Source organism: Sinohyriopsis cumingii, chromosome 13, assembly GCF_028554795.1.
Source record: "Sinohyriopsis cumingii isolate HCF-2022 chromosome 13, ASM2855479v2, whole genome shotgun sequence".
Lineage (NCBI taxonomy): Eukaryota > Metazoa > Mollusca > Bivalvia > Unionida > Unionidae > Sinohyriopsis > Sinohyriopsis cumingii.
The window spans coordinates 66,949,167-67,071,062 of NC_142973.1; the positions used below are offsets into that span (position 1 = coordinate 66,949,167).

Here is a 121,896-nt window from a genome sequence, read left to right on the forward strand (position 1 = left end):
CTAGAATGGTACCCAAATCCACTTTTCAGACAGCTACTGTGAGTCTGACAAGTCCCAAATTTAACATGAAGGGATACAAAGTTGACATGTCACAGTCAGGAATTGAACCCAGTTTGTCTGTCTCATACTTACATGCCACTACACTTAAACATCCAGATCAGCTAGGCTGGTTAGTAAGTGGCCTCATATACCTAGCCTGCAACACTAAAGAAGTAATTCTGGAGGTCCCAGAGGTTCATTCTAAATCAGTTTTACTCTTGTGTCATTTTATGCAATTTTAATGCAAATGCAACCTTGCAGAATTTAATTGAGTGCACAAATGCAACATGCATATATTTCAAAAAAGGATATCTCTGAATCTTGAATAAAGTGGGAAATTTTCCCTGATATTATCAAGATTTAAATAAATAAACATTATGTTGAATTAATTAACATTCCAACGAAATATTGCATATATTATCTACATGTTAGTGTAATAAGACAAAATGTTACAAGTGAAATAGGTTAAACATATGGTGATGTAAAACCCGAACTGAAAGTCCCGTTTTGGAAAATCACCAAGATAGACCTTATTCCATGCACATATCAGCTGTGTTATGTAATGTTATTGCCTTTTTCTATATGGCTGTGTTATAATATGTTATTACCTTGTTCTATATGACTGTTATATGATGTTATTACCTTGTGCTATAAGACATTACTTTTTACCTAGGTGTATTGTAGAGCTCTGAACTCAGGGAGAGACTGGACATAGAATGACATGATTTCATCTTCTGTCTCTTATTAAATAATGATAAAAGAAAACCTTTTGTTTGGTTGTAATAATTTTTGCCATAACAATCTTGTTAAAGAAAATGATAAAGTCAGTGAAAATTATGCAAGACATTTGGAATTCTTTAGTAATTTACAACATGATGTGGACTGACCACACAGACCACCTGTATGATGTGCTCTCAAAGACTGTCTTACTGAAAAACATGATGCACTAAGATGTCATTTTCTGTGTAATTGATAAGAGGAGTCTATTATCATTAACCTGTGCAAATTTGTACAATTTTAAGTTTGTATTCAGCTGTAATTTTAAATCAACTGGGTACTGTTTCCCATACATTTCTATGTAATTGCTCTTAAGTATGGATAGGGTACTGTTTCCCATACATTTCTATGCAATTGCTTTTACATAGGGGTAGGATACTGTTTCCCATACATTTCTATGTAATTGCTCTTAAGTATGGATAGGGTACTGTTTCCCATACATTTCTATGCAATTGCTTTTACATAGGGGTAGGATACTGTTTCCCATACATTTCTATATAATTGCTCTTAAGTATGGATAGGGTACTGTTTCCCATACATATCTATGCAATTGCTCTTAAGTATGGATAGGGTACTGTTTCCCATACATTTCTATTCTATGCAATTGCTCTTACATAGGGATAGGGTACTGTTTCCCATACATTTCTATTCTATGCAATTGCCCTTACATAGGGACAGCGTACTGTTTTCCATACATTTCTATGTAATTGCTCTTGCATAGGGATAAGATAGTGTTTCCCATAACATTCTGTGCAATTGTCCTTACATAGGGATAGGGTATTGTTTCCCATGCATTTCTGTGTACACCTCTCCCTCTATAACTTGCTCACAATGGGATCCAAAAGCATAGACTGTACTGTACGCGTGGGCAAAAGTTATCGAGGGACCTCCATAATATGAAATTATACTATTCTCGCTGTACATCGAGAAAATCATGGGGAGGGAGAGAGAATAATGTTGAATGGCTGAATACTCATTTTAAAACTGCATTGGAAATAATTGTCAATAAAGAGCTTTTTCTAACAAAGTCATTAGTTTTTATGCAAAAATGGCCTCAATTTTCAAGATGTCCAACTTGAGAGATCGTTAACATTATTCCAACTGACTTCAACAGCCTTCAATGTGTACATGTAAACATTGTGTATTACATCACTGTTTTATGTTGTTGTTGAGTAGTCTGGTTCCCTGATCATTATACTCCCTGCTTTGCTCTCTACTCTTGTGGAAAGCAGGGAACCAGACTAGTTATTGATTAAAATTCACAATCAAACAGGATTCCTTTATTTTTTCTAACAAATGAAACATTTGGTTCATGAAACAGATGACACCATCGAAAGTCAATTGTTTTGTATTGTTCTATAAAAAAAATATTGATGCCATGATTTCATTGCAAGAATATGTAATAGTGAAACTTCTCAACCATGAGGAAATCACAGAGTACCAATTCAGGAATTACAAATTAACAAAAACTCTGAAACCAGCTTTTCATTAATAAAACGTATCTGTGAAAAAGAATTTTACATCATCAAGTATTCGTTTTGCTTGGTTGTCTTGCTATCGTTGATAACATTTGTGAATGAGTGTGCAAATTTAAGGTAGTTAAATTATATTACGTTCTCCCCAAAAATTGTAACAGTGTTTGATTGATCGCTTAAAATGAGTTGACATGACAGTAGACCAAGGCTGCTAGCTCTTACGCAGGCTTGATTTGCATGCCTTTTAACTTTTTAATTAGTCCACTCCCTTTATTTGATACAAAAGATGTAATTAACGTGATAACGCAAGGAGGTCAGTTTTTAATTCAGTGCAATAATACAACAATTACTTATGCAAATTAGGTATCAAAACACTGTCGGCACTTAATTAGGTTCTCACAGAAACACTCGAATACGTAGCTGTTACGGTAGATTGACATAATTCATGTTGAATACAAAAGTGCAGATTGTATTTATCATGATTACACTTAAACCAACTAAAAGATGTAACTAAACAAGCATTTCTGTGGATTTAAAAAAAAAGTATTTAGTTGGTATTTATTTATTAAAGTAGGCATTAGTGACAATTTCTTTGATTAAAATTCGTTACATACTGTTATTTACGGTGTACCAAGAATGTTGTTGGAAAGAAATTGTAATAAAATACATGATTTCTCATTAAAATTTGATAATTTGATAATTTCATAATGTTCATTCCAATTTCCAGTACATATCAACCGTTTTCGATGATAGAACAACCAATATATCAAGGTTTCTGTTAAAAAATTTGATTATATTCATGTTCAACAAATAGTGATCATATTTTGGGTACTTTCTAGTTAAAAAAAAGTAGGATCCATGACTAAACCTGCATTATAAGTGGGTTTGCGAGTTATCAGGGTACAAGTTATCGAGGGATTGGTGCAATTGTCCTTACATAGGGTTAGATATTAAACTCAGTAGTACAGAAAATGCACATCAACCTAAAAAATATTTGTGTCTTTTGGGCTTAGCTACATTTAAAAATATCATTTTGTAAAGCAGGCAAATACTACAGCATTTCACAAGCAATCAACATTAAACAATCTTTCTGTACAATCGTAAAATATATGCATTGCAGAGTAGTACTAAATTCTTCTTCCTACATGTCAGATTAAACTATACCTCCAGCAGATCTCAATCTTATTTTTATCAAGTAATTATATAATACAAGTTTCAATTTCTTCAATTTCTATGTGTCATAATAAAATAAATTATGTCTGATTAATATTTTGCAAACTTCATCCATTCAGAATATTCAATACAAATTAAGCAATTTGTTCATATATTAGCTACATTTCCCAGAATACCTGTGATAATGGCTGTCTTCATGTGCATCTACCAGATGCAATGTGCAATAACTCTTTTAGGATACAAAAGTCCAAGTTACATTGGAAATGATCTTTCATTAGGCTTTATGAAAACAACAAGCACCTTATAGAAAGAAAAAAACACTCCTGTTTAATGAGGTTACCTTAACCCACCTCACAGGTATTCACTTGATATGCATTTAATAAGGTACACAAAGCAATAATATTTTACATAAGGCGTTAAAATGGAGACAACAAATTTTCAATATATCATCTGTGTAACATCTTTATCGGAGACATGCCAATATATGGAATGTCTTTATCAGAGATATACCAATGTATGGAATGTCTTTTCAGAGACATACTAACAAATGAAAACATCTCATCACAGCCAGGGATCATGAATGCAGATAAAACAGTGAGTTGTCTGAAGAAAATGCAAATCTCATTTCAAAGTCGCAAATTTTTAAAACCTAATCTATTCAAGTCTTTCATTGGTTATGTTAAAAAAAAACCTACCAAGTGAAGAGATTTGCTTTATCACATAAAAAGCCAAAAGTAACTTAATACACATGGAGTTAGAAATGTGCATGTCAAACAATTAATCTGATCATGTCATAATTTGTAAAACTTTACCAAGAAATAGAAGCAATGGCAGAGGTTAATCTACATTTATGGTGAAGTTCTGCTTTAAGACAACAGAAGAAAAAGGATGAACATGACAAATAGCCTTAAAAATGTTGTAAAATTAGTTCACAAAAGAGACATACCCATGTCTACGTTGGCACTAGCAATCCCTAAAATTATCAGTGGAAACCAAATTCTTAAATGATGATTTATTTCAATAGAAACAACATATCTGGCATATGAAAATTATGGGGCTTGCAGATTTTCACCTTGAAGTCACTGATGGCAGCTAGTCAAATGTATTCTTCAGGTTCTGTCAATGACGTTAAAGATTAAATTTCTGATACTAGTTTGACAGAAAACTTTTAGAGAATAAGGTAAATTATGATTGAAAATAAGTGTTAATAAAGAGTGATAAAATTCCAATGAACAGTCCTCATCTTGTACACTAGATCATCATACATGTCAGCAGTATTTTGGACAAAATTTGGTAACCACCTAGGAAATTCAAGTGCCAACCTAGCATTTGAATGAGACAACTCAACTGTGTTGTCTGTATGAGTATTCCCTTTTCTGCATTAAATCCCTCTCAGTTTTATTGACATACATATGATTGGTGGGTATTCATAACTTCTGAGGTTCTTTTAGACACAGAACTTCCAAAGTGTCAGCATATGCCACTTATTTGGATGATACTGAATGATAATCTTCAGTTTGTTACATATATGCAGTGGACCCTGTTTATAGCAGTCAGATTCTGTGAATTTCTTGACTTGAGTGAAATATGGTTTTGGAGTACAAATGTTTCTTCAACAATGCATAACTAATCGTAACGAACAGGGATTACACAAGTTAGCTCACAAATCCTGCCTCCCATGCAAAGAAAGATATTCATGTCAGATGATAGTCAGACAAGCTGCCATTTGTAATGGGAAGGGATACAAAGTTTCTTTTATATGTTATAGTCAGGAACTTAACACAGTTCATCTATTACAGAGTCAAATACCACCATACTTAATGGTACAGACCAACCATCTCACAAATCCTGCCCTCCCATAAAAAGAAATACATTGTGTCATTTTGGCTTAATTTAGCAACATAAGAGCGAAAACGTTATTAGATCCCCAATATGAAAGTCAGATGAGAGTAGTCTCCTCTTGGTTAGAATGTGTGGCATCAGACTACATCAATCACCAGTTGCTACTTGAGCAGATGTGCATGTTCTTCATGAAACTACAGGGAAGACATGGGATATTTATAGCATGTCCATATTATGATATTATCAAAGAAAAAAATTAGTTTCGTTGTTAAATATGTTACTGGATCATAATACATTAAAAGAATAGGTAAGAGGTGGAAGGAATTAAATTCCCTTATTCAGGAGCTGACCCCTGATTTGTTCTTTTAATATATTTGAAGCAGCTTCAAGTGTCAAGTAACATGGCCTAATTTTAGCACATGGTCAATAATGGGTGTAATTTTAATGCAAAAAAGAGCAAATTCAATACAAGTAGAATAACACAAATTGATATAAAGCTGCTGAGTAACCTGGGAAGGTATTGTAGTATGTTTTGCTGTTGATATAAGTTCCACTGGGTTTAAATGAGCCTTTTGATATGACTGAGGTGAAAGCTGGAGAATATCATCTCAGACTTCCATCCCATGGCTTGAACAATGTCAGCTAGGATGCAGTTGCAATTCAATGTTACGCGCAGGGTGACTTCCCCAACCAAATGAGCCAATATACATAAAATGATGATCTGATCATGGGTTAGTTCCTTATAAGCTGAGTGGATAAGCCAATGGATCCTGGACAACAGAACCTGAGAGGGCATATCATTCCTTTCTTCTTTTAATGTTAAGAATAAGCAAGATCTCCATCTTCTGATCAAGTAAGCCTACTTCAAATACCACATCAGTTCCCTCATTGGATCCCGCAAATGCCCTTGAGAAGAAGGGTCCACAGTAGACAGCAGTTCATGACAAAAAACAAATTTCCCTTGAAAGGGAACTGTTCACTGCAACGAAACTGGGGGAAACATGATGTAAACACTCACAAGCAGAACTGATGATAGTCTGGGTTTACCAATGAGGTGTGAAACTCACTGATTCTGCCTGCTGTAGCTAGAATGACTAGAAAGAGGTCTATTATGAAAGTTTTGAGTCAGTGAGGCTCTGGACAGTGGTCCCAACATCAGAACTAATAGTTGGTTCCATTTTGGACAAAAGGCTATGGGGCCTTCAGCCAAGACAAGTTGAAACTGGCATACCCATATGGATAGAGAGGTCTTTCATAGTTTAGGGAAAGGGCATCAACTTCCTAGGCTTTCAAATATGAGATTGGCAAGATGAAGGTTGGGTGGCTGGTGCTGTAAATCATCACAATAGAGTCAACAACAGGTCTGCAGATTCGACAGAAGATCGATGGGGGAATAGGCATGGAACAGCTTATTCATCTGGGGCAGGGAATCCACTAAAGCACTAAACCTGCCTAAGAGAGGGTGGACTTTTAACACCACCTGAGAAAATCTCAATCAGAAAAAAAGAGAACTTGAGACCAGCACCTGAGAAAATCCCAATCAGAAAAGAAGAGATCTTGGGACTTGGTTCCACCTTGACTTCTGATGTAACTGATAAGTCAAGTTGTCAGAATGAATGAGAAAGCTCTCTCCAGATGTCTCCTACTATGATCGAAAGGCATTTAACACATTAATTCATCTTCATGTGAACGCTTCTTAGATCACTCATTGGCCTAGGTCAACTGCTTGGCCCTGACAGTCATCCATCTTCATTTAGATCAGTGAAATCAAATCTCATATATATATATATATATATATATATATATATATATATATATATATATATATATATATATATATATATATATATATATATATATGGTTAAGTGTCATGTAAGGCTAACAGTAAAGTGATCACACAGAATTAAGATAGATATATGCCAGAAAAATTTAAAGAAATTATTACCAGGAATAAATAATCATTTTTTTTATATAGCTTACAAAATTGGTTAAGTATTGTGAACAACTATAACAGATTATATGGCAGTTAATGACTGTGGTGCTGATCAGCATATCATTTGATAAAGTCAGACAAAGAAGTGCAAAATATTCATCTTCAATAATTTAAGAGTGAAATTAAAAATGAAAACAGTGTATGCTTCTCTGTGGTGAGAAAACTCTCTCAAAATGTGAAAAGGCAAAAAGTGGAAGGTATCAGCAAAGTCTCTTCTGACAGCATGCACGAATGGAAGCAACAGCTGACAAAATTTGGCACAAATCAATTTACAATAGGGGAGACCACTCTTGTCTGACTTACATCTTTCCAAGCAGATGACCTGTTAGCACTGTTGTTGCTACAACAATTCTAAACATGTTCACCACATTGGGTTGTTTTACTAATAAAACTGCTAAAAGGTTTCTTAGATGCCTCCAGCATATTTAACAATCTCAGCTGTATTTTCAAGGTAGTGGATATCTTGTAGCATACTCTAACTGGGTACTCCTAATATGCCATGATCTGGTAATGCATTTGATTTGGTTTGGTTTGATGCTTTAAGACACAGCAACACAAATAGAATATTTAGTGTTGAAGCAATTGGAGTAAAGTGCCTTTCCCAAGGACACACCATGGCAGCTGACCAAGGCTGGTCCAGCAGTAGGATTTGAACCCTCACCCTTTCTGGAATGGTAACTACTAAGCTGCCGCTCTACTTGTAATGTGTTTGAAGAGGAAACACTCAAACAAGTCCACATAATTATCACATGTTATCAATGTATTTTCCCAATTTATAACAAAATTCAGTTTCTAGCTCAGATATTTAAGTCATCCCAACTGGTTTCTTATAAATAATTTCAACTTCAATCCATTAGGGAGAAATGAACTGCAATAACATTTATACAAAGTCTTCTAAAACATCACTGCTACAAAAACACTCACAATATCTTCATATTTAAAGAGATTCTGTGTCCATACATCTGTCACCAAATTTCTCTCAATGTTCTCTTGTAATACTATTACGAGTCAAAACTTTTTTGTTTTGTACAACCTCTGACCACTACCTTTTCATGAATGACACAAATCAACATTCAATTCCATACTTTTCATGACAAGTTTTTATTATGGAATTAATGTCAAACTCCTAACACATTGACAGTCTATGTCTCAACAGTAAATTTTATGGCTATCTCTTGTTCTTTTCTGCTTCTTCAAGCATGCTGCAGAGCTTCTGCCGAGCCTTTTTGTTGATGTGATCCACACTGCTGACCAGTGCCAGCAATTGTCGGAATGTGTACTCCTGTTCAAATGAAATAAGAAGTTACTGGTTTAAAATTACCATATCTACACATGCATAACATGCACCTAACAGTGAATATCATAAATTCATATATGGCATCATATAATGTTGGAGAAGTTCAGGGTCTATGCTGTTCTCATAAAATCCAAAGTAAAACACGTAATGTTGAACCTGGTCTGGAGATCATAAAACTCAGAACTTGAGTCTGAGATCAAGTTTTTATTATCTACCAACCAGAAACAACCCCTGAAGTAATGTGACTGACCGAAGTAATGTGACTGATTGAAACAAAATCTCTAGCTGAAACTAAAGCTCAAGAGTTTTTAGATATCCATGCTTACTCAGCTAGTGTATAATGAGCTGGCAGATCTAGCTTTATGATGCCTTTATTAGGTGCATGGTAAAACCTGTAAAAAACTGATGTTTTAAATTAAACATTTTATTACATCCTGATCTAATTATTGTTGGATATCCATATAAAAGATTTCTGTGAGAAAACAAAAGTCCCTCAAAGAGATTAATGCTCTAATGGATAAAAAGAATTTCCAGAAATTTAAGATAAGACAATTTCTACCTTTTAATCTCTAACTGTTCAAACCATCTCTATTATTGGTCAGTGATAACAAGATTTTCAAATGATCTTCTGTGGTGGACACATTGCATATCAGATTGGCACAATTTTTCATTCAGAATAATTAATCAGAAATCCTTTGGTGAAAACACCAGTTTCATGTGACCATAAATTCTGGTGGAGTAGAGACAGTAAGATTTTCATGACGGCCAGTATGGCAGCCATTTTGGATATATGACTGGCACCTTTTCATTTGGAACCAATTAGGTTTCATAAAAAGTCTACTGGCGAAAATCCTGTGTTGATATAACCATCCATTTGGAAGGAGTAGAAACTGTACTTTGGTTGCCATATTGAGAGTCAATTTCATTGTTTTTCATTTATAACCAACTAGACACCATAAGAACTCTTCAGATGAAAACTCATATAAAATGACTTTCCAATTAAGAAGAGTAGCGATAACATTTTCACAATGGCCAACATGGTGGTTATACTAGATGTCAGGTCACCATCTAGGAGAATTAGCAATATTAAGATCTTCCAGATGGCCATTGTGGTGGCCATATTGGAGGTTAGATCAGCAGCATTTAGATTTATGACCAACTAGACATCTTAAAAAGTCCTCTAGTGAAAATCTCATGCAGATATATATATATATATATATATATATATATATATATATATATATATATATATATATATATGAACATTCATTCTGGACAAGTCATGACACCATGTTCATTTAGGACCAAGTAGACATCATAAGAATTTTTTCATTGAAAACCCCCATGTTGATACAAATATTCAGTCAGGAGTACTGATAAAAGGATTCTTAAGATGACCAATGTGGTAGCCTTTTTATACATCAGATTGGCAGCATTCAAATTTAGGACCAACTAGACACTGTAAGAAGTCTTCTGTTGAAAACTCCATGTCAATATGACTTTCCATTTAAATGGAGTAGCAATAACAAGATTATCAAGATGGTGGTCATGGCAGCCATAATAGCTGTCAGACTGGCACAATTTTCTTTTAGGAACAACCAGACATCATAAAAAGTCTTTCAGTAAAAACATAAGTAGATATGACCATCCATTCAGGAGAAGTGTGATGTGATGTGATTTGGATTCTTAACGTAGCTTTCACAATTTTTCAGTCATATCGCTATGATGTCTGCAATGTGGCAGTTTATAGTGATGTCTAGCACTGGAGCATCATGCTGTAGACGTGTAGTATGATGTTCCACCCAGTCACATTATGCTGACACCAGGCTGACCAGTCCTAACACTAACTTCTTAATGCTGAATGCCAAGCGAGGCAGCTGTTAGTGCCATTTTTATAAGTCTTTGGTATGACTCGGTCAGGGATAGAACCCACAACCTCCCGCATCCGAGGCGAATGCTCTAACCACTAGGTCACCGGAGCGGTTTCAGGAGAAGTAGCAATTTGATTTTCGAGATGTAGGATGTCCAAGTGGCACCAATCCTTAGAGTGAATCTTGCTTACAATCATACTGAACAACCAATCAAATGCAAGTTAATATTATTCATATCTTGCTCATAATTATACTCAACAACCAATCAAATGCAAGTTAATATTATTCATATCTTGCTCATAATCATACTCAACAACCAATCAAATGCAAGTTAATATTATTCATATCTTGCTCACAATAATACTCAATAGAAATCTTGGTGATAATCTTATTTTCCTAACCTGATCAAAATCGTATATAAAATTTGGATTAAAAAAAGTATGTTCTTCATGGTGGTAACAACCTTAGCAAATCAGATGCAAGATCACCTCATTAATGTGCATGGATCTTATTCATATGGCTGGCTTCCAGGGTTTTATGAAGTTCAGCCAAAATCATTTAAGATTGCTTTTGATTCATATATGTAGATCTTGCCCCTTAGCAAATTTATGTGAGATCTTAATGATAATAATCAAAATTTGATAAAAACTGGTTCAGAAACATGGACCCAGAGTATAAAAGACAAATGCTGGTAAACATACGGACAAAAGATAACAAATGATCGACACAGGCCCATACTTTACGCTCAGTGGACATTACAGGCAGGTGAGCTAAAAATCAGATTAAAACCTGAAATTCTCATTTCCAAAATTCAACTTTAGTATTAAAAATATTTTCCGTTCCCATTTTTTAAAGCAATCTGATCTGCAGAATATGTACATACCCTGTGTTCCTGTAGCCAGCTTTCCAGTTGGTTTTCAGGTAGATAGTATGCCTTGATGTATGTTTCAACATACTCCCTGTCTGGAATTGGCCTGGTGTAAGGGAGAAAAAAATGGCAAGTTTATTATGTAATATCACAATACAGGGATTATCTGCATAATATTTACACCAGTACATATATACTGAGATTTTTAAGTTGGGCAAAGACTTAGATATGCAGTAGATAAAGCTGAATGATATAAATGAGATAGTACATATACTGACAAATCACTGTCTATATACTTCCTGATGTTCAATACAAAATGATGTTATACTTCAGACTTCACAATGTCAGATACCAGTCATGGGTTTTTCAAGCATAGCAATGTGTGTTTAAGGACATGCAGCTATGGTCAGCAAGTTGCAAAATTTTCCTATAAACAAGAGTCTGTTAAAGGCAATGATGCTCTACTATCTGAACAGAAATTCCAGGAATTTGAGATAAGACCATATCTTCTTTTAACTACATAGTGTTCTCTGATATTCTTGAGTAATAAGATTTTCAAATCAGCCACTGTGGCAGCCACATTGAATATAAGATTGGATCCATTTTCATTTAGGACAAACTAGACACCATTAGAAGCCTTGGTGAAAACTCAAGGTTGATATGGCCATCAAGAGATAATAGCAACCAGATTTAGTCATATATGACTTCAGATCAGACCATTTTCATTCAGGATCAACCATATATTATAATTAGTCTTCAAGTAAAAACCCCATGTTAACTTGACTTTCCATTGAAGAGGAGTTTCAAAAACAAGATTTTTAAGATGGCTGTCATGGTGGCCATACTGAATGTCAGATCGGCACCATTTTCATTTAGTACCAACTAAAACATCGTAAGAAGTCTTTTGGTGAAAAACCAATGTTGACTTTTCATCTGGGAGAAATAGTGTTAAAATTTTCAAGATGGCCACTGTATCAACCATACTAGATATTCAATTGGCACAATTTTTTAAAGACCAATTAGACACCATAAGAAGTTCTCCAGTGAAAACCCCATGCTGATATGATTTCTATTCAAGAATAGTAACAATAAAAAAATTGCAGGATGGCTGCTGTAGTGGACCAGCACCATCTCCATCTAGGACCAATTAGACATCAAAAGAAGTCTTGTAGTAGACAAATGCTTTTACATTTCTATGCCACTATTCCCACTCATATATTTATACAATACTGTGAATTAAGAAAATGTGGACTTAACTTTCATTATTTATTTGTAAGATGTAAGGAATTAACATATTATGAGCTACTGTGAATCGGATTATTCTCAACTATTTTTATACCAGCACGCGACCTATTATTAAATTCATGTATTTATCAAATAAATGTATATAAAATGTCAAGTATTATGGATTTTAATGGATTCAATTAAGACAAATTGCAAGATGTCAATTTATTTGTGACATTTTGCACTCAATAATATAACTGTATTTTAGATTGGTTCTGTCAATTTTTAGGTAACTATCTATCTTGTTGGTTTTGTTTATTTTCCAAATTGCAACTTTGACTCACCAATGGCAAGTTACCCCTTCAGAAAGATCTGACTTACAAAATAAACCTCAACTTACTGAAGGGTCAATGAGAAATTAGCCTTTTGAAGCCCTAAAAAGGGAGGTGGGGTCGACTTATCTTGATTTGACTTATAAGCAAGTATAGACAGTACCTTACCATATGAATTAAATATTGGTTCTGGACACATTAAATTAAATGTGGCTGCATGTGAGGGGTACATTTTACTGTTTGACCTAAAATGCTTGCTGCACTTGTACACAAACTTGCCAATGCAGAGAAAACTGGCCATGTAGATCAGGTGGCCACTGGTGAGTGGGGGCTGTAAAAGAGGGGGATCAATGTACAGGAATGAAGTTTCTTTTACACCATTCCAATCATACCGTGCATGTGACTGCAAGAAAAATTTCCACTTTTTATACATTTTTCAGCCTATAGAATGTATTATGGGCATATGTTCATTTGTGGAAAGGTTTAAATAGTTTCAAGTTGGAAAGGATCACAAAATTTATTCCTAAAAGGCCCCAACATGCTTTTTACACCACTCCCTCGACAACTCGCACCCAGATAACTCGCGATCCCGCTTATAACACGGTGTCCGGTGTGGCTCCCAATTTTTTCAAAGAAAATATATTTTAAATATCTTTAAAATATGCTGAACGTGAAAAAATTACAATAAGAATTGGTAAATTAAACCTTGATACATCGCTCGTTTTATCATCAAAAATGGTGATTAATGCCCATTAAGATAGAATCCATATTGTGAAATTTGCAAGTTCTAAATAAGATATCATATATTATGTAAGTTTTTTTATGATAAATAGTTGTCAATACACTGTAAATAAACAGTCTGGTGAAATATTGATCAATGAAAACTTCTAGTAAATGCTAACAGGTGGCAACAGAGAATGAAATAAACACCAATTAAATGTCTTCCTATGTGAAAGTCACGTTCTAATCCTTTAATTCCATTTCAATGTAAACATTATAATCACAACATATTCTGTTCTATGAAAACATGAAAAGAGTCAATTGACCATCACATCGAAACCTGTGAGTACTTATGTGAGAACCTAATTACATGCCGGCTTTATTTTGATCAACAACTTGGGGAAGTGCTTGTTGCATTAAAAAATCAAATTAAAGAGACCTGTGTTGTTTTATCACTTTGAATATGTCTTTTGTATCAAATCAAGCAAGGGAGGTACAAAGAAAAAATTCAATGGCATGCAAATCTGAGCATAAGTTCCTGTGGTCACTACCGTTATCAAAATTCATTTTATTTTACCAAACGAAAATGGTTTCACATTTTTACGTACTTAGCATCATTAAAGTATATATTACCAATCAGTAATGTGTCTTAATCATTTGTAAATGTGACCATGGAGAGTAAAGGAATCAAGCGAAAAGCATACTCAGTGACTGAAAAGCTGTGCATCATAGATAGGGTTCATAATGGTGCAGCGAGAGCCAAAGTTTGCAATGAACTAAAATTGCTGAGTCGACACTTCGAGATTGGCTTAATGGTGAGCAGAAACTTCGGGATTACTTATATGTTGATTCAGATGATGGGATCAAATGAAGATGAGCACGGACTGCACAAGATACCAAATTAGATGATGCTGTGTACACAGGGTTCACACAGCAACGTGAACAAGTTGTTCCCATCACTGGAACAATTATCAAGGCCCAAGCAGAGAAAATGGCAAAAATTATGGACAATGAATCTCATTTTAGGGCAAGCCAAAGATGGCTTTGAAGATTCTAGCGCCGACATGGAATTAAACAAAATAAGTTGTCGGGAAAGATACGCTCAGTGAATCAGGAAGCCTCATGTAATTATCCAAACCAGCTCAGAGAGATAATCATCTGTGAACAATACACAGAAGACCAAATCTTTTAATATTGCCATATGGTGGCTGAAGAACCAAAATGTTGACTACGTAAAGATCATACAGTTGAGAAATCTGCGGGATTTTGCTCGGCGGCAGAGAAATCAAGGAGTAAATCCCCAAAAATCACTGATTTTTTTCAAAATGTGAAATTATATTTGTCAAGCGTGTCACAAACGTCAAGTATTATCATGTTCAAATTGACATCATTTTAAATTTGTTGACCCATTAAATTTATGTTGGTAATGATTAACCCTTGTGATTTTTTTTCATTTTACTTCTACCACAATTAAATCTATCATTCGTTCATTCGTTAGATCAACAATGTTTCTTGAAAAGAGTGTCGATCTTTTGTATTAAAAAAAACGTCTAAGTTGGATCAAACAATAAAACTAGAATGTATCCAATTCAACACACAAATTAGTGACGTAGTATACAATGTGTGAAGTGGTACACGCATGTTAAGCAAACGGAAACCATGTGGAATAAAGTTTTTGATGATCTCCTCAATATACTGTAATTTATCCTAAAATTAATGTTGCTCTATGAGGAAAAAATAAACAAAGTACACCGTTATGAAGAGATATTTATTCACAGTTAATCTCAGCATGATTATAAACTGAGTATTCAACACTATAACCTGCCAACCCACCCAACCCCTTTTGCTGCTAAGTTGATCCCTTTATTGGTTTTGGCTTTTTATATAGGTCCCTCGATAACTCGCGCCTCATTTATAGTGCGGTCGATGTTTTTGGACCCCGATGTGCACGAGTTATCAAGGGAATGGTGTATTTTGGTAATAATTATTATCAGAAAGGGGGGATGTTCTTCTTGTAAGACTTCACTAAATGATATGAGAAATGCAATAGATCTGCTTCTGTACACCATTTTGTCCAAACCCCATCTCTTTATTTGGATTTTTTAAAAAACTGTTATCCCACATTCAAATACTGAATCTGCATCAGCATCAATGAAACTGTGGAGCATTTAGTGGATTTGTTTGTTCAATTTGGGCCCGGGCCCCAAGTGGCCAAGTGGTCTAAAGCGCTCTCCGTTACGGACCATTGCCATCTCACCTCTGTCTGCGTGGGTTCGAGTCTCGGATTCAGCCATGTGGGTATGTGAGAAAGCTTGCCAGTAGCTTCTCATGGGTCAGTGGTTCTTTCTGGGGTTTTCCTGGGTTCTTCCTCCACCATTAATACTGGCCGTCATGTATAGTCTATCGTGTGCTGAAAAATGGCGTTAAACCCTACAACAACAATAAAAATCAATTTGGACCACCTTACTGTGAACAGTGGGACTGAAGAAAACCCATACCAAAGAAGCAACAGTGAATTAATATATTTTGCTGTAGCATTTCTCAGAATTATGGTTTGTACCAATGCTTCCATCACTTTTAAAGCAAACTCATCAATATGTCATTATGCAGGGTTTTTTGGGAAAATTCAAATTGTAGAGTTTGAAGTCTTGCATTTCTTCTTTAAATACACTACCTAATCACATTACCTTAGGAGAACAGCTACTACTGTGCAAATCCAGCCCTCCCAGATAACACTTTTAACTAAAATGATCTAAAAGTTATCTGCCCACCTAGATGGTGGCTGTGGCAGAGTGATCTCCCTTGATATAGGGATTGGTGGCAAAACCCATACTTCTACTGGTGCCAAGAAGCATGCTCTCATCATGAGAAACCTAGCAAAAACCAGAACCAACTTTGATACAAGTTGAAAGAGTTCGCTCTTTCAAGGAAATTATTTTCCAATTACATATCCGACTTTTCTTTCTTTTTGTCAACAAAGTTCTGCCATTCCAATTTTACCATACTTTGTTGTCTTTATTCACTTAATTGTACTTAGCTACTTGCAAAGGTAGTCTATGCAACTTCACAATAAGTTTGGGCTGAAATATTTAATTTACATTCATTGAAGTCCAGGTGAGTTTTCTCTACTAATACATTTAGCATCTGGATGCCAAGCTTCATTGTATTTACCTGTACAGGTCGTCCCTGAACGTATCACAGGTAGTATGGTGAATTATTTTGGTTTTTACCTGGATGCTTCTATAACTTTATTAAATTCATCTACTATTTTCCAGGTAACACTATATAGCAATACATTTGTTGGGTCTAATAAACCCCAGTCTGATTTTATTATGGAGAATTATAAACCATTCATTTCCAAGGGTTCTATATCACTCTTGGGTGATTCGACCAATCCCATTCCTATTAAAATTTTAAGAGACACAGGAGCTTCTCAGAGTATTTTATTATCAGTTTTTGGACATACTATGCATGAAACATTGAAGTTGTTAAAAGAGAAACTTCTTTTAAATGAAGATACCGAAATCATTCTTCTTGATTATGTTTCCAATTTTAAGTATAAGTTGTCAAATGCTTGTGAGGTTGCAAGAACCAATCTGCACTCTACTCATTCAAAAATTAAATTATTGTATGACAAAAATACAAAGGAAAGGAGTTTTCAACCTGCTGATAAGAGTTCTTGCTCTCTTGCCTGTACCACAAAATCCTCTTCAGGCTAAGTATTATGGTCCTTACACAGTTGAAAAGAAAGTAAATGATTTAAATTATATCATAAATACTCCTGAGAGTCTAAAGCAAAAACAACTTTGCCACAAAAATATGTTAAAGGAGTATGTTGAGAGAGATAGCCAGGTTAATCATGCAGTTAATTTAGTTGTACCTGTCCCACTTGGTGAGGATTTAGGTGAAGGAATGCAATTGGACACTACTGATTTTGGAGTAACAAATCTTTGGAATTCAGAAATTATGAATAATCTGGACCAGAAACTTTCACATTTGCAACAAGAAAGGAATGAACTTAAACAGTTATTACTTAAATATGAGCACTTATTTCCAGATATTTCTACAAGAACAAACAAAATTTACCATGATGCTGAAATTGTAAATTCCAAACCTGTGAAACAACACCTGTACAGGATGAGCCCTCTCAAACAGGACTACTTGAAGAAAAACAAAATCAGTATTTGCTGAAAAATAATTTCACAGAGCCAAGTAAAATTGACTGGAGTTCACCATGCACACTTGTTCTGAAACCGGATAATACTTACTTTCCGCATGTGCACTGATAATAGAAAGGTGAACAGCGTGACTAAAACAGATTCATTTCCATTACCAAGAATTGATGACTGCACTGAAAAAATTGGAAATGCAAAGTATGTCACCAAATTTGACCTTCTGAAAGGATTTTGGCAAATTCCACTGACGGAATGGGCAAAGGAAATTTCAGCATTCGTGACTCCAGAAGGACTTTGTCAATATAAAGTGATGATGTTTGGGATGAAGGGTTCGCCAAGTACTTTTCAACGTTTAATGAACATGATTACCTCTGGTCTAGATAAATGTGATGCTTACATCGATGATGTCATCATCTACAACGACACCTTGAAAGAACATTTAGTGACAATTCGGAAATTCTTTGAAAGACTCACTGATGCAAGTTTGACAATCAATTTATCCAAAAGTAAGTTTTGCCATGCTTGTGCAACATTTCAATGAAATTTCTTGGGACATGGACAAGTTAAAACTATAGATGCTAATGTCAATGCTATCTGTGAATTTCCTGTGGCTATCAGCAAAAATCAACTGATGATTCAACAAGAGACTGTTGACACATCTGCACTTTGTAGGTTATTACAGATGTCATCACCTTCCATCTTGAATTTCATTGGAGTTGAACTGAGATTCTCTCGGAACTTTTCATTGACAGGACTTATAATTCGCAATACCATAAGTTCTTTTGTCTTATTTTTGACTGTGTATTCTAGGGAAATAAATTATTTGTTAAATTTTACAAAGATTGTTGTCTTCACTCTTTTCTGTTACTTATTTTAAGAGCACAGACTCATAACACAATATAACAGTACAGATCCTTTCATCCTGGATTAAATGGGTTATTTGCTCTGCATATCAATAAATAACACACAGCTCTGTTACGCATTTTGGCTCATAAGTTAGAGCAATTGCCACAAGCCTTTGACTATAACTGTTCTCCTACTGATATTCTCCATGTCCGGGAATGGAGATCAGAGTCCTCAATCTTCAGTTTTTACTTCAGAGATCGGGGGCCCCGAGTGGCCGAGTGGTCTAAAGCGCTCACTGTTCCGGATCACTGCCATCTCACCTCTGTCTGCGTGGGTTCGAGTCCAAGGCTCGGCTAGCATGGGTACGTGGGAAAGCCTGCCAGTAGCTTCTCGTGGGTTGGTGGTTCTTCCCTGGGTTTTCCAGGGTTCTTCCTCCACCAGTTATACTGGCCGCCATGTATAGCCTATCTTGTGCTGAAAAATGGCATTAAACCCTAGAACAACAACAACAACAATCTCAGAGATCTTTCATCCCAAAGGGCTCAACTCAATCTGGTGGGACCTATAGCCATGGCAAAACAGGTCACCTTTCCAGATGATTTGACAGCTTCATGACTTCAGCTGGATTTGTGAAAGGGAAAATTTTCACTTTTGGAAGCTGCTCCTCAACTGATGGAGTCTTCTCCAGTCAGGTTACCCAGAAGCTGTCTCACATGCCCTAGGAGACCAGAGGTGGCTTCTCCAGGGTAATGGGATGTATCTCCCTCCTCCTCTTACCTATTCTTGAAAAATGTTTTATGATTGAGAAAGTATTTAAAGAAGAAACTAATTTTTTCTAGTAAAATGTTTCTTCACGAATACTTACACAATCATGATTCATATATACCCTCCTAGCCTCCCTACAGTTACATCGAAATAGACAGTGTGCCTTACACTCCAGTAGTAACTGAGATATTCAAGGATTTTGTCACCAATCACTATATCATGGGGAGATCACTCTGCCCGACCACCAAAAACAGATGGGCAGATAACTTTTAGCTCTTTATAGCTAAAAGTGTTATCTGGGAGGGCTGGATTTGTGACATAGTAGTAGTTCTCCTAAAGTATTATGAATGGATAAGTATTCACGAAGAAACATATTTTACTAAAAAAAAAATAGTTTTTTATGCATCCCTCCAGAAGTCCAAAATCTGGAAAGGGAAGATTATAAGGGTAATTTCAGAATTATATTAATATTTATTTATTGCAATATTTAAAAAAAAACAAAAGCATTTATTTTATATGAACATACTCTATTCAAAAGCAAGCATAGATGAAAAGTTTTTTTTTATTCTTGTGTCAATCTATTACTTTCTTAAATTATATTATCTTACAACTGATCGCAAAGGCCCCACTGTATCTTGAAATTAAAAAGGGTTCAGTGACACTAATTTTTTGTATGCTTTACATTATACAACTCGTGTGTAAATTCTAAGAAATACTGCAGATCTGAAGGTTTGAACAGTGTGATTTGCTGTTAAAGAAAAAACATTCTCAATACAGAAACCTATTCTGTGATGAAAGATCATGTCGGCCATAATATCAGTCACCACCACTGCCATTGAAATCATTATCAATGATGTTATCAAATGTTTTATCACCATTATAATCATAGTCATCATTTGTCATCATTTTTCCATGTCACCGTCATCATCATCATTGACACAGCTACCACCACTATTATTTTCATTGCCAGGATCACCATTTATATTATCACCATCAATATCATCATACTGTCATCATCATCAATAACATCATCCTCCTCTTAAAAATTACCTGATATCCACCAGTTTCTCCATACTTCTCAAGTACTGCTGAAAGTCTAACTGCATTAGAGCCCGACCTTCATTGGTACACTTTTTAGCATTGGCATATCTAAAAAGAAAATGTTGAAGAGAAAACTAGGTATGTAAACTAATCAGCACTAACATGAAAAAATATTGTTACATATATCTATATCACATATATTATTTTCTAATATAGTTTTTATTTGAGTCATTTGGGTTAATGACAATAGTATTACGATTGATATACTAATACTATATATATTGCGTTTGTTGTGGGGTTTAATGCCATTTTTAAGCACACAATAGGCTATGCATGGCAGCCAGTATTAATGGTAGAGGAAGAACCACCGGGCAAACCCCAGGAAGAACCACCAACCCATGAGAAGCTACTGGCAAGCTTTCTCACATACCCACATTGGCTGAATCCTAGACTCGAACCCACACAGACAGGTGAGATGGCAGTGATCCATAACGGAGAGTGCTTTAGACCACTCTGCCACCCGGGGCCTCTATATATATTTGCACTGTAAAGGTGAGGTCATGTTGTGTGTGTAGAGTACATGCACAATACACTGTACTATTTTCTTTGATAAATCAAGCATGAATAGCCAAGTTCACTTCAACATCATATTTTTAGTCTAAATAGGCCAAGAGTGCTGAATGCAGGTCAGGTCAACATCACATGATCTAAGGAGTACAATTGTAATGTATATATGTCATGACTGCCCTAGCTGCTGGCTGGATAAATTATTTCAAAAAAGTCTCCTGTTGACTGTTAAGGTATTTCAAAATAAGAAATAATTTAAATGAGATTAAACTTTGTTTATTTGATGGCCATTAGATGACTATATAAAGGAATTAAAGCACTGCATTCTTATTCCAGTCTTGTAAGAGCCATGAGAGGAAACTAGATTTATTTATTTGTTGTCCACTGAAATTGCAAAGCTAAAACCATTTATTCTAAACAGACACTACCTTACTGGATTATCACAAAACATTCAAGGACTTGGATATTTATTTATTTTGTTTGATTAACGTAAAACATTCAAAGACATTTGTGACATTCAACTGTCATTGGATTTACCTTGAAGTAAAAAGTTTTGGATATTGGAACAGTGTTTCTTCTGTGGTGCTAGCACATAAGCACATCAGAACCTTTCATTCAGAACACTTTCTGAAAGTTTTCAGATTATCGTGAAATTGACAGTACATTCAGGAAATTCAAGGAATTCATACTATGCCAATGTTATTTTTAATTCTTTCACTTTTTTATCTTCATATTTTAGGGAAATAAATTTTTATTTTGGATTATAGAATGCTTGTTGGGTTTTACCATTCCTTGTTACATATTTTAAGCCCCATGGATGTAAAAATATGTATGTGAGCTAATGGGCAATGATAATTTAATTGTACAAATATGTATGTGAGCTAATGGGCAATGATAATTTAATTGTACAAATATGTATGTGAGCTAATGGGCAATCATAATTTAATTGTAAAAATATGTATTTGAGCTAATGGGCAATCATAATTTAATTGTAAAAATATGTATGTGAGCTAATGGGCAATCATAATTTAATTGTAAAAATATGTATGTGAGCTAATGGGCAATCATAATTTAATTGTAAAAATATGTGTGTGAGCTAATAGGGAATGATAATTTAATTGTAAAAATATGTATGTGCACTAACACTAATAATGCAACCATAAAGTTTCATGTCAACTCTTTAAGTAGTTTAAGAGGAGTACCAATTACAAACTTGTCCTAGTGGACGGATGGATGATGGACAAGAGATGACATGGCTTCCTATAAACTCTTCTGGTCTATGAGCAGCAGAGCTAAAACAGTAAAGTTGCTCATAAAGTGTAAAATCTATTAGTGTAATCCACATGTACAAACATGTATTCATATTTATGTCTGTGTCAAGTGGTGTTTGCCCAGTTGTGCTAACCAATTCATTTATTTCACCCAAAAATAGAAGTCTTAAACAAATTCAATTTTTTTCTTCAAAAAATGAAAAAATTGCTTTAGCTGCATAAAAGTATAACCAAGTCATAAATGCATGCATGAAAAATGCACACTAAATCTCATTTGTACACACAGAGTAGTTTTTGCTAAAGAGCTTCTTAAAACAGATAGGCAAACATATAATAATACAAATTTCTAAGATCCAAAACAACAAATCACTCATACATCTGCAAGGCTATATATAAAAGAACTCTACTTTAAGAAAGTATATATGTAACCTCAACATATTAAAATCATCATCATTAGACTAAGCTGTAATTTCAACAGTTCCAATTCATATATTGACCAATTTTATGTAGGATGACAACAAGCCTGAAATTATCATACAGGCAACAAAGTGCCTCCCCCTTGGGAATACCCATCCCATGGGTATTATACTCAAGAATTTCAAGATGAGACCCAGATGGTGTGGTGGTAAAAATACTGACTTTGCAACTTCAGGGTCTTGGTTCACTCCTTCTGGCATCAAACTGACTAAACATCTCCAATTGAGATTTTTCAATCTTTCTTATTGACTGGTTGGCAACAATGAATTGTTCATTAGAACTTCAACAGGATTCAAATATAGTTACAACATCTTAAATTCTTCTGAAAAAATATTTTTGTATCTCTGAGAAAAAGTTGTGGATTCTCTGAAATTTGAGGAATTAAAATATAAGTATCAAAAGCATAAAACACCACTCCCTCAATAAGTCACGCACCGATAACTCGCAAACCCGCTTATAACGTGGGGTCAGGCATGGATCCCATTTTGTAAACCAGTAAATAAAAAAAATGATCCCTATTTCTTAAAACTTTTTAAAAAATCATGATCAAAATTGGTAACTGAAATGTTGATATATCGCTCATTTTATAGTCTAAAATGATAGATAGGACCTTAAAATTTCTGTCAACATTTTGAAAGTATCATCTTTTAATAAGAAGTCATACAAGTGGTTACATTTTCTTTCCAGATGACATTCTTGGTACACCATAATTACAAATATTCAAGGATATTTCAATCAATGAAGATGTCACTTATGCCTTGTGTAGGCAGTACATTAATACTCAAATACCAATTAAATAATTTTTGTTAAGTGAAATTTGTGTTTTAATTCTATCTTTTAGCTCCTTTTAAGTGTAATCATCATAAATGCAATGTGTATTTAAAAGTAAAATGTGTCAATCTACTGTGACAGCCATGTCCACAAGCGTTTCTCTGAGAACCTAATTAAGTACCAACTGTATTTTGATAACTGACTTGTGGAAGTATTTATTGTAGTGTTGCACTGAATTAAAAGCTGGCCTCCTTTGTATTATCATGCTAATTATGTCTTTTGAATCAAAAAAAGGAGGTGGATTAAAAGAAAAGTCAGAAGGCACGCAAACCCTATAACCTTAAAATCTAGTGGCCCTGGTCATATGTCGGGTGAACTCACTCCATGGATCAATCGAACACTATTAAAAATATTATTATGTAACATAAACTGCCTCAAATTAACCAACTCATTCATAACTGTGATCAAAAATAGCAAGGCAACCAAGCTAAAAGAATACTTTGTAAAAATAAAGAGCTTGGTTTCACAGATACAGACCACTGTGGGCAAGCGAGTTTCAGCGAATTCCTGAACTGGCACTCAGAGATATCCTCAAGGATGATAAGAAGTTTCACTATTACTTCCAACGAAATCATGACATCAATAATGTACTAACTGAACAAATCAAAACTTTAGTTTTGACATAGGCAATTGTCTCACGAAATAAATGTCGCTTGTTTTTGAAAAAAAAAAAGAATCTTGTTTGGTGGTATATCAACATTCAATCTAGCTCCCTGCTAACAGACCCCTGATTTGGCACAATGGTATTAAATACCACTCCAGGAACCAGACTTATAAAAAATTTAAAAAAGTAGTGATGTAATACACAGCTGTTTTCAAGTACATGTGATAGTTATTTAAGCCAGTTGGAATGTTCTTTCACATGTTGGACATTTTGAAAATAAATGTTAATTATACAGAATAATGAACAACTTCATTAGAAAAAGCGCATTATTAACAATTATTACCTATGTGATTGTAAAACAAGGATTCAGCCATTAAACAGCAAAGCCGCCTAACTCCCCCCTCGCAGTTTTCTTGATGTTTAAGCTGATTTTTTTAATTTTTGGAGGTCCCTCGGTAACTCACACCCTCACTTATAGTGCGGTCAATGTTTGTGGACTTTGCTATGCGTAAGCTATCGAGGGAGAAGTGTAATTTGAAAAAACAATAAACAGGATAAAAATTTTTAAATTCAGTGAAACCAAGTCTGTCCTCCATTACTTCAAACTGCCATCTATACAATCAAAGGTACTTAATTTAATTTATTAGCACCTGATGCATAATTGCATAAATAAAAAAGTAAAAACTCTTTGCAACATCTGTAGTGATGTTTGCAGTGCAATTTTTGGGTGTGAAGTGTGTGCACCCACAGCCAAGTAGTATAAGGGGTCCATTTCTTCAACCTTAAGTTACTGGGCTGAATGCTCATCTTGGCAATGTGACCTTCCTCCCTCCAGCACCTTACAGAAAAATGACAAGGAACTTATAACATCCACAATAAGATTCAGAACAAGCACCCTTTGTTCTCACAGACCAGACCTTACATGGCCACAGATAAAGAGTTTACTTGCTTAAAGATTTCAACACTAGATCCAATCTTAAAAATCATGCACAGATTGTCATGGAGACATAACCTGGTTTGGATAAATTCTCAATATAATCTAAATTACTATAATTGGAGGTTTTTTTTATAAAGAAAATGATAGACTGTCAAGGGGACATATCCTGGTTTGGATAAATTCTCAATATAATCTAAAATTACTAGAATTTAAGTTTGTCAAAAGTTAAAATCCACAACATTATCTTTGTCAAAATCTTGTTTAATACTGTAAATACAATGTTCCTTCACTGTAAAGCCCCTCAGCATACTACTCCCACCTTTTATTACACTGGCATGATGATAGATCCAACTGAACAGATTAAATTTTATAATTGCTTCTCAATATATTTCACCTGATTTCAGTTCTCAGAACTAGTTATAATATGGTTTCACATCATTAAATACCCTACGTTAGAGTTCTAATGTATCATTATGACACAGCGTAATTGACCACCCCTCAATACAAAGTTCCCTCAATTAAAACACAGGTCACTCTAAAGCCCCATAAACAGACTTACAAGGAATAAATACTAGATACCTATTGTCTCACTATGAGTAAAGCTATCAAAATTCAGTCACTTAACAAAGCCTACCCTTCAACAAACGTGCGGTTGGCCAGTCTAATGCAATGATCCCACAAGATTTCATAGGCTGCTCTTGATATTGGGAGATGACGACTTAGTTCTGATAATCTGATATGGAAGTCTGAAAAATTCTGTAAAGATAATTAATGAAATGTAGTTTATGTACTTTATATACTCACTTTTAACTAAGGTCTAACTGCAAAACCACAAAGACCCAGATCTGCCACTATAAAATGCACTGGCTGATCCAGGTCTATGCAGTTTTAATAACTAGAAAAAACAACACAGATCATGCTCTGTTGGCTCATTATGCGATGGTGAATTAGGGTCAAATATATATTCTTGATTTCTTTTTAACCACCACCCCATTTTGGGGCTTCAAAAAAATAATTTCTCTACAAGTCAAGGTGTACTTTGCAAATCAAATCTGCTTGTAAGGGATGACTTATCATCAATCAGTCTAAGATGCACTTTGGAATATTAAAAATGATTAAATAGATAGATAAGAAAAATAAAGACAAAATCAGTGTAAAAATAAATGTAGTTATATTATTGAGAGGATTATGTCACAAATCATTTGACAACAGATTTGAATTTCTAGTAATTGTATATAGGCTAATACGAAAACATAACTTATTCTCAACTGGAAAACTTTTTTGAGTCATGCACATTGACCTGAAACATACTTTTTGAGTTTCCAAAATCCCAGCACTGTCTGGGTACATAACAAGGATGTCACAAACCAGTTTAAAAATAGTATCCCCAAATGATCCAATTCAAAATATCCCGTAGTATGTTAATTCCATACATCTTACAAATAAAAAATTATGGTCAAGTTCACACTTTTGTAATTCACTGTACCATATCCTATGAATGTCACAGTCTAATGTCATCTGGTAGAAAACCCAAGAATTCATTCTCATTGTCTAAGTCACCAAATAAAGAAGTTCTGTAAACCTTCAGTCAGTTACTGCTGAGCAGACCTTTCAGAAGCTGTGGAAAGTATTTTTTTCTAATGTTAATAACAGTGACTGTACTCAATAACAGATCATTAACAGCTAAATAAATATAAAAAGGCCATTATATTCCTTTAAAAATCATGCAAATAAGAAAAGACCTTAATGTCACTATGTTTCCTTTAAAATCATGCAAAGAAGAAAAGGCCTTGATGTCATTGCTTCCCTTAAAAATCATGTAAACATGAAAAGGCCTTGATGTCATTATGTTTCCTTTAAAATCATGCAAATAAGAAAAGGCCTTGATGTCATTATGTTCCTTTTAAAACTATGCAGATATTAAAAATCCTTGATGTCATTATGTTCCCTTTTAAAATCATGCAAATATGAAAAGTCTTTGATGTCATTATGTTCCTTTAAAAATCATGCAAATATGAAAAGGCCTTGATGTCATTATGTTCCCTTTAAATTCATGCACACATGAAAAGTCCTTGAAGTCATTATGTTCCTTTTAAAATCATGCAAATATGAAAAGTCCTTGAAGTCATTATGTTCCTTTTAAAATCATGCAAATATGAAATGGCATTGATGACATTATGTTCCCTTTAAATACATGCAAATATGAAAAGTCCTTGATGTCATTATGTTCCCTTTAAAATCAAGCAAATATGAAAAGTCCTTGAAGTCATTGTTTCCTTTAAAATCATGCAAATATGAAAAGGCCTTGAAGTCATTATGTTCCTTTCAAAATCATGCAAATATGAAAAGGCCTTGATGTCACTGTTCCCTTTAAAATCATACAAATATGAAAAGGCCTTGATGTCAATATGTTTCCTTTAAATTCATGCAAATATGAAAAGTCCTTGAAGTCATTATGTTCCCTTTAAAATCATGCAAATATGAAACGTCCTTGAAGTCATTGTTTCCATTAAAATCATGCAAATATAAAAAGTATTTGAAGTCATTATGTTCTCTTTAAAATCATGCAAATATGGAAAGGTCTTGAAGTCATTATGTTCCTTTTAAAATCATGCAAATATGAAAAGTCCCTGAAGTCATTATGTTCCATTAAAATCATGCAAATATGAAAAGTCCTTGAAGTCATTATGTTCCTTTTAAAATCATGCAAATATGGAAAGGCCTTGATGTCACTGTTCCCTTTAAAATCATACAAATATGAAAAGGCCTTGATGTCATTATGTTCCTTTTAAATTCATGCAAATATATAAAGTCCTTTAAGTCATTATGTTCCCTTTAAAATCATGCAAATAAGAAACGTCCTTGAAGTCATTGTTTTTGTTAAAATCATGCAAATATAAAAAGTCTTTGAAGTCATTATGTTCCCTTTAAAATCATGCAAATAAGAAACGTCCTTGAAGTCATTGTTTTTGTTAAAATCATGCAAATATAAAAAGTCTTTGAAGTCATTATGTTCCCTTTAAAATCATGCAAATATGAAAAGGCCTTGATGTCATTATGTTCCCTTTAAATTCATGCAAATATGAAAAGTCCTCAAAGTCATTGTGTTCCTTTTAAAATCATGCAAATATGAAAAGTCCCTGAAGTCATTATGTTCCTTTTAAAATCATGCAAATATGGAAAGTCCTTGATGTCATTATGTTCCTTTTAAAATCATGTAAATATGGAAAGTCCTTGATGTCATTATGTTCCTTTTAAAATCATGCAAATTAGTCAAATGATTTTTGAGAGGCTGTAGATAACAATTGTGGACAGATGACAAATGATGTCAGACAGACAAAGAACCATACTATACTATACCCACTTGACTTTATGACCAGGTAAACAAAAATCACAAATCACCTTGCTACATTTGTATATAACCCTCCCCCTGCCCCGAACTGGACAGTGATTCAGATGTTGTAATTGGACATCCATCATATAAAAAGGTTGTAACCTGACATCCATTAAAAAAAAAGATGTAATCTGACAACTATCAGATAAAAAGGTTGTAACCTGACATCCATTAATCAAGAGGATGTAATCTGACGTCTATCAGATAAAGAGGTTGTAATCTGACATCCATTAGATAAAGAGGTTGTAATCTGACATCCATTTGACATCCATTAGATAAAGAGGTTGTAATCTGACATCCATTAGAAAAAGAGGTTGTAATTTGACATCCATTAGATAAAGAGGTTGTAATCTGACATCCATTAGATAAAGAGGTTGTAATCTGACATCCATTAGAAAAAGAGGGTGTAAGTTGACATCCATTAGATAAAGAGGTTGTAATCTGACATCCATTAGAAAAAGAGGGTGTAAGTTGACATCCATTAGATAAAGAGGTTGTAATCTGACATCCATTAGATAAAGAGGTTGTAATCTGACATCCATTAGATAAAAGAGGCTGTAACTTGATATCCATTATATATATATATATATATATATATATATATATATATATATATATATATATATATATATATATATATATATATATATTGTGTTGACCTGCTAAGGATGCATATATAAAGTTTTCTTCAAAAGTATTAGAAACCCAGAGTGTAATCAAAACTTCAGTACATGTGACTATTTTACTCTTCTTAGGGACCCTGGTGAAGGAAACCAAAAATACCCCACCCCAACCCCCATGATGGCAACCATCTGGACACATGTAATGAGTGGCCAGTTTGATGAAATGCCTATGCAACACTTTAGAAGGAGATGGGTAATGGACATGTGGGCTAAAAGAACAACATACTGGAAGAGGATAATAAATTTCTTTACCCCATGTCTGACTAGGACTGTTTTGCATTTAATGGTCAAAGTGAGTCAGGTGTGTCAGTAAAAATATACCAGGTCAATATAACACTATTTAAAGTAAAAAATGAGAGATAATTAATCATCCCATTAAAGTGATGATCGGTCAAACAAATGTTAGAGAACAAACTGTAACAAGTTACCTTCATGAGAATGTCAACATATGGATTGTGCTGTGACATGATCTCCTTGACGTCCCACTTGACGGTGGCCATGGACTGGAGTATGCTGTCGAAGTGGATAACATGGGAGCTGACAGCCCAATACACTGGCTTACGCAACTCGGTGGCCATTTTTACTGTCTAGAATGGAAATTAATATACTTAAATTATAGTTACCTCACTGTTATACAAGAGACCAAAAATAATTTTTGTAGTGCTTATGATGAGAAAGAAGAGGGAAGGAAAAGATATGGATATCCACAGCAATAAAAGCCAAATAGTTTGATCTGTTCCCTGCACAACCATAAAGATGCAGTTTGGAGGGGGAATACTTACTAGAAACATAATACTTATGTAATACTTACTAGAAACATAAACCCATTTTGCTGCCCCAGTACCTTATGCATAGACAAAAGTCCTCATCTTTTCAGGACCTAAGCAAGGTGGGAAGAGGGAACCTGGCAATATAATCAGGTGAGTATTACATCATCAAAATTAGTTTTACCCCATCACAAACTACATCTTAACATCAGTAAGACATTATGTGTTGGTACTGCAAAGCTGAATTTGCTAGTGTGATGAAAGACTGATGGTCTCATGAACTTGAACAAAACAAGGAATACTCACCCTTATTGTAGAAATGTCATTACAGTAAGTTAAAATCCTTTAACTTAGCTACTTTTTTGTGCTTTGGGCTCAACAGAATATATTTCCTCTATCTGTTGTGTTAAGGAACAAAAGTAGAAAGAGGATGTTGTTTATGTGTGATTACCAAAATGAAGCCTTCATAACATAATGATGAATGAGTTAATAAGGCCATTAGGTAGCAATGGCTCAGACCATATTGGCTTTAATCCTCATGAATCCCTTTCAGTCAAGGACTGATAAGCTCTCTTGATTATCTGACAATTCATCTACAAGCTGTGGATACTGAAATCAGCAAAGCCCTTTATGGCATGGAAAAAATGTTTCCAACCCTTTCTTTTCTTTTTATAAGCCAGCAAACAGAATCATAATGACCTAAGGAAGCCCCTGTGCTGAGACAGAAGGTCCCTCCTCTGAGGTGATGACCTGAGCTGGTCTGTCAGCAGGTCAAGAAGAATACTGGAGCTATCAAGATGAGCTGAACAGTGGAGGTCACATGCAATTGTGGAATCATACTGATGGGTGGAAGACTTAGGCTAACTGGCAATCCCATTTCAGGCTTAAGGCAGCCACTGCAAATGCTCTCTGATCTGGAACTGGGGAGATGTAAAAGGGGAGCTTGTTATTCAGTTTTGTCACAAACAAGTCCACCAAGGGTCTCCCCAACAGTCCCAACAGTCTGAACAAGGAGTCTACTGCAGACTGGTTAGTTCCCACTGTGTTGACTACATACATGCCAACCCCTGGCAAGGAAAAAGTAATCCACGTGGACAAAAAGAGTAATCCGAGCAGAAAAAGAGTAATCCACATATAACAGAATAAAATTCAATGACCATATGTACAAAATGATATATTTACCACTCTGGTCTTTTAACATCAATTACTGCTTCAAGTTTTCATATATAGCACTTTGAGCTTTAAAAAGCAACAGTCTTTCATATTGCATTTCAAAACACTTTGTACCAGCTGAGACTATGAATGTTTTGCACACCAGTAGAGCACTAAGTGCTGGGTTACAGAGCCTGGATCTGAATTCAGTTTTACTTTTGTTAACAATGCTGAACAATCTCTTACAGTCAGCATCAGAATGGTAAAGAACCAATATTCCTTTCATAACCTGACAAAAGAGAAGAAATATACATCTTCCAGTTATTGGATCGTTTAGCTGGCAAATAAGGTGCTATTGCACATCATCTCTGTCTGCATGAAGTACATTGTCAGGTAGAATGCCAACTTGATAATTCAGGAGTTCTCCTTCTAAATTTTTGGCAGTCTTTCCTGCAGCAAGGTGCATCATATGACATGGACAACCTGATATGTACACTGACAGAGACATTTTTCAAAATGTAGAATGCAACACCTTTATGAATTCCAGTCATCACTGATGCATTATCAGCTGAAAACCCCATATAGTTCTGCCAACTTATGTCTACTCAAAACATTATTAAGCAAATAAAAAATGTTTTCTCCAATGGAATCTACTGTTAATTCTGGTAATGAAAGAAGAGCTCTCTGACTTTGCCCTTTTTGTTGTCAAAGTCTCTTAAACAGACTGGGTACAACTTTTTGTCATCTGTCTGTTCCAATACTAAATGGCCCAATTTTCATGGCTTCTGCAATTTTAAGTGAATTATCTTCTGCTAAACACCTAACAATATTAGATAATTTTGTTCTTGCACATGCATATTTTCTGTAAGTTTGTAATCAGGAAACATCCATTTGAACAAAGGACCAACGTAAAATAACGCCTCTGCATTTATAAAATTTTTGTCCACAATTTTGTTCTGCTGTAAAAAACAATGTTGCCTTAGTATTGGTGTTAGTAAAACGAGCCAATTCGAGGTTTCTTTGTTTTACCAACATTATGAATATTAAAATCCTTTCCACACAGCCTGCGATGGGTGTGAAACTGTTTTTCATCTTTTTCTAATCCATCCATGAAATTATTTGAAAAAAATTTTTGCTCTAGTGCATGCATCAACTAGAATAAATCTGACTTGACTTTGAGCGCCAAATACCTACAGACTGGTTCTGTACCAGATATGAATTAGAACAACGAATCTGCAAAGATTAAAAATACGAAAACCAGTATGTTCTCTCCTAACTAAGCCATACAGCTGCTATAAATAGAAACCAAGGTCAAAAGTTTGAAAGTAGAAACCAGCATGTTTCTTGGAAATTGGGCAGCTGCTATAAACAGAACATAATACTGTTAGGAAAATGCATGCAAGTCTATGGACAAGCGTACACTTATATCGAAGTTACAAAGGAGCTGTCTTTTCTAGAATACGGTCTAAAAGATTAATGGGATGTTAATAAAAATGAGAAACAAATTATTAAATTTTTTGGGAGGGGGATATACTGAAAACATGTAATCCTAATACATTTATGAGTAAGGCATAATTTAGTGAAAAAAAGCATACCCAAAAGTGTAATAGGCATGTATGTGACTACTCTTGCCTTTCCTGGACATAATGTCTGTCAGAATATTCTGACAAACTCAGATAGTGATCCCCTTTCAGTTTGTCCAGTGAAGGAGGTTCAAAACCTCCATACAAAGCAATGCCTTGTTAACTAAGGTAAGACATGTTGTCAGGAGACCATCACATAGTAACTTTGTAATGCATCAACATAACCCTGTAGGGCTAAAATACTGCTTCAATTTATCATGTGTCTTCAAGGGACTACGAACTATTAAATCCTAATCCTTCTAGTTCCAATGAGCACCCTACCCTGAATCTGATGCATCCATGAACAGAAATGAGGTGGGGTTTGGGGCATGCATGGGGACTCCAATCCAAAACCAGTCTCAATTTTCCAAGCAACTCAAGTAATGTTGAAAATCCAATCCAAGAGAAATTAGAGCTGTTTGGGTTTCCTGTGTGGTTTCCAGTTTGCTTAGAATAGAAATTGGAAAGGGCACAAGTAAAGTCTTCTTAGGGAAACCAAGACTTCCACAGAGTTCATGGTCCCAAAAGTGATAGATAGAGGCAGGTCAACAACCCGTTCTAAGCATTTCCAACAGGGCCAAGATATGACTGACTGTCCTGTGAATAAAACTGTGTACCACAAAAACTTGTTCTGAATATACTATGATTTGTACCTTGGTATACCACAATTATATTAAAGACAAAAAAAATGGACAGGGGCCTGACAAACTTTGATCAGATTTCTAGCAAAATAACACCATATTATATCCATGATATTTTTGGAAGAAAACAAATTATCTTCAGATAAAAGAAACAAAAACATCACATTGCAAAAGAAAACTGCAGCCCCCCCCCCAATAAAATATTAACTGTTGTATAAGCTGTCATCTATAACCTGTAACTAAAGTGGGATGATTAAGCTTACACTAATGCTAACACCCTGTAAATGACATTGTGCAGACATTAGAAACTGTTTCAGGAAAAAATATGACACATTTGTTGCTATTAATAAAGTCATGGCTTACTTAATTACAGACATTTGTAATTTGTATTGTAAAAACCTGAGAATAGAACTGCTGTAGAAATGCCTTCTTTGTGGAGGGAATCATGGTTTCCAGATGGGGTTCCAAAAATTCAAGCTGCTGGGCAAGGAACACTCTGCAAATCAAGCAATGCAAAAAATTTGGATTATTTGAAACTGAAAACTCTGCTGAAAACTTGAAAATCACAAACAATGTGGTCCAAAAACATAATTGCATATAAACATTAACATTTTGCGTTGTGTGTATCATGGCTGCCAAACAAGAGGTTGTAGGTTCGTAATTTGTGGTGGCATCCCAATTTTGTTTTTACTTTTTTTGTATTTTCATGTTCAAACTTTCTTTTAAACTTGCTCATCCCAATTTTTTAAATTGTTTTAATACTTTTTTCTTTCCATTTTAGGACAGGCAATGAACCTACTTGGAATCAATGTCAATAAACAGCTTTTTCCTAATTAAGTTCTTCATTTTTCTTTATAAATTATCTTTTTTAAGTTAATCAATCTTCGAAATATCATTAAAAACAGAACTCCAAGAATTTCAATAAATGGGTACCAGCAAAAGAATTGTGTAATATGTCACTGCTTTCTGCATATTATTATTGATTCATAACAGTACTAGATTCTTTTCCTTTAACAAAATGGGTCAAAATACTGATGCTAAAATTTCACGCAAGCAATCAAAAAATTTCTCCTCATCCATGAGCAAACCTCTGAGTATCAATTTGGGAACTTTAAGATCATGATGAACCCTATCTATGACTAAGCTTTATTATCTATGATCACATTTAGCAATGATTAGGATAAACCACTGATTACTGTAAACCCTTTAATGATGTTACTTACCAGTACATAATAATATTTCAAGACAGTATCTGATTAGTCAATTGAAATGAGTGGATTTGATCCACAACTGTGATCACTTGCTCTTAATTTGAATTGGATTTGCAGGCTTTTAACTGATTTTATTCTCCTTCTTTACTTAATTGGATGCAAAAGTGATAATAAAAAACCAGATCCACTTAAATTGATTACACAATGCAGCAAAGACTTCCTCAAGTTGCAGATCAAAACACAGCCAGCATTTAATTAGGTTCTCATGAAAGCACTCACAAGTATGATAGGAATAATCTGTAGAACAAACAACATGTGTACCATATGTAACAGCAAGTTTGCAGTTGGACCCGACTTATAAGTACAAATTATAGTCAAAGAATTAACTTCTTCTAGCTACAGTGACTAGACGTTTAAATGTTATCTTCAAATATACCAATAACTGTATCATTGGCAGTCATCTGAGGGATCATATTACTATACTAAATTATCAGTATGTCACTTTCTGCTTTTTTGGCAGTGTTATTAAAAGTAAGGCAATGGTTTTTTTGTTTTCTAATACTGAGAACCAAGGTATTTTCATGGTACTACTCTTCCAGTTTGTGTAAAGCATTTTTGAAAGTTATTTTCTGGTTCCACATGAATCAGATAGCAAATTTTTAGTAAATTATGTTTCTCCGAGAATACTTACCCGATCACATTAACGTTAGGGATATAAGCCTGCTACCTCTCAAATCCAGCCCTACTAAAAGATGAAAATTTGTCTTTTCTGTCTATCTCATATAGACCAAAGGGCAATAACTCTTGCCCCTTACCTCCCCTTGCCACCTCCAGGTGTCACTAGTTTTTTAAGCTGAGCGATATATATTATATGAGGATGCTCACATAGCGGGGTGGTTGGGAGGGTTTTTAAGTAATGTGATCGGGTAAGTATTCTCGGAGAAACATAATTTACTAAAAATTTGCTTTCTCCTTCAAATACGTTCCCCGATCACATTAACGTTAGGAGAATAGGTAACAGGAGGAGGGAATGCTGAGCATCCTACCTCCACCCCGGGTACCTTCTAGGGAATGATGGCTGGATTCCCCATTTGAAAGATAACCCGTTCTCCTAATTTCATCAGCAACACAGCCTAGGGTCCCGTGATATGTGACCCCTATATACAGTTAAGAAGATAGTTATTGAAATCTTCTTACCTACGAAATTTCACTGGTGAATCCAGCAAAGCTGATAGGCTGTGCTGATTGTTTTAAATGGGTCTGGTGGTCATCTGGGCTGCCGACACCGGACCTACCAGATTCAAGGTTTGCCTCTGCAAAGCCAAATCTCTGAGATAAAAACTGGAGAAGGTTGACTCTGCATGCCAGCCAACAGCTTCTATTATATCTCGGATCGAAACACTGCGTTTGAATGCAAGGTTCGCTGAGATTGCTCTAATCTCATGAGCTGTAATCTTCATCAGCCATGAAGCAAGGGCTTGAGGGGTGATATCCCGTTTACCAGCTTTGACCGGAAGAAAGAGGCGCTTACATGTGTCCCGACATGCCTCTGTGCGTTTTAAATAGTGCTTGAGTGCACGAACTGGATCTTGCATGGCTGTTGCTCTTGACTTATATATGGAAGAGAGTGAGCGAATGACGATTCTTTGATTGCCAATGGATGGTAACCTATTTTTGGCTACAAAGCCTGGTTGTGTCAGGAGGACCACCAAACCATCTGATCTGAACTGAAGAAAGTTCAGGTCACTGGAAAGGGCATGTAACTCGCTCACCCTGCATGCCGAAGCTAAGGCTATCAAGAAACATGTTTTGTATGATAGTAGCTTTAACGAAGTGTGGGCTAAAGGTTCAAATTTGTCTGAATTGAGCCATGTTAAAACCCAGGACAGATTCCATTTTGGAAACAGGGTGAGGGATTTTGGTCAATTGAAATCAAAATTGGCTAAAAGATCTGATAGATCTTTGTTATGCCCAATATCACATCTACCATGATGGCGGAATGTGTCTGATATCATGGAGCGGTAGCCTTTGATAGTAATTGGGGCCAACTGTTTCTCCTCGAAAAGCCAGAGAAAAAAAAGTCGGCCAGTTGAGGGATTGAGACACTCAAAGGGACGATGTTATTGATATGGCACCAGTCCCTGAAAACACGCCACTTTCCCTCGTAAGCCATCAGAGTGGAGGGCCTTCTTGCTCTTGAGATTCTCTCCACAATCAAAGGTTTAAATTGTTTGTCTCGCAAGGCTGTCCAGACAAGAGCCAAGCATGAAGAAGAAGACGGTCCGGGCAGGGGTGGAACACCTGTGACCGTGGTTGTTTGAGAAGATTTGGGCTGGCTGGAATCTTCCTGGGTAGATCTATCGCTAGATCGAGTAGATCGGTGACCCAGGACTTGTTCCATCTGAGAGGGGCAATCAGAATCATCCGACAGTTCTGACCCCTTAACCTCTGGATTATTTTTGGTACCAAAACCGTGGGAGGGTAGGCAAATGCCCACAACCCCTCCCAGCTGATTGACAGAGCATCCACAGCCCAAGCCTCTGGGACTGGAACCGGAGAGAGATGAAGATGGGCAACTTGCGATTCCACCTTGTCGCAAAAAGATCGATCATTGGACGCTCCCAAAATGTGCAAATCCGAAGAAAGACTGATTGATGGAGTGACCATTCCATGTGAATGACTTGACCTTTCCTGGATAGAGTGTTGGCCAAGACATTGAGTCTGCTGGGAATGTGTCTGATTTGTACGTTGATGTGGAGGTTGTCGCACCAACGTAGAAACTGCCAGATCAGAATGCACAGGTCTGGTGATTTGGTAAGTCACCACCACAGAGTTGTCTGACATAATGAAGACAGTTTTTCCTGAGAGCTGATCCTTCCAGAAATGAAAGGCATTGATGACAGCCCTCATTTCTAAAAGGTTGATGTGGAGAGGCCTCTCCCCTGGCTCCCACGTGCTGCTGACTGTAGCGAAGTCTGGCAACAGGTGGGCACCCCAACCGTAGGTACTGGCGTTGGTACATACCGTTATCTCCGCTTGGGGCATCTCCAGAGGAATCCCCATGGACAGCCAACTGGGGTTGTGCCACTGATGCAGGAATGATCGTATCTCAGGCGTGATCATTATTGTTTGATTGAGGGGACTTGTAAAGGGGCGCCATTGTGCCAGTAACGTCATTTGTAAGGGACGCATAAAAAGACGGCCAAGTGGGATCAAGTCCTCCGCCACATTGAATAATCTGAGGAATTGCAAGAATTCTCTCGCTGAAATCCATGTCTTGTTGGAAATGGACTCGACGAGTTCGACAATCCGGATTACGTGAGCGCGAGGAAGCCGTACCAGATTCAGATCGGTGAGAAACTCCATACCCAGATGGACAAAACACTGGGATGGACGGAGATCGGACTTTTTCCAGTTCACGAGAAAGCCTAGATGATCTAAAAGTGCTAAAAGATCGTTTCTGCCTTTGAGCAGAATAGAACTTACCATATGTTTCTGGAGGATGTCGTCCAAGTACACTGCCGTCCCTGTAGATGAAGTCGAGCGGAACAGGGTGACGACACAATCCATAACCTTGGTAAAAGCCCAAGGGCTGATGTTGAGGCCAAAGGGTAGGACCTGGAACTGATAAACCATGTTGCGGTAAGCGAATCGGAGAAATTTCCGTGACGCGGGGTGGATAGGGACGTGAAAATATGCGTCGGTCATATCTAGACTGATGGCATACTCGTCCCGCCGGATGGAAAGACGGATTGATCTCGCCGTTTCCATCTTGAATTTCGGTGGTAAAATGTATTGGTTGAGGTGACTCAGGGCGATGATCGGCCTCAACTTGCCGTTTGCCTTCTGGATAAGAAACAGCCTGGAATAAAACCCCAGCGATTGCATTTTTTTTTCACAATCTCCACCGCCCGTTTGGTGGGGAGGGTATGTCAACTTTTAGAGTTAGGAGGCTTGAAGACGGAGAAGCTTTGTTTCTTACCGCCTCTGTATGATTGCCTCCTAGCTTGATTAGACTGTTGTCTCCTGGCATTGGGTTGGGATCTATACTGCACATTTGATTGTAAGGATCCCTTGTCCCTGGTCCGCCAATCATCCCTCCGCTGTGGCAGGGGATTTTTTCTAAACACCTGTGAGGATTGGGCGGTGAGTTGGCGGGGCAGTTGCCTGCTTCCGAACTTCTTCAATTTTTCCTCCAAAGAGTAAAGGTGACCCAAATGAAGTCATCCATAAAGCCAGAGTATGATGGGGCTTGAGCAACGTGGACCGCAGACATGCGTCACGTCGTATCAGGTCTAAGTTGGCAGAAGCAGTCAACGCATTAGCCATGGAATGATGAGCTGCCCTGTTAATAACTCTAGCAATCCAGGCCGTCGCTTCCCAAGCGTGGTCATTGTCGGATTTTTCTGTGAGTCAGAAAATGGCTAATGAAGCCAAGTCTAACATTGAAGACGTAGCGACTATGTTCCGGACTAGCTTTGACATGGCATGGAACACATTTTTGTCCACTTTGTAAAACAGTGGAGCGGACATGTGAACTGCTGCCATATTTTTATCCAGGGCCGGAAGATCCGTACTGAAGGTGTCTGAATGAGTTTTGTACCAGCGACACGAGAACGTCGCTGGTACTTGGCTTTCTGAAAAGAACGCCTTAGCATTCCCCGGATCACCTATTTGTCCTGATAGACGATCATTGATCTCCTTAATTTTTTTTTTTTTTGTTTTTTTGCCAACTGGGGAAGGAGCCGGAAGGACGGCATCTCTTCCTCCCTGTCAAGATCTACAGATGCCTTAACTTTGTAGTCTTGAGTGGCGGTAGGAGGTGGAGGGCATTCTGAAGTTGCCAACACCCTATAAATTTCTTCCACTGCCGCCTTGAAGCCAAACTCAGTCCCTTCCATGGTTGGGTCTGTGTATGGCTGATTTGCAGGAGTTTCATCACCCTCACTGTGTGCCGAGTCGTGTTCTGGAATAGCTTGCATTTCTGGATGGAGCATACCAGGTGGCATAGATGACACGATTCCGTCATCCTTGACACTGTCACTAACTCTCCCTTGTGGATAAGCCGTGAACATATGGATGGACGGCCCTGCCGGCTGGTTTGTCTGGCTTGTGGTCGGCCTGAATGTTGGTGACGGTCCTGCTATCACCGGTACCGGCTGCTCCAATGGCCTGGCTGGACGGACAGATTTCTCACTAAAATCTCCGCAATAGTATTAGTATGTTGCTGGCGGTGCAGCTTGATGGACGGATTTATCACTAAGATCCCCGTAAATCATATTTGGTCGGACCGTTTTAGCAATAGAGTCACCATGCTGGGACAGCTGGATGGCCGATGACACAGAGGTTGTATAATGAAATGGATCCGATGGATCTGGTCAAAACCCCATGCGTCCTGACTTACAGGCCTGAAGGCCATGCTTGGACATGTGGGGGGACTTACGCCCACTGGGCAGCCTAAAATTGGGGGAACATTCCCCCAAAGAGTCAGAAAAAGCTGTGGAAGCAATTGAGGGAAATAAGGGTAATATCTGGCCTGATGTCAATAGCTGCATCGTCGTTTCCTGGACCAAACGACGCATCTGTTCAAAGGTGGACTGTTGTACCCTGTCAACATTATTTTCCTCCATTGCCGCTGATGTTACTGTGGCTGACGGTTGCAAACGATGAACTTTAGGTGGAGGGGGGACCCCAACGTCCCCCACAAGACTCGCAATGGAGGCTATCTTCGGATGTATACTGAGGACATCAATGCTATCTTTCTTTGACTTATTCCGTCTATCCCTCCCTTTTGCTGCCTTCTGGACTACATCAGCCCACATTTGCTCTGTCCAAGTATTACACACGCTGCATGGTATAGATGATGTACACTTGGTACATACAATACAAGAATCATGGTTGTCTTCTTTTGCTTTGAACTTTTTGCATTTCATGCATTTGGTTGACATTTCTACTGAAACGACACAAGAAAAGAAAACAAAGCACAAATTAGCAATTCAGCATGTTATTAATTCGCTAATACCACAACCGTTACTAATGGAGTAAGTGAAATTAGTCAGTGTCGCGTTAACTCTTAATTGACAACACGAGTTCAGCGATAGCGTGTGTAACATGGTCTTCAGTAGACGAAATCTGTAAGGGTGACAAAGTCACTCAATTTTGAGAAAATTTTTTAAAATAATGTATACAACCTGTAGAAGAATGATTGTCCAATGCAATAAATCCAAATTTAACTTCGGATGGTCCAATTTAATGCTATGATGGCTTGGATTGTTTGGAGGTATAATGTACGTGTTATCAGTACAAACAAAGCTTAAAAACTAGTGACACCTGGCGGTGGCAAGGGGAGGTAAGGGGCAAGAGTTATTGCCCTTTGGTCTATATGAGATAGACAGAAAAGACAAATTTTCGTCTTTTAGTAGGGCTGGATTCGAGAGGTAGCAGGCTTATATCCCTAACATTAATGTGATCGGGGAATGTATTTGAAGCAGAAAGAGCAGTATCATCTGTGAAAAGCTCAGCAGAAGAAATTAAACTTTATTTTCAAGAGTGAGTAATATTCTGAGTTGACCTTAAGGACCAGCAACTTTGTAACATTCTGAGTTGGCCTTAAGGACCAGCAACTTTGTAACATTCTGAGTTGGCCTTAAGGACTAGTAACTTTGTAACATTCTGAGTTGGCCTTAAGGACCAACAACTTTATAACATTCTGAGTTGGCCTTAAAGACCAGCAACTTTGTAACATTCTGAGTTGGCCTTAAGGACCAACAACTTTGTAACATTCTGAGTTGGAATTAAGGACCAGCAACTTTATATATTCTGAGCTGGCCTTGAGGACCAGCAACTTTGTAACATTCTGAGTTGGCCTTAAGGACCAGCAACTTTATATATTCTGAGTTGGCCTTGAGGACCAGCAACTTTGTAACATTCTGAGTTGGCTTTAAGGACCAGCAACTTTGTAACATTCTGAGTTGGCCTTAAGGACCAGCAACTTTATATATTCTGAGTTGGCCTTGAGGACCAGCAACTTTGTAACATTCTGAGTTGGCCTTAAGGACCAGCAACTTTATATATTCTGAGTTGGCCTTAAGGACCAGCAACTTTGTAACATTCTGAGTTGGCCTTGAGGACCAGCAACTTTGTAACATTCTGAGTTGGCCTTGAGGAGCAGCAACTTTATATATTCTGAGTTGGCCTTAAGGACCAGCAACTTTGTAACATTCTGAGTTGGCCTTGAGGACCAGCAACTTTGTAACATTCTGAGTTGGCCTTGAGGACCAGCAACTTTATATATTCTGAGCTGGCCTTGAGGACCAACAACTTTATATATTCTGAGTTGGCCGTAAGGACCAGCAAGCTTGTAACATTCTGAGTTGGTGTTAAGGACCAGCAACTTTGTAACATTCCCAGTTGGCCACAAGGACCAGTGGCTTCAATCTTTTGATCACCAAGCAAACAATAATTTTGAATGCTGAGTATAATGGCTCTACCATATTTTGTACAGCGAAGCTAGGAAAATGGATGGGAGTGATAAAAAGATGTTTAAGGCCGTGAAACAATAATAAAAATGAAGTCTATGTAGAATATATTTAAAACAAAAGTCACTTACAAAGACTCAACAGCTACAATCCTCTCTGCTAGTCCATAAAGACGATTGGCATCATGCAGATCTATAATGGGTGACAGGTGAGGCTGATGAATGCGGTCCTGAAAATAACAAATACTGAAATGTTTCTAGTCTTAAATACAAAATAGGCAGCCCTTAATCAAATAGAATTTGGCTTTTCTCCAAATGCTAAAAGAAAAATTCATCAGAGTAACAAATACATTAAAAATGACAATGAGTATAAGGAAATCATGTTGTGTGAAACTCTATATCCCTGAAAGTTTTGGCCAGAAACAACTAACTCAATGGTGAAACATTTTGACATTGAGCAATGTATTCACATTTGAGCCAGACTAACAGAAATTATTAGAATTTTTACAATTTTAAAAGTGAAATTTAAATTATACAAAAGTGACATATAGCTGCCATCAAACTGTAAATCTGTAGATCATTGTTGTTTCTATGTAATTCAGCTGGTTGAATTTAGTTTCTCGTCTGTTGGTCAAAGTATGCAGGGATCAGTAGACATTGTAAAATCCAAGCACACAAGAGGAAGACACAATAAAACCTAAAATTATCACCATTATCACAGTCTGTTCATTTTATCTTTAAAAACATGAAGGTGAGAAAAAAGTGCTTCGTACCTTGTTGTCTAGTGAGATGCTCTCTGTCAGGCTGGGCACAGGGACCTCCACTATCAGGCTAGTCTGAATCCTGAGGAGAGTGGTCTTTAGTCTATTGTTGATTGCTAACCCATCCATGGAATGCTGAAGTGAAAGTGCCTTTTTTGATAAACAAGAGGTGCAAGTAGGACTGATATCACTCATCTGGCAACTGACAACTGTAAGCTAGTAAAAGCAAATTCATACATGTAGTGAAACTGAGTGGAAAAGTTTGGAGCACTTAGTTGCTACTTGGTTTATTAGGCCAAACAAAATGTGAGTGTTTCTGGTTCCATGCTAGCAAAAACTAGATTGGTTGGTCAGAATATGATTTTTAAAACTCATTTTCCCCTCCAATTACCAAAAGTGCATAATGATTACAAGACCTAATTTTCTTCCTTTGAAAACAGACCTTGTTGGTAATTGGCAACATGAAGTTTTAGTATAGATGCACAATCTCTATATTATTTGCATTTGTCAAATATAACAAGCTGTAAATTTGAACCAACTATTATTAGCAAACAGCAGGCCTGGTAGCCATTACTGAATCATATTTTCCAGCATATATCCAGCAGGCACTACAAAATACTGTAAGATATAGTAGATGTCTAATTGAGCATGGTGTCTAATACTGTTAACCACAAACAAAATGAAAAGAGTCTGGCACAACGTTTAGAAAAATCATAAGTATGAAAATGGTTCAGTCGAAGGAAGGTTTTAAAAAAAAATATATACAAATATTACTCTGATTATTCAGATGTCATATGAAAATTATAAAATTATAAATTGCATCTATAGGTTATTTCTCCACACTGAAAGTGAATTCCCTGGGTCCTAAATATGTTACTGGATCAGCCTTCAGAAAAAAATCAAACTGGTTTATTGTTTTTTAAGTTTCTTAGAGGCCAATAATACTAAATATAAATGAAAAATATCATACCTAATGACTATTAATACATGAAATGCCATAAAATAATACATTCATATAACTTCAAAACAACAAATATTTCATGAATTTTAATACAGCAATATTATTTTAAGGTGTTTAGGTGGCGCTCTACAGTTTCATATTTTGCATAGGGTTAGAATTTTAAGGAAAAAGAATTTCCCATGATTTCTTCACTGGTTATACTGGCTATATAATAAAGACTTTGTATATCTTAGGTGCTGTGAAAAGAACTTTTAATTCCCTTTATTTTGATATATGATTGATGGGTGTAATTTAGGTTCTAGAGTATACAGCTTGGGCTCACTTAAGATGTCCTCATATAAAAAAATTGCTAGCTCCGCATGGTCATTTTCACTTCCTGGACTTCAGAGGTAAATTGTAGAAAAAAGAGCTGATAACTTTTTTTACTTTTCAGATATTTTGTAATTGGTTCATTGTACTTTCAGTAAATGCTATTGTCTACTTCAGCAAAATTCATTTTCCCTATTTTAATAACTGCTAAAGTTAGTGTACTTTTGATTAATTCTGGTTAATTTGTCAAGCACAGGGGAGCATCCATTTTGTTGTACTGTGTGTTTAGATCATGTACAATTTCCACAAGTACAGTATCCAAAGAAATGTCAGCCACATTACATAAAAGTAACATAGAGGTATGCCAACATTATCTCCATTGTGCATGTTACAAATGCAAACAACTTCACCTTACCTACATCACTCTCTCAAAAGTACAAAATAACTGATCAGCACCCCCTTAGTGGTTTTTAAGTTTAGTTGGGCAATGGGTCACTGTACCAAGCCAGTATTGACCCTAAAGGCCATGAAGAACAGTTTCAATTGCAGTATCAAGGGCAATCCTGGGACTGGCACTGTGTCAGAAACCCCCGATAAGATCACTTGCATTGCTAAATCTTCTTCCAGACAGGTGAGCTTTCCATATTCAGGGAATATGCTAGAAGGAAGTTCTCCACTGTGGCAATATTAATGATGTCCACATCCCTAATGGTTCATTCATAGTTCTCTCATTCGCCCAAGTCTGATGGTTACCAGAGATGGTCACCCATACCTCTGCCCACCAATGGGAACATAATGGTACCCCATACAATTTATACAAGAAAAATTGTTGTCTTCAGGCAGCTCAAACTATCTGCACCACATGTGCTAACTCCTGCCTGTTGTGTTGATACTTATTAAAAGAGAAAGAAAACAATGATATACCCAGATGAAATCGGTCAAGCATCTCGATACATGTTATTTGAAAAGGATAAAAAAATTGACCTTAGAAGATCTAATAACAGACAAATGCTTAACATAACTGACAGACAAAGTCAGGTACTGAGTTGAAACGAAGTACTATGGACTCTAAAGCAAGGCAATTAAATGGCTCCACCATGAATATCGTACAATGAAGTCAAACAGTTAATGCAAAAAAATTCATCTGATAGAGCAAGATATAGCAAGAACTTGGCAGACATATAATTGGAATACAATACAGTGGTGTGAAAAAATTGCAAACAAATCACTTAATTGATGAAAAGGCACAAATGGCTCTGAGGAAGAGAGTGCTTCTTAGCATGAACAGAAGTAGCAGCTGACACACTTTTAATGGAATTTGAAGCCAATCCATTTATCCTTGAGGAGACCACTCTTGTCTTATTTTCACCTCGACAAGCAGACAACTTCTTGGCACAACTATTGCTAAAACAAGCCTGGATTTGCAAGATGTGTATACACACTTAATGTAATATTATTGGGTAATGAATATGAGAAAAATGAAATAATACAACTATTTCATCATTATATCATGTGCCTAAGCCATACAGAGTCTTGCAATTTCGTTTTCTATTTCTGTTTCATTTTTCTGCAGCTGTTATGCAACTGTGTGATATAAAGCATTAAAAATGGAACAAAGTGAGTTGTGCTTCTACTTTTGAGTCACAAACCGTCATCTTGTGTAAATGCTATCATTCATCATTTCAAATGTTTTGAGGACAGACTCAACCAATAAATCAATAATCACGGGAAAATATTACGCTGATAATCAATTTGTAAAATTTGCAAACTTTTCCTGCACATACTCATAATTAACAATGGCAAAGCAGGTTTTCAAATGAAAGGTACATTTGTATACTGATATATGAAAAAACTTACCAGATCATATCCAAAGAAAATATACACCTGAAAGTGAAATTTACAGCTGTAAGTAATGTAAACTATTGATACATTCAACAAAAGCACACATATATAATTATCACAGTAACGTGATCTTGATTGCGAGATCGTACCAAGTTTGTCAGCATCAGAAATCTGGAACATTTAAACTTCTTTATATGAACTTCATTTTTTTAACAGCCCATATGCACATGAATATCAGTTCTGTGAATGTCACACTGTGATAGCAGACCCATATATGTGATTTATAGCTATTACCAGTATGCAGTTTTGTGAATGTCACCCTGTGACAGCAGACCCATATGTGTGATTTATAGCCATTACCGGTATGCAGTTTTGTGAATGTCACACTGTGGCAGCAGATCCATATATGTGATTTATAGCTATTACTGGTATGCAGTTTTGTGAATGTCACACTATGGCAGCAGACCCATATATGTGATTTATAGCTATTACCGGTATGCAGTTTTGTGAATGTCACACTATGGCAGCAGATCCATATATGTGGTTTATAGCTATTACCGGTATGCAGTTTTGTGAATGTCACACTATGGCAGCAGACCCATATATGTGATTTATAGCTATTACCAGTATGCAGTTTTGTGAATGTCACACTGTGACAGCAGACCCATATATGTGATTTATAGATATTACCAGTATGCAGTTTTGTGAATGTCACACTGTGACAGCAGACCCATATATGTGATTTATAGCTATTACCAGAATGCAGTTTTGTGAATGTCACCGTGTGACAGCAGACCCATATATGTGATTTATAGCTATTACTGGTATGCAGTTTTGTGAATGTCACACTGTGGCAGCAGATCCATATATGTGATTTATAGCTATTACCGGTATGCAGTTTTGTGAATGTCACACTGTGGCAGCAGACCCATATATGCAATTTATAGCTATTACTGGTATGCAGTTTTGTGAATGTCACACTGTGGCAGCAGATCCATATATGTGATTTATAGCTATTACCGGTATGCAGTTTTGTGAATGTCACACTGTGGCAGCAGATCCATATATGTGATTTATAGCTATTACCGGTATGCAGTTTTTTGAATGTCACACTGTGGCAGCAGACCCATATATGTGATTTAAAGCTAATAACAGTATTCAGATTTGGGAATGTCACCCTGTGACAGCAGACCCATATATGTGATTTATAGCTATTACCAATATGCAGTTTTGTGAATGTCACACTGTGACAGCAGACCCATATATGTGCTTTATAGCTATTACCAGTATGCAGTTTTGTGAATGTCACACTGTGACAGCAGACCCATATATGTGATTTATAGCTATTACCACTATGCAGTTTTCAAATTTTGCATCATGGATGGTTTCAACAGCTGAATAACTAGGAAAGTTTCTATCTAAGGCCAGGTTCATAGCACTTGAACTGTTTCTAACGGGTCATTGTAAGAGGCTCCAAAGGGGACAGGGAATGGGAATGACAGCATTATTTTACAGTCATTTACAGTGGATTGGACAAATTATTGGAACTTGATGATAGAGATTTGTTAAAGAGAATGTTACTCATGTCCATTGGTATCTCAAATGATGCTATGGCATAGTTATTTGCTATGATGCTATGTCATAGTTATTTGCTATGATGCTATGTCATAGTTATTTGCTATGATGCTATGGCATAGTTATTTGTGTTTGTTCAGTTGTAATGAGGAAAACTCAAAGAAAAAGTAGTTCTAGACTTGTTTGAGAGCATGGTAATAACAGTATCATTTTAATGCTTATAGGATTTAATGGTAAAATTCTGGCTTGGATAGAAAGTTTATAGGTATATAATGAAGTAAGGCATTCTGACATAAGGTATTGAAGACCAACATCTTTTGGGAGTCTTGTGGTTCCTTAAGTAATCTTGAAATACATGATCCCTTAAGTAATCCTGCTGTATGTGGTCCCTTAAGTAATGCAGATCTTGCTATAAATGATCCCTTATGGATGCTTGACCAAAAAAAGTATACATCCTAGGCACAGTCTGTTGGATGTCATTAATGACATGAAGCAATCATTGGCAAGATAAAAAAAGAGAATTATGTGGTTTTGAGATAGTTCACCTGGCTGATATTTGCCTAAATGCCAAATGCAAAAACATGTTGCTTTTGACATAGTTCACCTGGCTGACATTTGCCTAAATGCCAAATGCAAAAACATGTTGCTTTTGACATAGTTCACCTGGCTGACATTTGCCTAAATGCCAAATGCAAGAACATGTTGCTTTTGACATAGTTCACCTGGCTGACCTTTGCCTAAATGCCAAATGCAAGAACATGTTGCTAAGAAATCAGGGTTTATAGTATGACTGTGTCAAGCTTTCTTCAAATTCTCTTGATTGGTTATGAAAAAGTTGTTTGAAATTTCTCTGCTATCTTCAGCCTATTTTATAGCAGATCAGACTTACTGGTTCAAAATGTAAAAACTTTCAAGCCAGGATGATTTTTGTACAACCGTATAAAATTCTGGGGGATCTGTTTATGAAAGGTCATTCAAAATATTTTTCCCTGTGTACTACTAACAACTGCCATCATGGACAAAAGATCAGCATCATATGTACAAACCATAAAGGCTTTGTTGGAAATATGCTTTCTATCAAATTTATGTTACGCAGTTTTTCAGAAGAAGTAATTTCAAGGTTTATCTGTTGTTAGTGATGGAGATCATGCTGGGTAATGGATCCGCATCATTGGTGTAATAGTGAAAGGTCTTGATACTAGTATGTCTTCTGTCATGTCTTCTGTCACTTTCTGTCAGAGTTGTTCCAATTCTGCACAGCAGTTGTGAAAAGAAGCTATTTAAGTTTTTTTTTATTTATACTAATGGCAGTCATATCTGATAGCAGATCTCTATCATTTGTACAAATACAAATTTAAATCCTATCAAAATGCTCCCTGCTAAATTTGGTTGAAACTGGTCCAGTGCTTCTTGAGACAGTAACATAACATTATTACGGATGTAAAGCAGTATCATCTACTCACTCAGTCCTAAGGACAGACAAGTTAAAAATATGTTTAATTCCATCAATAATTCTTACAAATATGAGAAAAAAAGCTTATATAATAATTGTTATTAAATGTACAATGACAGTAATATTTACAACATTTAATAGTCCATTGTATGAAATGAAAATAAGATGCAATTTATAATAATAGTGAAAATCCCAAAGTGATTTATAAGCATTTACACCTGGGTGATACATTTTTAGCAGTAAATGACATAATTATGCACTTTTAGGGACAACATCGTTAATTTAACATTGTTTTTGTTGCAAAAAAAATTGTTTTCCTCACCGTGTTTTACACATACTGGAGATATGTTACTAAATTAATTTATTTATATTTCCAGATGATTTTGTTCATTAATCAATGACATTTATGTACTATTAAACTAAGTTATTTATATTAAATGTTTCATGCTTTGCAAATTTCCATGAATTCAAGATAAGACCATTTTTTCTTTATTTTAACTGCTGAGTGCTGAAACCATCACTGATATTCTTCAACAATATTTTCAAATTAGCTGCTGTGGTGGACATATTGGATGTCAGATTGGCACCAGATTCATTTTGGACTAAGTAGACACCATTAGAAGACTTTTGGTGAAAACCAGGTCAATATGGCTATCCATCTCTTGTCCCCTTTTACAGAATCATCTCTCAAGACTTCCAATAACATGTCTCTTGGACAATCATCATGAGGGAGTATGCCATGCCCCCACAGTCAAGACCTTTGCCTCATGCAAAACTCAGACTAGCTAAATTTACAGTGTAAGACATTTATAAAACCTGAAGCTTTGCCTGAGAAGCATACCCCAAGCCATTACTTATCCAATCAGGATCTTAGAACCATACCCCAAGCCATTACTTATCCAATCAGGATCTTAGAAACATACCCCAAGAAATTACTTATCCAATCAGGATCTTAGAAACATACCCCAAGCCATTACTTATATAATCAGGATCTTAGAAACATACCCCAAGCCATTACTTATCCAATCAGGATCTTAGAAACATACCCAAGCCATTACTTATCCAATCAGGATCTTAGAAACATACCCCAAGAAATTACTTATCCAATCAGGATCTTAGAACCATACCCCAAGAAACTACTTATCCAATCAGGATCTTAGAACCATACCCCAAGCCATTACTTATCCAATCAGGATCTTAGAAACATACCCCAAGAAATTACTTATCCAATCAGGATCTTAGAACCATACCCCAAGCCATTACTTATCCAATCAGGATCTTAGAAACATACCCCAAGAAATTACTTATCCAATCAAGATCTTAGAAACATACCCCAAGCCATTACTTATATAATCAGGATCTTAGAAACATACCCCAAGCCATTACTGATCCAATCAGGATCTTAGGTTTATTTAACTGCCAAAATTAACACAAGCCTATTTGAGGTTTGGAAAATTCCAAATATTTCTTTCTTTCCTAAATAAATTGATCTCTGTTAAAGTTTCAACTTAAGACAAATTTTTCAGCAAGTACAAAAACTGTTTCTGCAACATTTCAACTCTTGGCATTTTTGACAATCAACCTAAGCTTCCCCCATTAACCTGATATAATTATAAGACATTACAGGACAATCCTCATTTAGAATTAATCATGCCCCAATCGGATCAACTAAAATACCGTACCCTAATCACCTTGCCATGGATTTTACATGGTCCATAATCACATCCATCAACTTAAAATGGCTGTATTTCACACTGACACCTGCATCGTTCACTCAATTATATGATGCCATGACATCTACAAAATTCACACTGTTACAATCGGATAATGTATTTGATGGAGAAACAAGGCTGGTGATCAATGTTTCTATTTCCATAACTTTATTCAACAACATTCACTGTTCAATATGTAAAAAATATTGAAAAAGATATCAATATACTGTAAATTTCCATCTATATTAAGGACTAACCATCCCAGAAATGCTATTAACTGACCTGTGAAAGTCTTCAACTGCCATCCTTATCTACATTATACCATATATCAAGTATTCTAATCATACGGAAATTTTCAACTATTTGATAAATGAAGGCATGGTTTTAATGTAGCATTGCTTATTTGGATGGATTGGAGAATGCCAAGAAAAGTACACTGATAAAATTATAGGTAGGGGTATTTCAGATGAACTAATATTTGTCAACGTTCTTGATTCACACAAGTATCATGCCAAAATATGATATACCGTATGTCATGACTAATAAATACTTTTATTGGCAACTAAAAAGATGGCAACTTTGATCACTTAAACTGCTGATAGCTTAAGCAAAGTCAACTGAATTAACTGGATCATCAAACTTGAATTACAAGCATAATCTAATAATCCCAAATGAATCTACTTACTGTATACATGTAGAAGTCAAAGAGTTGAGCCAATGAAGTCAGAACATCAAAGGCTATTGGCTGGAGAAGACGCATCATCTGCATGTACTTTCCTGCAAGAAAAATAGACACAATGTGTTAGGTCATTACAAAAAGCTGTGAATGCATACTATAATACACTGTTGTTGTGGGGTTTAACATCATTTTTTTGACACATGGTGGCCAGTATTACTGGTGGAAGAAGAAGCTGGGAATGAACCACCAACCCACAGGAAGCTACTAGCAAGCTTTCTCATGTACGCACATTGGCCAAGCCAGAGATTTGAACCCATGCCAACAGAGGTGAGATGGTAGTAATCTGTAACTGTGCGCAATTTAGCCCACTTGGGGCACCTTTAATACAATGATGGGTCTAGATAAGTTGTCTAATTAATATTGGTTGGTACTGTAACAATTACAGAGTCAAATTTTTTTAATAACAATGGTTGCCAATGCAACCAATAGCGTTCCCTTTTCAAATATTCAAACTGACAACCATTTGTGCCTGTAAGATTTTGTCCATCAGTAGCATGGATGTAATTTAAGAATTCTAGTGTATTATAATTCTTACTTAAACCTTTCTTGTCAATCCCTCATTTGGTTGCCTGTTGTATCATAAATTCAACAATTATCAAAAATAACAAAGAAAACAGGCTAACATTTTGAAAAGTTATCATCAGTGAAGACATGTACAGGAAGAAAGATAATCAATATCACAACTGTGAATGTATATTTTGACAGAGGGATAGGGATAGAGAGATGGTCACACAAAGAGACAAACAGACAGAAAGAATGTATCAGATCATTCCTGGTGCTTACTTATCCATTTGCAGATATAATTTTATGTCCAATTGGTATTCTGACAATGATATTACAAATGATGTGAACAATCAATGCCTGACTCAGTCATACCATATATGCTTCCTTGTAAGTCGAGTCAAACTGCAACAACAATGATTCTGATCTGCCATAGTGTAATGCTCCTGCAGACCAGGGTATATGCTGTTTGTTCTACTGATTACTCATAATTGCACTGCACAGACCCAGATCTGCCAGCACATTATGTGCCAGCAAAACTGGGTCTGTGCAGTTTGCAGTTGGACATTTCCAATAAGTGAGTTTATTATATACTCATTTTTTCTCCTCCGTTTACTCTGCATTGTCAGAACTGCCCAGAATTTTACGATATTGAACTCATGTGCAATTGATATCGAACTCACGTGAATAAAAGAACTACTTTCTATTGTAAACAAACAATGGATGCAGATGCCAGCACTTTTGATTTATTTTATTTGTCTGTGGATGAAGTAAACTAACTGAATAACTAAAGCAGATATTTCATACCAGCTGCTTTGGCACATTCTGCGTTAACTTTTTGATACAATGTTTCGGATTTTGGCAAGCTATAGATGCCACACAGGGTCCTTAAAAATAACATCCAAGTGATAGGCATAAACCATCTTCTTTAACTGGTAATAAGAATGGCAAAATATATACTTACAGTTTTACATCCTGAATTTTCTCAAAATGTACTTTCTTAGTTCTGTAAATCCGAATTACATGAGCCATGTCATGGGTTCTCAAGCTTGATTACGCATTTCGAAATTGTACTGTAATTTTGACTATATTCCAAGTCTAATTACATTCTCCTTACTGCACTCAAAATGAAATAAACATTATATTCCATAGCGTCTTTTTGATAATTGCAATTGAACTCTTCATATTTTTCCGACATTATGATTTCAAACATTCAATGGCAGAACAGAAAAACAAGAGTACACTGCTCCATCACCACTGAAATCCGATGCACTTCAAGTAGAATTGGCACATAAATCCAACCCATAATCAAAAAATTTCGTAGAAACGACAAAACATGCCAAAATCTATTCATTCCAGATCAAATGGAAAAGTTGTTGCAATGCGCATTCATACACAATATGACTCCAAATTTCAATTTTAAGTAGACCAAAACATCATTTTCTTTTGAAAGTTATGTTTAGCGCGCGACCAAGTTCAAATTTAAATAGACAGAGCTATGTGCGCATTAACACTGTTGTTGTTGTGTAATGATGAATCTGCACTTGTGTATTTAGTTCGAAATACTGCATACATCCCATTACTTTGTTTCATGTAATGTATTTTTATTTACATAATTAAGCTTTAGGTAGAAATTTAAAAAATGAGCACATAATAAAAAGGTTGCTGCATTTGTATGGGAAAATATGAACTCGTTTTGTTGGATTGATATACTGCACTCCCAAAGTCGTGCAGTATTTCCATCCAAAAAACTCTTTCATATTTTCCCATATAAATGCAGTAACCTATAATTATACGGTAACTAATGAGTACCCGCAGGCAATTGGCATCCATTCACAAGCTGTTCAGATGGCCTGTGCATAAACTGTCTGTCATCTGCCAGTGTTGTGGTACTATGTCTCTTGTCAGGCACTGCTTGTTCATGGTAAATTACCATTCACCGCGCTGAGTCTTAAGCCCAATCAAAGTCACATAAAAGCTTATGAACAAGGATTGATGTTTTTCATAGTCTTAAAATGAGTTCAGCCTACAAACATGATCCAAAGAAAAAGATGCTCCTTGCTTTAAGAGTCAAACTTCAACTCAAACAGACTTGGGGTCTATAATGTGTTCAAATTCGGATGTGAAAAAGTGAAAACTCAAATTTGGATGGAAAAAGGTGAAAACTCAAATTTGGAGGAAAAAAAAAGGTGAAATCCAAATCTTCTTGATAACAAAGCCCCAAAACAAATATGGGATTAATCCATTTTGCCCTTCACAAGTATTTAAGCAGGAACAAAATCTGTGATGGGCAAAGAGACAGGTGAACACACAATATACTATTCAGAATATGGCACTGGTGAAAAACAAAAGAAAAACTTACCAATGACACGACAGATATTTAAAGATGTATTCGTAACTAAGGACACGTTTTTGTGGAAGCTTCTGCTTCTTGTTATTCTTCTTCTTCCTGGCCTATAATATATCAAAATTAAAGCATAATGAACAGAGGTAATATTAATCAGATGTTATTTATTTCATGTACCTATTTATTTATTTTTAAAAATGTACCATACATTTCCAAATTTGCTGCCAGGATTTTATCTAATGGGGCGATTTGCACTATTTTCACCAATATAAAACAAAATTATAAAAATGGATTGGGAAGAAATGGTTTGCTTAACACTTAAACATCCTTCTCTCTTTCTCCCTGCTTCACTCTGCTAAGGCTTGATTGATATCAAAATCTTTAAAATGTCAACTCTAGTTGTATAAGCATTAATTTGTTAATTGTTTCTGAGCTTATTCTGTTCCATGTTTGTGAATGAATATCGTCTGTCTGAAGAGGCATACGCATTATTAGCTAAGCCAGCTTGAACAAGTTGACAAACTGTTCTTTATGGTTGTTATGTACTATTTTCCACTAAGCAGAGGTACAGTATTGTCTTTTGGATATCTCTTCGCCAAATAAGATTTTTCGTTAACACGAGCTCTGCCAAAGCTTTACTTTTTTAAATCAGTGCTTTGCTGACTACTGTGCAAGATTAAAGACCTTTTCCATAATGCTGTATTAGGTTTTTAAGTAATTCAATGCCATCATTTTCTTATTCAAAAAGAGGTATCTGGATCAAATAAATATCCTTGCTTTTCAATTTCTTTTATTATTTCTTTAGGCAATTTATCTTAACCCATAAAATGCAATAAATTTAACAGCACATGATCCCTCGGTGCTGAACTGATTGAGAAAAGAAATGAAAAGTGTACTTTACCTATAAAATAATTAGGCTTGGTATCCTGCCTTTTCTACATTTAATTTCTTTCTTTTGTCATACAGCATGTATATCAGACTCACATTCAATATTATCTGACACGAAATCACTTGCTGGTATACCCAGTAAAGCTTTCCTAGCTCCAATAATCTAATATATTTCAAAACTTTCAAAATCATTGATGCCATTGCCATTGTTTTCCTATATAAACAGCTCTGCTGAAAATGAGTTTCATCTGACAGAATATTGCTGACACAGTGGAGATGTATAAACTTCGTCCTAATCATCCTTAAAAGATCAACCCTTATGCCAAGTGGATTATCTCCACTCAGCACAAAGTATCACTTGAGATGGCAGTGATTGATATGGGCAACGAGATTAAAGTGAGACTGATCTGCTAATTGTTTATTTAGCAGGTACAGTGGTAATATGTATAAAATATATTTATAATGTATAATGTATAATCACATGCTCCAACTCAGTCATCTGATTGGTTCAACATGACAACATATCTAAATTTAGTTATTAGCTTATTAACATATATTAGCTGCAATGACATCATGTCTGGGCAGATAAACCATAGTAGACAAAGAGGGGACCAGCATGAGGCCAGAAAAGATGCATTGTGTATTACTTAATCAATTTAATTCTAATATAACAGTTATTTACATGTATAAAATATATTTAGTTATTGTTTATTTAGCAGGTAGTTATATGCATTAAACATATTTAGTGATTGTCTATTAGTGTTTATTAGTGGGTAGTTTATATGTATAAAAAATATTTATATAACAGGTCAAACATATTTAGTGATTGCATATGTAGCAAGTGGTTATATGTATAAAACATATGTAGTAATAGCAATGTGCTCTTGTGTTGAATTAGTTCCTTGCAAAAGTGAATAGAACATAAAATAAGAAAATAAAAAAACAAATGTGAAAACCTTTTTCATTTATGAAATAACCAGTTTCAGTTCAAACCCTGGCCAAGTCATATCAAAGACTTATACAAATGGCACTAGCAGCTGCCTCGCTTGGTGCTCAGCATTAAGAGGTTAGTGTTAGGACTGGTTGGCCTGGTGTCAGGATAATGTGACTGGGTGGGACATCATTCTAAATGTTGGTGGCATGATGCCCCAGTGCTAGACATCACTATAAACTGTTATACTGCAGACATCATAGTGATATGACTGAATTTTTTTAAAAGCTATGTTACAGATTCAAATCACACACACCCACACAAGATTAACTTATAACTAATCACACCCTCAATAAAAGACTTGCTCATCTATCCAATGAAAAACTAGAGCTCGATAGTAACAAGTGATAAGCAACTTGGGGAATGTAAAGCCCATCTATCATAACACTATATCAATATCTCAAGTGATAAATGTTGCTCCAAACTTGGAAACCTAATTCAAAAGAAACTGTCTTGATTGGTCAGAATAATTTTAGAGTCAAGATTAGTTTTAGGCAGACAGGCCTGACTAAATTCCAAAAGTTACTCCCATCTCACCTGGAATGTGTCTCCCCTGTAATCTCATCAATAAAAAGTTACCCCCATCTCACCTAGAATGTGTCTCCCCTGTAATCTCATCAATAAAAAGTTACTCCCATCTCACCTGGAATGTGTCTCCCCTGTAATCTCATCAATATAATCATGTTTGAGTTCATCAGGAATGTCAGAGTCACTATCCGACTCCCTCTCAACCTCCTCTACATCCTGTAAAGAGGAAAATATTTTTAACAGTAAATTTACTTTCTTGCAATGCAGTGTTTGTGTTGTGAACAGTCTGCCTGAGATTCAATATTTTTTATCACATGACTACTGTGTTATTTATATACATCATAATTTTTAAATATGCAACATGTGTAATAACACAGCATGAGGTCACAAATGATGTCATGACATTGTGCAAAATGAAAGTCGTGTGTGTGTGTGTGATTTGGATTTTTAATGTAGCTTTAAAAAAATTGAGTCATATTGCTATGTTGTCTGCAGTGTGGAAGTTTATAGTGATATCTAGCACTAGGGCATCATGCCGCAGACATGTAGCATGATTTCCCACCCAGTCACATTATTCTGACATCTGGCTGACCAGTCCTAACACTAACCTCTTAAAAAATGAAAGTTGTAGCAACCCTGGCATCCAAATGTATTTCAATGTCATTGAATAGGACTATTCTGCCATTTGGTAAAATAAAATCAGCACATTTTGTAACATTTGTGCTCACTTTTAATGAAATTGAAATGAGTTAAAATAATTTCTATCTTTTGCAAGCCTTGGTGAGCAAATTATTGAAATTAGTCTATAAGTTTTTTAAAAATTCATTGAAGTGAGCAATTATGTCACATCCTCCATCTCTAAAATGCACTTCTTAAAAATCCTTTAAAGGGTGATAAAGTTACATTAAAAAATCTATCACCAGGTTTATAAAACTTTTTGTAATATATCGTAGACTATTGCTGTATCCTATATACACTTATACGCAGCTAGTTTGTTCCTAAAATTACTATTTTATCACTTTAAAAAAATGTTAATCACTATCAGCAGGTGATATAGAAACAAATGATATTCATCTTATACATCATGAATGTTACAAAAAATACAATATAACTTACCCCAACCCCTGCAAAAACATCTTCATTTTCATCCTGGTCGACATGGATTTCAAAGGGAGAGCAATCTATCACATCTTTAAAGTAACCTCCCCTTTCTTTAAAACTCGTATCATTGTTGTCAACACTATTGTCAGTGTGGTTCAATGCTAGGATATCTTTACTCAAATGTCGCATAAATCTGAATTCCTGGGAAAGTAAATTAGGAATTTATGAGCATTGCTGTGAAGTTACATCATAAAGAACAGAAAGTGGGCATATGCAAGAACATTTTCCTTTATTCCAACTTACAATCTAGCCTTCCTATAACAGTGTTCAGCGTGTACAATATTACAATCTAACAGGTAAGGTTGCATTATACAGGGGTACAAAGGTATGTAATAATGGGTGTTTTATGCAAGTTGTTGTTGTTGTTGTTGTTGTGGGGTTTAACGCCATTTTTCAGCACGATAGGCTATACTTGGCGGCCAGTATTAATGGTGGAGGAAGAACCCGGAAAACCCCGGAAAGAACCACCGACCCACGAGAAGCTACTGGCAAGCTTTCTCACATGCCCACATTGGCTGAATCTTAGACTCGAACCGCCGCAGACAGAGGTGAGATGGCAGTGATCCGTAACGAAGAGCGCTTTAGACCACTCGGCCACTCGGGGCCCCTTTATGCAAGTACTACATTATGATGGCATTTATGTTGCAAGCAAAAATCATATTAAATTGTATTACAAAAATGCAAGCAATGACTACTGAGTCGACCATAATATCGATTAGGTCTGGCTTTCAAAACTCCTTCTCAAAAGTGCAGGCATGTGGTTTCATCTGCACCATTTTAATTCCGAACCAATTAAATATTGTGTGAAGCATTTTAGTGAAAATTCCATGTCAATGACATTATTCATGTAACATTAGCAATAAGAACTTTTACATTGCTACTATGGTGCCATGTTGGAGTTAACATGAGCATCGCTTTCATTCAGAAAAAGCACTATATTGCAATAAGAGTGTTTTAACAAAAGCCTCATGTCGATAAGACCCTCAGATCAGAAGCAGTAGCCATATAAAGATTATCAGACTGACTTTCAAGGCAGCCATTTTGGAGGTTAGATCGGCATCGTTTTAGTACAGAAATAACTATACACTGCATGAATGAAGTTGGGGTTTTATTTTTGTTTTTGTTTTTTACAAGTGAGGATTGCCCCTCCCCCTGGAAGTATTAGCTATTGAGAGGAATTTCAAATTCTGGGGGGTCATGTTGCCATCATTCTCATATAGGACCAACTACATAATTATAGTGATAAGTGTTTTAGTGAAAAAGTGATCTTGATAAAACTATCGCTTCAAAAGTAGTTATCACCTGATTTTCTGCATTTTTATTTAGGACCAACAAGATATTATAACTTTCTCAGTTAGGACCATCTGCTCAGATGAAGTAGATATAAAACAATTTGTAATATGGATAACATCATGATCATGTTGTAGTTCTGATTGACATTATTATTTAGAACCAACTACATAACAAAAGAAGACAATTAATTTTTCAGCAGTAGCGATAACAAGATTTAAAAGAAAATCACTATGATCATTACAATGGATGTCTGACTAACACCATTTTCATTTAGGACCAAACTATACATATTATAAGTCTTACTGAATATCGGTGGAGGGAAAATCTTTATTCAGGACCAACCAGACATTGTATGAAGTCTTTAAGTGAAAATTTAATGTCAATATCACCATCCATTCTGTAAGAGTAGCATTAACAAGATTTTTAAACTAGCTGCTGTGGTTGCCTTTTTGGATCTCAGATGAGTTTAATTTAATTTAGGGCCAGTCAGACATCATAAAAAGTCTTTTAGCGAAAACCCCATGTTAATACAACTATTCATTAAGGAATAGTAATGATAATAAGATATTTAAGAAGGCTATGGTGGTGTCCATACTGAATGTTAGATATGCTGTACTTCATTTAACACCAATTAAACATGAAGTATTAAATTAGTGAAAACCCCATGTTAACATGACCATCCGATCAAGAAAAGCGTCAATATTTTCAAGATTGCTGCCATGGTGGACATACTGGATATCTAAGGGACATAATTTTGATTCAGGATCAAGTAGGTATCATGAGAAATCTTTTAATGAAAACCCCATGTCAATATGACCATCTACATAGGAGTAGCATTAATGAGATTTGACATGGCCACCAAGGGGGCCATACTGGATGTCAGATCGTTTCATGGTAATTCTGCAAGTAAATTTGGAGGATTAACAATAAAAACTTGTGCACAGGTGATGGATGGATGATGGAAAACAGTACAATGCATAAGCTCTTGTTTTTTTTCTATGAACTGTACAGATAAAAATGATCAAAAATATCAAAGAAATACATACAACTAGATTCGCTATGTGAAAATTTGATTTTACTGGACACATCTCCCAGCCTTCATTTTCCAAAAACATCCTTAGTTCATCCATTTTAGCTCTGAAAAATAAATAAATAATATTATATCAAAGAATACAAGCTGAATATGTTAGCAAAGAAACAAGTTCTTGGTTGAAATAATCTCCAATGCCAAACTACAGTATGTACATGTCAGTAAAGCTGCAAAACATAAAATCCTTGAAAAAAACTTTAAAGATTAAGCTGCAACTTTCCATCCATCATTGACCCATCTTCATGGTTCATACAGACCAAGAGATTTGTTTCAAAGCATTTTCAAGGACTTACAAAAGTTTTCAAGCAGTAAATTTTGTTCCAGAAGCTGAACTTTCTCCGTGTGCTATTTATCACTGCATAAATACTTACAAACATAGAAGAAAAACATAGTGTACCATTCAAGCCAACAGATGTTACTCCATCTTGTAACCATTCCTGTCATGTTTCATTTAATCATTTAAACTAATGTTAACCCATTTTCTGCATTTAGTTATTCATTATCAAGTAAATATGTCAATATGAATTTAAAAAGTGACAGATTTGTATTCAATTTTAATGTTTTCTATTCCATTATACAAATCCAAGGAGTTTTGGGACAAATTCAAAAACTGTGTGAAGAAATTAATGGACCTGACAAGGATAACAACTCTCTTCAACTTCAAGATTTCTTAAGGCTGTACAAACCATGATCTTTAATCTATTTATGAACAGTGTATAGCGCTTCAAAGATATCAGAAAGAATGCCAGAATACTGTTAATAATCACTTATAAGTCAAGTCCAACTACCCAGATCCATCATCACATAATGCTCTGGCAGATCTGGGTTTTTGCATTTTGTTAGGAGTAATGAGTAGACTAACTAAGACCCTGATCTGCCAGTGCATTATGCATATGCTGATAGTTGGAGCATACATGTTCTTTGCAGTCAACTTGATTTATAAGCAATATATATGGTACCTTTAATAAGAATTGTTCATGAACTCTGTCAAAATATCAGGGTGATTTGGTGGGTAGAAACTGATATTCTAAAGTAACAGCACGTTTTCAGGGGCCCCAAGTGGCCGAGTGGTCTAAAGCGCTCTCCGTTATGGATCAATGCCATCTCACCTCTGTCTGCGTGGGTTCAAGTCTAGGATTCGGCCAATGTGGGTATGTGAGAAAGTTTGCCAGTAGCTTCTCGTGGGTCAGTGGTTCTTCCCGGGGTTTTTCCGGGTTCTTCCTCCACCATTAATACTGGCCACCATGCATAGCCTACTATGTGCTGAAAATGGCGTTAAACCCCACAACAACAACAGCATGTTTTCAAATGAAAACAATTAAAAAAGAAATGATGCTACCAGTGATGAAAACAATTAAAAAAGAAATGATGCTACCAGTGATGATTTTTAGAAATGCTGTTTTCTGTGATGATTAAGAGAAATGTTACCTGTAATGATTAAAAGAAATGTTACTTGTGATGATTAAAAGAAATACTACCTTTGATGATTAAAATACATGTTGTTACCTGTGAAGATTTTTAAAATAGTTAAGACTCTGCTGCTTGAGCGACTCTTGCAGGCCCTCAGACTTGCTCTGGCAAAACTCGTCTCCAATCTCTATCATTCTGAAATGTGACAAAATATTCACTCATTTTTATGCATGTGATAGTTTGGGATTTCCCTACACAACACCAGTAAATGCAATGGATTCTATTGTTCCACATAGCAAAATACCATACTTAAAATTATATTGTTACAATGTCAGTACTGGTAAATTATCTTGGAAATTATTCTTTTTGATAAACATACATATTGGTTTATTTCATTTTCGAAATGTTTCTTCTATCACGTAAGATGTGGAATAAATAATCTGTGGGAATCATTCTGAGTTTCATGGAATAATTTGTACATTTGCCTGAGAGAATAGATGTTCATTTTACCTCCTTGTAAATTTATCACACATCATACATTTCTGGAAGGGGTATTGGGTAAGTTGTTTCTAAAGTGCTAAATTTTTTCATCAAATCTAAAGATAGGTTTTTTGGGGTGAGAGTCATAAGTTTTTGGACAATAAATTATCTTTCATGATCTAATATAACCAAATTATTACATGTGTAGAAGGTTACAAATTAGTATAATAATATAATATATTGTATTATTATTCTGTAACAAATAAAACAGGCACTTACAACAATTAGCCTTTTGATTATCTTTAGAAGTAGCCATCTTAAACTTAAAAGTGCAAAGCTAAGTCTGTGCAATGCTATAAATAAGCACATTTTTAAGTAATTATGTTTCTCTAAGAATACTTACCCAAGCGCATCATGTTCAGAAAATGCTCTGCTACCTCTTGAATTTAGAAACATGAAAAATAAATCTCTCTTTCTTGTCTATAAGGTGGTGCTCTGCAGTTTCGTATTTTGCATAGGGTTAGAAGAAATTTTTTTTCCCAGGTTTCCTCACTGGCTATACTGGCCATTTAAAAAAGACCTTGTATATCTTAGTTATTGTTCCAAGAACCTTTAATTCCCTTTATGTTGGTGTGTGACTGATGGGTGTAATATGGGTTGTAGAGTATACAGCTTGGCCTTACTCCAGATGTGCACCTTTAAAAAAAACTGCTAGCTCTGCTTGGTCATTTTCACTTCCTGAATTCAGGGGTAAATTTAAAAAAAAAGAGGTGATAACTTTTTGTACATTTAATATATTTGGTAATTCATTCATTGCACTTTCACAAGCTGGTATTGTCTAGTCTGGCAAAATTCATTTTCCCTATTTTAATAGCTGTTAAAGATAGTGTACTTTAGACTAATTCAGGCTGATTTTTTTAACACAAGGGAGCAGTCATTTTAGTTAGCAGTGTGCTTTGATCATGAACAATTTTCACAAGTACAATATCCAAAGAAATGTCAGCCACATTACATCAACGTAGCATAGAGGTGTAACAACATTCACTCCACTGTGCATGTTTCAAATGCAAACAACTTCACTTTACATATGTCACTTTCTCAAAAATACATAACAACTGGTGAGCACCCCCATTCCATATAGACAAAGGGAAGAAACTTGGCCCAACCTTTGCCCTTACCTCCCCTTACCACCGACAGGTGACTACAGTGGTTGACTAGTTTTGCATAAGTGATACCTCAATGAGGAAGCTCGCATTTGTAAGTGTGAGTACTTGAAGAAGAAACAAAAATCACTCAAAAATTTGATTTGTCCTTTGAATATCTTCCCCAATCACATTAACATGAGAAGAATTGGTAATAGGAGGAGGTAATGTTGAGCATCCAAACCTATACCATGGTCACTCTCAAGGGAATATGGATTCTTCCCTGTATGCAGGTAAACTGCACTCCAAATAATAAAACAGCACAACATATGGTCACCTAAGACGTGACACAAGTATCCATGTAAGAGCAAATAAAGCAACCACTTTTTTCTTACTGAATAAATCACCAAATGCGGTGCTCCACACCTGTGGCAAGAATGTGCTGACTTTAAACAAGTCTGGTGATGGTCTGGGCTACGACCAATGGACTTACCACACTCAGTTCATGATTCTGCCAAGCTAGAGCACACAGACAGAAGCCTGAGAAGGTTGACTGCACATGACAACTGCATCTATTATGTATTAGATTGCCACACTGCATTCAACTTCAAGACTTGCCAAGACAGCTGTAATTTTTATGAGTCTTACTTGATCCCCTGAGATCTCGGAGTACTCAAAGTATATTACCCACTTTAGCTATGATGATGGGGCTTGGCTGGTTATATCCTCTTTTCTTATCTTGACTGAACAAAAGAGACCTAGTCCATCCTATTGCACTTATCCATGTGCTTTACATAGTGTTTTAGCATGTGGTTTGGGTCACTGTCTCCTTAGACTAATCAGTGAAGGAAAGGGGACAGGTGATGATTCTTTGATTGCTCGTTAATGGCAGTCTGATCTTTTCTATGAATCCAGGTTGCATCATCAGGACTGCCAAACCATCTGATCTGATCTGCTGGCACCTAATGGACATGCAACTCTGATCCATAGCCCAAAATTGCACAAATTCATTCAAATATTGTTGGTTGGATGGACCATTCTGTGTGAAGGATCTGGATCATTCTTGACAATAAATTGGCCACAACACCTAGCCTGCCCAGAATACGTCTGATCTAGTCAGTTATATTCATCTGTGCACAAAAGCAGAGAAAAATCGCAAACCATTATGAATAGATCTGGTGATTTTGTTCCCCCTTGTTTGAGGAGATAGGCCACCACCATAGAATTGTCTGACATAATGTGGACTACCATTCCATATAGCTGACACATTTACTATGGCCTTCATTTCTAGAATGCTGAGTGAAGAGACAACTCTTATGGCCCCATTTACCACAGACCATGTCAAAGGTGGACAATATATGGGCTCCCCAACTGTATGAAGTGGTGTCCATACATGCCCACATCATATCACTCAGTATCATGAACACCTGATGCTGTCAGGGCATTGACCACCTTGGCAATGTGGGCCATGTATTCACAAGCATCATTGCTACCTGCTTTTCTGGCCAGTTAGAAAATAGCGAGCAAAGCCAAATCTAGCATAGAGGAAGTAGCTATCAAATTTCACTCTAACTTGGAGGTGACATGCATGACATTTTTGTCAAACTTATAAAACATAAGGCTGTTCATATTGACCACTGCAGTAATTTTATCCAGTTTTGGCAGATCAGTGCTGAACATTGGCAAATGTGTGTGATACCACCATGGAGAGAATGATAATGGTAGTTGGTTTTCCAGAAAGACAGTCGTGGAATGGCCTGGGTCCCATATTTTATCAGTCAGGCAGTCAGAAAGTTTTGTAACCTTCACTGACTGTGTACAAAGACTGAGAGATGGCTTTTCTTCTTCATCTTCCAAATCCACTGAAGCCTTGAAGTTGATGGGGCTAGTCACTTTAAAGTCAGCGTAACTCTGTAGACTTCCTCCATGGCCACTTTCATGCTGTATTTTGTACACTTCATTGTAGGTTTGGTGTACAGTAAATCGTAAATGTTATCCCTGCACTCACTGTGGGAGCTGTCCTCATCAGGTATTCTTCAGAACAAAACATGTGAGGGCAGGGATGAGGCTATGCCATTGTCCCTGTGTACTGTCTGATATCTCCACAAAGGATACGCCATAAAGATTTGAGATTGCAGCTGCATCAATGACCAGACAAGTGCTATGGTTTGTCTTGTTGGTATGAATTGCCAGTAGATGTTTATGTCAGTTGGTATGACTATCAGCAGGTGGTTAGCATGGTTCTCTACTGGAGAGCTGGCTCAGTTTTCAACTTGATGGCTGGTTCGTCAAGTGCTTGCTTGGTCCATGCAGGAAAATGAATGCATCAGCTAACTGGGTCCCTATAGACCTCTGCATAACCATTTGCTACTGGACAGTGTATGACATGGCTTGCTGATGTGATGGATTCCTGGTCACTGGTTGTTGAGTACGGCCATTTAGCTCATCAATATGCATAAAATATCCCATGAGCCAAGACTACCATGCTCTGGAATGTGGGACAGCTTAAGTCCAATGAGCAGCCTGGAAAAGACAGGACAGCCTCCCATGATCTTCAATGATTCATTGGAGAAATAAGATAGAAGAGATGGAAATAATTTGACTAAGGAAAGCATCTGTGTTGTTTCCACATCTGTGACTCCAACAATGCCTATTGAGCAAAAGTGGTTGGCAGGTCCTCAACCCCTTTTTCTTCCATTTGGAACTGGCCTGATGTATTGGTTACTTTGGGCATCGTATGCATCACAGTGGTGATGGAAGAACCATCAAAGTGTCCCCAACTGAACTGACTAGCGACAATGTCTTGGCAACATACTACATCAGAGTCCTTTCCCTGGACTTACTATGTCACTCTTTTATAGTTAGCCTCCCATCATAGTAATGTAGACCAGGTGCTTTCCAACCATAGTTCACACACACAGAATTTATATGCTGATAAGCATTTTGTACATGCAAGTTTATGTCCTGTGCTTAATCTTCTTACATTTTGAGAATTTCATCAACATAATGTTTTATATTCTGAAAAGAAAAGAATGAGAAAATTGGGAAATACAAATTGAATTGGTTTCTGTGTATCAAAAATCAACACTTATTACTAAATAAGTGAAGAAATATCCGCAGTGTGCATGAAAATAACCAAAACTAACAAAATCATGTTGGATCATGTGGTCAGAAAGTAAATTCTATGACCATTTTAATACATATTAATTCAATAATTTCACCTTAAATAATGAATGCGATATATAGTATATATTTGTACTCAATACTGTATGACTTAAGTTGAGTGACTTAGATTCCAAGAAAGGAACTGGATAGGATATATCTCATATAAGCGAAAGCATAAAGCTGGTAAATTACTGTAGTCATCTTGAGGTGGTAAGGGGAATAAAAATGGGAAAAGTTTTGGGTTTTTTCCGTGATTGGTGGATTGAAGAGGTAACTGAGCATCTTTGTAATGTTAATATTATCATGAACTGTATGGAACGGGAAATATTACAAAACTGTAAAGGTTGACAGCTTAGCTGGAAAAAGAGATTCTAAGATAGCCTGTGGATAGCAGTTAATGACCCTGATCAATGGTCAAAAATCCATGATCAATGGTCAAAATTCATTGTAGAGGAAGGACCAAAGTTGAAATAAGATAAAGAAATTGCAGAGTACCTAACGTGCTCTCTAAAATAGAATAATTCTGCCAAAGATCAATAAAATTACTTCACATTTTGTTTTTTCAATACTAAGAACAAAATATGGCAAGATATAAGTAAGCTTAATGACATCAATCCAGATAATGAAATACACAAGTGAGGAAAGAGAGTGAATATAAAAACAGAAAAATTGTTGTGCACACATTTGTGATTTTAGTATATAGATTTGTTCAATATATACTGTACACAAAAATATCTCTAATTCTAAATCTACTTTCTACAGGCCAAGTTAAATGTAGATGAAACATGTTAAAATGTTTAATCATGGTTTAATAATTGAAAAAACTGGTTTGAAAAAGAAACAAAAATTGCAAACCTGAGCACATGTATCTTTACAGCATAAGTACCTGTTGACTAAATCCAAAAACTGGATAAATTCATCTAGCTTGAACTCTGACAAGTCTATGCCCAGAATATATATTCGTACTTTCTGCTGCACATCTTGCCAGATTCTGATCAATCCATTCTCAAGCTTCTGTTTTATATATCTCTTGTCAAAGGACAGCTCAACACTTCTGGACACATCTGAAATGCAGGCAATGTTTCAATAAAGTTGTTCTATGTGAGACACTCTGTCTATAACTGAAAATCTGAAAGTATGATCTTAACACTTTAATTATTAAATTACCCTTGTTTACAGAAAGTTTTGAATGTTGGTTTTCAAAGCATATGAAAATAGTTTGCTGATCATAACAGAGGAATGTAAAATGCTGAAATATTTAGCTTATAGGACTCTTTGTCTCTCTCCTTCGTATTCTCAGCATGCTATAATAACTAAATAAGGTTTAAGTCTCACGAAATGTGGCTGAATAAACTGCAGACACATCCCTAACAGTACCAATAATTTAATTTATAATTGGTGTTTTCATTGTATACATTGATTTAAAATATTTTAAGACTTTTTGGACACTTTTAAAGTAGCATTCCTTCACATGTAATTTGCCATTTTGACATGAAATGTATTTTTTGTTAACACATTAACCCCTGGAGCTTTCTGTCATTTTTGCCTGAAAATCGAGTAGGAAACACATTTTGAAAGCTATTTCTGAATAGACTCGAAAAACCAAATCCCCTGTCATCTTTCAATAACATACTGCCTAGTTGTGTTAGAAACATTGTTTTTTGTTGGCTATTTGACTTGCGCATGAGGAGAAGGGTAAAAGTTTTATTTTTTTTTTATTTATTCTTTTTTGCTAAACGGAGCCATTTTTTTGTATGGAGACCACTCTTTATTCCACTTGCCCATTTTATCCTACTTTTTGCAAAGGCTCATCTGTCTGTTTGCAGTTCATAACCAGTCTGCCTTAGATTTGAGACCAAAAAGTCTAAAATCCGGACACAAAATCGGATTCCGACCACGGGCGAATTTTGGGTTAAAAAAAAGTTGGATCCAAAAAATGAGGTTTTTCTATCTGTATTTTGTAGTGCAACTAGATATTCCAGATTTTTTGGTATCATTGTAGATCTACATCTGACTACCTTTCTATAATACCACCCACTTCAGTGTATCATGCATGACCATGACGCTACAGAGCTCGTCAATAGGCTACTACCTCCTGCCCTGTAAAGTTGTCGCTAGGGGTTAATGTGTTAAAAAAAAAAATCAGAATTATGTTATGGAACAAAGATATACCATCCAAGTACCCCAAATGGAGAAAATGCAGAACTTAATCATTATGTGATGGATGGATTATAGAGATGGGTAATGCTATGTGCCCCTATCACTGTCAAAGTGGAACATACAAACTCATGAATAAATGAAATCAGCTGAACATGCACCTTAAATGATAACAATTTCTCAATTTTTGAATATAAGCTTCTAATTCTAAAATTTTCATGAAATTTACTGGACACAAGTTGAATCAGATCTTTTACTATCGTGTAAAATAAAACTCATGAGATTTTTTCATGAAAGTATTTATAACTCTTAATGGCCACATAACTGGACAATAAATTCTCAGACAGGACTTTGGGCATTAACAATAATGTTAGTAACACTTCAGAGAATTATGTAAAATCAGACAAAAATTCAACCTTTTATGTGCATATTTGCACCAGATAAATCAAGGATGCAACTTTTCACATTTTAAGACATCTACTGCACACATTTTATTGTCATGTTATACAAATATAGAGCACTGTCAACCAATGTCTGATAATTTACTCAAGGGTTATAAAATTTATTTTGCAAAGCACACCTCTATCTCAAAAATGCATGAGCCATGTAACCCATAAACATCAACCACAGCATAAGCAATGGTTCGAAGTAGTGACAGAAACAAGTTTTGATTTATAGTGACTGTTGGGTGAGTCTCGGGAGGTGAAGTGCTAGGGATTTTTGTTGAAACAAGAGAATAATAATCTCCTTTGTCCAACACAAATATTTGTAAAATTAGATTTTAATATTAATGGACACTTGATCTTAAAAATTCAAATAAAGTAATAACTTGTATATAGACTTGTAATATAAATACAGTTGATTTGCAGTGCTCACAAATTTGAGCCTTAGTAAAGTCTCCTGAGATGCCTCCCCTCTCTGTATCAAACCATGTATATTCATCATAAGCAAACAGAAATAAACTAATGCTTCGTAACTAGAACTATGCTCAGAGAACCAGACACATTAATAAAACTGCACAATTCCTCAATGAAGCTATCAAATAACGGAAACAAGCGAAAAAACTCAGACCTTGCAAAATAGAGGCTTAAACATCGCTAAAAAAAAAAATAGGGTGTTATGAAGGAAAATGAGTAAATCAGAAACGATTTCATATACCAATACATGTACATGTGATCTTCTAATGTACATGTGATTTCATGTTTAATGACAGAAGTATATCTTTATTGCTATATAATTTTGTTTTCAGATTAATGCATACAATATTTTAGCAAGAATAATTAATAAAAAATAGAATATACGTACAGGTATTGTGGTTATTTTTCTTTAAACTGTTCTGAAACTGGACCTTGGAAACTGTGGGTTTTTTTGGTAAAAACCTGTTATGAGAGACTACCTGTCTTGAGAGACCATTTTTTGTTTGGCAGAAAGAGTGGTCTCTCATACCAGGTTGTACTGTAATACGTAATTCTTCTCAGTAATAATGAAAGACTGATTGACATGACTGCAGATGACTTGTTCAGGGGAAGTAAATCTGAATGGAACTGGCAAATAAACCTATACCTGATTCAGTGGAGTCTGTTTGAATATCATGTGCCTCATGCCATTTCATTGTCTTGTGGTAGCTCCTCATTACCCCCCAAAGTGCCTTACACAGGTCTATTAGACAGGGAGTGAAGCTCTCAATAGTGACATACTGAAACCACAGATAAGAAATCAATGAAGAAAAAATATAACAGTTAGTGGACTAGCTGCTTCACACATCTGGTTAATTAACAGTCACACAAGAAAGCATCATTATTATTTGCTCATTTTTTCTCCGTTCAGTATTTTATGATATTGCATACTTTCATACTGCATTCACTTGCATAAAGGAACTACTTTCCATTGTAAACAAACAATGGATGCAGACGCCAGCACTTTTGATTTGTAAACAAATCATGTACACTTGCGTAGTAGGCGCTTTACGTTTTGGTTGATGAAATTTGTTTCTGAATGAAGTAAAGCAAATGTTTCATGGACTACCACATACCAGCTGCTTTGGCACATTCCGAGTTAACTTTTTTGGTACAATGTTTTGGATTTAGGCTAGCTATACAGTAGATGCCAGAAAGGACCCTTACAAATAACATCCAAGTGACAAGGCATAAACTGTCTTCTTTAGCTGGTAATAAGAATGGCCAAAAAAATATACTTACAGTTTTACATCCTGAATTTCCTCAGAATGTACTTTCTTAGTTCTGCAAATCTGAATTACATGAGCCATGTCATAGGTTCTCAATCTTGATTACACAATTTGAAATTGTACTGTAATTTCGAATATAAGTGAAATTACATCCTCCTTACTGCACTCAAAATGAAATAAGCATTAAATTCCATAGCGTCTTTTTGATAATTGTAATTGAAAGACTTCAAATTTTTCCCACATTATGATTTCAAACATTCAATGACAGAAACAGAAACACATTTGCAGATGTCATCATGCTTCTCCCTCGCTTCTTCAATCCAATGTATTTCACGTGGAATTGTCACATATAAATCCAGTCAATAATCATGAAATTTCATAGAATCGATAAAAATACAAAAATCTATTGATTCCAGATCGAATGGAAAACTTGTTACAATGCACATTCCTTCACAATATGACTCCAAATTTCAATTTTAAGTAGACAAAAATTACATTTTCTTTTGAAACATGTCTAGCATGCAACTAAGTTCAAATTTATCTGGGCGGAGTTATGTGCGCATTAATAATGTTGTTGTGTAATGATGAATCTGCGCTTGTGTATTTAGTTTGGAATATGGAATACATTCATTTACTTTGTTTCTTGTAGTGTATTTTGTTTATATAATTAAGCCTTAGATAGAATAAGAAAATGAGCATAAAATAAAAAGGTAACTGCATTTGTATGGAAAAATATGAACTCATTTTGTCAGATGGATATTACATCTGAAAAACTTGTTCATATTTTCCCGTACAAATGCAGTAACCTATAATCATTCTCTTTGAAAAGAGCAATATTGGAAGTAATCAAAGAATTTCTCCTTATGCTGTGTATAATTTTGCAAAAGAATACAGATTATTAGCTTCATTAATATGCGAAGTTTGATTAATTTCTTCTAAGAAACTATGCTTGTGTAATTACAAGAATACATGAAGGAGTTTGTATTATAAATCAAAATTTTAAATTTGAATGCCTGTCACAAAGACGATTCTCTAGATTTGCCAAATGAAGAATCACCATAAAATAAATAATTGTAGAACATGTATTATGGTATCTTTTATTACGGAAACAGGATGAGTAAAATTTGCCACATGAAAGATCATGTAAAAATATTTTAAAATATGTATTATAGTATCTTTTATTATAAAAAAATAATGAGTCCAATTTGCCTTGAGAAGGATCAAAATATGTAACTGTGAAACATGTATTATGGTATCTTATATTATGGAAACAGGATCATTCAAAAGTATGGAGTACCCAGATGGTTTTGCTATGACTCTATCATCTTTAAGTAATAGTACAGATAAAAAACCATCAAGTTTTGTAAAATTTGACAATTAATTTGTTTCACAAGAATGCAAAGTGAAAATTTAAAAGGAACTTAGAGAATTGTGAATAAAAATCCCAGAAAGTCCTAAGAGTTCTATCACAAGTCCAAAAGTATAGAGTATTTCAAAAGAAGTCCAGTGGTGTTCTGAATGAATTCCAATTATGAATGTGCTGATGTGATGAAAGACTGAAATAGTGTGTATGTGCTAACAGTCTTGATGTATCACAATGATATAATCCAAAATGTCCTTCTATGAATTCACAATATATCTAAAATAAACATTTAGTACTAAAGCCAAAGAGTACTTTACAATTCCAATGAATAAATTAACTAAATAAATCCTCTCAAATACCAATGAAAAACTAAAATGTATTCCCTTTATGACTGATATTAACTCAGGAATAAAGAATTTCTGTTTACTTCTTCCATATATAAAAACACTAAGACACAATAAAAGAGTCTGGATTAGGGTAATTTCCATGCAAATTCATTTTCAGAACATTCTAAGTTGTAAACAAGGTCAGGTCTCTCTTTAAAAATTTAGTATGGAACATGTAAAACATTAGGTATATCAGGTATTTCCCAAGGAGAAATACCCATGTCCTGAATGCAGATCCAAGTAAACATTTCTACCTCCAAATAATAATAATATTAATATATACATTACAATCACAAACAAATATTAGCTATATAATGTGTTGTTTACAAAAAAAGACATTGGTCAGGTAGGCCCAAATTCATATCCTCAAATAAGGATAAACGTCAATCACACAATACAAATTAAGTATACATAACATATAATCATGGACAAAAAGCCAACACACAATACAAATTAAATATTCATATATATATATATATATATATATATATATATATATATATATATATATATATATATATATATATATATATATATATACACATAAAAGTCTCACCTTGCAGAGGTCAGTGTATTGCTTCTTCTGAAAGTTTGTCTCCTTTGTACCGGAGCATAGCTCTACATATCCCAGGACTATCTGGAATGCTGTATTATGTATAGCACTGGCAAAATGCATATGTAATTGATCCATAGCTGTCTGAAAAGCACAAATTATGATTAATCAAAACATTATGTCTTGGACATAGTAAATCAGGGCTGTATAAAATGAACAGCCTGACATCAAAGACTAGTATGCATTAGACAACTGTCTGATGGCATGGTTTTGGATCTGAATCATGCACTGAAGTTTTTTTTCCAAACCCAATTTTCCCCAAAGAAAAATGACCCTAGGATAAACTTTTTCCCTAAAATTCTACTCCAGAGTGATTCCTCCCTGGGGGGAAAAACTACTTTAGTATCTCTCCCTGGAGTAATATTGCTCATGGTTTATTTTCCCCTTAGAGCGAAATTCCCACCCTGGTGATGTTGTAACCTAGTGCCAATCAACTCCCATCATCACCATCATCTCCTTTTGTTCTGAGATGTATCAACCAAGTGCCATTTTAAAAAAATTGACAAAAATTAATGTATGTATATTTTATGGATGCTGGCATGTTTATCAGATATTGTAATGTTGATCTAAATCTCACAGCTGCATATTATGCTACTCTGGATTATTCATATCTCAGTAAAAAGTTCATTACTTTTACATCCCTTCTGCTACAATGTGGCATCCAGGGTTTACATATCATGCATCATGAAACCTCAAATACTGTCTACACTCGCTTATAAGTCGAGTCCAACTGCAAACTGCACAGGTCCAGATCTGCTGTCAAATAATGTGCTGGCAGATTGGGTCTATGCAGTTTATTAGGAGCAATCAGTAAAAAAACTGCATAGACTGAGATCTGCCAGCACACTGTGCTTAGACAGATCTAGGTCTATGCATTTTGCAGTTTGATTCATCTACAATTCAGTCTAAAACAAACCACTCATAATGAATCTGAATATTTGCTGCATTGATCTCAAATTTATATGATTATGATGCAGATACCTTGTGAGACCTGAAATAAACTCTGCAAGGTTTTTGGGCCCTTCAGAAACTAAAAATCGCCTGCATTTGAAACAATATTTCTTTTTCTTCTAAGGAAGACCTATATGCAGAAAGTCTACAAAGTGTATGAACATACATTATTTTACCTAAATCAAAAGCTGGCACTTGTTACAGACTTACAAATCAGCATGATTTTCATTTTAACAAATTTGTCAAAAATTACACCAGACTCTCGACCACTCCGGTGGCCTCGTGGTTAGAGTGTACGCCTCGGATGCAGGAGGTTGTGGGTTCGATCCCTGGCCGAGTCATACCAAAGACTTATAAAAATGGTACTAACAGCTTCCTCACTTGGTGCCCAGCATTAAGAGGTTAGTGTTAGGACTGGTCAGCCTGGTTTCAGGATAATGTGACTGGGTGGGACATCATGCTACATGTCTGTGACATGATGCCCCAGTGCCAGGCATCACTATAAACTGCCACACTGCAGACATCATAGTGATATGACTGAAAAATTGTTAAACCTATGTTAAAAATCCAAATCACACACACACACACTTACACCAGACTCTAAAATATACATATTAGGTAATTTCAGTGCTTTCTTCATAGACAATATCTGTTGAACACATATTCAGGAACCATAGTAGCTCAGTTGTTAGAGTAATGGCTTTGTATTCTGGGTCACAGGATCGATACCCACCCTGGTCAGCTGCCTTGGTATGTCCTTGGAAAAGGCACTTGGCTCCAATCTCCTTGGCATGATGTAGTGTTAAAAGTGCCACTAAAACCAACACAAGTAACTCAAATGGACTGATGCTCCACTGTCCAAGAAGAATTACCTAGAATTCATGACAAGACTCTGTTTTTCAATGGCTGTAGTGATAACATTTTCAAATTAGCCACTGTGGCAGTCATAGTGGATGTAAGATCAGCACCATTTTCATTGAGGACATTTTCATAAGGCATTTGCAGAAAACCCCACATTGAATAGATCACCCATTTAGGTAGAGTAGCCATAACAAAATTTTCAAGATGACTGCTGTGATGGCCATTTAAGACCAACTAGACATAAAAATTCTTCTGGTGAAGAACTCATGTTGATATGACTTTCTATTCAGTAGAAATGATAACACGATTTTCAATATTGCTGCCATATTGGCACCATTTTCATTTTGAAGCAACTAGACATCATAAGGATAAAGCACATGTTGGTATCAGCTTCTATTCATAAGGAAAAGCTATAATAAGGTTTTCAAGATGACCGCTGTGACAACCATGCTGGATGTCCAAGCCAAACCATTTAGATGTAGGATCAACCAAACATCATAAGAAGTCTTTCACTGAAAACTCCCAAGTTGATACCACAATGGCAAGTGCATTTTTAAAAAAATCAGTCTCAGTTTCATTAGTATTACTGTGGACTACTTTTTTCAAGCACCATTCTCTTCCAGATCCAAATGTTCTACTTTACCATGTCATAAAAACTATTCTGACTTTAAGAATAGGCACTTATGGTGCTGTGAGACTTTACAATATCTATAAAAGAAATAGCTCTGTTTATAGAGACTGGAATCAAATAAATGATCAGAGCACTGACATATATGGTGTATTCAAGGTCAGATTTTTCTCTACACAGCAGGTAGGTCACAAGATGAACCATCAACTTGTGTTCCATTCAAATACTTTCTCACAAAGTTAATCACATCCACACAACAACAAAAAATTAGAATTGCATGCAGCATTAGTGGGGGTATAGTGGCCACCCCACCCATCATAAAGATTCTTGAATGGCACTGTCAGCACTGGTCATTTCTAAACAAGAGAAAGCTGTTACAAACAATCCTGTTCCCACTTTCTTCAAGTAACACCTATTTTGATGGCTGGTCTCAAAACGGTTAGAAAAGGAACTGGATTCAAGAAGCATTGTTTACAGTCTGAAGTGAAAGCTTAAACTATTAAACATCCAGGATAATATGGGTGGCCCTCTAATGGAGGCAAGGTGAAGTAATCTGTATGACTTAATTCCCCTCTTCTATATGACAAAGATGCTAATGGTCTGAGTTGTTTTGAGTTTTTTTCTTTTTTCAGGAAGGGCTGGATTTTGGAGGCAGCAGTTATTTTTCTAATGCTAATCAGGTAATGTATTCAACAGAAAAATGCTTAAGAGACTCGCTTTGACAGTCAACCAACACTTTCATGTTTGTACAGAAGATCATACTGATTATGATTACACTTATACCAAATTAAACGAAAAAAGTGAAACACAAATTTCATTTGACAAGACACATATTAATTGTACTTATGGCTGATATTTTGTTGCATAATTATAATTATTATACAGTGTACTGAGAATATTTTTTAAAGGAAAATTTTCTTAAATTATGAATTCGTATTAAAAACTTTCTGGATATTGATTCTAAATTTCAACACCCTAACCATCATTTTGGACCATAAAATGAGCAAATTATGGTTTCAAATTATCAGTTTTAACTATAATTTTTTTCAACATTCTGCAAACAGGGACGTATTTTTGAGATATTTTCTATAAGAAATACTGGCATCTACAACTGCCCTCGCATTATAAGCCAATTTACAAGTTATATTAGTACTAATAAAAATATATGCCTTTTACAAATCTATCTACCCATTTGGACCAGGGCCATAATCAAAGCACTGCTATAAAATGTGTGACATTGACCCCAAGGTCAAATGGCATGTAGAAAAATGAATTGTCATTGCTTCATAATGATTCATCTGCAGTAGGACAAGAACCCTTCCAGGGGTTTCTGTCTGTGACACTGACTCTAAGATCATATGGGCAAATGATCAAATTGTAGAATTAATTCATATGTGCCAAACCCCCGAAAGGTATAAGCACAATTAATGCTAACATAAGTGGCAAAAAAGCATAGTTTGAGCATAAAAAGTGCCATAATTACAGTACACTGTAGGAAAAATGTACATTTATTAGTGTTGCTAACCTGGTTTTCCAGCTGGCAAAATCCATGTGGATTAGAACTAGAATACAAACTCAAAATATACTGTTAAATTATTTATATTCAGCACTCACTTTAATTATTCTACATGTGTAAATTTGCTGAATGCTTGTGAAGTCATGAATTCTGTAAAGACCATGACATGTGATCAGTCCAAGTGCTCTATTACATTACTCTCAAAATTCTTCTTCTAAAATTTGTAAAATGGTGTTGTTTTGTCCTTTTTTAATCTCACATATCTTTAAGTTTGAAAAGATCTATCTGCTATAACATTTTCAGTCAGAACATCTACAAGTCACACTGTGAAGTTGTTTCGTGTAACATCTGGTGCCGTTTCTTTTATAAATATAATGAATTTGTAAGGAAAGTTTAAAATTGAAGAAAACCCATTTGTTTTCTTGAAAATGTGTCCTGTACATTTGCTATAAATAGAAAATAAGGAAAGCATGTGTACATCAAGGACATCTAGTACTTTCAGCCATCTTTTTAAGAATATTCTCAAATTTCTACGAATGAAATTAAAGGGATGATAATAATGATGACAAATGCAACTTTTCATTGCTTTATTTTTATTTTTATGTATCAAAAATGCATAACCGATAAAAAGGTGAATGCAAAACATAATTATTGGAAAAAAAGCATAATGATTACACCAAAAGCTTAATGATTGGCATGTATGTGAATTGTCTGAACTTCATAATGAATAATGTCAAGTAATATAAGAATCTATCAAAGGGTTCAGGAAATGTATGCAAAGGAAAAACATTAACCAAACCTTAACAAAAGTGTGTGTAATTTTGATTTTTAATGCAACTATAACAATTTTAGTCATATCACTACAATGACTGAAGTGCAGCAGTTTATAATGATGTCTAGCATGGTGGCATCATGTCACAGACATGAGGCATTATGTCCCACCCAGTCACATTATCCTGACATCATGCTGATCAGTCCTAACACTAACCTCTTAATGCTGAGCACCAAGCAACGCAATTGCTAGTACCATTTTTTATAAGTCTTTGGTACGACTAAATGGGGGTTCAAACAAGCAGCCTCCTAGAGCAGTCCCTTAACAAAAAAGTGGCTGCTTTGTCTCACTTCCCACTAATGCAGGTCTGACAATAATTTCCACTTGACAATAAATGTTGTCTAAGCATCAACTGGATTACTTTAGCACAACATGCCATTCTACCTGGCCAAATTTTTATAATACTTGCAACAAATCCAATAGTTTTTGGGTGTGTATTACAGGGTCAGAAAGTTGTGTAGACCTAATAAAACCAAGTTTTTTTTTCTTCATACCTATTGCTAGTGAAAGGAATCAGAAATGTAAAGATTGAAAAATTTACCATCAATTAATCGGCTGGAAATGGTTTCTATATTTTAAGCACAAAGATTATACTAAATAATGGAGGCTATATTAACTGGAAGCTTTTGTTCACTTTTTTACTTTTTCTAAAAGATTTTTTAATTGTACAGCCAGATAAAATATTTTTTCAAGGACTTTTCAAGGATTCCAGAAGTATTTAAAGGGTATTTTGTCTTTAAGAAACTGAACCTTTTCCATGTGTTACTTAGTTAACTACTGTTGTTGTGTTATTTGATCCACCAATTTTTATCCTATTATAACTATTTTGTTCATTAATTTTGGACAATACATAAGTAACAAAAACTCATAATTTAAAAAGTTAAATATATTAGTCACAGACCTGTAAACCCTAACTAGACCATCTCAGTAAGGCAGTTAATACTTTTTAACAAGTTAGACCAATTTTCACTAAGGTGTAACAAAATATCATGTACTGCTATTGATAACTTGGAAAACATGCATTTTAAAAGTTCAGAAATGTGATCTGAGACTGATGCTGTGAAGGAAAACATAATGTTAAATTAAAACTTTTGTAAAGTACAATTTGACTTTAATTACTTCTATTATAGTTTCTAAAGTACACTTGGAACTTATTACTGCCAATACAATTTCACAAACTGCAGTTTCAAATCCCATGGAGCTCAAAGGCTTCTTTCTATCTTTCAGCTTGACACAATCTTTGTCTTGTTTTTTTAAATATTTCATGTTGTGATGGCAAGGCATTTGTTTGTTGGACAACATTTCTAGAAAATGCTTTCAACAAGAGTTTGATCATGCAGGTGTTTTACATGAAAATTATATGTAGTTTAATGGATCCAAGATACTCAGATCAGATCAACTTAATCTGATATGATGCTCAAATCTAGATTAAATGCAGACAAGCAGACTAGCCAGTATCGAGATTTTACTGCAGTGGTTGTATTTTGGTCATTTTTGCCATTATTCTGCAAGTCTGTAATTTAATGGTAATTCAGTAAGACGCAGTCAAATCATACAGTTTGGCAGGTCTGTATTCAGTCGAACATTTTGCATTTTCTCAGATAAATTCAAAGAGTTTTGGGGCATTATTCAATGAGTTTTTCAACTAATACATGGAATTATCAAGGACAGAACCAACATTTTGAAATTAAAGGCATTTTCAAGGCAAACTCTTAAATTCAAGGCTTTTTCACCTCATAAAATGAAGCAGTTTAAACAAAATGAAAGACCTCAATATGCCAACACTGAGCTGTCCAGAGTACATCTGTATAAACTTAAAGAACTTTTTGTAATGATAAACAGAATGCATGTTCCAGTGATGTGACAAATAGATTGCACTTTCCAGTGATGTGATAAACAGAATGCACTTTCCAGTGATGTGATAAACAGAATGCACTTTCCAGTGATGTGATAAATAGAATATAATTTCCAGTAATGTGATAAATAGAATGCACTTTCCAGTGATGTGATAAATAGAATGCACTTTCCAATGATGTGATAAATAGAATGCACTTTCCAGTGATGTGATAAATAGAATGCAATTTCCAGTGATGTGATAAACAGAATCTTAAATTTATGTTCATGTGGCAGAAAGTTTATGAAACATGTCTAACAATAATATAACAAATTTGCTACAAGCAGCTGATGGCATAGAATGTTATTCAACTCATTTCATGAATATAATATCTAATAAAATCTAATTAAAAAATTATCTACAATCATAAAACCACAGTGAACATTATTTTGATAAAATCTGTAAAGCTAGGTATCAATCAAATATTAATTTTATCGTGGCTTACCTGTGTTTTGCCTAGCAATTTGTATGCTGTCTGAACCTTTTCATAGTGGTGGACATCAAAATTGGTGCAGATTTTGGATAAGGCCACGTCTAACTGCTCTTCCAACATATCAAGTGTGTCTTGTAATTTTGAGCTCAGTTCACTGAAAATATACTTATATTATATACATGTACTTAGGTGAAATAAATAAAGATATTTGTGAAATATTTTAATTCCTATATCTTTATATTTTCACATGTGAAAATACAAGGTTTCACATCATGTCATGCAATACATTACCATGTGGTGATGACAGATCTTATGACTGAGTATTCTGTGAGCAAAAGCAAATAAATGGAAACTGCAATATCTTTCTGACAACGAAATTGCTTTTTGATCAATTGCTTTGCCACTCATTCAAATATTTTGCTTTTGTACCACACAGTGACAAAAATTTGGTATTAATAAAGGAAATGAAATATATTCTATTTACTTCACTGAACTTTACTGTATTCCTGGTGAACCTTCAAACAACTTTTATAATTATTGCAATTTAGCTAATTTCCAACACAAAATTTTCATTTCTTTTTCCTAAATATGTTTACTGGGAAGCAGACAAAGTGGCTGTATAATGGAGGATAATGTGTAATACAGGTGACCTCTTTTGCAGGTCTAACTGAAATTAACAAAGGGTCCATGAATAAGAACTGAGTGACTCAGATAAATGTACTAATGTAAAATTCAGAACACCTTGTTTTTAAAAGTCTGTTATTATGCTGGTTTGTCTGTTAGTGTCTGCATTTCAGTACCTGATACACCTGTAGTGGCGGAATGTGGCTGCAGCTTTCTGACACTCCAAACAAAGCTGTATGGCACCACAGTAGTCTCCCTCCTAAAACACAGAAATATGTCAATAAAATATATAGCATTATGACAAGACAATCAGCCTTGCTAGCAACTTCATTATCTCACAAAGTATAGGCAATAGGATACATCAAGTTACACAACACTGATCAGCTTGTGGGACCTGTCATTGAACACTGCAAGCCTGTGATAGGTGAATAAAGATACAAGAGAAACTATATTCTTGCCTCATTACCTCATTTGAAGCTGGATATAAAAATCATATCTGCCAAGTCACAGTGTATCTTATGAAAAACACTATTTCAAACCAAAAAACAGCAAAACACAATCATGTCTGAACAACCACAATTCCCAAAAATGCATCAAGAACAAATGAAATGGGAATGGAGAGCAGTCTCAAACAATTCCATAGCTGTCTCATTCAAAGGAATATCTTGCCATGGGAAAGTTCTTAAGAGTTAATTAATTACTCCAACAAACTACAAACAAGCAATCAACAAATTCTATTGCACAATTTATCAACAGAACAGCTGTAGCTGACGTGACATTTGGTTAACTCAGAATCATGATGCAGTGGAAGTAACTGGCAGATTATGTTTAAGCAGCTGCGAACATTGGTCCAGAAAATCAAATGCATAGAAAATTTTGAGATATGTTTACCTTGTGAAATAATAAATTATTCTTGTGAGAGATTTTGGGCATTAAATTTAAAATTAAAAAAAAAACAAACAGTGGCACTGATCCAGACACTAAAAAACTTGGCATGTTAAAAACAGTTGGTTTGTTTTGGAAACTCTTGCTATTGCATTGTAATCTTAATGTATATCATTTCTTCCTGCAAACTAAAAATTACTATACAATATGAAGTTTTTCAAGGGGGAAGGAGTGGGGTGTGAAACTAATTTTAATTTTGTACTACTAACCTTCAACCACAAAACTGCTAATCTTTTCCAGGACACTAAGTCCGCAGTTGAAGCTTATTATTCCATTCAATTAGTAATTGGTGATCCCAAAATTGTAGGATACAATCCTAGCCTGATGCCTTTAGTCATAACCAACATATAAAACATCTTCCTCTTTTGACCTGGACTGAGACAACAAGACATCTAAGCTGGGTAGGATGGAATGTATGCAATAGGAGCAGGAAAGTATTACATAATTCAAATTTGTTTCTCACCTCCCAAGATTACATTTTAATAGCAGTAATACATTACCTGCTACTATTACAATGCTAAATTTACCAGCTAAAAGGGAGGCTGATGAGAACAGATTGCGATCACTGAACCACCACAGGGGTATCTGAGCTGGCGGTGGGTACTTGTGTGATCCAGTTTGCTTGGAGCAGGAACTGGACAGGATGCACAAGCCGCCTGCCTAAAGGAGCTAATTAAGCAGATGCATTCTGAATTCACCTCGGATGTGGGAGATCGTGGGTTCGATCTCTGGCTGAGTCATACCAAAGACTTACAAAAATATGCAACATGTGTAATAACACAGCATGAGGTCACAAATGATGTCATGACATTGTGCAAAATGAAAGTCATGTGTGTGTGTGTGTGTGTGTGTGTGTGATTTGGATTTTTAATGTAGCTTTAAAAAAATAGAGTCATATTGCTATGTTGTCTGCAGTGTGGAAGTTTATAGTGATATGTAGCACTGGGGCATCATGCCGCAGACATGTAGCATGATGTCCAGTCACATTATTCTGACACCAGGCTGACCAGTCCTAACACTAACCTCTTAATGCTGAGCACCTAGCGAGGCAACTGTTAGTATAATTTTTGTGAGTCTTTGGTATGACTCGGCTGGGGATTGAACCTGCAACCTCCCGCATCCGAGGCAGATGCTCTAACCACTAGACCACAGGAGCGGTTGATTTTCCTTGTACATGGAACATTCATTTTGTTTCATCAAAGTAATAAGTCTGGAAAATTCCAGCAACAAACAGTATAAATATATTAAAAATTACTTTTTTATGCAAAGAAAAACAGGCAATGATTAGATTAAATTTTATAATTATTAATAAATACATTCAACTTGATTGGTATTATGTCTGTCAAATGAATTTTGTCAATATTTACAAAAAGTATTACATTGCCAAATCTTGTGGTGGTTACACTGGTCAACAGTGAAATCATTACTGACTTGAAAAGGCCCTAATCTGTAGTATTTTGGTGTGCCGAACACGAATATAACCGTGAAAAATAAGTATTGGCTCTCGTTTTGAAGATATTCATATACCTCATTTTCTATGTTTCACTGTGTAAATTTCTCCAGTAGGACTGCAGCAACATCCGGAATAATGATGTAACATTGCATAATACCATCATGCTCACATCATCCACAGTTGATTGCATCATTTTCTGATGCAATGCAATACTAATGCCATGCGGCTGCTGAAGTAAGTTGACGTCAGCAGTGTACTATACATGTGTAGGCCTATTATACTAATGCCAGGCGGCTGCTGAAGCTGACGTAAGCAGTGTACTATATAAAGCCCAATCAGATAGGTTCAGCATTTAAAATATTTTAGACGTTGTGCGAGACAGTTCAAGCTACTGTTACATAAAACTTATTATTTTATCCATTTACGTACAATAAAGAACAGTAATGCCTCGAAAGTGTGTTAATACCGCAGACAATTTTTGCTATATTTGTGGGGAAGTGACATTTGCCAACCAGAAGAAAAGTATCAATTCTCAAGTGAAGAAGGCATATCATCTTTACTTCGGATGCAAGGTTGGTGACCAAGACAAGCCTTGGGCTCCGCATATATGCTGTGCTACATGTACAACACAGCTTTCACAGTGGTTGAATTGCAAAAGGTCATCAATGCCGTTTGCAGTCCCAATGGTGTGGAGAGAGCCAAGCAACCACCTAAATGACTGTTACTTCTGCTTGGTTCCTCCTCTTTCCGGCGGAATAACGAAGCGAAAGAAGTCGAGAATAGTCTACCCAAACATTCCGTCTGCATTGAGACCAGTTCCACATGGTGAGGGACTTCCTATTCCAGAACCTCCAGCAGAATATTCTCTTGATTCATCTGACGAAGACAAAGGTGAGTCGACCTGTTCTTCTCCTGGTCCATCAGCATGCAGTGATCCAGATTTTCACTGTGGTGCATCATCAACCCCACACAGAATAACACAGGAAGAACTAAATGACCTGATTCGTGATTTGGACTTATCAAAGAACAAGGCAGAATTGCTAGGATCAAGACTCCAACAATGGAATCTTCTAGAAGAAGATGTCACAATTACTGCATATCGAAAGCGCCACCAGCAATTGGAGCCTTTCTTCAGAAAGGAAAGTAATCTGATATTCTGTTCCGATATTGAGGGCCTCATGAATGCTTTAAAAATCACTCATGACCCACAAGAATGGAGACTATTTGTGGACTCTTCGAAACTGAGTCTCAAGGCTGTGCTTTTGCACAATGGAAACATTCTTCCATCTATTCCAGTAGCGTATGCTGTCCACATGAAAGAGACGTACGATAACTTAAGGCAGCTACTGAATTCCATTGAGTATAACAAGTACAGCTGGCACCTCTGTGGTGATTTGAAGGTAGTTGCCCTTTTAATGGGACTGCAGCAAGGATATACAAAATACATGTGTTTCTTATGCGAGTGGGATAGCCGAGCAAGGGAAATGCACTACATGAGGAAGGAATGGACTCACAGGCAGAATGTAGCCATTGGAGAGAAGAATATCCAACACCCAGCTCTGGTTGAGGCTCAGAAAATCTTGCTACCACCCCTTCACATCAAACTAGGTTTGATGAAGAACTTCGTGAAAGCCATTGACCGGACTTTGCCAGCATTCCGATACCTGCATGAAAAATTCCCTCGACTCAGCGAAGCAAAGATTAAAGAGGGAGTTTTTGTGGGTCCTCAGATTCGAGAGCTTTTCAAAGATGACGGGTTCAACAACTTGCTGGAAGGTGACGCGAAACAAGCATGGAATGCTTTTCGCCTAGTTTCTACAAACTTCCTCGGAAATGTTAGGGCAGAAAACTATAAGGAACTAGTAGAAGACATGTTGATGAAGTATAAGAAACTTGGCTGCAATATGTCTCTAAAGATTCACTTCCTTCATTCCCATTTGGATTTCTTTCCTAGCAACTGTGGTATTGTTAGTGATGAACACGGCGAACGTTTTCATCAAGATATCGCAACAATGGAACAAAGATACCAGGGAAAATGGTCCACTACAATGCTGGCTGACTACTGCTGGACACTCCTCAGAGATGCTCCCGAACAGCTGTACAAGAGACAGGCAAAGAAATCTAAGATGTAGTCAATGACTTGATTTTTTATAGGTAGGCTATTACAGTTGACCTTTTACTATTGGAATGCATTTCGTTATGTAAACATTAATTTCTTGCAGATTACAAAAAACTAGAGCCAATTTTGCAATTTGACTGTCATATTCGTGTTCAGCACATAAAAATTGATAAGAATTGACTAATTTTATTTCAGTAACATGACTTTTGTAAAAATTTGTTGTCCAGTGTTATTAAAGACTAGAGTTTCTAAGGAAAGTTAAACAAATATGTAATGATGATGCTGATGATGAAAAAAGCTGCTGCTGCTGCTGCTGATGATGATGATAATGAATGTAGTAGCTATAGGATTACAAATACTGCAGTCACTGCTGCTGCTGATGATAACCATGACATCTATGATCATAAAATGATGAACATGATGCAAGCAATGATAATGATGCATACAATGATAACCATGATGCATTTAATGATAATGATACATACAATGATAATCATGATGCGTGCAATGATAACTATGATGCATACAATAATAATCATGATGCAAAGAATGATAACCATGATGCATAAAATGGTAATCATGATACAATGATAATCACAATGCATACAATGATAACCATGGTGCATTCACTAATAAACATGATGTATAGAATGATAATCATAATGCATTCAATAATAATCATGATGTATGCAATGATAATCGTGATGTTTTCAATGATAATCATGATGCATTCAATAATAATCATGATACATGCAATGATAATCATGATGTATTCAGTGATAATCATTATGCATGCAATGATAATCATGAATCATAAAATGGTAACAATGCTGCATACAATGATAATCATTATGCATGCAATGATAATCATGATTCCTACAATGATATTCATGATACATTCAATGATAATAATGATGCAATGATAATGATGCATTAAATTATAATCATAATACATACCATGATAACCATTATGCATTCAATCATAATCAAGATCATGATTATCAATTAATATAAAATAAATAAAGAATGAAGAATAATTAATAAAATCATCTTCAAAATGTAAAAGCAGCATCATAGTCTTTTCAACAAGCTTCAGATGAGCCAGTGATGCACATTAATGAAATGACAAAGAAAGATAACTCTAAATACTGACCTCCATCATTTCACGCAGTCTCATGTCTGTTCTTTGCTGACAAAGAAGAAAATATTATTATAAGCCTTTAAGCACGTTTTAGTACATGTGCATTTGTTATACATGTTTTGTGGATACATACTGCATATCTTTATGTCATATATATCAAGAAATATTAAATTTAATTGTCTTTGAAGATAATACAGCTTAAAATATTTAAATAAAAAAAATCAGGTCATTGCTATTTGTGCCACTGTACTCACTTACTTCAGTAAACCAAAGTATTACAGGGTACCAGCATCCTCTGAAAGGTTAATCTTTGTTGGACGGGCATCCCATAATATTCAAACCATGCACACTCATATGCCTTTGAAACCAGGGTAAGTTCTTGCCTTATGAGTCACAAGTAAGCTTAGAGGAACCTAAAAACTTATATCCTGTGAAATGTTAGAGCATTTAACTAGAAGAATAACCCCAACTGCATTTAAACACCTACCACATCGATGCAAATGAGTCTCAAGTCAAACAAGAATCCCTCACATAGACTGATGCATTATTGTCCAAATTTTTTTTATAGAAATTCAAAATAAACCAATTTCCTCATTTTATCTTCTGAGTTTTGAAACCATCTCTGATGTTTTGAGTTATAAGATTTTTAAATTATGACAGCCATATTAGATGCTAGACTCGCATTTTCTTTGCATTTAGGTCAAACTTTACCATTAGAAGACTTTTGGTCAGAATCCCATGCCAATAAGACCATCTATTCAGGACATGATTGTCAACATATGTGCACAGTATTACCAGTATACTGGTTTACCACTGTATTTTTTTCAAGTGCTAAGTACTACAGAACTTATCTACTGTACTGGTACTTCAGTAGAATCTGTCAGTAAGTAATGTAGGGTAATTTCTGAGTTAGTCATATTAACAGCATATTTTCATTTCAAATCACAAAATAATTTTAAAAATTATTATACTTTTAACCAAACATTTTTATTTGTTACATGTTAAATTTGAATATACAAATGCATTTATATTTATGATCCTTTAATCACATGTTTGTCACTTGTCATGTATGCCAACATGGTGTCCAGATGGGATCTTATGAAGGTTATTCAGGCCAAATCCACTATTGTTGAAAAATTTCATTCTACTAGTCTATGTTAGTATTTCAAGCACATCCATTACTTGTAAGACTGTGAATCAGCCTAACATTTTCAGGAGAGCAACTGTTTTCTGTTTGAGTTTTATGTAATTTCTCAATTCCACTAAATATTTTCTCATTAACTGAGTCAGTGTGTTTTATGCTAAATGACCCTGTACGATAAATATCTTGGCTGGATGTTGGCATCCCACTCAATCTCTCCCAGCCTATTATATCAATATTATAGCAAGTGAATTTTAGGCTTCAGTGTCCTTTCTATTTTTTGTCAACAAACAACACTGTAATGTCAGCAGAATGTCAGCCATAGTGTAAGCTTAATCATCCCATTTTAGTTACAGCTTTTTAGATGACAACTGATATAAAAATTACCATAGACACTGTGCATTAAATTTGGGGGAGGATGGTGATTTTTTAACGCTAAGATATTTTATTTTATTCTACTCATTTTTTTTAAAAATAATATCATGGATATAATATGGTCTTGTTTTGCAAGAAATCAGAACAAGATATTTTTTCCAGCAACTGATGGAATTTTCTTTTTAAAAAGTTGCAGGCCTCAGAAGATTCCATTCCTGGTCCCTTATATCACTGTGGTATATGATGGTACGTATCACAGTATGTTCAGAAATACCACAATACAAACTTTTTGTTTTACCTAGCTCTAACCGTCAATATGTTTATTATGGCAGCCACATTTGAATGGCTGCTGAGCACCATTTCACCCGGCACCATTTTCATTTAGGACCAACCCTTTGATGAAAACCCATACTGGATGTCAGATCTGAATCTCTTTCAATCAGAACCCACTAGATATCATGAGAAGTCTTCTGATGAAAACCCCATGTCAATATGACTTTCCATTTAGCTACCGAAGATGTTCCTGATGGCTGAATATGTGGATATATTGGATGTCAAATCAGCACCACATTCATTCAGGACCAACCAGATACCATAATTAATCTTCTAGTGAAATGGCCATTCTAATATGACTTTCCTTTCAGGAGGAGTAACTAAAATAAGATCTTTAAGATGGCTGCCACTGAGACCATATTGGATGTTAGATTGGCACTATTTGTATTTAGGACAAACTAAACATCATAAGAAGTCTTTTAGTGATAGACAGCAATGACACTACGACCATCAGATGCAACAGAAAGATTTTCATGATGGCTGCTGTGGTGACCATACTGGACCTGAGATGGGCACCATTTTAATTTAGGTCCAACCGGACATCATAAGGAATCAGGTCACAATAGCATTTCCAGTTCAGTACCCACGAATGTAGTTCTAGTCTATTTTTAGAACATTTTTTCCTCTCTCATTTTGGTGGTGATTGAAGAGTTTTATTTATGCATGTTTGGTAGGGATTTAAAGGTAATTGTTTATTCTTGAGAATATGAGCTCAGGGTGTGGTTGTTCATGTGTATTTTGCTGACAGTGCACAGTAAGTAATAAGACCTTGGTGATGATCCAGAAGTGAAATCTGTGTTCTGTTTACATTTAAAATGAATTGTGTTCTATGTCCATAAGAAGTATTTCAGTGTAAACTCCATTTTGAGTCACAATAGCAAGATTTTCAGGGCCAAAAGTGGTCTAAAGTGCTTGCTTTTACCAATCACTGCCATCTCACCTGCTTGCATGAGTTCAAGTCTCGGGCTCAGCCAATGAAGGTATATGAGAAAACTTGCCAGTAGCTTCCTGTGGATCAGGGGTTCTGAGCAGAGTTTTCCCTGAGTTCTACCTCCACCAGTTATAATGGCTACCATGTATAGCCTATCATGTACTGAAAAAAGGCATTAAACCCAAACAAGATTTTTAATATGGCTGCTGTGGTGGCCATATTTGAGGCATGAGCAGCTCCATTTTCATTTAACACCAATTAGACCCTGTAATGAATGTGTGTGTAAAGTTTTATGGAGATAACAAACTTGTGCAAATGGATGGATGGATGGGCAACAGACAGACTACAGACAATCGATAACAGGTTATTTCCATAAGCTCTTCTGGTGTATGACCAGTAGAGGTAAAAATTGCAGGATCAAAAAGATTTGTCAATACAAGCATCTTCAGATGATGGCTGTAACATTAATAAAGCTTCATGGAGATCCAATCAAAAATATGAGACTAGTTGCATTAATAAGATTCTGTCCTACATGGCTATCACAACTAAGTCAAAAAGGGCATTAACTCTTGTACAAAATTACACTGTGATCTGCTGAAATGCACATCTTCTGTTGATGACCAAAACATTTACCAAGTTTCATGTCAATGTATCAAAAACTTTGTGACTAGCTGCATTCACAAGACTGCACAGTAGAGAAGAATGGACATAAAGACAGATGGGTGGATATGAGGACTGCCATAAACCCTAGGAGTTGGAGTGTATAAAAACAAATATATTTACATAACTAGGGTCAATGCAATCCAAAATCACTTATATATGTATAGGTTGCTGTGCATTTTCTTGGACTATTCTTACTCTTAGCTGAATATATGTCCCTAATTACACTGAAAAGTATGGGAAAAGATCATTACATTGAAAAATATGGGAAAAGGTCATTACATTGAAAAGCATGACAAGAAAAAGTATTTTACATCGAAAAGTATGGGAAGAAGATCAATGCATCAAAAAGTATGGGAAAAAGGCAATGACAATGAAATGTGTGTGGAAAAAAGGTCTTTACATTGAAAAGTATGGGGAAAAGGTAACTACATCAAAAAGTATGGGGAAAAGATCATTACATAGAAAAGTGGGGGGGGGGAGAACATTACATTGAAAAGTGTGGGAAAAAGATCATAACAATGAAAAGTAGTGGAAAAAGATCATTACATAGAAAAGTGTGGGAAAAAAGATCATTACAATGAAAAGTAGGGGAAAAAGATCATTACATAGAAAAGTATGGGAAAAATATCATTACAATGAAAAGTAGGGGAAAAAGATTACATAGAAAAGTGTGTGAAAAAAAGATCATTACATAGAAAGTGTGGGAAAAAGATCATTACATTGAAAAGTGTGGGAAAAAGATCATTACATTGAAATGTAGGGGAAAAAGATCATTACAAAGAAAATTGTGGGAAAAAGATCAATACATACAAAAGTGGGGGAAAAAGATCATTACATAAGTGGGGGAAAAAGATCATTACAACAGTAGGGGAAAAAGATCATTACACAGAAAAGTAGGAGAAAAAGATCAAATAGAAAAGTGGGGGGAAAAGATCATTACGTAGAAAAGTGGTGGGAAAAGATCATTACATAGAAAAGTGTGGGGGAAAAGATCATTACATAGAAAAGTGTGGAAAAAAGATCATTACATAGAAAAGTAAGAGAAAAATATCATTTAATTAAAAAGTGGGAGAAAATCATCATTACATTGAAAAGAGTGGTATAAAGATCATTACAACAAAACTTATGGGAAAAAGGTCATCACACAGAAAAGTATGGACTTATTATAGAAAAGTATGGGAAAAAGGCCATTACACTGAAAAGTATGGGAAAAAGGCCATTACAATGAAAAGTATGGGGAAAAGGAGATTACATTGAAAAGTATGGATAAAAGGTAATTACATAGAAAGTATGGGGAAAAGGCCATTACATAGAATAGTATGGGGAAAAGGTCATTACATTCAAAAGTATGGGGAAAAGGTCATTACATAGAAAGTATGGGGAAAAGGTAATACAGAGAACAGTATAGGGAAATGGTCATTACACAAAATAATTATAGGAAAAATTTCCCTGTCAATCATTACACATAAACAATAGCTGAATGAATATTTAAAAATTCATCAAATTTGTCTAGACTGAAAATCGAACATTCCTCTTATTAATTACATAAAGTATATGTTGATGAGTAAGCTTTCCAGTATGACACAATTACAGTATCAAACTTAAACTGGTTTTCTGCAACAGAAAGTCTGCGGCAGCAGCTGATTTATACTAATGTCATAAATGCTATTATTTCCCAAGTCTCTTATACTTTCATGTGACTTTATCATTTTCTTTCGATTCTGAATGCAATTAATAAAACTATTCTCATTTTCATTATTTAACATGCCACATTTTTATTTTATGTTTCCCAGATTAATGAATGCCGTAATAAGATCTACATAACATTCAAATCTATGACATTATAATGTAGTGATCACATCATTTTGAACTGCAATGTAAGCATTAATTTAACACAAATGAACATGCTTAAAATAAGCTCTGATCATCCTTACCAGGGTTTTAATTGTATGCAAAGACTTGAGAAGTCCTTTCAGCAGCTGTCTCTTTCTGTAATTGGCCAAGAGCCCCAAGCTGGCTGTGGTAAAACTCTCTCTTGCAACTGACAGCTGCCTATATGTACAAAGATTGATAATTTACTTCTTTATCTCATTTTACCACTTTATCTCATTTTACCACTTTATCTTATTTTACCACTTTATCTCATTTTACCACTTTATCTCATTTTACCACTTTATCTCATTTTACCACTTTATCTCATTTTACCACTTTACCTCATATTTCTGACACTGAACTTATAAAGGTGGTCAAATCTATCTTCAAATAGTACTAATTTCATGTTAAATTCATATTAATTTATTGCATAATTTTGCATGCCTTGAATACAGCAATGCATCAAAGCTATTGTAATAGTTTAAACAGTTTCAAGATTGCTCAACTGTAACACTTAATTTGCATCTTAGTGTTTCTGGATTTGACCGTAAGTTCTAGCTTTTGCAATGATATGTCCATCCCCATCAATGATCTGTGGTTTCTTCCAGCTTCATTCACCTCAAATACTGTACTATGACAAATCTGAGCTACAGAACCCCTCATTATAACCCAGTAGCTGAGGCCTATAAGAGTACAGATCCCCTCATTATATCCCAGTAGCTGAGACCCATAAGAGTACAGATCCCCTCATTATAACCCAGTAGCTGAGGCCCATAAGAGTACAGATCCCCTCATTATATCCCAGTAGCTAAGGCCCATAACAGTACAGATCCCCTCATTACAACGCAGTAGATGGGACCCATAAGAGTACAGATCCCCTCATTATATCCCAGTAGTTGAGGTCGATAAGAGTAGAGAACCCTTCATTATAATCCAGTAGTTGAGATAAATAGAGTACAGATCCCCTCATTATAACCCAATAGCTGGGGCCCACAAGAGTACAGATCCCCTCATTATTACCCAGGAGATGGGGTCCACAAGAGTACAAATCACCCTTATCATAACCAAGTAGTTGGGATCCATAAGATCCCCTCATTATAATCAAGTAACTGGGTCCCATAAGAGTACAGATCCTCTCATTATAACCCAGTAGTTGAGGCCCATAAGTGTACAAATCCCTCTCATTATAACCCTGTAGTTGAGGCCCATAAGTGTACAAATCCCTCTCATTATAACCCAGTAGTTGAGGCCCATAAGGGTACAAATCCCTCTCATTATAACCCAGTAGTTGAGGCCCATAAGGGTACAAATCCCTCTCATTATAACCAGTAGTTGAGGCCCATAAGTGTACAAATCCCTCTCATTATAACCCAGTAGTTGAGGCCCATAAGGGTACAAATCCCTCTCATTATAACCCAGTAGTTCAGGCCCATAAGTGTACAAATCCCTCTCATTATAACCCTGTAGTCGAGGCCCATAAGGGTACAAATCCCTCTCATTATAACCAGTAGTTGGGGTCCATAAGTGTATAGATCCCTTCATTATAATGCAGTAAATGGATCATGTAAGAGTACAAATCCCTTCATTATAACCCAGTAAATGGGGTCCTTAACTGCTGACCACTTTTTATACCGAAGTGCAGTATAACTAAAATGATGCAGTTGAATAATGATAAAACTGAGGCCATTCTGATCACAACACAAAGACTTTCTCATTCACATCCTTTACTTCAAACAATAAATATCAACACCACCAACATTAAATTCACAGTCACTACAAAACCTAGTGTTATTCTGGACAGTACTCTCACAATGCACCAATTTGTTTTGAACATATGCAAGGCTGCATATCTTGAGCTGAAATGCATCAGCTACATTCGCAAATATCTTTCAGTCAATGGCACTAAAACACTTGTGCGTTCATTAGTACTTTCAAGACTGGACTATTATAACTCAGTTCTGTCTGGCTTGTTGCAATATATACTCCAGAAACAACAAAAAGTTCAAAACACAGCTGCTTGGATCATCCTAAGAGTACCATGATCAGAGCACATTTCTCCCCTGCTCTGTACCTTACACTGGCTATCCATTTGATCCAGACTCAAACACAAAATTTGTTCTCTTTGCTACGTTTCAATGATGGACTCCAGTCCAACATACCTATCTGACCTCACCCATGTGTACACACTAGCAAGATACTTACACTCCTCTTCTGACAATCATATACTCATTATTCCCACTATGAAAACAAAGTCATCTGGACAACATGGAATGAATTCCCACTGAACTCAGACACAAAGACAAAGTGATTCCATTCAAGAGCATTCTTAAAACTCACCTATTTCGACTGCAAGAACAAACTTAAAGACCTAATAATGTTTCCTACCTTAAACATTTTCAGCATGTTTTTATGTTTTCTAATTTCATGGTGTTTGTTTTTTCTAATAATATCATTATATATGTTTTTATATGATATATGTGTTGTTAATGTTGTAAAGCACTTAGAGCTTCTAAAGATTAGGCACTATATAAAGTCCTCATTATTATTATTATTATTATTATCATTATAAAGAACTGTTTCCCAATATTCCCCACCAAAGTATGGGTATAATGAACTGAACCACAATATCTCCCACTAAAGCATGGGTACAATGAACTGAACCACAATATCTCCCACTAAAACATGGGTACAATGAACTGAACCACAATATCTCCCACTAAAGCATGGGTATAATGAACTGAATCCTTGCCATGATGGCCGTTTTGGAGATCTGACCATCACCATTTTCATTTATACACAAAGGTTCCCATGGACAATGTTATTATGAAGGAGTGCTTCATAACCATTCCTTCTGGTGCAAAAAGAGACAGCAAGACTTTTAATATATCTGCAACAGTGGCCATATGGGAGAACTGATGCCCACTACTTTCATGTGAACATACGTCATAAGAAGTTTTTCAGTGCAAAACCCATGTTGGCACAACCTTTAATTCAGGAAAAGTATACATGTCAAGAATCTGAAGATGGCCTTATTGGAGGTTTATCAGCATCATTTTCATCTAGAACCAATTATGTATCATCAGAAGACTTTTAATGAAAACCCCATATAGCTATGACGATCCATTCTGAAGGGGTACCTATAACAAGTGTTTCAAAATGTTGCCATGGAGGCCACACTGGATGTCTAAAGGGCACCCTTTTTACTTCGGACCAACTCAACCCTGCACACACACACACACACACACACACACAGAGAGAGAGAGAGAGAGTGTGTGTGTGTGTCTGTGTGTGTGTCTGTGTCTGTGTCTGTGTAAAGTTTCTGGTGGTAGTTCCCAATGATGCCAACTAATATCCTGAACATGTTACATAAATATACTATGCCTAAAATTTAATTCCTGATGTGATACAAAAAGTTTAATACAAACATACAAATAACAGCTTTCAGTGGAGAAAAAAACAACAGGTCAATGTATCCTAACACCGCCTGGAGTGGTTTAGAACAAGCCAATGATCACACAGATAAAATTCCACAAGCACATAATGGCTAATGCTAAAGAAAAAACAAAAATAACTTTCAAACTGAGGTCCTCCTATAGCAATAAAGTCATCAGTATAAGAAAAGTCAGTCACTGTGACCTACCTTCCCTTATTGTTATTCATAATGATGGATGATGAAACTGCAGGATTGTAAAATGTTTACACTGGTGGTCAAGCTGATTCTAGATGATGCCAACAATGTCTGCATTATTTCTTTTTTATTTCATACAGGCAACCTATAATGCTTTCTTCTTAAATTATTAAACCAGTTTTACAGGTTTGAGGAATGAAGCTTTTCAAGTCAGCTGTACTTGAATACAAGATTTGCACATGCAGATAAATCAAATACATCTTTTATGGATGGGCTTATATGCCTATTTTTTCTACATGGTTCATAAATAATTTAGTTGGTAACCAAATAAATGAATGATGATCCTATGATTGTGTTAAATTCAAATGTCTGCATGTACAATTAATAAAGATTTTCAGCTCCTGTGTTCACTCATCCCCTTCCCTCATGTTCCTGTAATATGTGAACTTAGTGAAGCACGTATGTTTCCTGTAGTAAATTCTGTATGTTTACCTTCTTGCATCTGCACATATAACACTACCCAGCTGTAAGGTCTTCTGCAGTTCCATAACTCGTTGTAATTCCCCTGCATAGGCAGGGTGATTCTGTAGCACTAGTTCGGACACTCTTCTGGACACCTTGCAAAATATTTGAACATTCTGAGTTTGCATCCAAGAATATGCACAAACTAAGGCTTTTGCTGAAAATGGACAAACACTGGGCTTGAAGTCCTGGTATATTGAATGCCTGAGCTTGCAGTGTTATTCAATGTATATGAGTCAATTTTTAGTACATGTGTTTCTCAAACTGTCAACACTTTTGAAAAAGTTTACAAAGTGATGTTTTCATTTCAAAGGATAGTAAAATCAGGCAAAGGTAAATGTTTTGCATTTCATTAAAGACTTAGGAATGATAAATTAAAAATTACTAGTGAAATATTTTTCATACTTCTTCATGCCAATATGTTTTTACCATGTTAAAAAAATATACTTATATTTAAACATATGAATACACTGTAATACCAGTGATACCATACAAAACTTAAATATATGTTCATACTGGAGATAACTGGCAGCAAGAGAAATTATATTACCTGAAGAAATAAATAGCAATTGCATAACCATTTAAGCATGGAAATTATTTTTTGCTTTAGATATATGACTTTCCAACATTTGCATAACTACAAAGTTATGTCCCATGCCAACAATATATAAAAAATGTGGCATATTGTTTCACTTAAAACAACTTGCTATTGTGCTTACAGTAAAATATTTTACAATATTAAAAAATGTATTTTACTGTAACAGATTAGGTTATCTCAAATTTCTTGTACTCTTAATATACTGCTATTTTATTACAGTCTTATTAATAAGATTCAACTTGTGAATTCATATTTACAACTGAATTGTAGACACCCTTTTCAATCAACAATGCATAAATTTCACTCCTTCCCCTCATCAACAGTAGGGAAAGAAGGAAAACTGCCTTAAGAACAAGATTCTTGAAAATAGCCTCACTCAAGGCTTCAAAAATCAGTTTAGATAATGACCAAAGAACATACAATATGCTCCACCAAGACATTAAAGTGCAAGAAAGTCCAACCCATGGTAAAGCCCATAGAACACTTAAGAGAATTGAAGAGTGCTTCCCTATATCCCTTAATAGTAGAGATTTAGCAGAGATAATCTACAACACTGCAGTTAATGGATGGCAGATATGTGCAATGTTTCCTACTGCATCAATTACATAATATTCTCCACTTGGTGTCATAAACCTTGGATACTGATTACCTTCTAGCCTGGTGATGCAGTTGGCGGCCTTGTCCTGAAACTTATCTTGGCAGATATAATGTCCAACATGAACCTGGCATAAAGGTCAAGACTCTGGATTATTGTGTGTGAGGGACACTCAGCACTGTAACAACAGCTCTCTCCTCAGTGTTAAATCCCTGGGAGCATTCACCAGCTTGTCAAGCAGATTGCTGAACAATGACAACTGGGGCTGGTGGTGAGGCTTATCATAATGAGCTGCCACACAGTGGTCCTGACTCTGTGAAGACAATGTGGGTATGTAAGAAAGCTTGCCAGTATCTTCTCGTGGGCTGGTGGTTCTTTCCGTGGTTTTCCTGGGTTCCTCCTCCACCATTAATAATTGCCGCCATGTATAGCCTAAAGTGTGCTGAAAAATGGCATTAAACCCTACAATAACAACAACAACTCTGTGAAGAACCTGAGAGACTGATCTGAAAGGTGGGAATGTGTAGGCATACAGTCAATCCCACTTCCAACTGAAGGTCTCCACCAACCGTGCTCACTGGTCTGGGACTGGAGAGACATAAAAGGATAGCTTCTTGTTTAACTTCATCATAAACAAGTATATCATTGGCTTAAGCCCACAGCTGAAAAAGAGTCTCTGCAACCAACTTGTACAGAGACCATTTTGTGAGGACAGCCTTGGCCCTGTCTGCATAGGATGCATGCCAAGACAGATCTCTTGCCTGGAATATGCTGTAGTTTGAAAGTAATGTCCTCTGACACAACCCATCACAGGAGGTTCCAGACATTCCAGCAGAAAGAAGGGGCATGCATGCCCCCTTAATGTCTGAGGTAAGTCATAACCAATGTGACGTTCAAGGCAACCATAACACCTCAATGTCTTAAGTGGTGGATACACACCTGTAATGCTAGAAAAAGTCTGCATTTTCAGGTTGTTTTTATGAAGGTATGATTCTTCCCAGAACCACAAGCCCTGCAGAACCAACACCACAGGTTCTATGTGAGCAACCCAAATGAATCTGGGCATCAATGTATTGGAGAGAGTAAGGTTCCAGACTGTGTATCAGAACTCCAGCCCGAACTTGTCTTGATTTAGCAACCAACTCAGATAGTGACAAAAATCTGGACTCCAGGAGAATTCAATACTGTCACAGAGCCCACGTGAGGCTGCCAGTTTGCTAGCAGCAGGAACAGAATAGCCTGAATGTGCAGTTCCTAGGGTAATTAAGTCCACTGTCATGGTTAATGACTCCATGATAATGAAGCAGAGACAAGCAGACTATGAAGTCTTCTCAAACAGTTCTGCTACTCAGATACATGTACAGGTGTGGAAATTCATCCCACATAAATAAAATTCTGAGAAGGGATCAGATCTGCCTTCCTGGTTGGGGATTAGGCCCAGATGAATCACAGTCTTCCAACAAAGGGGCAGATTCATCAGAAGGGCATATTGTATAATGTGGCATACAACCAGTCAAAATACAGGATGATGGGAACTGCCAATGACCTTAAAATAGCTGTTATTACAGATATCAACCAGATAAAGGATCTGGGAGGGGAAGGCTGGCTGAAGGGAAGAACACAGAACTGGAAGACCTTGTGACACAGACAAAGGAGCAGGATTTTCTAGTTGAATGGAAGGATAGGGATATGAAGGTCGACATCCTGGAGTTCTATGGAGACTGCCCAGTTATTAGACCTGATGGAGTTCCTGAGGTTGACATCTCCATCTTGAAACATTCTTTCTGAAACACTTTGCTTAATGGATAAAGATCAATAATAAGTCAAATTTGCCCCTCTTATTTCAAAACATGGAGATCCAGGAACAGAAACCTGAGCTTTTCATGTCTGATACCCTCTCTACTGACTCCTTCCTCAGAATGGCATAACCCTCTTTCTGCGACAATTCTGGTTTGGTCTTTTGACAGAGATGGAGGGTCCCAGAACCTTGTTTTAATGTGCATTGAACCAATGCATTATATATAAGGTCCATCCAGGCAACTGGAACAGGCTTTAGTCCAGTACCTTAGCACATCAGGAAAAGGGGAACATGAAAAGATATGGCAAGACTCCCCAGTGAAGACTGCTTCCCTCCTTAGAGAAGGGGTCTGAAGAATTCCTGCCCTGGCTCTTCTGATCACACCAGTTTGCAAAATATGAGCAAGAGGGAGGTTTAAAAGGAAAAATAAGGACAAGGGAGAAATGTCAAATGCAACATAATAATGTATATGTGTCAAATGCAACATAATAATGTATATGATTGACCATGGCTATGTCAAAATATATTTTAATGGTGAAATCTGTGGAGTGGCCAGCAACACATGATCACCATAATAAGTCAAAGAGAAAGAAGGGAGATATGCCGAGTAATGGAAATAACTAAGGCATCAGACTGAGATTACATTGTTTTTGTTCTAAGACTACCAACTGTAGGAGGGATTTCACTTTGGAGTGGCACCAGGAAAAGATAGCAATGCAAAATAGCAAATATTTTACTACCATGATTAAACAATGAATTTAAATCTGATGTATTTATCAACAAAGTGAAAAAAAATGCATAACAAATTTCCAATTATAATTTTAAAATTGTACACACATACATGTACCATGATACCATGATACATACAGTACTTGGCAGCTCAATGTCACAGTTCTGTTCAGGTCACTGTCATTCAGTGACATAAATGGCAAAGAAGTATGGATGGAAACTGAGTTTATCTTACATGAAAATTATATGACTGCTGAAACAGTGACTGATCACTATGTGGAGAGTGCTTATCTAGAAACAGTGATCACTGTGTGGAGAGTGCTTATCTAGAAACAGTGATTGATAACTGTGTGGAGAGTGCTTATCTAGAAACAGTGACTGATCACTGTGTGGAGTGCTTATCTGGAAGAAACCCCAATTTTCTTCTGGAGTGCTTCAAAAAATGTTCTGATCAACTGTTTCAAAAGACCTCCTTCTATGACAAGGAAGCCTGATACTAAACAATAACACTGACATGGTTCATGCTGGACTCAAATTTTGGACAAAATGAATTCTCATTAGTGTCACTATGAAGTGATGGGAAAATACAAAGATGTGAGTAAGAAGTCAAAATTTGTAAATGGCAAAGTAAGTTCATCTACAGCTACATGAGATAATATTTTTGGAAAATATTAAAAAGCTTTCTATCTTAAATCTGAAAAACTGCTTCATTAAAAGCATTAGATGGTTACCTTGAAAGTAGGTAACTGTTCACAAAAATAAGTGACTATGCTCATCTAAGGTAAATCATCTCATCCAACGAATTTCATGTGACATTTTTGATAAAATGATCAATTATTTGATTATTTGATAAACTGATCAATCCTGTGATATTTTCTATAAATTGATCAATCATGTGATATATTTCATAAACCCACCAATTTCTTCATAGATTTAGTCTCAAACCTTCTTTAACAATCCAGAATTTGGTTTCAGGGTTGAAAAAGCATATGATTTTGATCACTTCCTAAAATGTCATGTCTGTATGGTTGGTGGTAAAATATCAATAACACAAGTGCAGATTTGACGAGACCAGAAACTAGTACATTAGCACTTAAGTTAATTTTAAAGCATGCTTCAACTGTTTCATATCTGTAGGTACACATTTAATAACCTAAAACTGCACAAGATTGACTGTTTTGGGTAGAATATCAGTGGATTTAAATGGGCAAGGGTGAGTGCTTGGCACCAATTCATGGCAAACAACATCAATTTCATTTTCCTGGTATGCTTAAATGGAATTTCACACACGAATATTCGCCATTTTTCTCGAAGCACCCCCAAATGTGACCCATGGTTCTGAATGTTCTGCGTGCTAAATGAAACAATATGACTAATAAGGAACATTATACTTACACACTGAAGCTGTCTCCGAAGCCTTATTCTATCATTGTCGATTTGCTCAAGCTCTAGTTTTTCAGGAAGTTTCTTTAAATAAAAAAAAAGACTCATTACCAATAAAAACAATACATTACCTCCCTCATTTAGTGCACCCTGGTAACTTGCAAACCCACTCATAATATTGTGGCAGGTGCAGATCCCATTTAATCTCATAAAAGATACCCCTAATTAGACCTCCATTGCTCAACATGAATAAAATACTATTCAACTGATTAATGAAACCTTGATACAGAGGTCTCACTAAGATTTTAAAACTAGGAGTCCAGGACTCCCATTTTGGTAAAAATAGGAGTCCCACCATTAAAAGTTGCAGTCCCTTCTTTCATAGAGAATCAATACAGACGCAAGTGCATCTATTTTTAGAAGGAGAGGTTTTTGTAATGTAATCACTCACTGTAATATAGCTTCATTACAACAGTCCATTGACAGGATTGCATATTTATGGTTTATTTACTTGTATACGTACTTGTAGTAAATTTAGGTAAATAAATAGTATCACTTACAGTTTCAAACTAATTTTATGACAAAATAGTGTATAAGAGGCAGTTAATATATATCCAGATCACCGATTCTGATCTTAAAACACAGGTTTGTATGTTTTATCATCAAAGGATAGCATGCAGGAAATTGATAGTTGCTACCTTATTCGGAAAAGGGTTAATGGTCAATCAACTATCAAAACATAATGCTTGTGAATGGGCAAGAGTTTGTTTGTCAACGTAATTGATATAAAAACTAGGCCTAGCTACTGATGCCTGGATGAATACATTTTGCTACAACACTAGAACAAACCGGGCTAAGGCGAGGGGCATTTAAACAAAATATGGTATGGTCAGTCAATATACCTCTTAAATAATCACATGGCGAAGTCATTTTCGCTTTTCTAACAGAAGAAGGCAAAGTTTACATTTTCAGGCAACTTGTCACCCACTTACGAATGGCATTTGTCTAAGTCTCAACATGTCTTGATTCTGAGGTCATGTGCACTGCTTATTCCGCTACATTCGGAAATGAACACAATAACGAAAGCTAAAGTTGTTTATTTTATGTACTTTTATAAATGACCACATGTACATTACTGGGTCTTTCTGCCTCTGAATTGAATCACTGTAAATATCAGTACATTTTCCCACCCAGCCGCCAGTCAAAGCCTTAGAACTTGCAGCCGAGCTATTGCATCATGTTCTTTTTTATGTACGCCTATAAAATGGCAACATGTATGTATCAAGGGGTCTTTCAGTCACTGAATTCTGTCATTGTAAATATCAGCACAGCTAACTGATCAACACATTTTCCCACAAAGCAGGTGGCTGAAGCAGGACTGGCAAGTCTTTGAATTTTACCGCACACCTATTACATGCGTACGGAGGACTCCTGCCTCAGTGATTTTCTGCATCCCAGATCAAAAATTGGCATCCAAATTCGTGTAATTAAGTGTTTCCGAGATCTCTGTTGATATATTGCTCATTTTATCACTGAAAAAAGTAGATGAGCCCAGAAATTTTAATAAACATCATGAAATTAACAACTTTTAATAAGAAGTTATATTTTGTTCAAATTTCTTTAAAAAGACCTTCTCAGTATAAATAATAATATCAGACAAAATATCAATCAATTAAAATGTTAGTTATGTCTGCTGGTGGCAGCAATTTAAGAAATAAAAACCAATTATATAAGTCAGATCAAGTGAAATTCACAGTTTCAGTTTTATCTGAAATGAAGTCATCATAAAATTAATGTGATATGCCTTCTTGCATTCAAAGGTTTGGGGACCATAACAGTGGCCTAGTAGTTAGAGCATCCTCCTCTGATGCAGGAAGTCGACCCCGACTGAGTCATACCAAAGACTTATAAAAATGGCATTAACAGCTGCCATACTAGGCATTCAGCATTAAGAGGTAAGTGTTAGGACTGGTCGACCTGGTGTCAGGATAATGTGACTGGGTGGGACATCATGCAACATGTTGAGACATCACTATAAACTGCCACACTGCAAACATCAATGCAATATGACTGCAAAATTGTTAAAGCTATGTTAAAAATCCAAAACACACACACACATACATTCATACATTTTTTAAAGTGTCAAATGACCATCACAGCAATGCCTGTAGTTGTTTCCATGAGAACCTAATTTTAAGTGACAACTGTGTTTTCAACTCAAAATTGTGGAAGAGTTTGTTGCATTGTTACAATCAATTAAAACTAGATCTGCTTTGTATTATCAACATTATGTTTTTATATCAAGTCATCATCACACTTGCATGATAGCTACTCTGTAACTGATCCATAAGAGCAAACAACTTCAACAGTACAAGCTATTTACTAACAATTATTCCCAATGCTATTAAAATTGAGTATTTTACCATCTACCCACCCACCCCTCACTTCTGTGCAAGTTATTGGGGGGATGGTGTATAATGTAATAATGATGCATTTAAAAGTGCCTTACTCAAGTGTGTATTACAAATTAGGTTTTGGCCATTGTATTCAGAAATACAGATGCCAATGAATTATCCATTACAACATTCCTTCACTATAATGTACAAGGGAAGCATGGTCATGGATACCACTTTACTGAATGTTAGTAAAACTCTATGTACTGCTTTACATATTAGCTATTTGATGGTCACCACTTTTATGTAGCGCCATTCAGAGACCACAAGAAGCCTTTAAATGTAAACGCTATGTTGATATGATCATCCATTCAGAAGTAGTAATAACATGGTTTACAAGAGGGACACCATTTTTATCCAGGTCCAACATGATTTACAAGAGGGACACCATTTTTATCCAGGTCTAACATGATTTACAAGAGGGACACCATTTTTATCCAGGTCCAACATGACATTACAAGAGGTATTATACTTTCAATGTAACCATCTGTTCTTAAGTAGTAGCAATGACAAGATTTTAAAGATGGCTTCTCTGGGATCTTAATGGATGACAAAGAGACACCAGTTTCATTTAGGACCAACTAGACTCTGGAATGAATGAATCATAAAGTTTCATGGCAAACCTAAAGGAAGATTAGAAGGAGCAGTGAAAACAAACTTGTGTGAATGAAATATGGCCAAGTGAATGACAGACAAAGGGAAAGTGCAGAAGCTCTTCCAGTACATGACCAGAAGAGCTAAAGACAAGGTATATAAAGGATTCCATCAAATCAAGTCTTTCACCCGAGACATGCACTGTGGTGACAAAGCTATCTGCAAATGTTGGCCAGAAAGGAACCCAAGTATTTTAGGATAAAAACTTTAAAATGTGTTTGTGACTTCCAAAGTAAGTTTAAGTTGGATATGGCAACCGATGTGAAAGTACAATGATTTTCAAAAAACTGTAACCATAAACCTTAATACTGCTGACAAGTTCCCAGTTTTTACTGACACACATGTACACCTGCCAACATCTGGAGTGTTGGGAGTGGTCTGAATAAATAAATAACAGAATTAGAAATTAATGTGATTAATCTGAATGAATGGAAGCAGCATTCAATAAATACATGTAAATGTAAAAGACATGTCAAAGTTCCATGTCTCTTGGTCATGTGCTACCTCCAATTCAAGTAGACTGGTGTCATATGTCTCATCTTTGAAGTAGACCTCTGCTATTGAATCTATCACCTCCTGTTCCTCCTCTGGGTTTGAGGACTGCTGTTGCTGCAAAACAATTAAACATTGTTTTACTGATACAATAACTGGTCATTTATGTGGAATTTTTTTATTTTAACAATCAATCAGTCTTCCACAAAAATAAAAACATCCTTTAAAAATTTCTTTTAAAAAGAATAATTACTGATAGAAAGCAATATGAAATTATGCATACCATACGTACTAGCTTATAAGTCAAGTCCAACTGCAAACTACATTCCTCTTAGCCAAATATATACCCTCACATAAAATAATAGTTCAATAAAACTTCATAAAATTTGCACAGATTGAAGATCAATGATTACTCCTATCAACCATATAATGAACAGTTATGTCAGTGAATGAAATTTTTCAGTATGGCAAAATTATTGAGATCACATCAGCTTTCTGCAAAAGATAATCTGAACAACAGATTTAATGTTGGTTGTAAAGTGCTGAAAATTTCCAAAGTTCTCTTCAAGTTTTTTATGATTTTTTCATATTCTTTAACAGGACTGTAACTGTGATTATACAAATTTTATCACCAATGTTTTTCATTACTTAATAAAGAACAGAAGTTGCAAATAATTTTACAAATACGTTATTTTACATTCAAACTCTATCCGAGTTCACGGTGCTATGATACACTTGGGTAACATCTGATGCCATATTGATGACATCATAATTTAACAACCACATTATTTTGAGCTGTGCAGTAAAGATTGATTTGCCTGCATCTTTCAGTTTCAAGATTTTACTTTCTTGCATCGAATTTGAAGGGCATCATGTCATATTATCACAGACTATTACAAAATCATGCAAAGAAAATGTTGTTGTTGTTCTTGCTAGGTTTAACACCATTTTCTCTGCACAAGATAGGCTCTACATGGCAGCCAGTGTAACTGGTGGAGGAAGAACCCAGGAAAACCCAGGCAAGAACTACCAACCCATGAGAAGCTATTGGCAAGGTCTCACACATACCAGTACTGGAAAAGCGAGAGACTTGAACCCACATAGACAAAAGTGAGATTGCAGTTATCAGTAAAGATGAGCACTTAGACCACTCAGTTACTTGAGGCCCCCACAGAAGGGTCTAATGATCTGTAACAAGTCATAAACAGAATTTTACACTGGTGCCCATTTATACTGAATTTGTAAAACCCACTGAATTGTTTTAGTCTATAAATTGCCAATGCTTACATATAGAAATTATTTCCTTCATGTCTCAGATCAAATGAGTACTCTTGAATGATCCTTTACTGCAGTTTAAAGGCAACTAAAAATGCAATTACACTGCATTACTAAACTGTCTATGATCATGTCTAAAACTTTTTAAAAAATCAGACTTATTCTATTTTAGAAAAACTACTGCAAGCTCAAACTGCTGCCCAACATAATAATAATAATAATAATAATAATGAGGACTTTGTATAGCACCTAATTTTTAGAAGTTCTAAGCGCTTTACAACATTAGACAACACCTATAAGATAAAAAACATATAATGAAATGATTACAAAAACAAACATCATGAAATTAGAAAACATTAAAAAAAAAACATGCTGAGAATATTTAAGATAGAAAACATTATTCAGTCTTTTAAGTTTGTTCTTGCAGTTGAAATAAGTGAGTTTTGAGAGCCTTCTTGAATATGATCATTGTGTCTTTGTGTCTAAGTTCAGTTAGCAATTCATTCCACATTGCTGGGCCCTGGTATGCAAAAGAACGCTGTCCATATGACTTTGTTTTCATAGTGGGAATAATGAGTATACGATTGTCAGAAGAGGAGCGTAAGTATCTTGCTGATGTGTACACATGGGTGAGGTCGGATAGGTATGTTGGGCTAGAGTCCGACAGTGAAACGTAGCACAGAGAACAAATTTTGTGTTTGATTCTGGATCGAATGGATAACCAGTGTAGGGTACAGAGCAGCGGGGAGGTGTGCTCTGATCGTGGTACTCTAAGTATGATCCAAGCAGCTGTGTTTTGAACTTTGTGAAGTTTCTGGAGCAGATATTGAGATGAACCAGACAGAACTGAGTTACGATAGTCCAGTCTTAAAAGTACTAATTAACACACAAGTGTTTTAGTGGCATCCGCTGAAAGATATTTGCGAATTGAGCTGATGCGTCTCAGCTCAAGATATGCAGCCTTGCATATGTTCATGACATGTTGGTGCATTGTGAGAGTACTGTCCAGAGTAACACCTAGGTTTTGTACTGATTGTGTGAATTTAATGTTGGTGTTGCTGATATTTATTGTTTGAGGTAAAGGATTTGAATGAGAAAGTCTTTGTGTTGTGATCAAAATGGCCTCAGTTTTATCATCATTCATCTGCAGCTTGTTACATGTCATCCATGATTTCACATCAGAAATGTACCTCTCTAAACCTTGGATGGTAGCATCAACTTCAGTTGGGTGGCTAGATTTGTATATTTGGGTGTCATCAGCATACAACTGGTGAGAAACTGGATGATGATCTATGACACTTGAGGGTGACTGAGTGTACAGAATGAAGAGAACAGGTCCAAGAACAGACCCCTGTGGAACACGACAACATAGATCAACTGGGCTGGAGTGTATTCCATTTGCAGATACAATTTGTGTCCTGTTGACCAAGTAGGACTTGAACCACAGTAAGGCTGTTATGAATGCTAAATACATGCTGGAGACTGTGAAGTAATATATCATGATCTATTGTGTCAAATGCGGCAGACAAATCAAGGAAGGTGAGGACTGTAATCTTTCCGCTATCCAATGCAGAGCGAATGTCATTAACTACTGTTAGAAGAGTAGTCTCAGCACTGTGGCAAGGGCGATATGCAGATTGTACATTGCTAAAAAGACTTTGAATTTAGATGAGATACAAGCTGGGATAGAACAACCTTTTCTAAGATTTTTTATATGAATGAGAGATTAGAAACTGGGCGGTAGTTCTTTAAATCGTTATGGTCTAGTGTTGGTTTCTTCAGCAAAGGCTTTACAATGGCAGTTTTGAAAAATGATGGGAATTCCCCGGATGAGAGAGAGGTATTAATAACATCAGTTAGTGAAGGCAATACTGGATCTAAGCACTCAAGCAGCAGTGATGTTGGAATTGGTTCAAGTTCACATGACTTTGGTGCACTCTTCATCACGATTGTACGTACGAAATCCATAGAGACAGGTTCAAATGCTGCTAATGGTTGCTGCTTAAATTCTGTATCCCAACATAATATTGGTTTATAATTCGTGGGGAAGAGAAAATCAAGTCCTTACAAAGATAAGAACCCCATGTGGGTCTGAGATCACTCATGTGACAAATATATGCCTAACAGCAAAAAATCAGTTGACCAAGAAATCTGGATCAGTAGTATGTAGAAATTTCTTCAAGAGCTGTTAATTACGTACAGTATGAACTCAGTTTCTATGTTTCTTTATTTGTAATATCTTCATTCATATTTGTACAAAAGCATCATTTTAGCCAATACTAAAAGGCCTTTAACACCAGTATGCTTTCTCTCAAGTCAATCAAATTCTTTTCAGCAGGATTGTTGTTTTTTAAAATAGTATTGTTAAAATGCTCTTTTGTTTTTATAAATGACAACTATATTTGATGCCTGATCATTATCATTAGCACGAACTAAAAATATCTTCATTGACTGGATGCTTTCTGCCTTTGATCAAATTCTTTTGGGTGGTTTTGAAACAGTCATTAAAAGGTTGGTCTAATTTTAGCAATACTGGCCATATTTGATGCCAGAACAGTATCAGTTTCATGGACATTTAAGCCCTTCATGTCAGAATAATTTCTGTCAAATATCCGGTCAACTTTTGCAAATTTTATGATTTTTCTAGCTTTAGTAATGGCAGTCATATTGTAAAGTGAATTAACATGTTTGAAAGCCCTTCATGCCAGAGTAATTTTTGTGAAATTATGTCAAATACTGGAGACCTTTTTCTGAAAAGTCACTTTAAGTTTTTCTCTTTTTTTTCAGTAACTGTAGCCACATTTGGTAGTGAATTGGCAGCACTGCTAACTGTAGCCATATTTGGCAGTGAATTGGCAACATTGCTAACTGTAGCCATATTTGGCAGAGAATTGGCAGCATTGCTGCAAGATGGCATGCCTAGAAGCTTTCTGTCAAATTTGGTCAATTTCTGTTGAGCTGTTTTTTAAATGAAGTCACTTGAAAGTTTTCTATTTTTAGTAATGGATGCCATATCTGATGGCAGACTGGCATCACTTCTACAAACCATCCAGGATTCTACATCAAATTCTGTTTAGCACTTTTGCTATTAAGTCATTTCAAAGGTCTTCTATTTTTTTAAATAGCATCCACATTTTATGGTAGATTAGCATCATCTGTACAAATTTAAAGTCCTTAATGCCTGGATGCTTTCTGACAAATTTGATTAAATTCTCTTGAGCAGATTTTAGAACAGTTGTTTAAAGTTTTTTTTCTATTTGTCATACATAGTACAATAAACTGAAACAAAGACCAAGCAACATTGATTACAATACCAGTTGGTGACATATACTTTAGTTTGGTTTACATTCATGTTTACAAAGGATTAAATCAAGTTCAGTGGTGTTTATCAGATTTTGCAATGTGGTTGTTCATGCTAGTGCTTAATGCATATTTTGCCAAAAAATTGTGATTGCTGGTAGCATTCTCCAGATGGCAAATAGTGTCTTTGCATATCTAACTTTATCCTCATTGCCTGATGATTCCGCGAACATAGATTTCAGTGGCGGCATATTTGTTGTTGTGCTTAATAAGCTTATATGAGATTGGGGTTCTGCAAGACATGTGATGTCATTTTTATCACTGTAACGGACTTTAAAATCAGCTTTACAGGAATTGCATAAAGCATACATGTATTTATGTCCCTTTGAACTTGACTACAACCAATGAAATTCCCTGTTTCCAACCATCATTGGATTTTGTGATATTTTAGTTTCTTGGATTTAGTATTTTGACACTGACATGCTTAGAAATCTCAACAAACTTTAAACACCAAAGTGAAACCAATCCAGTGCAATTTGAGCTATCGAGTAACCCATCCATAATCAATCAACATCTTTAATCCTCTCCAAATTACTTTTGATCATCAGATTGATGGACTGACTGACAAATGGACATCAGCAATCCATGATCCAGAATCACTTTGCAATCAGGTCATAAATGTTGTTAGGGTAAATAATTAAGTTCAAAAATAAGTTTTAAAATATTCATCACTTTATAAGTACAATTTGACTAATGTGTTGTAGATTGTGCCATACTCCATATTCTCTTTAACTTTCTTTCCCAGCATCAGCAAAGATATATTCAATATATAAGATCTATCTTATATAATTCAAAATCAATCTTGCTCATTCTTCAACCAAAAAATCTCAAATATTGAAACAAATGTTTACATTTTCAGAATAATGACTCTTAAAAACAGGAAAAGCTAAAAATTATACAGGAAAAAATATATTATTTCCAATAACTTCTGTGTTAGTCTTTTTAATGGACCACAATTTTTGCAGCTTTACCATATGGACCCAACAAAGAAAAATCCTTCTGTGGATACTTTCCCCAATCCATAAACAGCATCAGCATTATCGGATTTGGTTCTGATTCATGCACAGAAAGATTAAAGATAGTGCCTGGGCATAGTGCTACAAAGAGTAAAATGAAAGATTAAAGATAGTGCCTGGGCATAGTGCTACAAAGAGTAAAATGAAAGATTACAGATAGTGCCTGGGCATAGTGCTACAAAGAGTAAAATGAAAGATTAAAGATAGTGCCTGGCCATAGTGCTACAAAGAGTAAAATGAAAGATTAAAGATAGTGCCTGGGCATAGTGCTACAAAGAGTAAAATGAAAGATTAAAGATAGTGCCTGGGCATAGTGCTACAAAGAGTAAAATGAAAGAATAGGCATTGCAGTTTCAATCCATGTTCTTGTTTGCTTACTTACATTAAATTTGGTAAAAGAAGGCTCCCTCTGAAAGTCATCATGACTTATCTTTTCTTCAATTGGTGACTGTTGTGAGTCCTGCAATGAATGTGAGACAATTACATGTATGACATATCCTTGAAGTCTGTATCCTGACAACTGGGCAGACCCTGTATGTCTCTTATGTATCTATGTAAATGCTGCTCTGATTGGATGCATGCAAACACAGTCATTCGTGATATCCTAAGGTTTACCACTACACCATGCACCAAGCCTTAAGGTTGCACTCTACAGATATTTCATACTTGTGTCAGAGTGACAGGTGTAAGTTTAAGTTCTTGGAATCTGCCATATGAACAATGAAGAGACTGTTGGCATACCGTATCTCTGTTCTACTTTCATGTAATGTGGCTAAAATTTCTTTACATGATGGTGTTTTGGAAATCATGAATGATCTTAGCACACTGCTGATCAAAATGGCTGATCCCATGTGCTCAAAAAATCAGCCTGACAAAGTCCAAAGCACACAAACTTTAGCATTTATTTAAAATGAAGAAAAATAATTTTGTCAGCTTATGAAAGTGCAATGAATGAAGTAAAAAATATACAAAAAGTATTAAAAGTTATTGACTTCTTTTTTTTTTACAAATGACCTTTGACATCAGGAAGTGAAAAATGACCAACACAGCTAGCAGAATTTTGAAAGTTTCACATCTAAGATTAGGGCAAGCTGTATACTTTACAACCCAAATTACACCTATCAAGCATACACCAAACTAAAGGGAATTATAATTTCTTTTAACAACATCTATGATATGCAAGGTCTTTTTTCAACAGCCAGGATAACCAGTGCAGAAAACCTGGCAAATTGTTTTTCTTTAAAAAATCCAATCCTATTAAAAGTATCAAACTATAGAGCACAATCTAAACAGGTATGGAAAGCCAAGCAAAAGACAACAATATAACAAAACTGACAGATGTAACATTAATTTTGATGGAATTGAATTTCTATATTTAAAGTTCAACAATGAGAAAATGAATCTTTTCATAGCAAATAAAATGACAGAAATTCATTTTTACTCAGAACATTATTCATCTTTTATAAGAATACCTACTGGATGTAAATTTTACTGGAATAAATTTAGAAGGAATTCCTTATAAAATACCAGGATGATGGAAAGATCATAAATGTTTCATTCTATCTGTGAGAACAAGCTATGAATAATCTAATATCCTTTTGATATGGACCCCATGGATTAGATCCAAAAATCATTATCCTCTCAAGTATGGTTATTACATGGGCAAGCTACATAACAAGTCTGGTGATTTTCCACCCAACAGTTTATGAATAGAGGAAGTTACAGACAGTGAAAAAGTATCACAATATCCTGTACCACATACATGTATACTTTCTGCATATAAGTTCGATCCAACTGCAAACTGCATAGATCCAGATCTGGTTCAGTATAATATGCTGGCAGATGGTGGTCTATGCAGTTTGTCACAAGTAATCACTGTCTGCTCCCAGCTCATGCATTTTTGTCTGGGTAAATTTAGAAGTTGGCCTACTAGTCTTCTTGAGTGTAGTGTACATGACATCCATGTCTATGATGGCTCTAGCAACTGTCAAACTGATGATGGCATCCAAAGACAATTATTTGGGAGTCACCAGTGATAGCACCTCATCACAGAAAAGTCACACTGACTTGGTTACAAAGAAAGCTAATAATACCATAGCGCACCTTCATAGAAACCAGCCCACATGCCTCCAACAAGTAAAATCAATTTGTGACAAATCCTTTGTACGTCCACAGTTGGAGTCTGCACCAACCATTTGAGGCCCATCTACCAAATTAACCATTGCCAAACCTGAAGCAGTATAATGAAGGGTGGCTTGGTTTACTACTGGTGAATATCGACAAACCAGCATTGTCACCACCATACTCCAACATCTGGAATCAGAAGTCTGACAACAACAAGCAAAAACTGTTGTGATGTATCAGATTGTACACCAGTTAGCTGACATCCCAGCAGCACCATACCTCTATCAGACTGGAGCTTACACTTTTGCCATTCATGCAGATTTGCCATCCTCTTTACCAGAGTCAATGCGTACAAGGACTCCTTCTTCACATCAGAAATCTGCCTGTGTAGTCCTACAATGTAAGACATTCAACCTTGAGATTTATGTTTTGGGGATCAAGGTCTTACTGCCAAAATAACAGTGCTGTGTAGCATGTTCCAATGTCAGTTAACATAGGAATGATAATTCAAATTGTCAAGAATATCTCACACACTTTGCAGTCCATATTGATGCTTTTCTCCGAATTAAAGTCGTAATGTTTCAGTCAGACTTTACTTACTCTGATGTCCTTTTTCTAATAAATTCAAATACTCACACAAGCAAATTGATATGTTCTCAAGTTCCATTGACCTGGAATGTGATGGAAGCTGTGAATACCAGAATCAATTATTTTTTTGTTGTTGTTGTGGGGTTTAACGCCATTTTTCAGCACACGATAGGTATACATGGCAGCCAGTATTAATGGTGGAGGAAAAACCCGTGAAAACCCTGGAAAGAACCACTGACCCACAAGAAGCTACTGGCAAGCTTTCTCACATACCCACATCGGCCGAATCGGAGACTCAAACCCACACAGAAAGAGGTGAGATGGCAGTGATCTGTAATGAGAGCGGTTTAGACCACTCTGTCACTCAAGGCCCCCAAAATCAGTTAAAAGGATGATAAGAATTTGCATGAAACAAAGCTATCTGAACACTTTTTTTAACATTAATATATTTTTGTTTTGTTCAAGAAACAAACTTCAACTTAGTCTAATAGAAAAAAGATGTCAGAGTAAGCTAAATCTGACTTAAACATTATGACTTCAATTTGTAGAAAAGTGTTGATATGGGCTACAAAGCGTGTGAGATATTCCTAAAATTTTTACTTTTTGTTATGATGTTAGTCAACATCAAAACAATCTACACAAGTGCCATTAATTAGGCAGTAAGACCTCAACCCCAAAACTGATATATCAGGGTTGATGTCCTACAATATAAGACTACTGCCTGTGGAACTCCCTACCATACAACCTAGTCAATGCCAATTCCAATAATGCTTTGAGAGCAGCGGTTGGCACAACGATAACTTAGCTCCAGACCAGTGATGTTTTTAAACTGTTTCAGCTGCACTTGAACCTCCCACCACGTGTAGATAGTTCACATCATGCCATGCACGAGTATGTTCCACATAAACCCAGTACAGTATTGAAGAAGTCGCTAAGACCAATCAAGCGTTTAAGCTGGCAGTTACTTCCAATTTAAAACAACATTTCTGGCAATAAAAACATTCAAAGACTGTATCAACATACTGGGTTTCAAAGCAAAAATCACTGACAAACGCTAGTGCAATGTAATTTCGAGGCTGGATTAATGACAACACGTAATAAATTTTCTGGTGTGAAAACAAGTGCAGGAATACAGAGTTTGTCTTCGCTCTGAAGATATTATAAACTTTATTATTTTTACCCATTTTCGTATAATGCTTACGTCCGGTACATATGGTGCTTAAATCTATATACATAGCCCCTCCCACTGTTCTCAGTAAGAGTGACTGTGCTGTCGAACCTCAGAAAAATGTACCCAAAGAAGCCGTTGGCTTGAATGCCAAGCAATTTTAAACAACAACAGTTTGTAAAATATGCACCTGTTTGTGTATCAACGACTTAAGCTTCTTCTTGAGGTCCATGATACTGAAACAAAGTACTATTTTGTAACGCGACGATGAAAACTTGTCATTTTGTCGTCCATATTGAAAACGGTAACATTTACGCAGGATTTGCGAGTCTGTTCCCGGATTAGATTCAATGACTGGCGCTTAAGTAGTCTCTCTCTCTCTCTCTCTCTCTCTCACACACACACACACACACACACACACTTTACCGACATATCGGATAAAACAAGTAATTTAATCAAATCAAGATCTCCAATATACATATCTTTAAAAGCAGTGAAAAAATGAGCTGATTACACAGAGTACGATTTTTTCCACAAAATTTCTGTCTTTTGTGGCTGAGCAACCATAATTTTCACGCTTTCATTTCCTCCCCTAATGAAATGAGGTTTTGTAGAGAACGATATTTATTTAGATTTCTTGTAGTGTCCATATGATTACTGTACAACGTTTTTTGTTATATCGTCTCTTTAATTTCTTTCTTAATTTTTCAAATACATCTATTTCCCTATATATTAACGTTCTTTTGTGCACCCATCTATCAACGTGTTCGGTGCAAGGCACTTATTTTGATAGCGATAAAAATGACATCGTAAATACTTGTATGTAAGTTGATTGTTTAATAGACACCTTGTTTTAATTTCAAAACACTTACAAACACAAATTTGTACCAACATTTTTTGGAAAACCAGTTGCTTGGAGATAGTCCCAACGTGATGTAATGCCAAGAATCAAAAGCAATGTACAACCAGACATTAGTTTAATTTTGTCATCTAATGATTGCGTTTTTTTTTTTTTTTTTTTTTTTTTTTTCATTTTCTCTTTCAATATACGAGTTCTTTCAAACAACATAGTATTATTTTCAGTTGATTGACTTTATATGTTGCAATATTGGGTTTAACGGTTTAAATTCCATTATTTAATGCGAAAGTTTTTTATCTCATTTATTTTTTAGAAAGTACGATTCTTTTGTAACCTTTTGTTCTAAATCGGTTATCTGATTTATTCAAATTTTTTTGTGTAAATTTCATTATGAACACTGATACCGCACATATGTTATTAATACTAGCTTGATCTTCATAATCCTTCATATCTCGTTACTATTGTTCAACTTCAGTTCAATTATAAAACCAGTACATGTAACATCCCGTATCCTTTTGTTCTTAACATTCAGATATGCAATAAATAAATCATATTTTCTTACCAATGAATCATCGTGCTTTCATTTAATTTTTTTTCTTTGTGGCATCGTGTTTTCTTTTCTTTTAATTTCTGATAAATCTTTTTTTTTTCTGACAGGGTATTGGTAGTTGTCTTATTGTTCAAGTCAGCCATTTTGTGCTAAAATTAGTTTTACCTATTTCATTTCTTGGATATTTAAGAGTATTTCATAATTGTTCCAGTTTTGACCGTAAGGTACTGCAACCTTCAAGAGATCTTCCATTGCCCTGATATCACTCACTAAACCATCTATCGCATCTCCAGGTTCGATTGTATCAATTGTCTAATATTATGTAAACTATTTCTCTTTCTCTTTGCTGCGCTTGTAAAGCAACAAACAGTGTCTTGACTGGTTATTTAATCTCTGGAGGAGAGATGAAGCTTTCGTATATTGCCTCCCGAAGGTGAAGAGACACTTCACGCCAGCGAAGTGAGTGTTGGACACATCATTTGAGTGTTGGGCACATCATTTACGTCAGCAGCAGAGAGGGCGAACAGGCCAAGATCGAAAAGCGTCGAAAAACTAAACATAAACCATTCTACGAGCAAAGAAAAAATACAAAGCGTCGACAGATTTAAAAAAGCGTCGACACAAATTGAAGCAAAAATAAGTCTTCCAAAAGATTTCTCAAATTGATGTTACTTTACTGTCGTTGTCTTTTTTTGTTGTTCGTAGAATGGTTTATTTTACCACGTGAACACTCTATTGAGGTCGCTCCCTCTCTGCTGCTATTCATCCAAATATTTTATCAAGTCCAATACCATATCTTGTTCTACGATCGTGCAAATTTATTGTTATAAATCCATGCGGAGTAGCTTGCGCTGGTGGAAAGAAATTTCTAAATTTATTATAATCCATGTCACAACCACACCAAGTTTGATGAATATTTCGCAGCGTATGTGTGTCTACGCCATTAAACACAACTAAAATATTACAATTATCTCTGATCACTTTCGGAATTTGTGTGTATCGTTGAGTAACATAAATGACATCTGTATTTTTATGTCTGCCACGAGAATATATTCTAGCTGGGTTTGTTTGTTTGTCTAGCATCACATCATCATACACAACTAAATTATTAATAAACCCATCAAGATCATCTACGGACGGTGCTTCTTCGATATCTGTTACAAAATTAATAATATTTTCATCGTCATTTATTAATCTTGCATTTTCGTTAAAGTCTTTTAATACTTCATAACACCTCTGATCATCAACGGATGGTGCTACCAAATACAATTTATCCCATTTCAACCATCTCATTATCAAATTAAGTAATAATTGCGTCTTACCCGATCCAGATGGTACTATGATAATCATTCTGATGGAATTTGGTAACGCAGGGTGGTGTTTAACTGGCTCTCGTCGCCGAGTTGCTGAGAAATCAATTATATCCATATATTTTATAACATGAATCTATATTGTTTACGTTGCAGATCTAAAACTCTAACTACTGATTTAGCTACGGTTACAACAAAAAATAAAAAAAAATAGAGTATGGTGGAAAATGTGCTGTATGCGGTAGAAAGAAATTTTCGTTTTTACCTAATAAGCGCGGTGGTGATATTGCTAAATTGATGTCAAAGTTTCCAGGTGTTCCATGGGCTAAATACCCAGGAGAAAAACATCTCCCAGGATATAATTTTTGCGGTCCTGGTACTCGACTCGATATTAGACTTGATAATCAGGATCAACCAAAACCATGCGAGGAACCAATAAACGCTATTGATAAAGCATGTCACGCTCATGATGTTGCGTATAAAAGTAAAAATCTACAAGATAGGCATATTGCAGATGTGAAATTAATTCACGCGCTAGATTCTATAAAAAAATAAAAATATCAAAGAACAATTAGCTAATTGGTTAGTAAGATCTGCGATGAAAGGTAAATTAGCGCTTGGATCTGGTAATATATAATGGAATAAATTTATTATACTCCAAGAGGATACTGGAGAGGCAGAGCAGCAATTAGTAAACTTGCTGATGCAGCAGCGGTTAAACATTCTACTGCTGAAGCGTGGTTATCCAGGCAAGCGATATGGCAAATTTACCTACCACTACCGAAACGAATTCAGTACGCGTATTTCGATGTTAGTGTTCCTAATGAAGTTCATCAAGCAGATATTTTATTTTTACCACATGATACTGTACGTAGAAAAACATACAAGTACGCGTTAACTGTTGTTGATGTTGCAAGTAGATATAAAGAGGCAGAGCCGCTATCAACTAAAACATCTTCTGAAGTATCTGATGCATTTGAACGAATTTATCAACAAGGTGGTCTGCGATGACCACAACTATTACAGGTTGATCCTGGCAAAGAATTTATTGGTCCAGTATCATCATTAATGAAACAACATAATACCAAAATACGACGAGGACATACTGCAATTCACCGTGATCAGGCAATTGTTGAACGATTTAATCGAACAACTAGCTGAGCGGTTATTTGGATATCAATACGCGAAGGAATTTATTCAAGATAAAAGATCTCGCGAATGGGTTGCAAGATTACCAAATGTGATAGCTGCATTAAATAATGAGATTACACGAACAACCAACATGAAACCCATTAATGCAATTACAAAAAAAAAATATACCAATACAACGAAAGGATATTGAAAAACAAAAAATACTTGGTGATGTTACAGTTAGATATTTATATGAAACGGATGAACTTGAAGGTGGTAAAGCGAGAGCGACTGATCCTATTTGGTGTGTTACCACACACAAAATATCCACTGTGACAAGATCCCGAGGCAGACCCGCAATCTACAGATTAGATTCGGCTGCTCCTCAACGTGGATTTACACGTGAACAACTACAAGTAATTCCCGAGGATACACAACTACCACCGCGATCACTTAACTAGCACCCAAGGCGCTGGCGCCTCTACGTCGATGACACTCAAGACAGGTCAACATCACATTTTCTCGTGTATGACCGCGACTACTATCATTTCTGTCTACGGTAAATTGTCTTGAATCATTATCCGAATACCTCCACAGCATTATACAATTACAACTTGCGCAATGATTATTCTGCTGTTGTTTTAACTCAATAATAAATTCAACATCAAGATCAAAGTCGCGTTTTTTTTTTTTTGTCAAATTGTTTGTATCCGATTAATTTTGTTCTTATTATATCATCGTCGATGATGATGCTGGTTTTATTAACGATTTCAGGAATTATAATTCTCCGTAACTGAGACATTTTTCTAACCCTTGATACCGCTAAATAAACTAAATTTGACCACTCAATACGATCGTCTACAATCCAGACTCGTGTATCAGAAATAGTTAATCCCTGAGACGAGTGGATCGTCATAGCGTATTCCAACACCCATGGAGATTTGTCAGCGCGTAATGCATCTTCGACAACACTGATATCAACAGTGACAATATCATTTAATACGAGATTTTGTTTCTCAGTCTGCAATGGAATATCAACAGTAATATTCTGTTTTCGTGTATCTGATGGTCTATAACATAACGGTACGGGCAATTCTGAGTATTTTTCTTTATGCAGCTGAAATAACTGCTGTTATAAAGCGTCTCTGATTATTTTTCTGCTTGCTACTATCAAATCGTTGGGTCTCCATAAATTCAAAAAATCGTTCATTGAGGTCTCTGAGATCACTCCGCGTATTATTTCACACTGAATTTTGTTTGATTGTAATCTGATTAATTTTTAAACTCCTTTAAATTTTCATAAAGAGCTCTATGATCATCATCTATTTCTTCGTAATAATCAACGAAATTTTTTAATCAATCATGTGAAGATGGTCCAACAAAAGGCGGCGGCTGACCATGATAGCCACACATTATTATAGCGGTATTTTTCGTCAACAACCAATCAAGAAACGTTTTTAATGTATCCAATGACACAGTACATATCTCGTCCCAAATAATTATTTTAGGTATATATTTTTCTCCCATTCGTTCAGGAGTCCATGTATCCCCGCGCCACCGAAAGAAACTATGATACGTGCACGATTGTACTTGCCGTTGTTTCATCTCTCGTGCACGTCTATGTGTGGGTGTCAGCATGATCATATCTGAATTTCTACAAACATTAAATGCTCGAGTCGTCTTGCCGCATCCACCAGGTCCTTTGAGATATACTGTCTTATATCTAGTTATTGGATCACTCACCGACGGCGCTTTCGACATTTCTGATATTTTATTACACTTACGATAAAAATCTCTCATCGGAACATCTGCTGATTCTGTACAATTGTGTAATATTTCCTTTTTTATTCTCCACGAACGCCATCGTTCATCACTACTTATAAATTCCATAACAGATTCTAAATATTTACTCAAAATATAAAACGAATCTGTTGAGACTCTGACTGCGGTCTCAGGAAATCTATTAATCATCGATAATAAATTTATAGAAATATAAGCCAACATAGAAGATCTTAGATGAGTATGCTGTGGGGAGACATCATTTATGTAACTAACGATCGTACCCAATTTTGTTCCGTCGGATAAATAAACACTTTCTCGATTCACAAATATATCTCTCGCTGTTGTATCAGCGATTATAAAATCGTATTCGGCATCATCTAGAGTTAACCGTGCGTAATGTCTTTTATGATCATATGCACCACCCTGAGTAAATTTATCTATAATTCTTCTACCGAGATCTTTTGCGTTTTTTTTCGTTATTTTTAAGTTTAATCTCGAGAATTTTAGGAGCTTCTTTGATAATATCATCTTCGGATACACCAGGACATTTTTCCTTAAATTCCTTAATAACTTCATTGAGACTGATAAAATCTGGCATGGGCAACCAAACTTCGGTCTGCGCGTGATATGATATAATTGCCTTACTGACAACAAGCGATGTCAGTACCGCACAATCTAGCATATATCGTAATAAAACTGTAGGAGCCCAACGTTTTTCACAAAAATGTCTCCCAAACCAAACATAAATTTGGTGAAGATTTTCGTTAAACTCGAATGATTCAACACAAGCGAATCCAGTCAGATAAAAAATCAGGTAACGGTCCATTAATTGCCACTCGCGTCATCTCGTTTGTAGGGTGACCAAATCTTTTAAAGTACACAGAACAATCTCCGCATCCTAGAAAACTTCCCGGATAGCATGCAACCACATCAACCGAAATAACAGCATTGTAATTATACTTGGTATTCCATAATCCACCGTGTCCGTATTCGACGCAACTTGCGCGTACGTCCTCGAGTAAATCAAATCGTGTTGGTTTCCATGAATTTTTTTCTCTAGCAAAATGAGCCGCAACAGATGGAACGATAAAACAATTAGTTATTAATTTGTTAGTATTTTCCGCGTGTTTGCACTTGAAAAACTTCTCCGCGAGATTTTTCATCTCGTCGTGGAGAGATTCTGTTCGATATATTTCACGGTTTGGTTTAACAAACTGATCAAATCCACCTTCCTCATCACTTTTAAATAACCATACCGACACAGGATCGTTTTTACTTATTTCGTTAATAAAATTAAACATGCCTCCACCAGAATTATCTGGGGGGTGAAATCTAACAGTTCGATCACGTGGAAATATTGTTACTGCGCTGGTCCATGCGTGCGCATTATGATCAATGATATTTATTGGAGCTCCTTTCGATTTATAATTTGATTCGTATAATATTTCTCCGGATATCGTTGATACTATTATTGGAAATTTTAATATTTTTCCTAATTCAGCAATATCTTTTATTGTAGCACCGGTATCCTTAACGGAATCAGCCCACGAGTTTATTTTTTCACGTCTTAAATCAGTTAATCCGTTTCCACGCATCGCGTTTTTAAAGTGTTCTATTACTCGTTCGGCTACACAATTTAACCTTAAAAATTTCATGGGTGTCAGTTTATCAACGCTGGGTTTTTTATTTATCTCATAGATTCCATAAATAACTGCTGTTACAGGGTACGCTCACTCATAATACGGTTTATCAATACCAGTCAATAGACCCGGTCTGGACTTTTTACTTAATATGGCAATTGTTTTATTACCAAGGACAGGATCATATTTGTCACGGATAATCCAACTATCTGTTTCTATTAACACAATAAATTTTACTCCGAAGAAATATTTTTGATCACCCTCGTACTCATTGATGTAGTTAATGATAGCTGCCGTTCGTTTGCCATTCATTGTAGCATCAACAACTTTGTCCTTGACAGCATTGCGAATAATCTTGAATGTTGACCATACATGAGATGCACCATCTGTATAAAATTCTTTCT

General features: G+C 35.7%; 1 protein-coding gene across 1 annotated transcript; it reads right to left on the reverse strand.

Annotated features, from left to right (window-relative positions):
- Positions 1-802: 802 nt before the first annotated feature.
- Positions 803-114,507, reverse strand: LOC149785768 (syndetin-like). The gene is made up of 27 exons (XM_089979670.1): positions 114,411-114,507; positions 110,723-110,800; positions 104,702-104,806; positions 101,103-101,174; positions 95,958-96,082; positions 91,900-92,017; positions 86,535-86,570; positions 81,041-81,123; positions 80,253-80,394; positions 73,069-73,209; positions 70,142-70,274; positions 67,308-67,485; positions 61,731-61,829; positions 60,181-60,271; positions 57,797-57,982; positions 56,796-56,896; positions 54,289-54,380; positions 51,372-51,463; positions 45,962-45,988; positions 42,847-42,969; positions 42,206-42,303; positions 33,785-33,881; positions 29,632-29,790; positions 25,761-25,882; positions 20,449-20,547; positions 11,352-11,442; positions 803-8,582 (listed from the first exon to the last, which is right to left on the reverse strand). The coding sequence occupies exons 1-27, from the start codon at positions 114,450-114,452 to the stop codon at positions 8,469-8,471; spliced, it is 2,844 nt and encodes a 947-aa protein (XP_089835796.1). The 5' UTR covers positions 114,453-114,507; the 3' UTR covers positions 803-8,468.
- Positions 114,508-121,896: the final 7,389 nt, after the last annotated feature.

Coding starts and splice junctions, on each gene's coding strand:
- LOC149785768 (XM_089979670.1), bottom strand. CDS start 114,452: ATGGACCTCAAGAAGAAGCTTAAGTCGTTGATACACAAACAG. Junction 45,989..51,371: donor TTGACTTCTACATGTATACA/GTAAGTAGATTC, acceptor TTTCACTTTCAG/GTGTATATTTTCTTTGGATA. Junction 33,882..42,205: donor ATTGTAGCTGTTGAGTCTTT/GTAAGTGACTTT, acceptor CTTGATTTGCAG/AGTGTTCCTTGCCCAGCAGC.